The following is a 144,179-nucleotide window of genomic DNA, read 5'->3' as shown; positions in this document are numbered from 1 at the left end:
AAACAATCATCAATCATCAAACTTCTCTTAGTATTCAGCACACTCATAAGAAAGTTTTTTTACTAGTCTTGAATACTTAGCATATTAGGATTAATTTCCCAATTTAAGAAAATTATCATGCTGTTAAGATTCTCAAAATAATATAAGTGAAGCATGAGAGAATAATAGTTTCTATAAAACAAATCCACCGCCGTGCTCTAAATGATATAAGTGAAGCACTAGAGCAAAAACTATATAGCTCAAAAGATATAAGTGAAGCGTATAGAGTATTCTAATAAATTCCGAATCATGTGTGTTTCTCTCAAAAGGTGTGTACAGAAAAGATGATTGTGGTAAACTAAAAAGCAAAGACTCAAATCATACAAGACGCTCCAAGCAAAACACTTATCATGTGGTGAATAAAAATATAGCTCCAAGTAAAGTTACCGATGGAAGTAGACGAAAGAGGGGATGCCTTCCGGGGCATCCCCAAGCTTTGGATTTTTGGTGTCCTTAGATTATCTTGGGGTGCCATGGGCATCCCCAAGCTTAGGCTCTTGCCACTCCTTGTTCCATAATCCATCAAATCTTTTACCCAAAACTTGAAAACTTCACAACACAAAACTTAACAGAAAATCTCGTGAGCTCCGTTAGCGAAAGAAAACAAAACACCACTTCAAGGTACTGTAATGAACTCATTCTTTATTTATATTGGTGTTAAACCTACTGTATTCCAATTTCTCTATGGTTTATAAACTATTTTACTAGCCATAGATTCATCAAAATAAGCAAACAACACACGAAAAACAGAATCTGTCAAAAACAGAACAGTCTGTAGTAATCTGTGACTAACGCAAACTTCTGGACTCAAAAATTCAGCCAAAATAGGAAGACCTACAAAATTTGTTTATTGATCAGCAGAAATTGGAATCAATATTTTATCACGTTCTGGTGATTTTTAACAATTATTTTCGTGAACAGAAAGTTTCTGGAATTTTCAGCAAGATCAAATAACTATCATCCAAGAAGATCCTATAGGTTTAACTTGGCACAAACACTAATTACAACATAAAAACAAATCTAACCAGAGGCTAGATCAAATATTTATTCCTAAACAGAAGCAAAAAGCAAAAACCTAAAAATAAAATTGGGTTGCCTCCCAACAAGCGCTATCGTTTAACGCCCCTAGCTAGGCATAATAGCAAGGATAGATCTAGGTATTGCATCTTTGGTTGGCATTTCTTTAATGAGACATCTATCACCCTTAGGAGTTTATTTCTTTTTATTAAATATCAAACTTCTAGGCACAAAATCGAAAAATTCATTTGTAGCAAATGGTTCCTTAATGATAGCAAAAAGATTGGGATGGATACTTATAGATTTGAGATCCGCAGTTTCCTTGCTAGAGGATTCACCCTTATTTTTAGGAACATACATAAGCTTGGCAATCTTAGTTGGAGGACTCGGGGTATTCTTTTAGGAAGAAAAAGCGGTTCCCAAGTTGGTAATGATACTCTCAAGTTTATCGATTCTAGTGGAATCCTGATTTATTCTTTCATTAACTATGGGTTCCTTCTCCTTAATATTTTTCAAAGTGACTCCTAGATCCATATTGGGTAATTTGATTGTGGATCTTTTTATCCAAATTTTTAATTAACTCTACGGTAGCAACTTTATTTTCAATAATTTCAAGTTTTTGCATTACATGCTCCAAAGTTAACATAGTTCCATTAACCAAAAGAGGGGGTGAGCCAAACAAATCTATCATAGCATTATAAGAATCAAAAGTATGGCTACCCAAGAAATTCCCTCCGGTAATGGTATCAAGGATATATCTGTACCAAGGAGTAGCGCCTACATAAAAATTGCGGAGAAGAACAGAAGTAGATTGCTTCCTGGTAGATCTATTTTGAGCATTGCAAATTCTATACCAAGCGTCTTTTAGATTTTCTCCTTCCCTTTGCTTCAAATTAAGAACTTCATTTTCGGGAGATAACGGAGAAGATAGGGGACTAGCCATAACGACAAGCAAGCAATCCAACACACGAGCAAACAAGAAGCGAGCGAAAAAGAGGCGAACGGAAAAGAGAGGGCGAATAAAACGGCAAGGGTGAAGTGGGGGGAGAGGAAAACGAGAGGCAAATGGCAAATAATGTAATGCGGGATATACGGGTTTGTGATGGGTACTTGGTATGTTGACTTTTGCGTAGACTCCCCGGCAACGGCGCCAGAAATCCTTCTTGCTACCTCTTGAGCACTGCGTTGGTTTTCCCTTGAAGAGGAAAGGGTGATGCAGTAAAGTAGCGTAAGTATTTCCCTCAATTTTTGAGAACCAAGGTATCAATCCAGTAGGAGGCCACGCACGAGTCCCTCGCACCTACACAAACAAATAAAATCCTTGCAACCAACGCAATAAAGGGGTTGTCAATCCCTTCACGGTCACTTACGAAAGTGAAATCTGATAGATATGATAAGATAATATTTTTGGTATTTTTATGATAAAGATGCAAAGTAAAGAAAGCAAAATAAAAACGGCGCCAGAAATAGCTAAGTGTTGGAAGATTAATATGATGGAAAATAGACCCGGGGGCCATAGGTTTCACTAGTGGCTTCTCTCAAGAGCATAAGTATTACGGTGGTAAACAAATTACTGTTGAGCAATTGATAGAATTGAGCATAGTTATGAGAATATCTAGGTATGATCATGTATATAGGCATCACGTCCGTGATAAGTAGACCGACTCCTGCCTGCATCTACTACTATTACTCCACACATCGACCGCTATCCAGCATGCATGTAGAGTATTAAGTTCAAAAGAACAGAGTAACGCTTTAAGTAAGATGACATGATGTAGAGGGATAAACTCATGCAATATGATATAAACCCCATCTTGTTATCCTCGATGGGAACAATACAATACGTGCCTTGCTGCCCCTACTGTCACTGGGAAAGGACATCGCAAGATTGAACCCAAAGCTAAGCACTTCTCCCATTGCAAGAAAGATCAATCTAGTAGGCCAAACCAAACTGATAATTCGAAGAGACTTGCAAAGATAACCAATCATACATAAAAGAATTCAGAGAAGATTCCAATATTGTTCATAGATAAACTTGATCATAAACCCACAATTCATCGGTCTCAACAAACACACCGCAAAAGAAGATTACATCGAATAGATCTCCAAGAGAATCGTGGCGAACTTTGTATTGAGATCCAAAAAGAGAGAAGAAGCCATCTAGCTAATAACTATGGACCCGAAGGTCTGAGGTAAACTACTCACACATCATCGGAGAGGCTATGGTGTTGATGTAGAAGCCCTTCGTGGTCAATGCCCCCTCCGGCAAGACGCCAGAAAAGGCCCCAAGATGGGATCTCACGGGTACATAAGGTTCCGGCGGTGGAATTAGGTTTTCGTGGATGCCTCTGTTGGTTTTGGGGTATGTAGGTATATATAGGAGTAAGAAGTACGTCGGTGGAGCAACGTGGGCCCCACGAGGGTGGAGGGCGCGCCCAGGGGGTAGGTGCGCCCCTACCTCGTGCCCTCCTGGTTGATGTCTCTACGTAGGGTCCAAGTCCTCTGGATCACGTTCGTTCCGAAAATTACGTTCCCGAAGGTTTCATTCCGTTTGGACTCTGTTTGACATTCTTTTTCTGCGAAACTCTGAAATAGGTAAAAACAGCAATTTTGGGCTGGGCCTCCGGTTAATAGGTTAGTCCCAAAAATAATATAAAAGTGTATAACAAAGCCCATTAATCATCCAAAATATAATATAATATAGCATGAAGCAATCAAAAATTATAGATGCGTTGGAGACGTATCAAGCATCCCCAAGCTTAATTCCCGCTCGTCCTCGAGTAGGTAAATGATAAAAACAGAATTTTTGATGTGGAATGCTACTTGGTATAATTTTTTAATGTAACCCTCTTAATTGTGGTATGAATATTCAGATCCGAAATATTCAAGATAAAAGTTTAATATTGACATAAAAGCAATAATACTTCAAGCATACTAACTAAGCAACTATGTCTTCTCAAAATAACATGGCCAAAGAAAGTTCATCCCTACAAAATTATATAGTTTAGTCATGCTCCATTTTCGTCACACAAGAATGCTGTCATCATGCACAACCCCGATGACAAGCCAAGCAATTGTTTCATACTTTATTAATCTCAAACTTTTTCAACCTTCACGCAATACATGAGCGTGAGCCATGGATATAGCACTATGGGTGGAATAGAATATAATGATGGGGGTTATGTGGAGAAGACAAAAAAGGAGAAAGTCTCACATCAACGCGGCTAATCAACGGGCTATGGAGATGCCCATCGATTGATGTTAATGGAAGGAGTAGGGATTGCCATGCAACGGATGCACTAGAGCTATAAATGTATGAAAGCTCAACAAAAGAAACTAAGTGGGTGTGCATCCAACTTGCTTGCTCATGAAGACCTAGGGCATTTGAGGAAGCCCATTGTTGGAATATACAAGCCAAGTTCTAAAATGAAGAATTCCCACTAGTATATGAAAGTGACAAAACAAGAGACTCTCTATCATGAAAATCATGGTGCTACTTTGAAGCGCAAGTGTGGAAAAAAGGATAGTAGCATTGTCCCTTTTTATTTTCTTTTTTTGGGCCTTCCTTTTTTATATTTGGCCTTTCTCTTTTTTTGGGACAATACTCTATGAATGATGATCATCACACTTCTATTTATTTATAACTCAATGATTACAACTCGATACTAGAACAAAGTATGACTCTATATGAATGCCTCCAGCGGTATACCGGGATAGCAATGAATCAAGAGTGACATGTATGAAAAATTATGAATGGTGGCTTTGCCACAAATACGGTGTCAACTACATGATTATGCAAAGCAATATGACAATGATGGTATATGTCATAATAAATGGAACAGTGGAAAGTTGCATGGCAATATATCTCGGAATGGCTATGGAAATGCCATAATAGGTAGGTATGGTGGCTGTTTTGAGGAAGATATAAGGAGGTTTATGTGTGAAAGAGCGTGTCATATCACGGGGTTTGGATGCACCGGCGAGGTTTGCACCAACTCTCAATGTGAGAAAGGGCAATGCATGGTACCGAAGAGGCTAGCAATGATGGAAGGGTAAGAGTGCGTATAATCCATGGACTCAACATTAGTCATAAAGAACTCATATACTTATTGCAAAAATCTACAAGTCATCAAAAACCAAGCATTACGCGCATGCTCCTAGGGGGATAGATTGGTAGGAAAAGACCATCGCTCGTCCCCGGCCGCCACTCATAAGGAAGACAATCAAAGAACACCTCATGTTTCAAATTTGTTACATAACGTTTACCATACGTGCAGGCTACGGGACTTGCAAACTTCAACACAAGTATTTCTCAATTTCACAACTACTCAACTAGCACAACTTTAATATCACTACCTCCATATCTCAAAACAATCATCAATCATCAAACTTCTCTTAGTATTCAACACACTCATAAGAAAGTTTTTTTTTCTACTAGTCTCGAATACTTAGCATATTAGGATTAATTTCCCAATTTAAGCAAATTACCATGTTGTTTAAGATTCCCAATTTAAGCAATTTATCCCCCGTGTTTGGGTAGGACTCCTGAATGTGTGGACGGCAAGTTTGATGTCCGGATGTACTATTTCCTTCCCTTGTAAACCGACTCTGTACAACCCTAGATCCTTCCGGTGTATATGTAAACCAGAGGGTTTAGTCCGTAGAGGCTATCAGAATTCATATAGGCTAGACAGCTAGGGCTTAGCCATTACGATCTCGAGGTAGATCGACTCTTGTAACCCCTATACTCATCAAAGACAATCAAGTAGGACGTAGGGTTTTACCTCCATTAAGAGGGCCCGAACCTGGGTAAACATCATGTCCCCTTTGTCTCCTGTTACCTTCGGTCCTCAGACGCACAGTTCGGGACCCCCTACCCGAGATCGGCCGGTTTTGACACCGACAGCGACCACCCGCCCTGGATCTGTAGTGCAGGGCCCGCCGCCACCGCGGCCCTTGCCGGCGGCAACGGCGGCTGGGGATGGAGGAGTGAGGAGGGGCCAGCGGCGCGGGATCTGGGGCCCCTAGCACCACCCAAGGGGAGGCGACGCGAGGGGGAGGGGAGAGACGAGAGGGGGGTCCGATGGGAGTCTCTGGTGGTACTGAAAGATAACCCACACATATTTTATTTGTTTACTTTCCTTCTGAACCCTTATTTGCTTAGCTTTTGTTGATGATATTTCTACTCTTTGTACGTAAACTCAACTGCATCTCAGTTTTATGTTCCCATTTCCTTGATTGCGAGTTCTAATGCGCGAGATTCTTTTGTTTGCTGGAGCACATGCAGGCCTGGACGATGCCAAGCTTTGACGTGTGCACATCGTTGCAACAACCACACCTCAATTCTCTGATGCACGCAATCATCAGCGGTGCCAAAATGATTTGGTATTTGCAAGGGGTCTGTTTTTGTTGCATTTTCTACATGTGAGAAAGCATCTCAGGTTGTAATTTTGCACATCCTGGACATTTCACTTGCAAACCTTGTTAGTTACTGATTAGACTATAGGTAACTATGTTGATTTTCCCACCATCTTATATAACAACAGTTATTTTACCCATCTCCCAAGCAAATTGATAAAAAGAACATGTCTGCATACTAAATGTTCTTGAAAATCTTGTACTCAAATTGTCAATTAAAGGCGACCACAAGATATCCTCATGTTGTTTTAGAAGGTTTATTTTGGGATTAAAATCTTGATAATCAGATGGACTGCTTCGCTTCATGTATAATTTCTCTCATGCCTTCTAATCTGTTCAGATGACTAGCTATTATCCACATTAGGTTTTTAAATGCCTATGCTCTATATAATTGGTCGTTCAAATAGCATTAGATTCCCAACCAGTGCGGCTTCATTCTTTCCTTTTGTCAAATAGTTGTTTCATTTTTATGCTGACACAAGATCCAGCTTTGTTCTAAGGTTTAGTCTCTGGTCACTTTTTGTGAGATTTTTCATCAAAGATTCTCTTTAAACTCCTATTTTATACTCCCACTGTCCCAAAATAAGTGTCTCAACTTTGGAACTCCGATGATGATACATACATCATGAGTGGTGTTATAGTTAATAGTGTATAAGCATCCATATTGTCTTTAGCAATAGGAGAGATGTATACCTTCATCTGCTTTGTGGAAGGCTGTTGGCATTAAACTTTAGTGCTCAACTGTTCATCATAGTCTCACTCCCTCGATGATTAATAATGAGGCATTAAAATTGGTGAAACTGCAGGAAAACTGAAGAAGCAGAGGAACACGATTCTTTTTGTCATTGGGAACATGTACTATTACAGATTACAGATATACTCTCTGTACTTCTACCTATCGATGGCGTGATGTTTGAATATTAAGAAGTCATTTATTTTTGTCATTCGTGGGTGCTTTTATTTATGTTCATACTCTCCACGTATGCATGTGCTACTCTGGTTGTGTTTATTAGTTGATTGGCATTAATGGATCTCTCCATGTTTATTAGTTGATCTCCAACCCCTACTATGTTGTGGTGCTGTGGGAGCAAGAAGAAGAGCATGCATGCTTTTCCTCCACATCCAGGGTCCATACGACAACATTGGCGGGCCTAAACTAAGGGTGAGCTCCTCCACGACCCAATTTCTTACCTTGCTGGTTGTGTCATATGGCTATTAGCATTTGATTGATGCATATTTTGTTGGAAATATGAGCAAATTACTACGAGATTTAATCCGAATAAACAGAAGATAAATCATGACTACAATAACAGAGATTAAACTAATCATGCGAACTAGCATAACAGATGAACAGATCACATCTAGGGCACATACTAGAAACATGAATTCTACCACGATCTCGAACAGGATGGATAGAATCACATACGGTGCAGCGGGAGCAGCACCGCCGGTGTTGACGTTGTCGCCCATGTCGTCGAGGATGAGGTTGCCGAGATCGGGGAAGAAGTCGTCGTTGGCGAAGTCGTCGCTTCCAGTAGTCGCGCGAGTGCACTCCCCAAAAACCTGATCGCCCCTCTCCCATACAGGATCACGAGAGTTCCGGAGGCTTGCTGTCCCTTCTCCCGGTGCACGCCGAAAGGAGGGATGGAGAAGACTTGCTTGGCGGTGCAATGATCCGGAACGGTGGTGCGAAACCATACGAAGTGGCTGCGGCTAGGGTAGACGTCTGCCTGACTATATAGTGTGGGCCGGGTAGGTCGTGGGAGTAAACCCCACGTCCGAGTCGTCACGACACAAAAGAATCGGAAATGGTTCAGTAATTAACGCTTCCATTAATTATTAATTAATGACTCATTAATTTTTCCCAAGCAGCAAAAATATAGACAACGTCCATAGCTCTGTCCTCGGCTCGACTCAATCCCGCAACCCGCGGCGCGTCGTGACAAGGCATGGCGAGGCGAGCGAGGAGGAGGAGCGCGCGTATAGGTCTCCTCTTCTCATGCTCATACAAGTGGTAGAAGAGCTCACCTTATAAAGAGGTGCAACTCTCTCTCAACTTATGAGGTGGGACTAAACTTTAGCCTCACTCACTCCACTCACATGTGTGCATGAATGGGCCAAGATAATTTTAGAGTTTTAGTTGGGCTTTGGGCCAAAAGCCCACAAGCAAATTCCAACAATCCCCCACAAAGTCTCATTGGCACATCTCACCATTTCAGAATTTTAGAATATACCGGTGCTTAGTGGAGACTATGAAGTTGAACTTCCACTTAGAGATTTATGCTACACTAGATCACAATTTGAATAGTGGACTATGCCTTGAAATACAAGTTTTCTGCGAGACTAGTTTCACACAAATTCTTGATCGATACTAGGCCACTGCAAGGCTTCCCCGCGGGTGGAGCGTATACGTCGTACTCCAGGGCCTTTTCATGAATTTATTAGAAAACACCCAATTCTCACAGACTGCGACGTTAACAGTCAAATTCATATAGGTGTGTTCCTTAGAAGATGTTCTGCAGGACAACATCTTGTTGGGGAACGTAGTAATTTCAAAAAAATTCCTACGCACACACAGTATCATGGTGATGCATAGCAATGAGAGGGGAGAGTGTGTCCACGTACCCTTGTAGACCGAAAGCGGAAGCATTGGCACAATGCGGTTGATGTAGTTGTACGTCTTCACGATCCGACCGATCCGAGTACCGAACGTACGGCACCTCCGAGTTCAGCACACGTTCAGCTCGATGACGTCCCTCGAACTCCGATCCAGCCGAGCTTTGAGGGAGAGTTCCGTCAGCACGACGGCGTGGTGACGGTGATGATGATGCTACCGACGCAGGGCTTCGCCTAAGCACCGCTACGATATGATCGAGGTGGAATATGGTGGAGGGGGGCACCGCACACGGCTAAGAGATCAAGAGATCAATTGTTGTGTCTAGAGGTGCCCCCCTGCCCCCGTATATAAAGGACCAGGGGGAGGGGGCGGCCGGCCAGGAGGAGGGCACGCCAGAGAGGAGTCCTACTCCCACTGGGAGTAGGACTCCCTCTTTTCCTAGTTGGAGTAGGAGGGGGAAAGGAAGGGAAGGAGAGAGGGGGAAGGAAAGGGGGCGCCCCCCTTTCCTTGTCCAATTCAGACTAGAGGGGGAGGGGGCGCGCGGCCAGCCCTAGCCGCCCTCCTCTTCTCCACTAAGGCCCATCTTGGCCCATTAAATTGCCCGGGGGGTTCCGGTAACCCCCCGGTACTCCGGTATATGTTCGATACTCCCCGAAACCATTCCGGTGTCTGAACATAGTCTTCCAATATATCGATCTTTGTGTCTCGACCATTTTGAGACTCCTCGTCATGTCCGTGATCATATCTGGCACTCCGAACTACCTTCGGTACATCAAAACACAAAACTCATAATACCGATCGTCATCTAACTTTAAGCGTGCGGACCCTACGGGTTCGAGAACTATGTAGACATGACCGAGACACGTCTCCGGTCAATAACCAATAGCGGAACCTGGATGCTCATATTGGCTCCTACATATTCTACGAAGATCTTTTATCGGTCAAACCGCATAACAACATACGTTGTTCCCTTTGTCATCGGTATGTTACTTGCCCGAGATTCGATCGTCGGTATCTCAATACCTAGTTCAATCTCATTACTGGCAAGTCTCTTTACTCGTTCTATAATACATCATCTCGCAACTAACTCATTAGTCACAATGCTTGCAAGGCTTATAGTGATGTGCATTACCGAGAGGGCCCAGAGATACCTCTCCGACAATCGGAGTGACAAATCCTAATCTCGAAATACGCCAAGCCAACAAGTACCTTCGGAGACACCTGTAGAGCACCTTTATAATCACCCAGTTACGTTGTGATGTTTGGTAGCACCCAAAGTGTTCCTCCGGTAAACGGGAGTTGCATAATCTCATAGTCATAGGAATATGTATAAGTCATGAAGAAAGCAATAGCAACATACTAAACGATCAAGTGCTAAGCTAATGGAATGGGTCAAGTAAATCACATTATTCTCCTAATAATGTGATCCTGTTAATCAAATGACAACTCATGTCCATGGCTAGGAAACTTAACCATCTTCGATTAACGAGCTAGTCAAGTAGAGGCATACTAGTGACACTATGTTTGTCTATGTATTCACACATGTATTATGTTTCCGGTTAATACAATTCTAGCATGAATAATAAACATTTGTCATGATATAAGGAAATAAATAATAACTTTATTATTGCCTCTAGGGCATATTTCCTTCAGTCTCCCACTTGCACTAGAGTCAATAATCTAGATTACACAGTAATGATTCTAACACCCATGGAGTTCTGGTGCTGATCATGTTTTGCTCGTGGAAGAGGCTTAGTCAACGGGTCTGCAACATTCAGATCCGTATGTATCTTGCAAATCTCTATGTCTCCCACCTGGACTTGGTCCCGGATGGAATTGAAGCGTCTCTTGATGTGCTTGGTCCTCTTGTGAAATCTGGATTCCTTTGCCAAGGCAATTGCACCAGTATTGTCACAAAAGATTTTCATTGGACCCGATGCACTAGGTATGACACCTAGATCGGATATGAACTCCTTCATCCAGACTCCTTCATTCGCTGCTTCTGAAGCAGCTATGTACTCCGCTTCACACGTAGATCCTGCCACGACGCTTTGTTTAGAACTACACCAACTGACAACTCCACCGTTCAATGTAAACACGTATCCGGTTTGCGATTTAGAATCGTCCGGATCAGTGTCAAAGCTTGCATCGACGTAACCATTTATGACTAGCTCTTTGTCACCTCCATAAATGAGAAATATATCCTTAGTCCTTTTCAGGTATTTCAGGATGTTCTTGACCGCTGTCCAGTGATCCACTCCTGGATTACTTTGGTACCTTCCATCTAGCACTACAAAAAAATACACTTCCGTGATGATACGTGTTTGTCACAGTAGGTCGCGTTTTTTGTCATGCATGTACATCCATGACAAATTTATGACAGAATCAAGATAGTCATACATGTGCTGTCGTAGAAGTGTTCCATGAAATTACCAAAATTATCATCACGGAAGTGTCCACTTCCATGACGATAAATCGCGCGTCACAGAAGTGCTTTCGTCAAGGGTGACCGACATGTGGCATCCACCGTAACGGAACACCGTTAAGCTATCGGGTCGGGTTTTGGATCCGATAACCCGTTAACAGCCCCGACCAATGGGATTTTCCACGTGTAAAATCATCATTGGCTAGAGGAAACACGTGTCGGCTCATCGTTGGGACAGATGTCATCCACTCACTGGACAGAAGGCGCCTATCATACGTCGACACGTGGCACGGCCCAACAGTGGCCCATTCCTGTGAAAAAGCCGGCCCATTTGACTTGGTGAAAAGCTGGCGGGCCGGCCCATGGAAAGCCTGTTAACGGCTTGTTCGCATATAGCCCATTTACAGCCCGCTAACCCAAGGCCCATTACGCCCTATCCGAATTAGGCCCAGTAGCGTCATCTAGGCCATCCAATATGATTCTAGCCCGTTTTCACTTCTGGCCCATGTATAGGCCATGACGTCTTTCGGCCCATATGAGGCCCTTTGTAACTCTTGGCCCATTAGTGGCCCGTGCTGAAACTGGCCCGTAATGAGTGTATTACTTTACACCCATTAACGGCCCGTGGTGAAACTGGCCCGTAATGAACAGTGTATCACTTTATACCCATTAACGGCCCGTTATTCCGCTGTGCCGTTTCCAGCCCAAGTTAACTTTCGGCCTTCTGAGGGCCCATTTATTCTTGGGCTCATTTGCAGCATTCAGTTACTTACGGCCCGTTACTGTCATTTTCTGCTTGTGGGCCAAATTCAGCCCGTCGTTACAGTCGGCCCGTTTGTGGACCGTTAGTCTGTTGGGCCATTTTCATAGCATCACCAAGTACGGCCTATTAACGGCCCGTTATGGTCAGCCCATAAAATGTATGATTTCCATTAAAGGCCCGTCTACGGCCCATTAAAGGCCCGTACAAGACCCATAAATGAGTCGGCGGCCCATGGATCCTACGAGACGTAGAAGGCCCATGGATCCTACGAGACGTAGAAGGCCCATGGATCCTACGAGACGTACAAGGCCCATGGATCCTACGAGACGTACAAGGCCCATGGATCCTACGAGACGTAGAAGGCCCATGGATCCGACGGCCCATGAAGGGCCATGGTCGGGCGAGTTGGCCCCCGTTTGAACGATATAGCATATTCAAGAAATTATCCTACTCAATACTATACAACAAAGAGATCAAGGCATAGAAAGGTAGAATAATCCTACACTATACAATAAAGAAATTACAGCCGATTATACCCACTGGGCATTATGGTTCGGCACATGTGATAATAAAGCATACACAAACAGCAAATTACATACACTGGGCAAATACAGCTCATACATCATGGACGCGCATCAACTTAACTCCATTTGAACTATAATCTCTTCAGAAAATAGGATTGGCCGGATTCAGATAGCACAAATTTCAGTCTGCAAAATCTCCAATTCCTTCATGGTTACCTTAGTGTCTTGTTTCATTTTTTGACTCCTGCATCTAATACCTGCATGTCCAGTCTCAACTTGTTGATTATACGTTGACAATCATGTACACGTTGTCTTGCCACCTCTAGTTGATGCTCGAGAACATCAGCACATTCCAATTCCAATCCATAATCATTCGGTAATGGCCATGCCGCACTGCTCGCAGATCTTTGTGTTGATGTCACTTCATCCTGAAATGTTTCTGTAAGTACACATGACTAGGGCAAAAATATAGTTACAAAAGTGAAGTGAACAAGACACTATTTTGTACTACATGGCAAAACAGGACTAACAATAATGTTACACGTCACTTTCAAAAAAAATGTTACACGTCATGAAGCATAAGCAGGTGATATTTTAAAAATTATAAAAAAGATAGTCTGTGCAGCCTGCATAAAGAAATCCCTCTTAGCTCACCAGAGGAGCATGATGTTGGGGCCCAATCGAAAACACAGACAAGTTACAAATTTAGACAGCACGTTGCGTATAAGTAAGCAAGCAGTTGGCCATTCTGTGCCTCAATTAAAGTCTTAGGGAGCATAATGAACAGCAGAGGGTTTCATACAAACATACTACAGCAGGCAAAACTATGCAATCATTAGCGTAGTACAAACTAGATTCTGAGCCTCATGCAATAATAGTTGGTTAATAGACTTCAAAGCTTCAGGCACACTTCGGCAGAGTAATTAAATGGTAAGGCCTTTAATTATGTCAACTAATAGTGATACAAGTACCGAACATCAGGCATGATTATTTGGGCATCTCATTAACTGAGGACAAATAAAGCAATTGAAAAGAGAAAATTAACTATGCCTGAAACAAACAAGGAATTGAACTGTTGAGTTGCATACAGTGACTTACCTTAGCAGGTTGAAGAGGCTCAGTGCAGCTCCTACTTCTCTTGCAAGGCTCCTTCCTAACATCTTGTACTTGGAAATCCTCAATCTTATCTTCATTGCACCCCCTCTGCAAGGTGACACAAACTAGTTACTCGTCTCCTTGGAAGATAAATATGCATACTTTCCAGTCTGTGAACACAAAAGGATGAGATTATAACAAAACAACACCACATAATGAAACATGCCGCATCTCTTGCACATGCACACAATGAAATGAGCATTTACTATGTCTGCACTATGTAAAAACTAGGCATACCTTCGAACTGGATCTCCAGGTACTCTTGGAGAGCCTACTGTAGTGTACAGCCAAACCTTTATGTCACCTATGAGTTAGACAAGGCCCCACTACAATAGCCCTTCGTGTTTAAATCGTTGACAAGCTCTGTTAGAGTGTTAGGTCAAGAACAGCAAGTAATCAAAGCAAACAGTCCTAGTATGGCTGGCTGATGCAAACAAGCAATTGAACAGATGTGTGAGCAAATCTTACATATCAAGAAAAGAAGCAAAGAAGGAGGCTTAAAGACCATCACTTGACTGACCAGATTTAAGGGGCATTTAAACATCATGTGCAACGTATGAACTAACATAAACATTGCATATTCCAGATTCTACAATGGAATGCACATGTATTAGGTTATGCCATGTATGATGATGCCTAAATGTACAGATAGCAGGCAGGAGTGATTCATCATTGCACGGACAACTGAATTGCAGGTTAAGGGCCAGTTCGATTCCGCCTTTTCAGGGCATATTGTCAAAATAAGCCATAAAAGATGTAAAGAAGTCATTTTTGAGTTATGGGCTTGGGCTTAACTAATTTCGCTTTGGAGGGGGGTGTTTCGGGTAGAACCTCACTAAAAATTGAAGGGAAGGGGAATAGTGAAATGACTATGTTGTCTGCCTATATTACACTCAAAATGCAACTGCTGACGCCTGTGTCACACCTGACCCTCAAGTAAAAACAAACACGCAAGCATTCATTGCCCTGCCCGCTTGCATCTCCTCTCTCCTTTCCCTCTACCTCGATCCCCTGCCTGCAGCACTAGGGTTCCTCCAGCGAGCCGTCGCCACTGGTCCCATCTGGCCTGGTCCTCGACGATGCTATGTCCAGCTAGGCTACATGGCCGGCGGGTAGGGGCAAATCTCCCTGGCTGCTCCTCCCTCTGGCTCCGCCCCTCATTCTCATGGTCTCCAGCAGCTGCTCCACTGTGGTTCGTCCAACGCACTACTCTGGCGGGCGCTGCACAACTACGGCTGATGCCACACTGCGGTAGAAGGCACCTTATTCCCCCTCCCCTCCTCCCAGGCCATGGCCTTCAGGTGCTGTTGAAGGATGAGCTCATCCAACAAGGTGAGGATCTCCTCTGATTTTTTGCCAAATTTTCATTCTGATCCACTATACGATGAATTGCTATGAGCTGCTTCTGCTGCTGCTATATGATGCATTGCTATGAGCTGCTCCTCCTGCTACTATATGATGAATTGTTATGAGCTGCTGCTGCTGTATGATGAGTTGCTATGAGCTGCTGCTATATGATGAATTGCTATGAGCTGCTGCTGCTATATGATGAGTTGCTACAAGCTGCTCCTGCTGCTGCTATATGATGAATTGCTATGAGCTGCTCCTGTTGCTGCTATATGATGAATTGCTATGAGCTGCTCCTGTTGCTGTTATATGATGAATTGCTATGAGCTGCTGCTGGTATATGATGAATTGCAGACTGCTGCTGCTGTATGATGAGTTGCTATGAGCTGCTGCTGCTATATGATGCTTTCAGGTGGTGCTGCTATACGATAATAACCAGCCACTTGGACCATCGAATTTCAATAAATAATTGTTCTTCATTTAAATGTGGGTCATGCGTTCTTCGTTTAAATTAGGCAATGGGATCTCTATGGAAAACATTGACCAAAGTAGATTGTGCCAAGTAGATGGTATCTTTGTATTTGCATTTTGAGCAAATAGTGATGGTCTGTTTTCCTATCATATTAATTACTGCACTGGGTTCAATTTGTGATGTTTGCAAGTCAAATTAATTTCCATATGGGCAGCAAAATGAAAAAAATATATAATGCAATCTAGACTTTCCACTGATCATACCAAAGATAAGCTGAAAACGCAATGAAAAGAACTGGTTGGCTTATTACATGGAGCTTATATTCACGGGTGCTTATTTTCTTAGGATAACTCGTAATAACTGTCCCTAAGAAACTTGCCTAATAGAACTGGCATACAAATAACATGTCACAATGATTGCAATGGAGGAGTGACGTACCATAGCACACTGTATAGGCTCACCGCTGCCTCTCCTTTTTTGCGATGTTCCATGAAATTGCCACATACATCTTGTACTTTTTCATTGTGTAACCCTATCTGCAAGTTGACACGCCTAATTTCAGACATCTCTACATGATACTACATTGCATATCCCTTGCGCATATTTAAACCACCAATTAACGATTGTGTGCGTACCATAAACTAGCCATGACTCTGTATGCTGGACTAGCAGGCACTCTAAGGGAGCCTAATGTAGTGCACGGGAATTCCTACATGCCACCTACGATTTTGTGTAATGTACTGCCCCTGTTCCTAAATATATGTCTTTGTAGAGATTCCAGTATGGACCACATACAGATGTATATAGATGCATTTTCGAGTGTAGATTCACTCATTTTGCTCCGTATGTAGCCTATAGTGGAATCTCTAGAAAGACTTATATTTAGGAACGGAGATACGAGGTAGTATCATGTATGACATCTACATATCTAATTTAGCAGCCAGTAGTAGAAATCATTGTCTGCACAAAGGGATTACTGGTCGAAAATCCTAGCAAAGCACGCTGGCAGGCACAGAACAATACAAGAGAGAGGCGCGCTTACAAGATCATAGCAATGCCTCAGTCCAGGATCTTGGTTGGCCAAGCTGTTAGATCCAGAAGAAACATCGTCCTTGTAGTTTTTGCCAGCTGCATAACAGGTAACAGCGACCGGTTAGTATATCTGAAGTACATCGGGCAGGTGATGCTGGACGGGTTTAAAGGTGACAAGTACCTAGGCCATGGCGGGTGCTTGGCATCTCTCCAGATGGTGGGAATCAGGTTAGAAACGTCGAGGGTGATGACGCTGCGATGGCTGTCGGGGTCCGGTAAGGAGATCTAGAACCGTCGAGTAGGGTGTTTGTGGAGCGGCTTTGGTAGGGTGGACTACGGTGTGGGCGAAGCGGGTCTGTGGCCGTGGATGAGGGCGTAGGTGAAGCTGCTCCGGTGGTTGGGTTAAGGATGGTGTCGACGACGCGGATCTGCGGCCGTGGACGGGGCGTCAGAAGCTGCTCCGGTGGTTGGGTTAAGGATGGTGTCGACGATGTGGATCTGCGGCCGTGGTCGGGGCGTCAGAAGCTGCTCCGGTGGTTGGGTTAAGGGTGGTGTCGACGATGCGGATCTGCGGCCGTGGACGGGGCGTCAGAAGCTGCTCCGGTAGGTTGGATGAGGGTGCGAGGAAGCGGATCTGAGGCCGTGGACTTGTGAGTTGGCAAAGCGGCCCCGGTAGGGTTGAGAATGGTATAGGCAAAGCTACTCCGGTAGGGTTGACGATGGTGTCGGTGAAGCGGCTCCGGTAGGGTTGAGGAAGGTGTCGGCGAAGCGGCTCCGGTAGGGTTGAGGAAGGTGTCGGTGAAGAGGATCAGAGGCCGTGGACGGGGGCGTCGGTGGGGCGGCTCCGGGGGATGTGGACGAAGCGTCTCCGGTGGGGAGTACGAATGAGCCGCTGCAGATGCGCGGCGGTTGACGAGAGTACCGGCGAAGCAGATCCGGCGCCGTGGACAAGGCCGGCACTGAATGGGCTGTGGTACAGTGGTGGATGAGCAGTCTACTTGTTTCTAGGGGAGGTGGGAGGGGTAGATGCGGCCGCAGAAGTAGATCCGGCGAGGTGGACGCCGCTGGCAGTGAATGGGCTATGGTACGCCGGTGGATGAGCAGTCTAGGGTTTCGAGAGGGGAGGGGAGAAAGGGCGATGAAGTACGGACGGCGTGATGTAAGATGCTTTGGTGCTGTGGAGTTAGTCGTTTTTGCGGGAGGGGGAGAGGAAATGGGGGTGCCATGTAGTGGTGGAACCGGAAGTTACCAAAACAGCCCCGACCTATCATGTAGATGAGGGCGGTATTTTAACTGTTGGTCTCCGTGCACCAAGGACAAAAGGGGGATTTCGCATCCTAAAGACTAAGGTGGCGTAAATTTTAGAAGGAGGCGGGAGATTTTGCCACCCGCGGGATCGTTCGTATCCAGTTTCAACTAATTTTGGACCGTGCTAGCGGGAAGGTCATGCTAGACTGTGTACACGGGGCACGCGTCAGCAGTTAATAACTGGTGTGAAGTCCACCCCAGAAAAAAGACAATAACTCGGGATGATGCGCCGATAACTTGGACGTTCACACGGGCGCGGCCAATCGTACGGGTGTAGTGGCGCGTTCACAAGAAAGGGATCAAACGCTCAGCCTATGTATTTCTCGTGTAAATAGATAATTTAGTGCCATTGGTTATTTACTTTAAACATAATGCATTGACGTGTTAGTGTAGAGGCGCACAAAAAGAAATGGATATTGTAGTCAGCTACTTAAAAGTGTTACCTCATATGATTACATAGCCTCCATTTCATAAATTGTGTACCCGTTGAATTCATATATGAATATTACATATATTACTTCAAAATAGAAACTTAAATCATCCAAGGCTAATGAATTTGAATGCAAGAGTAACAATGGTGCATATACATGATAGCTACGTTGGTTGTTTGAAGAAACATCACTGTAACTTTGGCATGCACAACTGAAAAGGTTTATTTAAATAGAAAAATTGTGATATGTGAGTGTCCAATCTTTATAGCGTTGAATCGATATTGTACCTTTGGCCACGATACGAAGTAGATATTGACTTATGTTCAAGCGATGCACGTCCACGATCGCTAGATAGTGATACGTGAATGAATTGTGCAATCTCTCTCACACGCATACATATCTCATTTCCCTGTGGGCATCGGAATCACACACGCGCACTTCGTGTATTTCTCTCCCTCCGTCAGGGTTAAATTCGTCTTTCTACCCCGTCCTACAAGTCTCTCACACAGAAACACACACGCTCTCTATGTCTAACACGCCCACCCCTTTAATTCCGCCCACCCACATGCACTAATGTCTCAAAGTATAATAATGTCTCTCACACATATGCTATCTACCTATCCCTTAATATAGCTAGATATGTGTCACACAAACTCCTTCTCCCTACTAGCAAGATGCCCATGCGTTGCACGGAACATCAAGATGCATTTGTATGAGAAGTTTATCTTGTGGGAGAAAAGGATGAACGAGGGAATGCCTTATTTGCAAATGCGGAGAGGGGTGTGGGTATCTTTTTGCAAATTGCCATAGTTTCCTTCCTGTCCATCGGATATAAATCGGATGGCCTATATTGCAGGATGGCAGGAACACCATCATCATCAACTCTGTTTTTTTATAAGAGTAGAGATATGTGAGTGTCACTACCCCCCCCCCCCACACACACACCCACACTTCCCAACACCGAAGGAGTAGGGTGACACCTCGATCTTGATACTAATCTATCGTCTGACTTCTCTCTCAAACATACACACACACACTACCCGGCACCAAAGGAGTAGGGTGGCACATCGATCTTGATAATAATCTATCTACTCCTCTTTCAAACACACACACACACACACTCACTAGTTGTGCCTCTGTGCCTATCGCGCACACTCTCGATACGTCTTTCTCTCCCCCCCCCAACAATGACAGCAGAAGGGTGACAACTCGATCTGATCATATTCTGTCAATTGGTTTCTCTCTCAAACATTGTGTCTTGGTGCCTCGCTCGGTAGCCCCCTCGATATGTAGACTTCTCGCGCGCGCACAGCTGTAGTTACGATGACGCTGAACCCAGTGTGCCTTGTTTTTACCGGCCTCATGTGATAGTTTTCACCCTGTTTTCTGTTAATTAACGAGGCAACCTTTTCTTTGTTACTACTAGTGAATCTGAAATCATTCGGGGCAGACATAAAATATATCACTTCAACCCAATTATCGCAGCAACTATTTTAAAAGAAATTAGCTAGTTGCCCGTGCATTGCACGGAACTTCAAGATGCATTTGTATGAGTAGTTTATCTTGTGAGAGAAAAGGTTGAACGAGGGAAGGCCTTATTTGCGAACATGGAGCGACGTGTGGGTATATTTTTGCAAAATTGCCATAGTTTCTTTCCTATCCGTTAGATATAAATCCGACGGCCTATATTGCAGGATGGCACGCACACCATCATCACCAACTCTGTTTTCTACTCCTTCCGTCCGAAAATACTTGTCATCAAAATGGATAAAAAGAGATGTATCTAAAACTAAAATACGTCTAGATACATTTCCTTTTATCCATTTTGATGACAAGTATTTCCGGACGGAGGGAGTATTTGTCTTTTTAGAGATTTCAACAAGTGACTATGACCGGACCTTACCAACATACTCAAAAAAGTAGTCCATAATTTTGATGTTACCCTCTTTTCTTGGCGGTGCAGTGCCATCTGGATACCTCATAAATAAATCAAGGACAAATCTGACCCCTTCCTGAAAAGACATACGGAGCAAAATGAGTGAATCTACACTCTAAAATATGTCTACATACACATCCGTATGTGGTAGTCCATTTGAAATCTGAAAAAGACAAATATTTAGGAACAAATGGAGTATATATAAGAGTAGACATGGAGATATATCTCCAGCATGGTCTACAACAAAAATGTGCTGGGCTGGTTAGCGCCGGATGCTCGCAACGCGATGACATGAGTTCGAATTCTGTCTTTTAACTTTATCTTTTTATATTATATATTACTCTACTTATTTAATACATACTTCTTTCGCTACTGTACTGACAGTGGAACCCATAGAGTACTTAGAATACAAGATTAAGGATGGACTTGTTTCTTTTTAACTTTCTGTACGAAGCTGTAGCCACCTTGCAAGGCACGTGTACACTGTACATGCAATTAACTTTTTATAGAGGGACAATCATACAGGCAATTAACTCAAATGGATTGGATGTCACTCTATTATTTCCAGCATAAAGAGCATCTCCAACGGCAGCCGTCAAATTTCCTCCCGCTTCCTTAAGCGGAGGACGACATCAAACGCCAGCGGCATACATTTTTACAACTCTAACCAACCAGATGAAATTCGTGCAAACACGGACTAATTTCATATAAGCATGAAGGATTTCGTATAAAAAAGTCGGATCTTCATATAAACATGATGGATTTCATTACATTTACATGAACTAAGAGGTGCCAATCCGGCTCTTTTGTATAATTAATCCTCTCTCCGTCCGTAAATACTTGTCCTAGAAATGGATGTATCTAGACTTATTTTAGTTCTAAATGACCGCCCGCGGATCCCTTTGTCTTCCTCATGTCCGTCAGACACTTGCGGGGTCGACGAAGGTCCTCGGAAGAGACGAAGCAGCAAAGAAACCACCTGAATCCGCGGTCGTCGCCTCGGCAGTGGCCTTCATGGGTCCCAAGTGGCGGCAGCCTCCCATGTTCTACTTCTCCTCGATGATGGCGGCGGACACGGAGAAGTTGGCCACCGACTCGTCGCTCTCCACGCACCCGGCTTTTGTCTCTGCCTGCATGGCGCTGCCGCAGGCACGGGAGGCGCGCCCACAGACACGGGAGGCGCGGCCACCACAGACACTGGTGGCGCGGTACGACGCGGCAGTGACGGCACCCATACCTGCGTGCTAGCCGCCGTGCCGGCATGGAGCAACTCGCCACTCCTCATCGAGCTGAACTGGAGCGGCGAGTTGCTGAACCACGCGCCTGCTTGGGGCGGCAACTGGCTCCGTCGGGCCAAGCGAGGTTGGTGAAGCACCGACCGGCCTCGCCCGTATCCGGAGGGCTCGGCGGGCCACCCAGCCGGGTAATATGCCGTAGAACGGCTCATCGGAAGCCATCGAAAGAGTGGAGAAAATGGTGAAGGAGGAGATGGGGGAGCGGCGGAGGGGTGCGATTCTTGCCCGATGTCTGTCTGGCCTCGTGTAAATAGAGGGCGGACGGTAGGAGCTTGGCCGGCGTCTAGCCTCGTTTAAACTGAGGGCGGACGGGAGGAGCTCGGCCGGTGTTGCGTTTAATTCCGGCCCGCTCATGAACGGACGTGTGGCAGGAGTAGGATTCTCGGTTTGCATGCGGGTTTAACGTAGGGGTTTAATGGAGGCGTTGGGCGTGCAGCGGGCGGCGCAGTACTATTCGATTTGACAGCAGTAATGAGCCGTCAAATCACAAAGGCCCTCGCCTCTTGTGAAACCGACCGAGCTAGACGGCCCCGCCCTCTAGCATTTTAAAAAATGTATATACTCCACTTTTGTACAGTAGTAATATCGATGGATTGCGCCATGGAGCAAAACTTGAAATTAAAAAAAAGGTGGTACATATAGAGAGCGCTCGTCGCCAAATTATGCATATAGTACTATTAAAAAGGCTTGTCACAATAATGGTGTCCAGCACAAGTGCACAACCCACCCCTCAAATAAAACTAAGCACCCTGGAATTCTTTGACAAAACTAAGCACCCTGAAATTCTTTGACAACTAAACTGCTGGCTATATGATGTTGGCCATATATATTGTACATATATAATGTGAAGAAACAAGTGGTAGTACTATACCAACTAAAATATGAAATGTAAGAAATACTAGTATGTACGTACTGAAGAGTTAAAGTAACAAGAAGAAACATAACATAGTTCTGCTGGGGGCTCAGCACAACACACCCCTCAAATTAAATTAAGCACACCTGAAATTAAACTTTGCAACTATTCTGGTAGACACTGCATTAGAACCACCATGAGCAACGACACTGCCACCTTACTCGGAGTCCTCGTCCACGTCCACGTCCACGTCCTCGACTTCGTCCTTGTCCCTCTTCCTCTTGGCCGATACTTCTTTGCTTGAACCGCACACTTGGCTGTTGCTCTTCATCCAACCCTTGTAGATATTGAAGCAAAGGTAGCCATCCATTGCAGCGTAGTGGATGTGGTCTATATCTAGTACATTCCGCTGCCATGCATGACGATGAAACGTGTATGGAGGTTTCTCCAGTTTATCGTACGAAGGATGAACCATGGCTCCTGCCAGGGTCAGCATTGAAGGCTGACGAGAGGACACCAGCTGATTCTTCTGGAGGTCGAAGGTGTTGCCTACAATGAGGCCTATCTGACGCAGGACTTCTTTGTCGTTACCAAAGTCTACAGTAACGAATTTGACTAGGTTGCTCTCGAGGAAGTCCTTAAAATCCTGGCACTCAACGTCGGCATGGCATACGTGGTAGACCAAGCATAAGGCATGCACGCAAACCTGGATCACAGCGGGCTTCTTCCTCTCTTCGTCCTTTAGATCCTTCTCTCGTCCCAGGACTGTGGTGTACTCAACATCTAGCCCAGCGACCCACTCATCATCTGAGTCTTCGAACATGCGTCTAAAGCGAGAAAGGCATCCTTTCACCGTCGCGGAAGAACGGGTGTAGATGACGTCGAACTCATCGCCGGTGATGGTTCTAACCTTGTACTCACCGCCGATCGGGGAGATTTGGGATGCCATCGATTTGGGAGGAGGGTTAGGATTAGTGGAACTGCCGTAATGTGAATGGACGGGACGACTAGGAGCGAACCGCCGTAGTATTGAAGGACGTGCGGGGACGAGTAGGAGCGAACTGCCAGCGTGCGAACGGCAGGGTAGTGGCTTTCCATTCTCCTATGATACGGGCTTCCGAGAGCCCTTGGATCTGAGATCGAACGGTTGCATGGCATGATTCTAGACCTATGGGTGAATATCCTATCCTGGAGGGTTATTCTGCAAATTTTCAGCAACTTAGCATGCGACCGTTTGATCTCAGATCCAAGGGCTGCCAGCAGCCCGTATCGTGGTCGCGCCTACCACGACCGTCGCGTCGCTCATGCGGTCGCGCCCTTGGAGATTTAACACGGTGCGTTAGGCTATCTGATGTTGGCATGTCATACATAGTCATCACTTAGTCACTCATACTACAACAAGGTTTTGGCTATAAGGTTGGCTATAAGTGTATTTTTTTTACTTCTCTCTATCTCTTTCTTCGTACTCCCTCCGTCCCATAATATAAGAACGTTTTTGACACTAGTGTAGTGCCAAAAACGTTCTTATATTATGGGACACAGGGAGTACTAGTATTTATTGCATTGCCAAGGAGTGACCTCTTCCAATGAAATGGTGTTGCTAAGTTTGCTTCATTTAATTAGCTATAGACTCAAAATTGTCTTTTCACCTAGGTACACGCGCTTAGCACCGTTTCTTCCTTGGGTCACCAAACTAGTCTCTCTATTCTTGATTAACTTGCCACATCAGACTTTATGCCTATGTGGCAAGCTTAAGCACCTGTAGGAGCAAGTAAGTACAATAGTGCGCTTTAAATGGCATTTTTGCATATGTGGAGGAAAGAGAGGCAAGGAAAAAGTGGAGAAGTGGGCTCTCATGCAAGAGCCAGCCTCTACTACATGGTGGAGCATTGGGAGAGGCACCTGTATGGAGGTGGTCAGGAATCGGGAGACTCACGCCGGTCGTAGCACCGCAGTTAAAATGATAATGGCAAGTCAAATCACGGGGCCCCACCTGTCCAGCAGTAACTCGCTGTCAAATCACACGGCCCTATGTTTGCAGCAGCCTACTCCCTCATCTTCTCGCGTCTCTGTCGAACCGACTAGGCGGAACTGCCCCGCCTACCGCGCAGGAAAAGCCCGCGCAGTATACTCCCTCCGTCTAGGTGACCAAGGTGGAGAGGAAAACGAGAGAACTTAATGTTTAGTATTTGCTAAGGCTGGTTGTAATGGTACTAGCCTTAGCAATTTTGATGAGGTGTCATAGAATTAAATGAAGAAAAAGAGAGAGTTGAGTACTATGTGTCATACATGGCAATAAATAAAGTACTACATGATACTAATATATGATACATGGCGCAGGAGTACTAAGTATTATTAATACAGTTTTGCTAGAACTCATCTAGATGAGATATAATTTGGTCTCATTCATCTTTTATAGCCATTGGATGTGATGCTATATAAGATGTGTGTGCTGACGTGGGTTGTATTTGTTCTTGTGCAACGAACTGACCACTGCATGTCATGTTTGATAGTCTCAAGTCATTAAAAGAATACAAGCCCCACATCTCTTCTTGGTTGATTCCTCTATTTATGTCAAAAAATAAGAAACAACGTGAGAGTTAATGCACCACGCCTATGTGTTTACTATTTGGTTTTCGTAAGATGACTTAATACTCACCTAGACGGAGGGAGTATTCGATTTGACAGCGGGTGGCGCAGTTCCCGATACGGCTTTAATGCAGACGAGGGGGAGTAGCGGTTCCCGATATGTTGAACGGCCAATGCATCCTCCTTCAATTAATGCATGAGGGAAGTAATGGGAGGAGGTCCGGGAAAAGAGGTTGCACGATGTGAATGCAACGCAGTTTGCCCTCATTGCCCTCATATAAAGGCTCCCCTCCATTCCAATGCATCTACCACATCGTACGCACCTAAGCATTTGCCTAAGAACCTACACTAAGCGCAAAAGAGCTCACTCCAGACCCATGGGGGCGATGCGCGTGAGCGGCCAGCGGCTGCGCCAGATGGTCCACGACGCCGGCCTGCGGCATGGCACCGAGGATCGTCTCTAGACGGTGTTGGAGACCGGCTGGTGGATGGCCGCCGTCGATGCCAACTACGACTCTCAGTTGGACCAGATGATCGTTGCCACCAGCAACAAGTTCACCGTCCTCAAGAAGCTCGCGGACGACATCGTCGTACTCCTCCAGCCCGCGTGCCCGGGCTCCTCATTGCCTGCCACCCTAATCGGCCTCCATGGCCGGAACCTCTTTCAAGCACTGGTGGCCCTGCGACTGCCCGCCGACGCCACGAAGAATGTCCACCTGGAGGTCGCGCTCGCCACGAGGCGCCTCGCCCTGCAAGAATTCGTCGACCTACACATCCACGTGTACGAGCAAATCGTGTACATAGGTATCTACAAGGCCAGTGAGGACGCTACGACGTTGGCCTTCCTCAACCGGCTGGAAGCCTTGGATGCCTTTGCTGAGAAGCACCTCGACCTCGCCACAAAAGCCGCCACTCCTTAGCCGCCGGTCGGTGGCCCGGCGCACTAAGTTGAGGAGGAGGAGGAGGTCGTACGTTCGTGGATCCATCTTTCTTCTTGCCTTCTGTAACCACCACTGCGATCGCATCATCGTGGCCTTAATTCTTATTGTGCTGTTGCATTCTCGTTCCAGTCAATACCGACATGTGCGATCCCTTTGCTTAATTATATGCATCACTGTAACTAGTACTCCATCCGTCAATTTATAAGTTGTGCTTACCTTTTCCATCAACTTCGTGCAACGCGCGGGCATCTTGCTAGAAACACTAGAATATGTCTATATAATCCGTATGTGATAGTCCATTTGAAATCTCAAAAAAGACAAATATTTAGGTAAGGAGGGAGTAATATATTAGGAGTATATCAAAACAATAGTGATTTCTTTCAAGTTTGTGAACAAATACTACTATTCTACTACTTTGGATCCGTCGCAACGCACGGGCACATTGCTGGTAAAAGGAAAAGGCGTGTCGCGTTTGCGTCGCACCCCCACACGCCCGGGAATCGGGAGTACAACACGGCCCGTCCGGCACGACACATAGCTTAGGGAAGGCGTGTTGCCTAGCATTTTCACTTTCATGTGGGACCGCCGTTGAGCAAACCGACACCCCGCCCGCCGTCGGGTTGGAAAACAGAAACGAGGGGAAGATCTAGCTGTAGCACGGAAGCCAAGAAATTTGGTGTCAGACGGGGCTCGTTGATAGAGTAGGAGCATTCCGTACTAGTACTACTCCTACTAGTACCAAGTTTGTACTCCTAATACTATATTACTAGTACTACCACTATACAACTAGTAGGTACGTGCACGGCACAACATCGTAGGAACAAAAAACGGGAAGATCTTGTTTTGGGTGATTTATCTTTTTTTCAATCAACGTAGTATGAATAATATGATGTGGGGGGCACCCATGAAGCTAATGTGGCTTGGTTGCATGGCTACGGAAGGTTAGAGAAAAATAAATAGATAATGTGTTTAGAGTGCACTCCACTAAATAGATATACTTAGGATCCATTGCAACGGACCGGCACATCTATATGTATACCCCCTATATAGTGTGTGAAAAACTTTGAAAGTTGGTCGTTGGATGAAGCAAATCCGACGGTACAAAGATGGCAAATCCGAGCACTACTGGTCGTTGGATATCATCCACCAGATTCTGCCACATGTGTAATCTAGAAGACTCCATGGTTGAACTTAATTCATGACTAACTTTGCCACAACTAAGCTTAGGCAAAGTTATTAGTTCTTCAAAATGAGAGCCACAAGTTGGCAAGCCTAAGGGAATCTTGCCACATTTTTTGTGTGTATGTCATGTGGGGCCTTAGTGTGGCTTGCCTAAGGTGTGGCTTGAACCAAACACTCACCTAAGTTAATCAAACTTGCCTAACCTTACATTCCACCAGATTTTGCCACATGTTAGAATCCAGAAAGCTCCACATGTAGAAGCATAATGCACAAACCACCAGAATCTCATGCGTGCAATGCACGTGTACCTTACTAGTACTAGTTGGTAGTAGTAAGAAACAAATTCCAGTTTTGGCACGAGCTCGTACTGCAGGAGCACCACAAGGCCTGCCGCAGGAGTTACATTTCCCTCTCGGGGCCCACGGGACCGAACTTCAGTGGCTTAGTGCCCGGCCTATGAGTCAATGACATGCGGACCTTAAATGCGGCTGGCCCACATGTCATTCTCATGGTGGTGGCGTGGTTCGTGACTCACTCGATCGAGATGAACCGGCCGGTGGTGGCGTGGCCATGGAGAGGGTGCCACAGCTGGGCATTGGGGCGTTACGAGGCATAGATGGCCACACCGGCGGGTACTACCTGTAGTACATAAGTACTCCAGCTGAGGATTGATGACCGGGACGAGATGTGTCACAGCCGCTGGATGAAAATTCGATGGTGCGGGAGTACGGATCGGAGCACAGCAGCGGAGCAGGCAAACCGCGTCCAATCGGGTGTGTCTGTGGTAGAAAGTTGATGGTTGCCGCAGTTCAGCTGGCCCGCATGTCATGCACACAAAGGCAGAGGAGCGGTGGGGCCGAGAGGGATGAGGGGCACGTCGGGGGGATGAGGATCCCCTGACGCGATCAATCCTACCATTCTGTCACTGACATGTGGGACCCATAAGAGTGGGTCCCACCTGTCAGCGAAGGAAAGGCAGGGCAAGGTAGTGATAGCCATGTTAGAGGATCCATGTCCACGTCGGGGGACGTCGTGCCGTGGGTTGGAGCGGCGTCGTGGGAATCGCGTGTGGGTGTGGCAGTGGTAGAAACAAGAAACGTGATGGTCGCCGTGGTTCAACTTCCATGGACAAGCTGTCATGTCTGCTGACACATGTATATCAAAACTAGAGTGTTTATATTTCAAGCACGTGAACAAGTATTATTCTACTACTTTGGATCCATTGCAACGCACGGGCCAGCACATTGGTAGTAGTAGTGTCCATCTCTATCTCTAGAGGCCTTCCCTCGTTCATCCTTTTCTCTCACAAGATAAACTACTCATACAGATGCATCTTGATGTTCCGTGGAACGCACGAGGATGTTTCCTTGGGGGTCTCTCCAGCGCGGCGTGGTCGTAGTTGCAAGTTGACGCCCCTTGAGATGCCAACATTGAGGGGCACTCGGATTTCCTCCGATGAGCAGGTAAGATGAGTTTGATCACGTAGTAAATGCATTTTAAAGACTACTTCCGTGTCCATTTCCTAATTCTCCCCCTGCACACTGTTTCACAGGTTAGGCTCGGTGCGAGTGGAGATTGGCTTGCATATGTATGGGAGGGTACCAACATCAATTTGCACAACATTTACAACGGTGACACCGTTCCCGTAGAACCTTTGTCCAACATTGGGATCAGCCATCAACGGGCCACCGCATGAATTGGTACGATGGAACCACGGTGAGATTGAATAAGATAGCACAAACCTTGCACATGGCGGTCAAAGGCGGACCATGCTGTCTGCGGCCGATTTGTTGTCGTACGAGTAGGAAGACGCTGTGCTCCTTTCTAACCGCATCTTCGCGGTGACAAACCAGGGGACTTATTTTGTATGGGACACATCCTACGATATACTCCCTCTCTCCCAGTTTATTTGTTTTGAATATTTTCTTTTTATAAGTTTCAAATTCAAATTTAGAGCTCCCCATCACATGTTGAGATTACAATGTCCATTAAATCGTTGCGTGCATGTATAGTAAAGAAACAAATCTCGAGTTTGGCACGAGTTCGTGCTGCGGGAGCACCACAAGCCCTGGCGCAGGAGTTACATTTCCCTCTCAGGGCTGTCGGGACTGAGCTTCAACGCCTTACTACACCTACCTTTGAGTCAATAACATGTGGACCCGATAGGTGACTGGTCCACATGTAATGCTCCCGTAGGCAGAGGGGCAGTGGGGCCAAGAGGGGTGAGCCGCGGGTCGGGGGACGTGTGGTTTCATGGGTTCGAGCGGCGACGTGGGAATCGCGGGTGGCTGTGGTAGAAACTTGATGCTCGCCGCATTTTAGGTGGCCCACATGTCATGCACACAAAGGCAGAGGGGTGGTGCGGCCGAGAGGGGTGAGGCGCACGTCGGGGGGCGTGGTGCCGTGGGTTGGAGAGGCGTCGTGGGAATCGCGAGATGAAACGTGATGGTCGCCGTAGTTGAACTTCCATGGACAAGCTATCATGTCTACGGACACATGCACTGCATACCGATCACTGGAAGGAGTAGCAGAGAAAGCTATATATGCGGATAAATAGTTCCTTATAGTCAAGCGGACCCACGCTACTACTCTGTTCCAAAGACATGCACACCATCGAAATAGTCCATCTATATCAATATACACCGAGAGGGAATAATTTTTTTTACAAGAGAGGAAATAGTTCATCCATCCATAATGCCCTCCTGCTGGTGCAGCCTTTTCTTCTTCTTCTTCTTCTTCTTCTTCTTCTTCTTCTTCTTCGTCTTGTTCTCATTCTCTGTGGGAGACGGCTTCGCAACAAGCTCTTTGGACCTTGCAGCTATCTCGAAACTCACACAGGCATCGAGGGCAGCATATTTTATCCGCTCGTACGTTAAGGGATAATTCTCCCATCCAGACGACCTTAATGCCACCGTCTCATCACCCTTCTGAAGATTTGTACCGAGCACAAAATTTGCTACGTCGAATAGGGATGGTGTCTGTTTATCACAATTTTCTACAGGAATTTTGATTCTGGTTTGTAGGTCAGCGATGCTTTTCAAATCAAGGTTGTACATCTCCAGCTTCTGTTTGTCCCCTTCGATGGCTGCCCCACAGAAGTATACGTCCTCCCGAGACAAGAAATCGTGAAGCTCACCTGGTATGGAGGGCGAGTGTATGATGTGGTACACCAAAACATCATCTTCGAGGCACAGCTGAAGGACGGCGGCGCGCTGGATCTTCCCAGGGGCGCACTCCGTGTACTCTGCGTCGAGACCGATGACCCTCGTCTCTACCTTTTCGAGGGAGTTGGATACATTGTTGATCCACTGCCGAACAACCCTTGGGTGGACGGTGACGGTGGCAACTATGCGCATCGAGCCTTCGACGAGGACATGTTGGACGCTAAAAACCTGCATCTCGATCTCTTTCACCATTTGGAACCGCTGGAACGGAGGGCTATGGTTTGGAGAATTAGGATTAGATGGCTAGTCTAACTGAAGTAGTAGATGATTATTTAAAGAGGTTAAAACAATGTGAACGCAGTGGGGTTTGGATGCAAATGAAGACGAAGGGGAGGTGAAGAAGCCGAGGAGAATCGGTTCCCGATGGAGAAGTAAATGGGAGAAGTGGCGTGCACGTAGTGAATTAGACGGCTAGGTAGACTAAACGAAAAGGCTATGCGGGTAGACTGATGAGTCGTACCTGTTCGTGTACGTGCACATCCTTCCTGATAGGTGGGACCTATGCAAACAGATAAAAAATGTGTCGTAGTTTTTTTTGAGCGCGTGAGTGTGAGACACAACATTCTCTGGTTAAGGAATACTCCCTCCGTTTAGGTGAGTATAAGTCACCTTATGAAAATCAGGTTTTCCCAAAACCTTTAGGCGTGGAGCATTAACTTCCTGCTCGATCCCCTCCCAGCCTCGTTAGCCAGCGTTCTCTTCCTCTGCTGCCGCGTTCTACCTTTCCATTTTTCCTCTTCTCAAGTGTGGAACGATCTGCATGCCGTCCTTGATGCACCAGAACGACCACTGCATGCATCGCGGCAGGGCGTTGATTGGGCATGCACGAGAATTTGGTTCTGCTCGCAATATGGATGATACCTGAACAATGAAGTGAACAGGCATGCTAGCACGGGAGACCTATTTCCGATATACAATACCGGAGTACTCATGTTCCTACTACTACTACTAGTAGTAGTAGTAGTAGTAGTAGTAGTAGTAGTAGTAGTAGTAGTAGTAGTAGTAGTAGTAGTAGTAGTACAACTGTGGTACACTTGATGGTTAAAATACTATTCATCCGGTCCTCACAGTGAAGTGACAACACCCTGCGCCTGACACTAGTCCAGGCGGCGTGTTCGGGTTACCAAAGTCAGCCTCACCCTGTGCACTGTGCAGTCTGTCACCGCCGCTGTACAGCACATTGGCGCCTCGCCTCGTCTCCCTCTCCGCTCCCATAGCACCACTCCATCTCCATCTCCTTCTCCGTCTCCATCTCACTATGCCCCCGTGTACCGTCGCCTCACTCGCCTCCCCCAGTACCACTATTCCCTCGCTAGCCGCTCCAGCACCGACATCCTTCTCCCCCGTAAATCAAGCCCCCTTCCAAACTCCACCATGGCCGAACGCGAACCGCGCAGCATCCATATGAGCCGCGATTGGAGCAATCTCCCCAGTGACATCCTTGACCTCTGTTGTTCGTGTATGGATATGTTGAGCGCCCTGCGGCTGGCTGCATGCTCGAGGGACATGCACACGGCCATCGTCGAAGCGAGGCCTAAGCTTTTCAAGACACCCTGCTTGCTGCTATGTGGTCTTGCGAGATTGGCTCACCATGATACGGAGGCGTGCATGATGCCCCTTGACTTCAATCCGATCTCCATTAGCCGAAACTTCTTTGTAGGTATGTAGTGGGTCGCCGTACATCATTTCCCTCGACATCGATCCGATCACCATCGCCCGAAACTTCTTGGCAAGTATGTACTGGGTCGCATGAACTCCCACTGGATGGCTGCCTTCAGAGAAGACGGTAAAAAGTTGGTGCTCGTGAACTTCCAGACCTCCCATGAGATTATCCTTCCTCCGTTGGATTATATAGAGTATTACCATCGCGGTCCAAGTCATCTAGATTACTACGTCAGTTGGACGGACCTTCTTTGCAGAAGATTGTAATCTGCCAAGTGCCCACACGACATGCGAATTACGCAGACTTCAAGCTAATTGCCTTGTTCGACCGCGGACTCGCCTATCTTTACGCCGGTGCCTTCTTTAGCTGGAGACAACTCGGCTCGCAGTGGATCATCGTCAAAGCTGATACACACTTCTGTGATGCTATTGAACACAATGGCATCATCTACACGATCGACAAAGCAGATGGCACCACGTATTGCTGGGACGGCGCGTGTAAGTTGTTTCCATCTCATGTTAATGATGACGCCATGACACTGTTTGAACTTTTTGTGATGATTGGCATATCCCTGTTTGAGCAGAATTTGAGTAGAACTATGGCAATGTATTAGAGATGCCGTAAATCAGCTATATTTGGAATGAGTTAATTCATGTGATTGTGACCATGTCATTACAGCCAATTTGTACCCTGAATAATCAAACGGTTAGGAATATATGGATATTATCCTTATTTTACATTAATCTATATACTAATACTAAATATGAGTGTGTATCAATGGCCATGTTAGTTTCCTCATTTTCATGATGTAGAAATATGCACCACACTGTTGGTTTCATCTAACCATACATTAGGGAAGTAAATGTGCATATGGAGAACTCTATATTTGGAAGTAGTGAAATCCTGCAATGCTTACCATGTGTACATACCTATATTCGCCCTTCAGCAATCAATGGCTAGAATAATATCCTCACAAAATTTTGGCCCACAGAACACGAGTATATAACAATGCATGGTCTGTTAGTTACCTTGAAGAATTTGTTTGTGAGGACAGAACATGATTACTCCCTCCGTTCCCAAATATTTGTCTTTCTAGAGATTTTAACAAGTGACTACATACGGAGCAAAATGAGTGAATCTACACTCTAAAATATGTCTACATACATCCGTATGTTGTGTCTATTTGAAATGCCTAGAAAGACAAATATTTGGGAACGGAGGGAGTACATAACATGCATGACATGGTAGTTTCCTGTGAAGAATCGATTGCGAGATAACATGAGTATAACCATGCATGGCACTTCTATATTTTCGAACCAAGTATACATTTCCCTGTATTTTCCTCCCAGTTCCAACAGGGACATATCAATGTTGTTTCTTGCATTATCCTACTCATACTCTAAACAATGCTGATCTTACATTAACAATGCCTGTCCTTTTTGATATGATGCAGTGTCCCTACAGTTACTGCCCTTTGTAATCACACCACCTTTGCCAAAATAGGGAAGCACAACTGGTTCCTCGCTCGATCAGACGACGGCAAAAGACTGATGATCATTCGGACACATGAGCCGGAAAGTTATATTGCAAAAACCCCACTATATACAAGCACCGTGTAATACGTGAGTATCCGGACAGTGGCTGTTACGTCTATGAGCAGGATACCAGCTTGTTGGGGCCTTTAGGATTTTTTAGTTGGAGGCGGGTAAACAGCCTTGGTTCACACTCTCTGTTTCTCGGACTCAATTATCCGATTAACCAGGAGATCACCGTTGGCAAGGACCTTGATGGCAGAGAGGCTCTGTTTGCTATGGAAAACTGTGTCTACACAGCGAGCCCTAGGAGTTCGGGAGCAAACTCCCCTGATTGTCAATGATACAGCCTGCAGCCAAAAGAAGGTGAGAATGACAAAGGCATCCGGATTAACTTTGATCCTTGGATGTCTCAATTACGACAGGCAGTGATGTGGTTCAAGCCTTCAGGTTGATAGGTAATTGGGCTGTTGCATCGAAAGGGTGGAGTACTGGTGTCTCCGGATCACTGGTCGCTGAAGCGGGGCTGCAAATTATGATGGTGTTGGATCATCTCTTCGAATGACTTTGTTGTCTTTGCTGCTGGTTCTGGATGGGTAGTTCTTTCTTTTGTTATGCATATTCCTTGTCATTTGGTCATCCTCGTCTATGTCACTCTTACTATGTAATAGTTGCTTCTGTTTAGAATGTCATTCTCGTCTGGATCACGAGAGTCTGAGCACTGCAGATGGGTGCATTTTGGTGGTGTAGCAAGACTTCTTATGAACTATCATGCCTTGCTGTTTATGTCAGTAGTAGTCACTAGTCAGTGTTTGAATGTTGTATATATCGTTGTTTCGAACTGTTTATTGTCTCGAACTACTGGTGGGATAAATGAGGGCATCACCATTCTCCAGTGTTCAGAGTATATCTCCTTTTTTCAAGTTATATAATTTGAGCTCAGTGTCTTTTCGATGATGTACACTTGTTTGGGCCAGTGAAGTGTCGTTGAATATGGGCCGAGTAGTAACGCAATGCCAAACAGGTCAATTATGACTCTCAGGACGGGCGCTCGAAAGATCCTGAAAAAAAGGCCGGGCTCTCCAAAAAAGAAAGAATAAGGACTCTTAGGCCGACATGTGGGCGCCACCGGTGTTTTCGTGCGCTTGCGCGCCGAGAGCATATTGGCGCGTGCTCGAAATTCATGTTACCTTTTATCCCCAGTCTCCCGCCCCTCCCCCACCTCTGGAATCTCGATTCCTACTCCAGTTCCCCCAAATCCCCCTCCTGTACTCCCTGTACTCAAGCGCACTATCATGTCGCCGGTCGACACGGATCTCCGAGCCGGAGATCCTGAGGTCCGTCCTGCCTTCGGTCGCTGCGTGCTGTCGCTCAACAGTGGCATGGCGGCGCTTGACGACCAGTTTGCGGGCAAAGTGCTGATGGTAACCATCAACGGCGATCGGCCTCCCGTCTCGCCGGAACGACCTTGTCAAAGCTCTTGGCATTGCGGACGGCATCCAAATAAGTGACTTGCTCGTCGAAGTCTGTCCGCCACCGGCTGATTTCTTTGTCAGGTTCCGGACAACTTTCGACTGCAGTCATGTCTTCGAATCTTCCCGGCGTTTGTTGTGCGATGGCGCGCTGGTGAGCTTTGATCGGTGGCACCCAGGATGGGGCTCGGTGCCCTCTGAGCTTGAGTTTTTAACAAAGCTTACCTTCCACGGCATGCCTCGACGTGCTTGGAACAGCGAGTCCATGAACGAGCTTATCAACGACCTTGGAGGTGAGCTCGTAAGTATGTTTGTTCCTCCAGACAGCTGGGCTCTGACGGTTATGGCATGGATGAAGAAGCCGTCCACCATACCGAAGGTGATTGGTGTTGAGATACCGGTGGAGGAACCGGGGTTGTACTATTCGTCGCCACCAAGGCCGCCGCGGACCACGTTAGGGATGTACCTGTATCGAGTGTTCGTGCATGTCGAAGAAGTGGTCAATCCATCAATCGAAGTCCTGCCGCCGCCGCTGGTCCCAGGGTCCGTCGACGACGTCCATTACTGGAGTCAACGTCAGACTTTCCCCGTGTTGCTCGGAACGATGGATGGCACATGGCCTACCCCATCGCGCGGCGGAGGCCACTGCTTCTTTGGGAGAAGAGGCAGGGCTGGCTGCCTGGATGTGCTCTAATTTGAGGTAACAACTGAATCTTGTCAGATACTAGTTAAATCCGAGCTATGGGTGTGAAGCACTGATATGCCAGTAAATTTGATTGTGACCTGTTCTAATTATGTACTTGAACTTTTTTTAGAAATGGTTGTACGTCAACTTAATGTGCTAGCAGAACTTATTGTGTTGTCTGTCTGTTTTCTTTGCACAACATTCAAGATATTTCCCCGTCATTGATAAAGACGATGAACCATTATGTACGACTTCGTTTGTTTCAACATAGCCCTTCCCGTAGCGATCCACTGCTTCCATCCTGATTGTGCCGCCTGCGTGAAATTTTTGTATGCAAGTTCAGTGTGCTATGATGTTCTATATGATTGTGTCAACTATATAAGTTTTTACTGAGCATCAGCAATGCATATGGCTGAAAGATGTATTTACGAGCATCGACCGATGGGTCTCCCTCTCTCTCTCTCACACACACACGCACACACACGCGCACACGCACAAGTGGGACCCGTTGAATTATTTATTTGCTCGTGACAGCTTTTAATTAGGTTCCACTGTAATCTAACTTTTTTCTTAAGTTATTAATTGAGCTCAGTGACTTCAAAAAGTTGTACAGAAGCCTTGTTTGGGCCTTTCCGGCGTCGCTGAATGTGGGCTGAGTAACCATGTTAGGTTGTACTGTACTACACAGGCCCTTTTTTCAACATCAGCAATGCAACTGGGCCGACAGTTGTACACAATATCCGGGTCAACTTGTTATTCTCCGCCCCGCTGGGCTGCAAACTTTCCTAGGAGGTATGCATTACGCTTAACAAGAAAATGGACTTTAATAAATAATAAATGGGATGTAATTATAATAACTGGACAATTACTATGCACCAAACACGTAATTAGTTTGAAAAATATATTATTTTTGGAATTTGAAAATTTTAATTTCATTACTTGTTGCGCGCGCAATATTTCGTTGGATTTTAACGTAATACAACTTTATTTTGAAATTATATTTAACCTGACTAGAAATTTCGGATAAAAATATTTCGGATCCCATCAAAATGTGGGAATTTTTTTTGAATTCTGTTTTGAGCGGTTGTTTGAAATTATTAATCGTTGTCCTAGCTAGAAGTTGGGTTGTACTTTTAACAAACTGTAAATGGGTTGTAGTAAATTCCATTAGAATTAAAAAAGGGATGTACATTCTTACAAATCGTAAATGGGTTATATGTTCTCTGCCAAATCCGAGCCGTGGGCCTACTAAGTTGACGCGTACCAAGGGCTTTGTCAACTTAGTCAATATAAACGATTCTAGCTGCAGTGATCGTACGATGTCCATCCAACGGCCGTAGTGCTTCTTCAACCTCTGGTCTTCTTGCTCCAGCCACCCAAAGCAGCGCCGGTCGTGTCGCGTGCTCCTGCCTCCCGTGGCCGGCTGTGATGCCACGGAGGCCTCACCGCCCCGTACTACTCCCACCGCTGGCCAGGCCATCCCTCTACTCATCCACACCCCCTGTTATTCTACGGCGACGGCAGCCTCACACCGCAGCCGAACCAGTGAACCCTCGTACTCCTCTCCGCGCGGGCTTCCACTGCTGCGTCTTCCCCGGCTCCGCGTCGTCCCCTTCCTAGGCCTCGCCGTCATCCAGACCACCGCCCTGGTGCTCTCGGCGCGGCGTGGTCAACGTGGTCAACGACCGAAGAGTACTGTACGTGGAGAGGCTGACAGCTGGGTCCAGGCGGCCGCAACGAAGTGCCTCCTCATTATGCGCAAAATAATTATTCCTCCACCTGACAGCAGGGACCCACCGGACGGGCCACCTTATTTCGTGAAAAAAAACGTTTCCCCCCTGACTGCTGGGACCCACCGGACGGGCCAGCGTATTTCGCGAAAAAAACGTTCCCCCCGCTGTCAGCTCGGACCACCGGAAGTGCCTCCTTATTACGCACAAAAAATTGAATACTCCCCCTGCTAGCTGGGACCCACCATGGTGGGAGGCTGACTTGTGGGCCTATAAGTTGACTGGGACGGGGGCCTTTGTCAACTTTAGTCAATATGAACGATTCTAGCTCCAGTGACCGTACGATCTCCATCCAATGGCCGTAGTGCTTCTTCAACCTCTGGTCTTCTTGCTCCAGCCGCCCAAAGCAGCGCCGGTCGTGCCGCATGCTCCTGCCTCCCGTGGCCGGCTGTGCTGCCGCGGAGGCCTCACCGCCCCCTACTATTCCCACCGCTGGCTAGGCCCTGCGGCGACGGCAGCCTCACACCGCAGCCGAACCAATGAGCCCTCGTACTCCTCTCCGCGCGGGCTTCCACTGCCGCGTCTTCCCCGGCTCCCCGTCGTCCCCTTCCTAGGCCTCGCCGTCGTCCACCGCCCTGGTGCTCTCGGCGCGGCGTGGTCAACGTGGTCAAGGAACGACTTCCATCGGACGTGGATTGTACGTGGAGAGGCTGACAGCTGGGTCCACGGCCGCAGCAAGGAAGTGCCTCCTTATTACGTGGAAAATAATGATTCCTCCACCTGACAGCTGGGACCCACCGGACGGGCCACTGTATTTTGCGAAAAAAATGTTTCCCCCTGACTGCTGGGACCCACCAGCTACATCTTCGCATGCAAGGAAGTGCGTCCGGGCAAAAAAATGATTCGCCCCCTGACTGCTGGGACCCACCAGCTACATCTTCGCACGCAAGAAAGTGCCTGACAGTCGGGACCCACCTGGTCGAAGCGTACGTAGCATTGTCATTCTGGTCGCGAACGTGTACGTACATACTTGTCGATGTAGAGGCGCGCACGTGTCATAGTAGAGGCGCGCACGTAGCATGTACACGTACGTACAGCGGCCAGTGTGCAAGAAAGAAAATACGGCCACGTACGTACATACGGGCAGGGTCTCGAACGCCTACTCGCACATACGTACGGCCATGGCTCGTGTACATGGCTGGGTCAGAACGGAGAAACAGTGTCGTCGTCGTGTTCATGGGGAGCCAACCGGCTGGGTCGGAACGGAATGCGTCGTCGTGTTCATCGGGAGGGCTTGGATGGAACAGCCGATGGAAACGAGGCCTAGCGTACCGCAGAACGGAGGAAACGGCCTTGTGTTCGACCAGCCACGTTTGAAACGGGATCCTGCTCATCGGGAGGGGTCTGGCGTACCGCAAAACGGAGAAAACGGACCTCCTACGGTCGAAACGGGGGTCCTGTTGATCGGGAGGGGTGTGGCGTACCGCAAAACGGAGGAAACGGACTTGTGTTGGAGCGCTATGGTCAAAACGGGGGTCTTGTTCATCGGGATGGGTGTGGCGTACCGCAAAACGGGACTCCACGGGACACTGTTCATCTCCACCGTCGACCCCCTCCAGCCTCCACGGGCTACTGTTCATCCACCGTCGACCTCCTCCAGCCTCCACCTGCGACTGTTCATCCACGGGCTCCTGTTCATCCAGCCTCCACCACGCGCTACTCCACCGGCTACTGTTCAACCAGCCCTCTCCACGGGCTCCTGTTCAACCACCCCTCCACGGGCTACTGTTCATCCAGCCCTCCACCGTCTACTGTTCATTCTGCCCTCCACAGGGTGGTCCTGTTCAGCCTGCCCTCCACGGGGTCCTGTTCATCCAGCCCCAACCGGCTCGATCGATCGGGGTCCTGTTCATCAAGAGGCAACACCACAGGGTCCTGTTCATCCACCCCCACCGGGAACTGTTCATCCAAACCCCCCAGCTACGCTCACTATTCATCCAGAGGCAGCATCGATCGGCTTCAGTTAGCAGCAGTAGCAAAGGAATTGCTCGATCGGGTTCAGTTAACAGCCATCGATCGATCGCTCGGGTTCAGTAACGCGTAGCCTGCAGTGCAATCACTCGGGTTCAGTTAGAGCCCAATGCCTCGCTCGGGTTCAGTTAGAGCCAACGCCTCACACACACGCGCGTACGTGTACGAGAGAAACGCGCATCGCTCGGCCCCCGACCTCCCACCGTAACCGGGAACTCCCCGAAATATTCCTCGCCCTCGCTTCTACCACGGTTTTTTCCGTCATGGACGGCCCAAAGAATGTCATGCAGCTGCGTCTCGGGCCCGCCTAGGACGAAAAGCCCATTTTCTGTCATGATTTTTTATCATAGAAGTAGGAGCCCACCACATCTATGATGATACCGGGTTTTGTCACAATTATCGTCATAGAAGTGTCATATGTATGACAGAAAAAAAATCGTTCGGCCCAAAATGTCACAGATGTGTCTTTTTTTTTGTAGTGTAGGCTAATAGAAAGACACACATCAGGTCTGATACACAACATTGCATACATGATAGAGCCTATGGCTGAAGCATAGGGAACATCTTTCATTTTCTCTCTATCTTCTGCAGTGGTCGGGCATTGAGTCTGACTCAACTTCACACCTTGTAACACAGGCAAGAACCCTTTCTTTGCTTGATCCATTTTGAACTTTTTCAAAACTTTGTCAAGGTATGTGCTTTGTGAAAGTCCTATCAAGCGTCTTGATCTATCTCTATAGATCTTGATGCCTAATATGTAAGCAGCTTCACCGAGGTCTTTCATTGAAAAACTTTTATTCAAGTATCCTTTTATGCTATCCAGAAATTCTATATCATTTCCAATCAGTAATATGTCATCCACATATAATATCAGAAATGCTACAGAGCTCCCACTCACTTTCTTGTAAATACAGGCTTCTCCAAAAGTCTGTATAAAACCATATGCTTTGATCACACTATCAAAATGTTTATTCCAATTCTAAGAGGCTTGCACCAGTCCATAAATGGATCGCTGGAGCTTGCACACTTTGTTAGCTCCCTTTGGATCGACAAAACCTTCTGGTTGCATCATATACAACTCTTCTTCCAGAAATCCATTCAGGAATGCAATTTTGACATCCATTTGCCAAATTTCATAATCATAAAATGCAGCAATTGCTAACATGATTCAGACAGACTTAAGCATCGCTACGGGTGAGAAAGTCTCATCGTAGTCAATCCCTTGAACTTGTCGAAAACCTTTTGCAACAAGTCGAGCTTTATAGACAGTAACATTATCGTCAGCGTCAGTCTTCTTCTTGAAGATCCATTTATTCTCAATGGCTTGCCGATCATCGGGCAAGTCAACCAAAAGTCCACACTTTGTTCTCATACATGGATCCCATCTCAGATTTCATGGCCTCAAGCCATTTTGCGGAATCTGGGCTCACCATCGCTTCTTCATAGTTCGTAGGTTCACCTTGGTCAAGTAACATGACCTCCAGAATAGGATTACCGTACCACTCTGGTGCGGATCTTACTCTGGTTGACCTACGAGGTTCAGTAGTAACTTGATCTGAAGTTTCATGATCGATATCATTACCTTCCTCACTAATTGGTGTAGGTGTCACAGGAACCGGTTTCTGTGATGAACTACTTTCCAATAAGGGAGCAGGTACAGTTACCTCATCAAGTTCTACTTTCCTCCCACTCACTTCTTTCGAGAGAAACTCCTTCTCTAGAAAGGATCCATTCTTAGCAACGAATGTCTTGCCTTCGGATCTGTGATAGAAGGTGTACCCAACAGTTTCCTTTGGGTATCCTATGAAGACACATTTCTCCAATTTGGGTTCGAGCTTATCAGGTTGAAGCTTTTTCACATAAGCATCGCAGCCCCAAACTTTAAGAAACGACAACTTTGGTTTCTTGCCAAACCACAGTTCATAAGGCGTCGTCTCAACGGATTTCGATGGTGCCCTATTTAACGTGAATGCAGCGGTCTCTAAAGCATAACCCCAAAACGATAGCGGTAAATCGGTAAGAGACATCATAGAGAGCACCATATCTAGTAAAGTACGATTACGATGTTCGGACACACCATTACGCTGGGGTGTTCCGGGTGGCGTGAGTTGCGAAACTATTCCGCATTGTTTCAAATGTAGACCAAACTCGTAACTCAAATATTCTCCTCCACAATCAGATCGTAGAAACTTTATTTTCTTGTTACGATGATTTTCCACTTCACTCTGAAATTCTTTGAACTTTTCAAATGTTTCAGACTTATGTTTCATTAAGTAGATATGTCCATATCTGCTCAAATTATCTGTGAAGGTGAGAAAATAATGATACCCGCCGCGAGCCTCAACATTCATTGGACCACATACAACAGTATGTATGATCTCCAACAAATCAGTTGCTCGCTCCATAGTTCCGGAGAACGGTGTTTTAGTCATCTTGCCCATGAGGCATGGTTCGCAAGTACCAAGTGATTCATAATCAAGTGATTCCAAAAGTCCATCAGTATGGAGTTTCTTCATGCGCTTTACACCAATATGACCCAAATGGCAGTGCCACAAATAAGTTGCACTATCATTATCAACTTTGCATCTTTTGGCTTCAACATTATGAATATGTGTATCACTACTATCGAGATTCAACAAAAATAGACCACTCTTCAAGGGTGCATGACCATAAAAGATATTACCCATATAAATAGAACAACCATTATTCTCAGATATAACTGAATAACCGTCTTGCATCAAACAAGATCCAGATATAATGTTCATGCTCAACGCTGGCACCAAATAACAATTATTCAGGTCTAAAACTAATCCCGAAGGTAGATGTAGAGGTAGCGTGCCGACGGTGATTACATCGACTTTGGAACCATTTCCCACGCGCATCGTTACCTCGTCCTTAGCCAGTCTTCGCTTAATCGGTAGTCCCTGTTTCGAGTTGCAAATATTAGCAACAGAACCAGTATCAAATACCCAGGTGCTACTGCGAGCTCTAGTAAGGTACACATCAATAACATGTATATCACATATACCTTTGTTCACCTTGCCATCCTTCTTATCCGCCAAATACGTGGGGCAGTTCCGCTTCCAGTGACCAGTCTGCTTGCAGTAGAAGCACTCAGTCTCAGGTTTAGGTCCAGACTTGGGTTTCTTCTCTTGAGCAGCAACTTGTTTGCTGTTCTTCTTGAAGTTCCCCTTCTTCTTCCCTTTGCCCTTTTTCCGGAAACTGGTGGTCTTGTTGACCATCAACACTTGATGCTCCTTCTTGATTTCTACCTCCGCAGCCTTTAGCATTGCGAAGAGCTCGGGAATTTTCTTATCCATCCCTTGCATATTATAGTTCATCACGAAGCTCTTGTAGCTTGGTGGCAGTGATTGAAGAATTCTGTCAATGACACTATCATCTGGAAGATTAACTCCCAGTTGAATCAAGTGATTGTTATACCCACACATTTTGAGTATTTGTTCACTGACAGAACTATTCTCCTCCATCTTACAGCTGTAGAACTTATTGGAGACTTCATATCTCTCAATCCGGGCATTTGCTTGAAATATTAACTTCAACTCCTGGAATATCTCATATGCTCCATGACGTTCAAAACGTCGTTGAAGTCCCGGTTCTAAGCCGTAAAGCATGGCACACTGAACTATTGAGTAGTCATCAGCTTTGCTCTGCCAGACATTCTTAACGTCGTCAGTTGCATCTGCAGCAGGCCTGGCACCCAGCGGTGCTTCCAGGACGTAATTCTTCTGTGCAGCAATGAGGATAATCCTCAAGTTACGGACCCAGTCCGTGTAATTGCTACCATCATCTTTCAACTTTGCTTTCTCAAGGAACGCATTAAAATTCAACGGAACAACAGCACGGGCCATCTATCTACAATCAACGTAGACAAGAAAAACTATCAGGTACTAAGTTCATGATAAATTCAAGTTCAATTAATCATATCACTTAAGAACTCCCACTTAGATAGATATCCCTCTAATCATCTAAGTGATCACGTGATCCAAATCAACTAAACCATGTCCGATCATCACGTGAGATGGAGTAGTTTTCAATGGTGAACATCACTATGTTGATCATATCTACTATATGATTCACGCTCGACCTTCCGGTCTCAGTGTTTCGAGGCCATATCTGCATATGCTAGGCTCGTCAAGTTTAACCCGAGTATTCCGCGTGTGCAAAACTGGCTTGCACCCGTTGTAGATGAACGTAGAGCTTATCACACCCGATCATCAAGTGGTGTCTCGGCACGACAAACTTTGGCAATGGTGCATACTCAGGGAGAACACTTTTATCTTGAAATTTAGTGAGAGATCATCTTATAATGCTACCGTCAATCAAAGCAAAATAAGATGCATAAAGGATAAACATCACATGCAATCAATATAAGTGATATGATATGGCCATCATCATCTTGTGCTTGTGATCTCCACCTCCGAAGCACCGTCATGATCACCATCGACACCGGCGCGACACCTTGATCTACATCGTAGCATCGTTGTCGTCTCGCCAACTATTGCTTCTACGACTATCGCTACCGCTTAGTGATAAAGTAAAGCATTACAGGGCGATCGCATTGCATACAATAAAGCGACAACCATATGGCTCCGGCCAGTTGCCGATAACTCGGTTACAAAACATGATCATCTCATACAATAAAATATAGCATCATGCCTTGACCATATCACATCACAACATGCCCTGCAAAAACAAGTTAGACGTCCTCTACTTTGTTGTTGCAAGTTTTACGTGGCTGCTACGGGCTGAGCAAGAACCGTTCTTACCTACGCATCAAAACCACAATGATAGTTCGTCAAGTTAGTGTTGTTTTAACCTTCTCAAGGACCGGGCGTAGCCACACTCGGTTCAACTAAAGTTGGAGAAACTAACACCTGCCAGCCACCTGTGTGCAAAGCACGTCGGTAGAACCAGTCTCACGTAAGCGTACGCGTAATGTCGGTCCGGGCCGCTTCATCCAACAATACCGCCGAACCAAAGTATGACATGCTGGTAAATAGTATGACTTGTATCACCCACAACTCACTTGTGTTCTACTCATGCATATAACATCTACGCATAAAACCAGGCTCGGATGCACTGTTGGGGAACGTAGTAATTTCAAAAAAAATCCTACGCACACACAGGATCATGGTGATGCATAGCAACGAGAGGGGAGAGTGTGTCCACGTACCCTCATAGACTGAAAGCGGAAGCGTTGGCACAACGTGGTTGATGTAGTTGTACGTCTTCACAATCCGACCGATCCGAGTACCGAACATACGGCACCTCCGAGTTCAGCACACGTTCAGCTCGATGACGTCCCTCGAACTCCGATCCAGCCGAGCTTTGAGGGAGAGTTCCGTCAGCACGGCGGCGTGGTGACGGTGATGATGATGCTACCGACGCAGGGCTTTGCCTAAGCACCGCTACGATATGATCGAGGTGGAATATGGTGGAGGGGGGCACCGCACACGGCTAAGAGATCAAGAGATTAATTGTTGTGTCTAGAGGTGCCCCCTACCCCCGTATATAAAGGACCAGGGGGAGGGGCGGCCGGCCAGGAGGAGGGCGCACCAGGGAGGAGTCCTACTCCCACCGGGAGTAGGACTCCCTCTTTTCCTAGTTGGAGTAGGAGGGGGAAAGGAAGGGAAGGAGAGAGGGGGAAGGAAAGGGGGCGCCGCCCCCCTTCCTTGTCCAATTCGGACTAGAGGGGGAGGGGGAGCGCGGCCAGCCCTAGCCGCCCCTCCTCTTCTCCACTAAGGCCCATCTTGGCCAATTAAACTCCCCGGGGGGTTCCGGTAACCCCCCGGTACTCCTGTATATGTTCGACACTCCCCGAAACCATTCCGGTGTCCGAACATAGTCGTCCAATATATCGATCTTTATGTCTCGACCATTTCGAGACTCCTCGTCATGTCCGTGATCATATCCGGGACTCTGAACTACCTTCGGTACATCAAAACACAAAACTCATAATACCGATCGTCATCTAACTTTAAGCGTGCGGACCCTACGGGTTCGAGAACTATGTAGACATGACCGAGACACGTCTCCGGTCAATAACCAATAGCGGAACCTGGATGCTCATATTGGCTCCTACATATTCTACGAAGATCTTTTATCGGACAAACCGCATAACAACATACGTTGTTCCCTTTGTCATCGCTATGTTACTTGCCCGAGATTCGATCGTCGGTATCTCAATACCTAGTTCAATCTCGTTACCGGCAAGTCTCTTTACTCGTTCTGTAATACATCATATCGCAACTAACTCATTAGTCACAATGCTTGCAAGGCTTATAGTGATGTGCATTACCGAGAGGGCCCAGAGATACCTCTCCGACAATCAGAGTGACAAATCCTAATCTCGAAATACGCCAACCCAACAAGTACCTTCGGAGACACCTGTAGAGCACCTTTATAATCACCCAGTTACGTTGTGGCGTTTGGTAGCACACACAGTGTTCCTCCGGTAAACGGGAGTTGCATAATCTCATAGTCATAGGAACATGTATAAGTCATGAAGAAAGCAATAGCAACATACTAAACGATCAAGTGCTAAGCTAATGGAATGGGTCAAGTCAATCACATTATTCTCCTAATAATGTGATCCCGTTAATCAAATGACAACTCATGTCCATGGCTAGGAAACTTAACCATCTTCGATTAACGAGCTAGTCAAGTAGAGGCATACTAGTGACACTATGTTTGTCTATGTATTCACACATGTATTATGTTTCTGGTTAATACAATTCTAGCATGAATAATAAACATTTATCATGATATAAGGAAATAAATAATAACTTTATTATTGCCTCTAGGGCACATTTCCTTCACATCTCTGCTTACCCGAATAAGCCACTTGGAACACATTAAGATAAGTATCAACCTGCCATGCAGATTAGGAGAGTATTGCATCTTCACGGAGTGGGATAGTTAATATAGGGATACTCTCCTCCCAGCTGACCAACAGCTTGTCTCCCACTTCTACTTCACGAGATCTCCGATCACATAAAGTGGGTTACCACTATGGACAGCTCATGCGGTGGGTCTCAGACCCATCTCCATCGATGCATTATCTATCACATTACGTGATAGACCCTTTGTGAAGGGATCTGCCAAATTTTTTGATGTTTGGATATAATCCAATGTAATAACTCCGGAGTTCCTCAATTTTCTGACAGATTTTAGTCTCCTCTTCACATGCCTTGAGGACTTCATATTGTCCTTAGAACTGTTTATCTTGACGATCACAGTTTGATTATCACAGTTCACCAGGATAGGGGGTATTGGTTTTTCAACCATAGGTAAGTCCATCGAGAGCTCACAAAGCCACTCTGCTTCAACAGTGGCAGTGTCTAATGCTGTGAGTTCTGTTTCCATAGTTGACCTCGTTAAGATGGTCTGCTTGCAAGACTTCCAAGAAACAGCGCCACCACCAAGTGTAAAACCATAACCACTTGTGGTCTTAATCTCATTAGCATCAGATATCCAGTTTGAGTCACTATAACCCTGCAGTACCCTTGGATACTCGGTGTAGTGAATCCCATAGCTCGCGGTGCCTTTCAAATAGCGCATAACTCTCTCAAGCACATGCCAATGATCATCTCCCGGTTTTGACACAAACCGACTTAGCTTGCTCACAGCAAATGAGATGTCAGGCCTCGTGGCACTCGCCAAATACATAAGTGAGCCAATATGCTGGGAATACCTTAGTTGATCTCTAGCAATCCGTCGATTCTTTCGAAGCAACACAGTAGCATCATATGGAGTTGGAGAAGGCGTGCAGTCGCTATACCCAAAACGACTCAAGACCTTTTCCACATAGTGAGACTGAAGAAGTGTGATCCCACCATTCTCATCTCTCAACAGCTTGATGTTTAAGATAACATCAGCTACTCCTAGATCCTTCATCTCAAAACAGCGAGATAAGAAATCCTTAACATCCTTGATTAAATCAAGTTTGGTTCCAAAGATCAATATGTCGTCGACATACAGACAAAGAATAACTCCTTCGCCCCCACCATGGCGATAGTACACACACTTGTCACCATCGTTTACTACAAAGCCGGCAGCAGTTATTGTTCTTTCGAACTTCTCATGCCACTCCTTAGGAGCTTGTTTAAGGCCATATAAAGACTTTAATAACTTGCACACCTTTCCTTCTTGACCAGGTACTACAAAACCATCTGGTTGATCCATGTAAATTTCCTCCTTCAACTCTCCATTGAGGAAAGCCGTCTTAACGTCCATTTGATGAACGAGAAGACCATGTGAGGCAGCTAGTGATAGTAGCACCCGAATTGTGGTCAGTCTAGCCACGGGTGAGTAAGTATCAAAGAAGTCTTCACCTTCTTTCTGGGTATAACCCTTAGCCACAAGCCGTGCCTTGTACTTTTCAATCGTACCATCAGGTCTTAGCTTCTTCTTGAACACCCACTTACATCCTACGGTTTGCACCCATAAGGACGGACAGTGATCTCCCAGGTTCCGTTAGCTAAGATGGAATCCATGTCGCTACGAATAGCTTCCTTCCAGTAGTCAGCATCAGGAGATGCATAGGCTTCTGAAATAGTCCTGGGTGTGTCATCCACAAGGTACACAATGAAATCATCACCAAAGGACTTTGCAGTCCTCTGTCTCTTACTCCTCACAGGAGTTCCATTGTCAACCTCAATAGGATTCTCAACGTGTTCCATCGCAATGGTGGGTTTAGGAATTACAGCGAATTCCTCACTAGATGGAGTAGGTATCTCCTGGTTTGATGAACTTGACATATCTTCATAGGAAATATGCCCTCAAATAAAGTCGCATCATTCGACTCCATAATCGTACCAACATGCATGTCGGATACCTCAGATTTTATTATCAAAAACCTATAGCCAACGCTATGAAAAGCATAGCCCAGAAGAACACAATCCACAGTTTTTGGTCCAAGCTTGCGCTTCTTGGGAATTGGTATATTGACTTTCGCCAAACAACCCCAAGTACGTAGGTAAGAGAGTTTCAATCTTTTCCTTTCCCATTCCTCAAATGGAGTCATGGTATTATGCTTTGTGGGAACTCGGTTTAGGACATGACACGCAGTCATTAGCGCCTCCCCCCACCATTCCTTGGAAAGACCCGATGTGTCTAACATGGTGTTAACCATATCAGTTAGAGTTCGGTTCTTTCTTTCGGCTACCCCATTTGACTAAGGTGAGTAGGGAGGCGTCCTCTCATGGATTATACCATGTTCCGCACAAAACAGATCAAATTCATTGGAAAAGTACTTTGCACCACGATCGGACCTAAGCCGTTTAATTTTTCGATCAAGTTGGTTCTCTGCCTCGGCTTTATAGTTTTTGAAGAAAGTTAAAGCCTCATCTTTTGATTTCAGAAGATACACATAACAATATCTAGTGGATTCATCAATCAATGTCATGAAGTATCTCTTTCCACCTTTTGTCAACACGCCATTCATTTCACAAAGATCAGAATGTATAAGCTCTAGTGGCGCCAAGTCTCTTGCCTCTGCAGTCTTATGGGACTTGCGAGGTTTCTTAGCTTGCACACATACTTGGCACTTAGAGCCTTTGACAGTAGAGATTTTCGGAATTAAATTCATATTGGCTAGCCGCGTCATGCAACCAAAGTTAATGTGACAAAGTCGTGAATGCCAAATATCAGACTCATTATTGTGGCAAACATTATTAATAACTTTAGTGCAAATATCTGACAAAGACAGGTGGAACAAGCCTCCGCTCTCATAGCCTTTTCCAACAAATTGTCCATACTTAGAAATTACAACTTTATTGGATTCGAAAACCAACTTAAAACCATCTCGACATAAACGGGAACCGCTAACGAGATTTTTATTGATGGACGGCACATGATGAACGTTCTTCAGACGCACAGTCTTCCCCGAAGTAAACTTCAGATCGACCGTACCAACACCTCGAACGATGGCATGTGACCCGTTCCCCATCAGCACGGGAGAAGTCCCTGTGGCCTGGTAAGAAGAAAACATGGAGGCGTCAGCACAAACATGTACATTGGCACCGGTGTCAATTAACCAATCAGGGGATTGAAATACTGAAAGGATGGTAGGGAAAATACCGTACCCTGATTCCTTCATATCAGTACCACCGATGACAACATTAGCGGACTTGCCGCTCTTCTCATGTTCGCGCTCCTCAAAGCGGTTAAGACACTTCGGAGCCCAGTGATTAGGATCACCCAGACATGGCAAAGTCCCTTCCCCTTCTTATGAGAATTCTTCTTGAAGTTGGTAGAATGTGATGGCTTGTTCTTTGTATCAAACTTGCCTTTGCCCTGAGTTTTGTTCTTGTTGTTTTTGAACTTGTTGGGTTGGAAGTTCTTCTTCTGTACCATGTGGGCACTAGAAGCTCCCTCGGCAAGTCGAGCACGTGGGTCCTTTGCTCTCGCCTTCTCTTCAACATCAAGAGTATCAATGAGATCCGCAACAGAAAACTCCTGTCTCTTGTGTTTCAGGGAAGTAGCAAAATTGTTCCGCGAAGGTGGAAGCTTGGCAATGATGCCTCCGGCAACAAATTTGTCCGGCAACACACACTTGAAGTACTCAAGTTCTTTTGCGAGTGACGGTATCTCATGAGCCTGCTGTACAACAGAGCGCTCATCAATCATCTTGTAGTCATAGAATTGCTCCATGACGTACAACTCGCTGCCGGTGTCCGAGGCACCAAACTTGGCCTCGAGTGCAGCCCACATGTCCTTGCCGTTCTCAAACAACATATACGAATCCACAATGGAATCATCCAGAACACTCAGAAGAGCGCCTTTAAAGAGAGTATCGATCTTCTCAAAAGCTACCAGTTGTGCTGGATTAAGATCGCCCTCAGGCTTGCCCTTGGTGGCGTCATAGCAGCCCATGGTCTGAAACCAATAGACTGCTCTCGTGCGCCACCTCTTATATTGCGCCCCCTTAAAGGCATGCGGCTTCAGATGCGCAGCAAAACCACTCGGAGTAAATTGCCTATAATCAGGTTTTTGGATTGTTGGAAATAGGAGAAAATTACTACGAGATTTAATCCAAATAAACAGAAGATAAATCATGACTACAATAGTAGAGATTAAACTAATCATGCGAACTAGCATAACAGATGAACAGATCACATCTAGGGCACATACTAGAAACATGAATTCTACCACGATCTCGAATAGGAAGGATAGAATCACATACGGTGCATCGGGAGCAGCACCGCCGGCGTTGACGTTGTCGCCCATGTCGTCGAGGATGAGGTTGTCGAGATCGGGGAAGAAGTCGTTGTTGGCGAAGTCATCGCTTCCAGCAGTCGCACGAGTGCGCTCCCCAAAAACCTGATCGCCCCTCTCCCGTACAGGACCATGAGAGGCGGGGTTCCGGAGGCCTGCTATCCCTTCTCCCGCTGCACGCCGAAAGGAGGGATGGAGAAGACTTGCTTGGCGGCGCAATGATCTGGAACGGTGGTGCGAAACCATACGAAGCGGCTGTGGCTAGGGTAGACGTCTGCCTGACTATATAGTGCGGGCCGGGTAGGTCGTGGGAGTAAACCCCACGTCCTAGTCGTCACGATCCAAAAGAATCGGAAACGGTTCAGTAATTAACGCGTCTGTTAATTATTAATTAATGACTCATTAATTTTTCCCGAGCAGCAAAAATATAGACAACGTGCATAGCTCTGTCCTCGGCTCGGCTCAATCCCGCAACCCGCGGTGCGTCGTGACGAGGCGTGGGGTGGCGAGGCGAGAGAGGAGGAGGAGTGCGCGTATAGGTATCCTCTTCTCATGCTCATACAAGTGGTAGAAGAGCTCATCGTATAAAGAGGTGCAACTCTCTCTCAACTTATGAGGTGGGACTAAACTTTAGGCTCACTCACTCCACTCACATGTGTGCATGAATGGGCCAAGAGAATTTCAGAATTTTAGTTGGGCTTTGGGCCAAAAGCCCACAAGCAAATTCCAACAATCCCCCACAAATTCTCATTGGCACATCTCACCATTTGGTTCCAAAACATTGTTTATATACCGGTGCTTAGTGGAGACTGTGTAGTTGAACTTCCACTTAGAGATTTATGCTACACTAGATCACAACTTGAATAGTGGACTATGCCTTGAACTACAAGTTTTCTGCGAGACTAGTTTCACACAAATTCTTGATCGATACTGGGCTGCCGCAAGGCTTCCCTGCGGGTGGAGCGTATACGTCATACTCCAGGGCCTTTTCATGAATTTATTAGAGAACACCTAATTCTCACATACTGCAACGTTAACAGTCAAATTCATATAGGTGTGTTCCTCAGAAGATGTTCTGCAGGACAACATCTCTGCTTACCCGAATAAGCCACTTGGAACACATGAAGATAAGTATCAACCTGCCATGCAGATCAGGAGAGTATTGCATCTTCACGGAGTGGGATAGTTAATATAGGGATACTCTCCTCCCAGCTGACCAACAGCTTGTCTCCCACTTCTACTTCACGGGATCTCCGATCACATAGAGTGGGTTACCACTATGTACAACTCATGCGGTGGATCTCAGACCCATCTCCATCGGTGCATTATCTATCACATTACGTGATAGACCCTTTGTGAAGGGATCTGCCAAATTTTTCGATGTTTGGATATAATCCAACGTAATAACTTCGGAGTTCCTCAATTTTCTGACAGATTTTAGTCTCCTCTTCACATGCCTTGATGACTTCATATTGTCCTTAGAACTGTTTATCTTGACGATCACAATTTGATTATCACAGGTCATTAGGATAGGGGTATTGGTTTTTCAACCATAGGTAAGTCCATCATGAGCTCACGAAGCCACTCTGCTTCAACAGTGGCAATGTCTAGCCATGTGAGTTCTGCTTCCATAGTTGACCTCGTTAAGATGGTCTGCTTGCAAGACTTCCAAGAAACAGCGCCACCACCAAGTGTAAAAACATAACCACTTGTGGCCTTAATCTCATTAGCATCAGATATCCAGTTTGAGTCACTATAACCCTCCAGTACCCTTGGATACCCGGTGTAGTGAATCCCATAGCTCGCGGTGCCTTTCAAATAGCACATAACTCTCTCAAGCGCATGCCAATGATCATCTCCCGGTTTTGACACAAACCGACTTAGCTTGCTCACAGCAAACGAGATGTCACGCCTCGTGGCACTCACCAAATACATAAGCGAGCCAATAATCTGAGAATACCTCAGTTGATCTCTACCAATCCGTCGATTCTTTCGAAGCAACACACTAGCATCATATGGAGTTGGAGAAGGCGTGCAGTCGCTATACCCAAAACGACTCAAGACCTTTTCCACATAGTGAGACTGAAGCAGTGTGATCCCACCATTCTCATCTCTCAATAGCTTGATGTTTAAGATAACATCAGCTACTCCTAGATCCTTCATCTCAAAACAGCAAGATAAGAAATCCTTAACCTCCTTGATTAAATCAAGTTTGGTTCCAAAGATCAATATGTCGTCGACATACAGACAAAGAATAACTCCTTCACCCCCACCATGGCGATAGTACACACACTTGTCACCATCGTTTACTACAAAGCCGGCAGCAGTTAATGTTCTTTCGAACTTCTCATGCCACTCCTTAGGAGCTTGTTTAAGGCCATATAAAGACTTTAATAACTTGCACACCTTTCCTTCCTGACCAGGTACTACAAAACCATCTGGCTGATCGATGTAAATTTCCTCCTTCAACTCTCCATTGAGGAAAGCCGTCTTAACGTCCATTTGATGAACGAGAAGACCATGTGAGGCAGCCAGTGATAGTAGCACCCGAATTGTGGTCAGTCTAGCCACGGGTGAGTAAGTATCAAAGAATTCTTCACCTTCTTTCTGGGAATAACCCTTAGCCACAAGCCGTGCCTTGTACTTTTCAATCGTACCATCAGGTCTTAGCTTCTTCTTGAACACTGATGCGTCTCCAACGTATCTATAATTTTTTATTGTTCCATGCTATTATATTATCCATCTAGGATGTTTATATGCATTTATATGCTATTTTATATGATTTTTGGGACTAACCTATTAACCCAGAGCCCGGTGCCAGTTTTTGGTTTTTCCTTGTTTTTGAGTTTTGCAGAAAAGGAAAACCAAACGGAGTCCAATTGAGCTGAAATTTGACGGAGATCATTTTTGGACCAGAAGAAGCCCACGGAGTACCGAAAGTGAGCCAGAAGAGCCCCGAGACCACCGCGAGGGTGGGGGCGCGCCCTACCCTCCTGGGCGCGCCCCCCTACCTCGTGGCCGCCTCAGGGACCCCCCTGACTTGTTCCCGACTCCAACACCTCTTATATAACCCCAAACTTCCAGGAAGAAACCTAGATCGGGAGTTCCGCCGCCGCAAGCCTCTGTAGCCACCAAAAACCAATCTAGACCTGTTCCGGCACCCTGCCGGAGGGGGGAACCCTCATCGGTGGCCATCTTCATCATCCCGGTGCTCTCCATGACGAGGAGGGAGTAGTTCACCCTCGGGGCTGAGGGTATGTACCAGTAGCTATGTGTTTGATCTCTCTCTCTCTCTCTCGTGTTCTTGAGGTGATACAATCTTGATGTATCGCGAGCTTTGCTATTATAGTTGGATCTTATGATGTTTCTCCCCCTCTACTCTCTTGTAATGGATTGAGTTTTCCCTTTGAAGTTATCTTATCGGATTGAGTCTTTAAGGATTTGAGAACACTTGATGTATGTCTTGCATGTGCTTATCTGTGGTGACAATGGGATATCACGTGATCTACTTGATGTATGTTTTGGTGATCAACTTGCGGGCTCCGTAAAATTTTGAACTTATGCATAGGGGTTGGCACACGTTTTCGTCTTGACTCTCCGCTAGAAACTTTGGGGCACTCTTTGAAGTTCTTTGTGTTGGTTGAATAGATGAATCTGAGATTGTGTGATGCATATCGTATAATCATACCCGTGGATACTTGAGGTGGCATTGGAGTATCTAGGTGACATTAGGGTTTTGGTTGATTTGTATCTTAAGGTGTTATTCTAGTGTCTATGATAGATCGAACGGAAAGAATAGCTTCGTGTTATTTTACTACGGACTCTTGAATAGAACGATCAGAAAGGATAACTTTGAGGTGGTTTCGTACCCTACAATAATCTCTTCGTTTGTTCTCCGCTATTAGTGACTTTGGAGTGACTCTTTGTTGCATGTTGAGGGATTGTTATATGATCTAATTATGTTATTGTTGTTGAGAGAACTTGCACTAGTGAAAGTATGAACCCTAGGCCTTGTTTCCTAGCATTGCAATACCGTTTACGCTCACTTTTACCACTTGCTACCTTGCTATTTTTATATTTTCAGATTACAAAAACCTATATCTACCATCCATATTACACTTGTATCACCATCTCTTCGCCGAACTAGTGCACCTATACAATTTACCATTGTATTGGGTGCGTTGGGGACACAAGAGTCTCTTTGTTATTTGGTTGCAGGGTTGTTTGAGAGAGACCATCTTCATCCTACGCCTTCCACGGATTGATAAACCTTAGGTCATCCACTTGAGGGAAATTTGCTACTGTCCTACAAACCTCTGCACTTGGAGGCCCAACAACGTCTACAAGAAGAAGGTTGTGTAGTAGACATCAAACATCCACTTACATCCTACAGGTTTGCACCCATAAGGACGGTCAGTGATCTCCCAGGTTCCATTAGCCAAGATGGAATCCATCTCGCTACGAACAGCTTCTTCCAGTAGTCAGCATCAGGAGATGCATAGGCTTCTGAAATAGTCCTGGGTGTGTCATCCACAAGGTACACAATGAAATCATCACCAAAGGACTTTGCAGTCATCTGTCTCTTACTCCTCACAGGAGTTCCATTGTCAACCTCAATAGGATTCTCAACGTGTTCCATCGCAATGGTGGGTTCAGGAATTACAGCGAATTCCTCACTAGATGGAGTAGGTATCTCCTGGTTTGATGAACTCGACATATCCTTCATAGGAAATATGTCCTCAAAGAAAGTCGCATCATTCGACTCCATAATCGTACCAACATGCATGTCGGATACCTCAGATTTTATTATCAAAAATCTATAGCCAACGCTATGAAAAGCATAGCCCAGAAGAACACAATCCACGGTTTTTGGTCCAAGCTTGCGCTTCTTGGGAATTGGTATATTGACTTTCGCCAAACAACCCAAGTACGTAGGTAAAGAGAGTTTCAATCTTTTCCTCTCCCATTCCTCAAATGGAGTGATGGTCTTATGCTTTGTGGGAACTCGGTTTAGGACATGACACGCAGTCATTAGCGCCTCCCCCCACCATTCCTTGGAAAGACCCGATGTGTCTAACATGGTGTTAACCATATCAGTTAGAGTTCGGTTCTTTCTTTCGGCTACCCCATTTGACTGAGGTGAGTAGGGAGGCGTCTTCTCATGGATTATACCATGTTCCGCACAAAACAGATCAAATTCATTGGAAAAATACTCTCTGCCACGATCGGACCTAAGCCATTTAATTTTTCAATCAAGTTGGTTCTCTGCCTCAGCTTTATAGTTTTTGAAGAAAGTTAAAGCCTCATCTTTTGATTTCAGAAGATACGCATAACAATATCTAGTGGAGTCATCAATCAACGTCATGAAGTATCTCTTTCCACCTTTTGTCAACACGCCATTAATCTCACAAAGATCAGAATGTATAAGCTCTAGTGGCGCCAAGTCTCTTGCCTCTGCAGTCTTATGGGACTTGCGAGGTTGCACACATACTTGGCACTTAGAGCCTTTGACAGTAGAGATTTTCGGAATTAAATTCATATTGGCTAGTCCCGTCATGCAACCAAAGTTAATGTGACACAGTCGTGAATGCCAAATATCAGACTCATTATTGTGGCAAACATTATTAATAACTTTAGTGCAAATATCTGACAAAGACAGGAGGAACAAGCCTCCGCTCTCATAGCCTTTTCCAACGAATTGTCCATACTTAGAAATTACAACTTTATTGGATTCGAAAACCAACTTAAAACCATCTCGACATAAACGGGAACCGCTAACGAGATTTTTATTGATGGACGGCACATGATGAACATTCTTCAGACGCACAGTCTTCCCCAAAGTAAACTTCAGATCGACCGTACCAACACCTCGAACGATGGCATGTGACCCGTTCCCCATCAACACGGGAGAAGTCCCTGTGGCTTGGTAAGAAGAAAACATGGAGGCGTCAGCACAAACATGTACATTGGCACCGGTGTCAATTAACCAATCAGGGGATTGAAATACTGAAAGGATGGTAGGAAAAATACCGTACCCTAATTCCTTCATATCAGTATCACCGATGACAACATTAGCGAACTTGTCGCTCTTCTCATGTTTGCGCTCCTCAAAGCGGTTAGGACACTTCGGAGCCCAGTGATTAGGATCACCGCAGACATGGCAAAGTCCCTTCCCCTTCTTATGAGAATTCTTCTTGAAGTTGGTAGAATGTGATGGCTTGTTCTTTGTATCAAACTTGCCTTTGCCCTGAGTTTTGTTCTTGTTGTTTTTGAACTTGTTGGGCTGGAAGTTCTTCTTCTGTACCATGTGGGCACTAGAAGCTCCCTCAGCAACTCGAGCACGTGTGTCCTTTGCTCTCGCCTTCTCTTCAACATCAAGAGTATCAATGAGATCCGCAACGGAAAACTCATGTCTCTTGTGTTTCAGGAAAGTAGCAAAATTGTTCCGCGAAGGTGGAAGCTTGGCAATGATACCTCCTGCAACAAATTTGTCCGGCAACACACACTTGAAGTACTCAAGTTCTTTCGAGCGACTGTATCTCATGAGCCTGTTGTACAATAGAGCGCTCATCAGTCATCTTGTAGTCATAGAATTGCTCCATGACGTACAACTCGCTGCCGGCGTCCGAGGCACCAAACTTGGCCTCGAGCGCAGCCCACATGTCCTTGTCGTTGTCAAACGACATATACGAATCCACAATGGAATCATCCAGAACACTCAGAAGAGCGCCTTTAAAGAGAGTATCGATTTTCTCAAAAGCTTCCAGTTGTGCTGGATTAAGATCGCCCTCAGGCTTGCCCTTGGTGGCGTCATAGCAGACCATGGTATGAAACCAATAGACTGCTCTCGTGCGCCACCTCTTATATTGCGCCCCCTAAAGGCAGGCGGCTTCAGATGCGCAGCAAAACCACTCGGAGTAAATTGCCTATAATCAGGTTTTTGGATTGTTGGAAATAGGAGCAAATTACTACGAGATTTAATCCGAATAAACAGAAGATAAATCATGACTACAATAGCAGAGATTAAACTAATCATGCGAACTAGCATAACAGATGAACAGATCACATCTAGGGCACATACTAGAAACATGAATTCTACCACGATCTCGAACAGGAAGGATAGAATCACATACGGTGCAGCGGGAGCAGCACCGCCGGCGTTGACGTTGTCGCCCATGTCGGCGAGGATGAGGTTGCCGAGATCGGGGAAGAAGTCGTCGTTGGCGAAGTCGTCGCTTCCAGCAGTCGCGCGAGTGCGCTCCCCAAAAACCTGATCGCCCCTCTCCCGTACAGGATCACGAGAGGCGGGGTTCCGGAGGCCTGTTGTCCCTTCTCCCGGTGCACGCCGAAAGGAGGGATGGAGAAGACTTGCTTGGCGGCGCAATGATCTGGAACGGTGGTGCGAAACCATACGAAGCGGCTGCGGCTAGGGTAGACGTCTGCCTGACTATATAGTGCGGGCCGGGTAGGTCGTGGGAGTAAACCCCACGTCCGAGTCGTCACGATCCAAAAAAATCAGAAACGGTTCAGTAATTAACGCGTCTGTTAATTATTAATTAATGACTCATTAATTTTTTCCGAGCAGCAAAAATATAGACAACGTGCATAGCTTTGTCCTCGGCTCGGCTCAATCCCGCAACCCTCAGCGCGTCGTGATGAGGCGAGCGAGGAGGAGCGCGCGTATAGGTCTCCTCTTCTCATACTCATACAAGTGGTAGAAGAGCTCACCTTATAAAGAGGTGCAACTCTCTCTCAACTTATGAGGTGGGACTAAACTTTAGCCTCTCACTCCACTCACATGTGTGCATGAATGAGCCAAGAGAATTTCAGAATTTTAGTTGGGCTTTGGGCCAAAAGCCCACTAGCAAATTCCAACATATTTTAGGTTTACAGAATGATCTTGCTTTACCCATCTGCATCTTGAGTTGATTTGTTCTTTCATGTTTACTTATTTTTGCTACTATTCTTGTCCAGCTCAGAGGTTTCTTTAAGAGCGAATATTCAAGGAGTGAATTATTTGGAAATTAAAACCTTCCGATTTCTTAAAAGTGAAGTTACTTTCCAACTACAATTGCAGGCAAGCATTGGCCTTTTTTTTATTGATTTCTTATACTATGTCGTCATGACTTACTTCACTCAGTTTTCTGCTTTGTTTACACCATACTTCATTCTGTAGCCATACAAGGTCATTTTTTTATACTACTATACTAGCATATTACAAAATCAATTTGCTAGGTATAGATGGATTAACATAACACTACATATAAGAGGGTTTTTTTTCTTCAAGAAGTGTTATGTAATACTCCCTCCGTTCCTAAACATTTGTCTTTTTAGATATTTCAAATGGAATACCACATACAGATGTATATAGACATATTTTAGAGTGTAGATTCACTCATTTTGCTCCGTGTGTAGTCACTTGTTGAAATCTCTAGAAAGACAAATATTTAGGAACAGAGGGAGTACTATGTATTTTCTGAAGATAATTCCTTTTGTTCTGTTTTTTCACTAGACATTGATGCTGTTTATTCTTCTTTAGCAGTGACATCATAGTCAATTTGCATTTCCTGTGTTTTAGCTACACTACCAAATCAAACGACTTCGATTTGTTCGTACCATTAGGCTGTAGGTAATATTACTATATGTAACATGTATTTTTTTTCTTATGCTACTGTTGTTGCTTCTCATTTCTGAAATTTATCTCTCGAAGCAGTTTCATTCGGATTTCTGTGAATATAAGCGTACAAAATCATTCCAGACGTGAGTATCCGAATTGCACTGTTGTTGGTCGTTTCTTGCGATTCCCTACAACAGGCTTCTGACAAAGCAAGTCATGGCCTCATGAGGTCTCTTTTTTCAGCCAAACTGAAGCACCTCGTGTTAGCTTGTCTTCGTTTTTGGATTAACTACTATAATGCATCGTACCCGTTTATGCTCCAGGGTGAATCGTACATATCTTCGTTACATGTACCACTGCCTATGATGGTTCTGAACTCTAATAAGATAATAATGTAGTATCTATATGTTTGATCGATGTTCTACTATTAGATCCTAATGTTATAACATACGCCCATATTGATGTACATGAGTGAGACTGAGGACAAAACATAACAGACAAATATACGGAGACAAAATAAGTGCGCACAGGTCCGTCTCAAGTGGCGCCATCAGGTGGCGCCCCAGCCTCCAGTACACAATAAATGGCACCGAGCACTTCCTCTCGAACCCACAAAGAAGAGAAGGAACATAGGGGAAGCGGGAGGGAAAGGAGATGATGCTAGAGAGAGAGATGATTGAGCGGAAAAGTGCAAATGATATCCTTGTTTATAGACAAGCACTCGCAGGAGTACTGTGGGACAGTTTCTAAACTGGCTGATCTACTTTCTTAATTTATATATTTTCCAAATTTTAAAAATTAGTATCATTACATATATTATGCAAAAAGATGTACAAAAATTGTTCCTAATATGAAAAACAGAACAAAAAGGCTACAACTTTGTCCTTTTTTTAGTTTTTATTCTATTATATATGAAAACTATTCATGTATATATTATATAAAAATGTTCATTAAACATCTAAACGTATGGATTTATTCCCCAATCCATAAAAATATCCACATTCCTCGCGACCGTTTCATATTTTAAAGATGGTTTACATTACAAAAAATGGAATCAATATAAAAAATCATCTTTTTTTTACGCGAATACACAAGCTTGCATATCTTTCATTGATAGAAGAAGTTAGAATAAGAAGGAGGGATACATCACATGGAACAACCACAAGACGGCGTAGACATGATGCCCAGAGCAGAGAAACATGCAATGCTCGGCCCAAACAAAAACTACAACACGACGCTAAACTACCCTGGCCAAGTGAAACATTCCAAACCATACAACGTCCAAAATCTCGAAAACCATCACCGGGGAAGCAAGCAAGACGACTCCTTAAAGAGAATAACACGTAACGCCGCCGCCGCCCGATCCAAAGGAATCGGACCTAGGGTTTTCCCTGGTGCTCGAAGAAGGGCATGGAGAAGGCCATGGAAGTGCCTCCAAGAAGGTGAATCACCTGTAGGTGTCGCCGCTACAAGTATCAATAAGCCAAGCAAGGATTTGCTCTGGCCTATGTCCGAACAATCCGAAGCCACCGGGATAGGATCCAAAGATGTGGAAGAGGCCGCTAGCTGGAATCGTCACAGCAGGAAGGGGAGCTACATCCACCGCCGAGGGGTGGCAATGGGCACCGCTGGACGCGCGAGCCATTGGATCTGGTAGAGGAGAGGTGAAGCAGTGGCGAAGGTGGGAGAGGCGGCGGTTGTGCGAAGAGAGTCGGCACACGGGATGCGACAGCAACCAGCAACACCGGCGAGCCAGGATTTGGAGAGACGCAGATCTAGTCAGACGAGGCCGGAGTTGCCAAAACGCCGGCAAGCCAAGGAAGCCTGAAGGGCGCATCTTTCAGAGCACCGGGGCCGAAGCCGCAACGGGAGGACGCCGACAAGGCATGAACAAAAAAATCACCTATATTCATGAAAAAAAAATACTGTGCATGTACTACGGTGTCCCAGTTTGCGTGGAACCAATGAATTTCAAGTTTAAGTTTGACCATCAATTTGACCAATAAAACATTTATTAAGTACCACAAAAGTTATACCATTGAATTCCTACTCCCCCAAAAAATTCTAACAGTATGATATTTATGACACATGACTCTTACATTATTGGTCAAATTGACAGTAAGCTAAATCATGAAATAAGATGGCATGTAAATTAGGACGAAGGGAGTACATAGAAAAATGAAAATAAAAAGATAGAGCAACCAGAAAATGAAAACACTCTAGACAGGCCAGTCAGACCAGCAGACAAAGAGACATGAGCATCAGGAGCTGTATTTCTGCAGCAGATAAGTAAATTCAGATTTGAGCCAACTAACTGCGATATGGTATGCTAGCACGTAGGGCTTAAAACAAAGATGCAAGTATTATGAATAGACACTGAGACTGGTCATTGTTACGAGCACGGGGCATCAGTACTAGCTGTGAAAAATAAAAGCATCTTCAGAGATCTCAATAGACCGCCGTTTCTCTCCTGCAGCTCAATATAAACTCGATTTCAACAGCCAGAAGAGCCCCCATACGCTCAAAAAGGCAGAGAGAGCACCGCTTGCATATACAAGGGCTTTCAGTTCTCCAGTCCAGTTACTATCAATGGACCTAATAAAAGTGCTTTGGCAAAGTTGCCTGAATCTAACACTCCAGTTGGCCAACTCCTCCTGCTGCTCATTGTCCCTCAGGTCGCAACTAAAATAGCCCTTCCCCTGCCAAAAGGAAGGCTGTTATGACGATCTTATGTGATGAACACATGTTACAGGTTAATGCGATTCTTTATGCACACAAGTCTGTTCACGGACATAGCGGAGAGCACTGAAAAGAACAACAACGCTGCCTGTCCGATGATCTGCACTTATTTACTACTCCCTCCGTCCCACAATGTAAGACATTTTTTGACATTAGTGTAGTGTCAAAAAACTTCTTATATTGTGGGACGGAGAGAGTATATGCCATGATGCCTTCCCTTATATAAGAAAAAAAAAATGAGATACAGACCGCACTTACTTAACTCTTCCAATGATTTGCTGACATCACTGCCCCCAGATTGAACCAAGTGTATCTTGCCTGAAAAGATTAAATTTCCCATACATCAAAAACATACAAATGGAAATGAACAAAAGCAAAATTTCTGTAAATAATGAAAATGACATGAATTCAGAGATGATAGTACAATATACTGAGAGTGAGGGGAGTCCAAATTAAGCTGCATGAAGAACTACATCTAGTCCTTGACTCCACAGGCAGAGTTGTCTCTCCTTTTATTGAAAAGCAACAGGAGAGCTAGTCCCGCTCCCCTTAGGTAGGTCTGTTTTCTAACTAAGCTGCTTTGGTAGGGATGGGTGGGGTACCGCAAGAGAACAAAAATCAGCAGGGCATTCTTCAAGAAATAACTCAGGTAGCTTGTGCCACATTTGCATTAGTTTATTTGGCTAACGAATATTTACAACAAAACAGATTGCCAAGGGAAAGAAAAATTACTTGAACCTCAGATTAACTTACCATCAAACCGCACACAGATCTCAGGTACGATTTTCACTTGATTATTGATGTTATCATTGTAGGCTCTAGTCTCAATATCACCCTCAACATATACTGCAGCACTGAAATAAGACATAATAATAAGCACGGTATATCCTTGGTGAATTAAGAATCTGAACTTTAGTTTTGATTTCACATCAAAAGGCAAAAAAACAGAATCACGTGCTATAGAGTAGAAAGCACATACTTCTTAACCAACTTTTGAACAGCATATGTACCAAGCTGCTCATTATGAACAGCTATGCGATGCCACTGAGCTGGCATTGGCAAGTTTTCAGCACCTGCCCTCCTCTGGTCAAACATGCCTCCAGTCCCGACAGTAAATACAGTCACAGTATGCCCGTTCCTCAATTTTTTCTGCACAGGCACTTGTCCAACGCTGCCACAAATAATGGCCTAACAAAAACAAACAACATGAGAACCAAAATACGAGTAGTTATTCTAATAGGATATATCAAGCAAGTACCCGGTAAACACCACGGAAGTCAGCATCTTTCCAAGAATCTGCAAGATCACCATCTGCCTCGACGCCCATGCCATTCTTCTCATGAGCACCAGAAAATGAAGTGCTAGAGCTCCATGCTCGCGATGCTGTGTATAAGTCTACCAAGAAAAAAAAATACACAGGCAAGGAGTCATATATGTGATGAGCACCTTCCATGATCAAATAAGACAAAATAAATACGCTGTACCCACCGATTGGGTTTCTTTGCTGTCCTAGGAGCCTCCTCAGGCTCAAGCTGTTGAGCAATTTCGTGCTCATGGTAGGTCTACATACATAAAGGGGAAAAGGGTGAAATGACATAGTCACAAAATTAAACAACCTCAATAACAAAGGAATGCGGCTAGCTTGTGTGTAATTCCTAAAAGCTTCTCATCAGAAAGCCAGTGATGTAGCACGAACGCACAGCAAAATGTTAACTACTTATGGCTTGATTTGCCCTTAAGGGGCACCATATATCTCTCAAAATCTCATCCTCTGTTGACAGGGTCGGATCTAGATGTACCAATCTCATCCTGGAACTTGTAGAGGCCGGTTCAATTGATCACTGGGTGGGTGACTATGCGGCGGCCATACCTCAAAAATGGATGTCGAGGACTGCGGACGGGGGTGGAGACAGCAGGGACGCGACGGGCTAGAACGGAAACGGCGACGGCGGCGACGCGCGTGAGAGGAGGGGTTGGGTGGGCGAGCGGGAGCGGGAGCGGGCCTCCGCGCTGACGCCAAGCTACGGCGACGGCGACGGCAGCTCAGGGGCACCGGCGGAAGATTTTAGGGTGGTTTTACATCCGCAATTGGCCCGGTTGAAGCTTCGTTAGGTCAAAGCATTAGCTCATGCGAGGAAGATCGAAGGGCTGAGTGAGTCGAGAGGAAAAATCGCGGTGCAAGGGACCACGAACCCTTTTTTTTTTAACTTCCAAACTATTCATCAAATATCAAGATAGTACAAAGAACATCAAAAATAAAAATTACATTCAGGTCCGTAGACCACGCTTCGCCGTCATCACCCCTTCCTCATTGGAGCCGGACAAACCTTGGTGTAGTCGACAGTCAGAAAGTCGTCATGCTAAGGCCGCATAGGACTAGCGCACCAGAAACAGCAACTGCGACGATGAAGAGAAGCGTAGATCGAAAGGATCTAATATTCAGACACAGGCGAACAAAGACCGGATCCACTGAGGACAAAACGCCGACCGATCCCACGAGATCCGCTGGAGACACACCTCCAGAAGACAAGGCTAGGCGCATCGCCGGGACAGAGGCTAGGCGAGAAGAACACTATTCCATCTTCAGGAAGCCGTCATTGCCTCACCTTTCTGAGCAGAAACCCTAAACGGATACAAAAGGACACATAAAAACGAAGTTGGACCCTCCCGCCGGCAAAGGTCGAGATCCACCGCGCCTCCATGGTCTAAGGCCACAAGAGACGGGATAGACCTGACGCGGCGTCAGGAGGCGAGCAACCCTAATCGCCTTAAATCGCTAGAGTGCAGCCAAAGGGGTATGTGTGCGCGTGCTAAACCCTAAACCCTTTTGGGATCACGAAGCGTTAGAAGGCTCCAATTTACCTGTAAGTGTATCAGTATATGTGAGCTAAATAAACCCTAGAATGTACTCCTCCTTTGCGACATAAGACATGTTATGTTGTGGTGATTTTGGATCAAACGTGATCGATGTGGTGATTTTTATTTACACAAAGTTAGTAACCCACGCTCCCAATTGAATAACAAAAGTGTATCACAAACGTTTGTATAGTTGATTCAATTGATGTTTTTTTATGTACATTTTTATTTACACAAGGTTAGGAACTACGATGCCATCAGCCAACCAAGTCATGCAATAAAAGGAACTTCGATAGCAATGCATGGTCATTTTAATTTCCATAGCAACGCAAGAGTATTTAGCTAGTACTCCCTCTCCCTCAGTTCCAAATTGATTAATTTAAGTCCTAGGTTTGTCCTAAGTCAAAATCTACAAGTTTGATCAAGTTTGTAAAAAAACATATTATATAGAACACCAAATTAGATAGTTTATAAAAATATACTTTCATACTATGTATATCTATGTTGCAGATCTTGCCATGTTTTAGAACGAGACCCACAAAGAACACATTTTAATATGTATATCTATGTTGCAGATCTTACCATGTTCTAGAACGAGATGCACAAAGAACACATTTTAAAAAGCAGAAAAGTTCCCACTGTTCTAACACTGCACGTCCGTGCAAATTTTATACATATAATATACTTCCTCTGTCCCAAAATAAGTGTCTCAACTTTAGTATGTCAGGTAACCCTTTTCCGACAGCTGATAAAACCTCCGGCAAAGTGAAAATCACACGCCAAGGTGATAAATACAACTGTAGTGGCTTGAATGTGCTTACAGATCATTCATCAGTGTAAACGGTTCATTATTTTGTATCAACACCATCACAGCCTTAATCCACAATTCAAAATACAAGTTACTGTCACAACTAGAGGTTGACTACTGCTACGTCAAACATGAAAAATATTGGCTATATACCTAATGTTTACAGAAACAGAAAACAACTTCCTCGACAAAATGTTACATGTACAACCCTATTCATTTATAGATGTGATTCCTCGAGCGCCTCTCGCTCGTCATGGCGGATATACAGGATCATGGATGTAAATGAAGAGGTGGAATACTAACGAAGATATAGCATTCCGGTCCAGCAAAAGAAAAAAAAAACAGAGTTCATCATTCATCTTTACGTCAGGCGTTGCAGTCCTAGCTCTGAGGAGATGAGTCTGAGAAGGACCTGAACAAGCTCCCGAACCCTGGGTTCTCTGATGCAGGGACAACAGAATGCCGGTGTAAATATAAAGAGTAAGAAGACAAATAATGGCTCAAATGAACCCAAAGTTAAAATAAAGATTACATGTTGACCACGGTTGTGAGGACTGAGATTCTCGATTGAGTAGGATATATTCTGATAGGATGATGTGGTTGGGTTGAACCATAGAATCTGAGATCCTACCTAAATCCTATGAACTATGCAGATTCTACAATTTACCATGTATTGTATATGAAAGACATTATTTAAGAAAACAATAGTCCACAGGAATCATTTATTCTTATTTTATACAAACAATTGTTGATATTAATGGGAAAATTCAGGAACACAATTCTGGTTGAGTTGATCAACTAACAGCTCATTACCGGTAAATAGAACCAAATAGTTATAGCAAGTTGGCAACATTTTTACTGCTAGGGAAAGATAAACACCCATGAGGATATTTTCCGTGAATTGTCAAACGATATTGTCCTACATCGCCACCTTTTTCTAGAACATGGGTATTGCTGTGTTCATCGTATTAATTTAGAGACTGATCTATTGATTTTTAATGCAATCACATAGCAAAGGAGTGCCCAGTTTTAACCTTTAAATGATCATTCAAACTGGGTCTACAAGATTGACACTTGCAGTGATCTACACGACATTTCAGTTCTTACATTCTGGAGATGGAACAAAAGTTATTTCTCAGCTGACAGCTAGTTTGTGCTCAGAAAGCGGCTATTACTTAAATCAGCGACGTAACTTGATAGTCAGTTTGTATCCCCAGAGAGTAACTCTGATATTACTTGCTCACAGCTCTACAGTGCCAGCTCACAGCTGTGTTATTTGTGCAACTATCAACGATGTACTTACATTATTTACTAGCAATCCTACGTGTTACCTGGGTAGCTTCTTATTACTTAATTGCAGCTACAATCTTTGTACACTCTTTGACAGCAACTAGTGAATTGTACAGCAACTACCAGTGGTAACTTTGGTCGTAACTTTGCATTACTTGCTAACAATCTCACAATTCACTATCTACCTAATTTAGGTATTTCTTACTGTCTGAGACATTAGCTCTATATTATACTTCCTAGTAACTCTATAGGACTAGAAAACCCTTCTCTCACCTTGAGACGACAAGCTCAGAGAAAGTGGGAAGCAACGACAACAAATGGGCCCTCCCATGGGACTGGTTTTCCCGTAAAGCATCTTTCAGGTACAGTGGTATGTTGAGAGCATTAGCTGTTTCAATATCTAATATTAGCCTAGCAAGCTCTTGAAGGACACAAACCGTTTCTTCAATCCTCACACTGGGCAATGGACGGTCTCCTGCAACAATAGAACATTATAATTACAAAATTGGGGGCATTGCTGTAGAGCAACAACGTTACTATGAAAGGAAGCTCAAGATTAAATCATCATCGATTTTGTAAAATACCTAGGTCATTTTCATCAGCTAAAAACTGACCCAGTATAACCTCACATCGCTTTGTAAGAATGGAAATAGAAACTTTGCTGGTTTCTGATACTGCAGGGTATGAGCTTGTCTTCAATATACAACTGCAATTATAGGAACAAGTTAACATTGTGTCTAAGTGTACTCTCACTTTGGTAGTTGGCATAAGCAAGCAAATGAAATAGAAAAAAAAATGTTGCACCTGCATAAAGAAAACATCATCTGCAAACAGCCCAGAGAAAATCTGCTGCAGTGCAATGGTAGAAGACCGACAGTTTGAATAGGTAGGGATCCTGTTCGTGATGCACAACGATCAAGACAGTTCACAAGCCTTTGCAATACCTGGAAGAGAACAGACATTTGAACTACCTGTTAGATGGACACAATTGAGCATTTACAAGGACAGATTTTTTAGAACCCTTCCAAGCCACAATTAGTTATCTCTCATGTACAACTGCAAAGCTAAAGAAATAAATCTTATTTATGAACAAACCTCAACAGGAGCCTCCTTCTGCAATTTCAGAACACTGTCTCCAAAAACAGTGAGGACAGTCATCTCAAGGCTCTCATCAGCTGTAGCAGAGTCAGCTGAAGGAACATCTGAAGACAACACACGCCCACAAGATCCAACAAGAAAGGTTTCGTATACATCTGCAACCTCCTTCCAGAAGCGAGCTCTAGAAAGTCTATATGAATTCATGTCACTTCCACATTCAGCATTTTCCTGCCTCACCTCATCTGTCACAACACGATTGAAGCATTCAGCAGAAACTCTCCAAAGGGTACCCCTGGGATTGTCTCTCCTTGTGTTCATGCACCTGCGTTAATGATGAGGAACACTAGATGAGAAGAAAGAAAACACATGCCAGATCTGTTTGGCTACTTCTAGATGCTTCCACTCTAGTGTAGTATTTCTTTCCTTTTCTTTTCTATCCTACCTACTGTTTTCTAGAGTCTTCTAGTTGTGAGTAGCTATGAGTAGAATGGTGAAACTTACATAATGTTTTCTAGAGTATTCCAGCTATAAGTAGAAGTATGTGAAGGCTTCCCAAAGCCCTATAAATAGAGGTCCTCGCCTCTACTTTGGAGGCAGACTATGTACCCCTACCTATAATAGAACTTGTTGTTCTTATCTAAGATCTTGGAGTAGATCTTGTGCCCTAGGAGTTCTGGATTGAACTCTTGCTGCCCTATCAACCTACATTCGCCTCTAGAGCGATATCTAGCGCAGCACATTGAAGCTGTTCCTTCAACACTTGTGTTGTACACATTGTAGCAGCAAGGTGGAGTTGCTCCTCCACAAACTTTGTGCTGCTTCAGGTGGTATCAGAGCCTCGTTGACCCATACTAGTTCTTGCTGTCCTCTTCGAGAGTAAGTTGCAGCAAGCAATGGAGCAATTGGAGAAGAGGATGGATGCTGCTGAACAACAAATCAAAGAGCTGTGTGAAGATCTTAATAGGAGATTTGACCAGCTGGTTGAGATGATAAGAAAGGGTGTCCCCCCTGCTACCAATGAAGGAGATTCATCTAAAGAAGAGGAAGATGTTCATCAAGGAAGGAGAGGTAATCTTGGAGCAAGACCGCCACGACAACATGTTGTTCAACGTGCTTCAAGAAGGCCAATTTATGTTGAGGCTTCTGAAGGTGAAGAATATGATGATGCCCTTGAAGAGCCAAATCTCTACGCATATCGGAGAGCACCCAACCCTACATATGCAAGAGACATACAAGGTGAAAGCTGAGATCCCAAGTTTTAATGGAAATGTTGACATTGAAGGGTGCCTGGATTGGTTATATGAAGTGGAGACTTTCTTTGAGGTCATGGAGGTTCCGGAAGATCGTAGAGTTCCTTTGGTCGCATACAAACTGAAAGGAGGAGCCGGTGCATGGTGGCATCGCGTTCAAGAGGAGCGCAGGCTCAGAGGAGAACCTCGTGTTAGAACTTGGCGACAAATGAAAGGCCTCTTGAAAGGGAGATTTTTGCCCGCTGATTATGACCAGATCATATTTATCCAATTTCAAAATTGTGCTCAAGGAAATAGGACTGTTTCAGATTACACGGAGGAGTTTCTAAGGCTACAAGTGAGGTGCAACCTTGCTGAAACTGAAGAGCAACAAGTTGCAAGGTACATTAATGGTCTCAATGATGCTATTCAAGATCGATTGATGATGCAACAAATCTGGTCCGTTGATCAAGCACAAGCTCTAGCCTTAAAGGCCGAGAGGTTTGTGAGGATGAGAAAGACAACTAAGGCTCCATATCCTCCATATCCTCATACCGAAGGCTCATCTAGGAGCCAACCTAATAGAGTGGAAGAAAAGACCACTCCACCAAAGACAAAACAGCCCATCCCGAAGCAAACTAGAGGCAAGGGTAAGGCAAATGAAGGCCCAAAGTGCTATAAATGTGGTAAAGAGGGACACATATCCAGCGGCTGCCCACTAAGGAAATTTGTTAACACGACTATCCATGATGGTGAAAGCGATAAGAATACGAATCTGAAGATGTAGACGGACAAGAGGTTTGTCAAGAAGAAGGTGAAGAGGTGGTATGTGTGATCCAGCGTGTCCTATGTTCCACACCACAACTCGATGACACACAACGGAAGAAAATATTTGAGAGCAAATGCACGGTGAATGGCAAGGTATGCAAACTAGTGATTGATAGTTGCAGCTGCGAGAATCTTATCTCCCAGAAGTTGGTGGACCATTTAAAGCTTGAAACCCATGATCAGCCAAATCCCTACACTATTGGATGGATCAAGAAAGGAGTGAATATGAGGATCACCAAACAATGCAACCTGCCACTTTCTTTGGGTAAGCATTATCGCTCAAATGTGTTGTGTGATGTGGTTGACATGGATGCCAGCCATGTTCTTCTTGGGAGGCCTTGGCAATTTGATGTGGATACTACACAAAAGGGCAAGGAAAATTCTTACTCTTTCATTTGGAACAAGAGAAGGATCATTATCTTACCAAACAAACCCGAAGGTAATACCTCTAAGGAGGAGGGGAAAACTATGTTAACTATCTCCCATACCTCTCATGAGTTTATGGAAGACTTGAAGGAAGCAGTTTGTGTGCTGCACTTGTTGTAAAGGGAGAAGAGCACCTGACTGTTGAAATTCCAGCAAAGGTACGTGGTTTATTGGCAGAATTTCAGAACATACTTGGGGAGCCACATGGCTTGCCACCGATGAGAGGAATTCAACATAGAATTGACTTAATTCCGGGAGCAAGTCTTCCTAATCTTCCACACTATCGAATGAGCCCAAAGGAGCATGGTATATTGAAGGAGAAAGTGGAGGAATTGTTGCAAAAGGGGCACATTCGAGAAAGTATTAGCCCATGTGTTGTACCAGCCCTACTCGCGCCAAAGAAAGATGGATCTTGGCGCATGTGTACGGGCAGTAGAGCCGTTAACAAGATCACCGTAAGGTATAGATTCCCTATTCCCCGTCTGGATGATATGTTGGATCAGCTTAGTGGAGCAAGAGTGTTCACAAAGCTAGATTTAAGAAGTGGATATCATCAAATCCGTATAAGACCCGGGGATGAATGGAAGACCGCCTTCAAGACAAAGGAAGGGTTGTTTGAATGGCTAGTCATGCCATTTGGACTCTCAAATGCACCAAGTACCTTTATGCACTTAATGAATCAAGTCCTTAGACCCTTCTTATCCCACTTTGTTGTGGTCTATTTCGATGACATCTTGATCTATAGCAAGGATGAGGATGAACACTTTGATCACATTCGGAAGGTGCTAGAAGTACTAAGTAGAAGTACTAAGGGAAAATGAGCTCTACGTCAACTTGAAGAAATGTGTTTTCCTGCAAACACAACTTTTCCTAGGATTCGTCATAACATGTGACGGCATTCGTGTTGATGATTCTAAGGTTGAAGCAATCCGAGAATGGCCAACTCCTAAGACCATTTCTGAGGTAAGAAGCTTTCATGGCCTTGCAACTTTCTATAGGCGATTTGTTAAGAATTTCAGCACTATAATGGCACCAATTACCGAGTGTTTGAAGAAAGGAAAGTTCCAATGGGCAGAAGCAGCTGAAGCTAGCTTCAATGAGATTAAACAAAAGCTATCACAAGCTCCTGTCTTGGTACTACCTGATTTCAACAAGACTTTTGAGTTGGAGTGTGATGCAAGTGGAGTAGGCATTGGAGCTGTCCTATCTCAAGAAAGGAAGCCCATTGCTTTCTTTAGTGAGAAGTTAAGTGAAGCTAGACAGAAATGGAGTACCTATCAGCAAGAATTATACGCCGTTTTCAGAGCGTTGAAAACTTGGGAAGTCTATTTGCTGCCTAAAGAGTTCATTGTTTATAGCGACCATCAATCCTTGAAGCATTTTAGAAATCAAAAGCATGTTGACCGCATGCTAGCAAGATGTGCAGCATATCTTGAGAGGTTTAACTATCTCACCGTGCATAAATCTGGAATAACTAACAGAGTGGCCGATGCTTTGAGTCGTCGTGCATGCCTCTTGACTTCTTTTGAAGCTGAACTTCCGGGCATGGGTCAAATAAAGGAGTTGTATGAGGGTGACGAAGACTTTGGCCATGTTTGGGTAAAGCACGCAAGGGGCCAACCATTAGGTGATGACTATTTGATGCAAGATGGATATCTCTTCAAAAATGATCGTTTGTGCATTCCAAGAAGTTCTCTACGTGACAAGCTGGTTAGAGAACTCCATTCAAGTGATCTTAGTGGCCATGTTGGACGGGACAAGACTATCACTAACCTGGAAGCTCGCTACTTTTGGCCACAACTAAAGAGAGATGCTGGAAAGTTCGTTCAACGGTGCCCCGTATGTCAGACCTGCAAAGGCCAAGTCCAGAACACAGGGTTATACATGCCTTTGCCTGTTCCTGTTGCTCCATGGGAGGACATTTCTATGGACTTCGTCTTGGGCTTGCCAAGAACAAGATGAGGAAGTGATGATGTATTTGTGGTCGTGGATAGATTCTCTAAGATGGCTCATTTCATCCTATGCCGCAAGACAATGTTAGAGTTATAATATAGGTCATGTACCCCTTTGTATTTATCCCGTTGTATAAGGGGTTTCCTGCATATGTTCCACACCTGTACATGTATATATATCGGCCTATGGCCTCATGGGAATACAAGTTGCTTATTCCTAACATGGTATTAGAGCTTTAGGTCTCTTTTTTCGCACGCGCAACTCGTGCTACGATCCAATCCCGCCGCCGCCGCTTTTTCTCTTCGCCTCGGCGCCGCTGCTGCGTCTCTCCCGCCGCTCCCGTCTCCTGCTCCCAGGTGCCTCCCGCCGTCCGCCCCTCCCGCCAGGTGCTGCTCCCGCCTCCTGCTCCAGGTGCCAGGTGCTGCTCCCGCCAGGCGCTCCTCCCGCCTCCTGCTCTAGGTGCCAGCCGCGCCTCCTGCTCCCAGCCACGCGAAGGCAGCGGACGCATCGGCTCAGTGCGCGGCTACCCGTGAGCCGCAGCTCCACTTCCCGCGGCCGCCGTTCGTGGAACCGCCGTGTGACTCCTCGTCTCCGCTTTCCCTCGCAAAAAAAAATGTCTACTGCATCGGGCTATGTTGCTGTCCCTCGCTGTCCGGTGATCTTCGATGGTACTAACTACACCGAGTTCGCTGGCTTCATGCGCATTCACATGCATGGCATCCGTTTCTGAGGTGTTCTTTCTGGCGAGGTCTGCTGTCCGCCACGTCCGGTTCCTCCTGTGGCCCCTACTCCGCCGACTCCACTGGTTCTTCCTACAGATGCTAATCAGGCCGCCAAGGATGCGGCTAAGATTGCTGATGAGGCTACTGATCATGCCTATGATGAGAGGGTTTTGGCTTATGAGGAGGCTCTTCAGACGTATCATGGTGCTTTGTCTGTTTACACCCAGTGGCTTGATGATGATGCTCGTGCTGCAGCTGTTCTCACTGCTAGTGTTCTGCCTCAGTTTGCTTCTGAGTTTCTGGGTCTTCCTACTGTCTTCCAGATGTGGACATGTCTTCGTCAGCGCTATGAGCCCTCTGGTGATGCCTTATACCTTTCTGTGGTTCGTCAGGAGCATGCTCTTCAGCAGGGTGACTCTACTGTTGATGACTTTTATGCACAGAGTTCTGCTATCTGGCGTCAGCTTGATTCTCTCCGCAGTGCTGGTTGTCGTACTTGCCCCTGCTGCCAGGCTGTCCAGGCCAATTTGGAGTTTCATCGCGTCTACGAGTTCCTGTCTCGGCTCCGTAAGGAGTTTGAGCCCCGGCGTGCTCAGTTGTTTGCTCGTGGCCGTATTTCTCTCATGGAGGCGCTTTCAGAGATTCGTGCTGAGGAGACTCGCCTACGTGGTGCTGGTTTGCTGGAGGTTCCCTCTGTGCTCGCTACTCGGGCTTCTTCCACTCCACCTGCTGCACCGCCCCATTCTCGCTCGAGTGCTCCGCCGCTCTTGCCCACTCCTTCTGGAGGCTCAGGTCGCCCCCGTCCACATTGTGACTACTGCAACAATGATGGTCATATTGAGTCCCAGTGCTACACAAAGCGGAAACACCTGCGCAAGGCGCGATCATCCTCCTCAGGGACTTCGTCATCTCCCTTGCCAGCTTCAGCCATTGCTTTGACTGAGCAGGATATTCTGAGACTTAAGCGTCTGCTCGCGGCTTCAGGTTCTTCCTCGACGGGTACTGCTGGTTCTGTGACTGATGCTTCCCGCACTGAGCACCCGCCCTCTACACAGTCAGGTACATCCCCATGGGTTCTGGACTCTGGAGCTTCTTTTCATATGTCTTCTCATTCTTCCGCTTTGTCCTCTCTTCAATCGCTGGATTCTCCTGTTCATGTCTTCACTGCTGATGGTACTCCACTTTCTGTTGCTAGTAGAGGCCATCTTTCCACTCCTTCTTATTCTGTTCCTGATGTTGCTCATGTACCTCGACTTACCATGAATCTGTTTTCTGCCGGTCAACTTACTGATTCTGGTTGTCGTGTCATCCTTGACGTTGACTCTTGTTCTGTCCAGGATCGTCGGTTGGGGCTGGCCCTCGCCGCCGTGATTCTCAGGGTCTTTGGGAGTTGGACTGGCTTCATGTTCCTTCCGCTGCCACCACCATCGCCAGTCCCTCCGCTGCTGTCGCCTCTGTTACTGGTTCCTTCAAGCAGTGGCATCATCGACTTGGTCATCTGTGTGGTTCTCGGTTATCGTCTTTAGTTCGTCGAGGTCTTCTGGGGTCTGTCTCAGGAGATGTCTCTTTAGAGTGTCAGGGTTGTCGTCTTGGCAAGCAGATTCAGTTACCATATTCACATAGTGAGTCAGTGTCTAAGCGTCCTTTCGATTTAGTCCATTCTGATGTATGGGGTCCGGCTCCTTTCGCTTCGAAAGGTGGTCATAAATACTATATTATTTTCATCGATGATTTTTCTCGTTACACATGGCTTTATTTCATGACTTCACGTAGTGAGGTGTTGTCTATTTATAAGCGTTTTGCTGCCATGGTTCATACTCAGTTCTCTTCACCCATTCGTGTTTTTCGTGCTGACTCCGCTGGCGAGTATATCTCTAAGGTGTTGCGTGGTGTCCTTGCTGAGCAGGGTACTCTTGCCCAGTTCTCTTGTCCTGGTGCTCATGCTCAGAATGGCGTGTCTGAGCGCAAGCATCGTCACCTTCTTGAGACGGCTCGTGCTATGATGATCGCCGCCTCTCTTCCGCCTCATTTTTGGGCCGAGGCTATCTCCACTTCCGCTTATCTCATCAACCTTCAGCCGTCCGCTGCTTTGCAGGGTGGTGTTCCTTTTGAGCGTCTTTTTGATCGTTCTCCCGATTATTCGATGCTTCGCTTGTTTGGTTGTGTTTGCTATGTTCTTCTTGCCCCTCGCGAACGCACCAAACTGACCGCTCAGTCTGTTGAGTGTGTCTTCTTAGGCTACAGTGATGAGCATAAGGGCTATCGTTGTTGGGATCCTATCGGTCGTCGGATGCGTATCTCTCGAGACGTGACTTTTGATGAGTCTCGTCCTTTCTACCCACGCCCATCTTCCTCTTTTTTTCGTGGAGGATATCTCTTTCCTCACTTTTCCTGACTCGCCTATCACCCCCGTCGCGCCTGTGCCTATTCGTTCCACTCCCTCTGCTTCTCCACCCCTCGTCGATTCGCCGCCACCATCTTCCCCGGTCTCCTCACCTAGCATGTCACCGGATTCTACACCTTCCTCTCCGGTGACTTCTTCGTCGCCACCCCCCGATTCTACCTTGGCGATTCCTCCTTCTCTTGTTCCATCTTTTCCTCAGCATTACACTCGTCGTTCACGACCTGTGGATGCTTCCTTGGATGAGTCGTCCTCTTTCTCTCAGCCTACTTATGGCTTGCGTTCTCGTCCTCGTCCGCCTATTGATCGCTTTGGATTTCCCACCGCTGGTGCTGCTGTTCTTGAGCCGACTTCTTACCGTCAGGCTGTTGTTCATCCTGAATGGCAGTTGGCGATGGCAGAGGAGATTGCTGCTCTTGAACGCACTGGTACCTGGGATCTTGTTTCTCTTCCTCCCGGAGTCCGTCCCATCACTTGTAAGTGGGTCTACAAGGTTAAGACTCGCTCCGATGGTTCTCTTGAGCGTCACAAAGCTCGTCTCGTGGCTCGTGGTTTTCAGCAGGAGCATGGTCGTGATTATGACAAATACTTTTGCTCCTGTGGCCCATATGACCACTATTCGTACACTTCTTGCCGTTGCCTCTGCACGCCACTGGTCTATATCTCAGCTTGATGTTAAGAATGCCTTTCTTAATGGTGAGCTGCGTGAGGAGGTGTACATGCAGCCACCACCTGGGTATTCTGTTCCTGATGGCATGGTGTGTCGTCTTCGTCGCTCTCTCTATGGCCTTAAGCAAGCCCCTCGCGCCTGGTTTGAGCGTTTTGCCTCTGTGGTCACTACTGCTGGTTTTTTAGTCAGTGCTCATGATCCAGCATTGTTTATTCACCTATCTCCTCGTGGCCGGACTCTTCTTCTTCTCTATGTTGATGATATGGTCATCACTGGGGATGACCCCGAGTATATTGCCTTTGTAAAGGCCCGTCTTAGTGAGCAGTTTCTTATGTCTGATCTTGGACCTCTTCGCTACTTTCTTGGGACTGAAGTCTCTTCTACCTCTGATGGCTTTTTTATATCCCAGGAAAAGTATATCCAGGATCTTCTTGCTCGTGCTGCTCTTACTGACGAGCGCATTGTTGACTCCTATGGAGCTCAATGTTCACCTCCGTGCTACTGATGGTGATCCTCTCCCTGACCCGACGCGTTATCGTCATCTCGTTGGCAGTCTTGTCTATCTAGCTGTCACTCGTCCAGACATCTCTTATCCGGTTCATATTCTGAGTCAGTTTGTCTCTGCTCCCACATCGGTTCACTATAGTCATCTCCTTCGTGTTCTCCGATATCTTCGGGGCACGATCTCTCACCGTCTATTCTTTCCTAGCTCCAGTTCTTTAGAGCTTCAGGCCTATGCAGATGCTACGTGGGCTAGTGATCCTTCTGATCGCCGTTCACTTTCTGCTTACTGTGTTTTTCTTGGCGGTTCTCTCATTGCCTGGAAGACGAAGAAACAGATTGCAGTTTCCCGTTCGAGTGCTGAGGCTGAGTTGCGAGCCATGGCTCTTTTGACGGCAGAGGTGACTTGGTTACGGTGGTTACTTCAGGATTTTGGTGTTTCTGTCACTACACCGACTCTGCTCTTATCTGACAGTACAGGTGCTATTAGCATTGCGCGCGATCCTGTGAAGCATGAGCTCACCAAGCATATTGGTGTTGATGCTTTCTATGTGCGCGCTGCTGTGCAGGATCAGGTTATTGCTCTTCAGTATGTGCCTTCCGAGTTACAGTTGGCGGATTTCCTGACGAAGGCCCAGACTAGAGCACAACATGGCTTTTATCTCTCCAAACTCAGTGTTGTTCCTCCACCATGAGTTTGAGGGGGGGTGTTAGAGTTATAATATAGGTCATGTACCCCTTTGTATTTATCCCGTTGTATAAGGGGTTTCCTGCATATGTTCCACACCTGTACATGTATATATATCGGCCTATGGCCTCATGGGAATACAAGTTGCTTATTCCTAACAAACGGATGCTCATCATGTGGCAAACCTATTCTTTCGAGAAGTGGTCAGACTTCATGGAGTTCCAAGGTCCATTGTCTCAGACCGTGATAGCAAGTTTCTTGCTGCATTTTGGCTCACTTTGTGGAAGCAATTCAACACTGAATTGAAATTTTCTAGCACTGCTCATCCACAAACAGATGGACACGGGGCAATGGGATTTGGCTTTATCTCTTGCAGAGTTCTCCTACAATAACTCCAAGCATAGATCCACAGGAAGGAGCCCTTTTTCCATTGTCTACACTAAAGTTCCAACACATGTGGTGGACCTGGTGAAGCTGCCATCAAGGGGAAACTCAAAATCAGCATTGTCCTTTGCTGATAATTACACCGAGTTATTTGAAGAGATTCGCGGCGCTTTGGAAGCACAAAATCAGAAATATAAACAACTTGCTGATTGCAAAAAGAGGCCAAAATCATTCCAAGTCGGTGATAAGGTGATGGTCTACCTCCGAAAAGAGAGGCTGCCTTTAGGTGTTAAAGGGAAACTTAGGCAGCGAAGGTATGGGCCCTTCTCTATCATGAGGAAGATAAATGATAATGCTTATGTGATAGATCTTCCAAGTGACATGGGTATCTCCAACACTTTCAATGTTGCGGACTTGACTCTCTACCATCCAGAAGAAGCGCTCTATGAAGATAACTCGAGGGCGAGTTCCAAACAACCAGGGGAGAATGATGAGGAACACTAGATGAGAAGAAAGAAAACACATGCCAGATCTGTTTGGCTACTTCTAGATGCTTCCACTCTAGTGTAGTATTTCTTTCCTTTTCTTTTCTATCCTACCTACTGTTTTCTAGAGTCTTCTAGTTGTGAGTAGCTATGAGTAGAATGGTGAAACTTACATAATGTTTTCTAGAGTATTCCAGCTATAAGTAGAAGTATGTGAAGGCTTCCCAAAGCCCTATAAATAGAGGTCCTCGCCTCTACTTTGGAGGCAGACTATGTACCCCTACCTATAATAGAACTTGTTGTTCTTATCTAAGATCTTGGAGTAGATCTTGTGCCCTAGGAGTTCTGGATTTTACTCTTGCTGCCCTATCAACCTACATTCGCCTCTAGAGCGATATCTAGCGCACCACGTTGAAGCTGTTCCTTCAACACTTGTGCTGTACACATTGTAGCAGCAAGGTGGAGTTGCTCCTCCACAAACTTTGTGCTGCTTCAGTTAACAATTTCCAGAGTAAGTAAGGAGTAAATAAACAATCTGATGAGGGACAGTAGGAGAGAGGTAAAGAAAAAAAAAAGACAATTTTGATTTCTAAATCGATCCTCAAGTCATATGTTATTGTATTCATTTTCTTAACCTTTAAGTAATCTTCTCTAGAGTCTTCTATCTATGGGTAGAAGCTGACATGTCCTTTAAGTAATGTTTTCTAGAGTCTTCTAGTGATGAGTAGAATCTGAGATGTGAAGGCTTCAAAGCCTATAAATAGAGGTCCTTGCCTCTAGTTTTATAACTCAGACTATGTACCCACTACTAACAGAACTTGGCGTTCTTATCTAAGATCTTGGCATAGATTTTGCGTTCTAGGAGTTTCTGGATTGAATTCCTGCTGCCATATGAGCCTATCTCTGCCTCGAGCAACATCTAGCACAACATGTTGAAGTTGCTCCTCGACAACCCGGTGCTGCTTCACAATCCAATTTCATAGGCTCATTATCTAGATGGTTCCAAATTAATCTTCCATGACTTTGTATTTAGTATGAACACTCTGCAGTAAGCACATGATCTTCACTGGGGAAAATATTCTTACTTTTGCATTGTATCTTTATAACTACAACCAACACAAGTTATGTTTACCACATGAAAAGCTAAGGAACTCCATATGCACAGGTTTACAACATAACTATTACCCCCAAAGCTTTGCTAGGGACTGTAAGGCTGTAAAGCTAAGGCAATTTACCTTCCAAGACCTTGAATAACCTGTGGTGAGGCACTACACCTTTCATTTGGTGGAGCCTCCAGGAAAAGGTTGACCATGATTGGCACAAGCTTTTCTATAAATAGAATGCCCCAGCCACAGCCCACCACAGTATCCCCTTTTGTGCCAGTGCCATTGATATGGCCTTGTTCAACTGTAGCCATGATAAATTACACACAAATTGCTCAAGATATCATATTTCTTAAATTACACAAACATGTATGTACGATATGATAACATGTCTTACCAGAAGCACGCTTTGTGCCATTGGCCAGTGCATCAGAATTCTGTTCACGTATTTCTTTACTATTCCTGTGCAGGGGGCTTTCTTCTCCGTTAAGATAGCATAGCAGCTCAAGCAGGAGAGGCGACCACATTGATGATAACATGGTTGTTGGGCGTAGCATAGGAATAATTTCTAAGATACCACGCTGCACAGCAGGGATGCTACCCTAAAGCATAAAAGGCTAAGTGAGTTATGAAGTTCAATACATTCTGTTCTACAGCATGGAAGTTGTCAAGGTAGGAACATGGAATTGAAAAAATGATTCCAAGAGTACATATGAGGGAAATGAAGATTAAAGGCTCCTTTTGTGGTTGTCACAAAATAAGTGCCACAGATTTTTTTTGTAAGAGAACAGCATGTATTTCTGTCAAGCATGAGAAGAGTAAAATTAAAGAACCATGGAATAAAAGGCACCTTCTGGGACTATCTAAAAGACAAAACAGAGACTAAAGCTTCTTTCATGGTGTATTATCCTACCCAGGGTATAAAAACAAGAGAAAGGTTTGTTGTGGGCCACTGTTAGTTTCGGAAAGGGAATATTAAACTAGTTGTTCCCAGTCAAAACATTTGGAACTGGTCAAAAATGGTTGTAAGCCGAGCAACTTGCAGACGGCAGTAACACACCACTAAACATTCCAATCCCAGGCTGGTTGGACCTCAAACAGTGGGAAACAGCCAGTTCCGAATGGTTGTGTAAGTCCTACTCATCATGCCCACATTACCTTTCTAAAAACGCAAACATAACCCGCTCCCCACCGTGCATGGCTAACCAGGGAAAATATCCACATACTTAACAGTTTACACAGGACATTTCCAGAATTCTACGTTGAACTCCACAGTGTAGCAAACAATACTAATAAAATTGGAGTTCACGAGCATACCAATTCACTGTCATAATCTGAAGAATTCATGGAACTCTTAATCATTAGATGCATAACAGCCATGAGCCTTAGATACATGTCATCATTAAATAGAGATTGCGCTTGAACGTAAAGATCTCCTGCATAAATGCAACATGATTAGTAGCTCATTACAACACATGGAACTTATCAACACAAACTACGAAGTCCAGAAATTTACCAAGACCACGAAGGACCTCTTGCTTCACCTTATCAGCCGAGTCACTCTTATAGTTTGGTGAAGTTTGAAGAACAAGTTCGTAAATATCAAGAACGGATTTGACAAAGGAGGATTCTAGATTGCCCTGAAATTTTTATTAATTATACATCAAACATGTATATGTGATGATTTAAAAAACATGTACTCTTGTTTTTAGCAGAAAAAATAAAAGAAGGTGACAAGTCCAAGACATGCCATTTATACCACTGTGAAAGTGTAAATCAAGTCCTTTAATAGGGAAGTGCGGAGAAAATATTAAATCTTTGAAGAACAAGTAGGCTCCTTAAAGTTACACTGCCCCCGCATAGCTGTGAAAACATCTGATTTGTTTCTTTCAGATGCAACAAAAAACATAAACAGCCGGTGCAGTCATAAGTCGTAATAGCAGTCATCAGGTGATTACATTCCGCTCACAGCTTCCATTGCCAAGATGGCAAACACGTCCACAATTACATAACCTATCTAAAATGTCAATTACTCCATTTATCCAGTCACTGGTCCAGAAATAACAGATTTATTTGCTTCATGAACAAAATTATTATCGACAATACAGACTCGAATCATCTTTTGTTAGTGCTTTCATTAATTTGACAGCTATATTTCCTATTATATCATGAGATGACATATACGATACCATGTATAGAACTATAAATTTATAGGGGGTAAGGAGATAACAAATGCGAGGACATGTTTAAAACTCTGTATAAATTTAGAGGGGGTAAGGGGGTAGCAAAGGCGAGGTCATGGCATAACAGTGACAAATCATGAGAACAGTAGGTAGCACACTCGGTTGTTCCCATAAAGAAAAATACAACATTAAGCTTTCACCATCACAAATAATTTGAACAGGCAAATAATGAAAGCCCAACAATTCAATTTAGCTTACAAACTGTACTAAGCTATCTGAGAGAGAGAGAGAGAGAGAGAGAGAGAGAGAACCTTCGGACAGTTTGAACTAACAAATGTCTGCAAACAATTAATAGCTGCAAGAGCTACCTCCTTGCTACCATTTAAGATGCTATTTTTTAGAAACGCAAGCAAAATTGCCCAACCTGCACAATTTTAAGCACAGTATGTCAATAACAGTTACTGGTAATTTACTAACTGGTATGCAACATAAGCATAATGGCCACTGCAGAAAACTGACCGGAAGAAAATTTGCTCAATTGCTGGAGGAGGGGGAAAAATGATCGTAAAAGCCGTGCTATACCACCTAATAAAAGAACAATAGTTTCATCCCATTGTTTTTGCGCTGTATTTCGACTGGATAAGCAAAAGAACAATCCATCAGATAAATAAAAGGGTAGAACAAGGGAAATTACCAAGAAACATAAAAGCTCACAAGGAACTCGACGATGTTTGATGCCAGAATGAGTAAGACTAAACACGAATGGGCATGTGGCTTAGTGGTGAGAGCAACGGTATTAATTCACATCCATCCAGGTTCAGTTCTTAAGATAAACAAGGTGGGCGTAGTTAATCAGAGTACATGAACGTGTGTGCACGAAGTGTTTTTTTTTTGTCTTTTTGGGTTGTCGAAACGTCAATATTTTCCTACAATGAGCGGACGTGCACATGCGCTAAAATCAAAACAAGTTAGCCTACAGGATTAAGATGGAAGTAGGTTTAATGATCAACGTAACTTCCAATTTGTGGGGCGACCCGAAGATAATGGAGTTAACCAAATAACAGAGGTGGCTTTTTTACTTTAAACAAAAAAAAATCATATCGAACAAATATAATCTGATTACAGTGCTTTCATAGACTGAAAACCTGTGATGGATAAGCATATGAACAGCTTTCCCTGCACGAGTTCCTAATTCCTTCCCATGCCATTCATCTTTAGACGAGGTAGATGCCTGAAAAATAATATAAAGATTAGGGGCTAATTATAAGTGAAGAAGATTCAAGGGAAAGATCAAAATATGCTAACCAATTGCTACATTACTTACCAAGTGGGAAACATGTTCTAGCATTGGGAAAACATATATCCACAGGCAATCCTCCCACATACTTAGAGAAAGTTTTTGACCATGGGTGCAGAGAGTTTGAAACAGAGTCCGAACTGCTGAATTCCGAACCTTGGAATAAAAAAAGTATAAATTATGCTGGGCTGTACATGTCAAAGAATTATCAATTGTGCCACGGAATCACCAATAAGCTACTCAGAAGATGTTAAGCAAATCATGAATGGCCATACACAGAACGAATGGCATGTTGAAAAGACATACCTCCGGACGGTCATCTGCACCCAATTTTTGAAGGACGGAAAAAACTGAAAAGAACAGCTTATTGTAATCAACCAGTTGTTGCAAGGGATTTCGCTTGACGCCTTCCTCACTGGTTGGTATATCTCCCTCTTCCGTTGATACACCCAACTGAACCTCTGCAATCCAAAAGAGAGCATGTATGAAGTATAGAAAATCAAAAGCAATGGCAATGTTATCTGAAGTGCGTGCCCATGTACCTTCATTCAAGTGATTAGCTTTCTGAACAGACCTGCCACTTAACCCCTTCACAATAAAATCGGTCGCAGTCCACAAAAGACCAGCTGCTGTCAAACTTATGTTTATGTCAGTTTTCTGGGCACCATACGCCCCAGTAACCAAAATGCACCTGCATTTGTTGGCACAAAAGAATCAGAAAACACTGAAGCAGATATTATAAACAACTCATGAACTTTGCATGTCCATGCCCAACTTTATGAGCATCATTAACTTTACAGCTCAGGCATCATAAATTTTGTATGTAATAAATCTCCTGGTAAAAAACAAGGATTATTGACTTAGTGCATTTATTGTTTGTAACTTCTGTGAATGACTTAGGGCCTGTTTGGTTGGTGCCCATAGGAGCCCTACCAAAATGATGGCGTGCCAATTTTTTGGCGAGCAAATTTGCCACCAGGATTTCACCACCACGCGGGCGTGGAATCAGGTGCAGATCGCGCAGGTGACCAAAAAGTTGGTTAGGATCCAAAATTTTGGCTGTGATCCAAACGCGTGCCCACCCCATTGGTCAACGCCAAAAAATTGGCAGGGCAGCCGTGGGCACCCATCCAAACAGGCCCTTAGGAGATTTTTCTTATACATAATAATGGAGATCTTGTAGTTTCTGGTAGCACAGCGAATTCAAAACTTACTCATCAAGACATTGTACAGGTATTGTCGCCAGTCCTTCATTCATGATCACACGTACACTCTGTAAAAAAAGTGACTGTTGAGACTACCAAACTGATTATTGGCATAACTAAAAAACTTTTTTTTTTTTGTTGACTCGTTCTCCATTTTAGAAGTGAACATTACGGTCCCATTCCATATCCATAACCTGGTGTTAAAGGTCAATAGTACAGGCTCCGAAGTGAGCTACAAACTTTCGATTAAACTACCATGTCAAGCCAAACATAAAGACTGGTTAGGAATTTACCTGGAAACCTAAGGAGATGACATCTTTTTCAGATGCATCGGCAACAGCCCTAGAAAAAATGGACGTAAGGAACTACAGGTAACAAATACAAAATACAAAACAAATCAAGCATGAACTGCAGTAACACCTCAACATATGAAGAATGCTGGGCCAGCTATAGGACAGCTTTTCTCCATGTCTCTGAAACAGTACGAGTAAGAAGTATATTGTATGATGTACCAAATGGAAGACATACAGAACAAAGTAAGTACCTCAAGAACATGCAAAAGAATTTTCAGTGCACCCATTTGAACATCAATATTCTTGTTAGACGAATAAAGGATCACCAATGGAGATAAAACTGCATACTCAAATGATCGTGTTTCACTTTCTTCAACCAACTAGCAAGCACCGAATTCAAATTGTCAGAAAAAATCACAGAAGATGAATAAGGTAAGTTTTTGCGCTCTTACTTGGTACTCTTTCAAAGGATGAGGTGCTGAACTGATTCCCTGAAACTTTTCAGAACCCACTACAGAGCAAATTGAATGATCTAATGAATCAAGCGCCATATTACGTAATTGTGGGTTGGGGCAATTGGCAAGCTGCAATTTGTTACCATCATCAAGATCATCATGGCATTACAAATGACAATAATAAAGCTAACAGTCAATACAAAAATATGCACTGCTACCTCAAGATGGTGCGCAGCAATTTGATCCCATATTGATTCAACTCCTGTAACATGATGAAACAAGCAAATGTAAGAAACAATGAAGACACAGTACTATGGAATCAATAACCTTTATATCCTAACTATACTGCACATTCAGTTGTAACTATCGAGTTAAAGTTTAAGATTAAGTTCAGTGCATTGTTGTTAAGCCCTTACAAAGCTCTCACATCTATAATTCAAAGCTCATTGTTTCACATAATCATTTCACGCACTGGTAAATTGTTATGCCATATTTCATGTCAGAACATGCTCGCTCACAAAACAAGGATAATAATTTAATGTGATGATATAAATTTAATACCCAATAGCCTACTACGGACCTGCAAGACGAGTGTTCACACATACTCCCTCCGTCCCAAAATTCTTGTCTTAGATTTGTCTAAATACGGATGTATCAAGTCACGTTTTAGTATTAGATACATCCATATCTAGACGAATCTAAGACAAGAATTTTGGGACGAAGGGAGTACTACAAAAATGACACCAGTTGCAAATTATGTTCATCGTGTGAAATTAGAACAGAAAATAGAAAACATTGCTGTTTTATTATGCAAATGAATCTTCCTGTGTCTATACTTGATCCATCACAAATTATTATTTAGTTTTACCAAATACTCCTTCTGTTCCAGAATATAAGGTGTATCGATTTTTGTGTAGTCAAACTTGTGTGTGTTTGACCAAGATTATAGAATAAAATATCAACATATACAATACAAAATAAATAAAATATGAAAATACTTTTAGTGATGGATTTAATGATACAAATTTGGTAATGTAGATGTTGATATATTTTCCTAAAAACTTGGTCAAACATACACATATTTGACTTTTGAAAAAACTAATACACCTTATATTTTGGAATGGAGGGAGTATATCTATTTGAGTACTTCTAGCACAAAACATTAAGATCATCACTGATTTAAATAGGCAGTTTGTCTGAAAAGAACATATCCATGCTTCAAGAAGGAAAGCACCCACGATGCAGATTATTGACAAGTATCGATGTCATGCGCTCCACTGAAAATGCAATGCTCCCAATCTGCTGGCCTGATAATTGAGAATTTCCTGATATGTGCTGACTTGACAATTGATGCAATGCAGACAAAAGTGACTTAACTGCAGCTACATTCATCAAGGCTGAACTTTCAAACAACTACATCCAAAAAGAAACAAAATGGCATTCAACGAATGCAAAATATAGTTAAGAGATGAAAAACAGCAAAAAAGAAACATTATGACCCAAAAGAAAAAAATAACTATAGTATCATGTTTGCCTCCTGACCTGAGAATTTAAAGAAGAGAGAATATGGAAGTCACTGTACTGTCCAGATGTATCCCTTGAGAGTCTTGAAACAGAAGCCGATACTTCCTGTTAGAAAAAAAAATTGCGCTACTTCAGAAAAGTTAAGACCTATGAGAACGTTGATAGTACAAGAATTTAAGAAACTTCACACTGTGCAACCTGGGTTGAAGCATGCGGAGAATGAATAGTTCTATCAAGTGCTGCAAGAGTCTCCAGGACCTTAAAAGTTCTAAAGAATTAGATATATAATATCACAGTAATTAAAGCTAGTTAATCTTATTCTCTACTTACCAAAACCCAGGAGGGGCCCAGGATATTGTGTAATCGATGTGCCACATTAAAAAGTGTCCGCAATGCCTGGATTAAAAAATACCAACTATAGATATGTAATACAAATTGAGCAGGCAATGGAAACAACATAACTGAAAATCTCGCCCGTTACCTGCACATTTTTCGGTGTCAAAATAATACTATCACGCTGATCCATTGAAGTTTCTGGCTTCTTCGATCCAGGAGAGAGCAAGATACTACTAACAGGTATAAGAAGAGAAGAAGCGCACAAGGTTAATGCAAAACTTTATGGCTTTGTTTTATAGACAGCTCAAGCACTAGTGTAAACAAATTTATCACATAAATATTAAAATGCTAATAAATGTGCTGGCCCAACACTTAAATGGCAAAGTTTAGATTTCAATTGACACATTAACATAATCAGCAATCACCAATATGTACATTGCAACATTCATCCAAAGGCAGGATCTAACTCCATGAGATTCATAGACAAAACAGATTTGGAATTGTTTTTCCTTCCTAGGATAAAATTCCATGTGCTTCAGATTATTGGCCTGGAGCTCATCAGCAGCTGTATAGTGAATCCTACCGTATCATGTCAATCCCACCAGCCTCTGATCCATTCCCATTCGCTCATGGCAAGGGAGCAAGTCAAAATAGAACAAGCAACATTGGGTTTAGGGGCAAACCCAAAGAAAGGAAACTCCTTTTATATACTTTATATAGACCCTGAAGTTAATGATCAGCAGGTGACATGGTTGGAACCCATCAGGTGAACAAGTATTATGACCACAAACCACAATCACTTAGACATGCCTATATAGTAACTAAGCCCGTTATACTGAAAAAGACATCATGTATTCAAAATGCAAGCTCCCCGTAGAGAAGTGCGGTATTATTCTAACAAACAAGATGCCAGTGGCATACCTTCTCTTCTCTCCTTCATTTGGGTTATTGATTGTAAACTTGCAAAGCGATGCTAGAAAAGAGTTTAATGGCTCTATAGCACGGAGCACTCCACAGGCCTGCAAGAGTTCGTGTGCCATATTATCATGGTGAAGAAAAGGTAATTGGTATAATTCTGTAGAAAGGACTACAACAGACAGTGGGGCTAGAAAGGATAAAATACAAACAACAAACATCAGCATCCCATTTAAAAGCCATAGCAAGTGGGTGTCATGCTATAAGAGCACTAAAACAGGGTTTTTCTCCAAAGCAATAGGTAAAACAAACAGACTATTATGGTCACCTGAGTAAATGCCTGGTATCCTTTCAGTATTTCTAATATTATAGCTTCTCCCTGTGACCTATTAATTTGATTCCCATGAGCAAAGCATAGGAAAACGAGAAAACAACCTCAAGTAAAAGAAAAATGTAAGTTTGAATATGGACCTCACCTCATTAAAATAAGTGAAAGGGAGTCCAGGATGGTTAACCATGTTGAATTGACCATGGCGACACAAAGAAGAGCTGATTGTCCACTACATACCAGACGATCCACTTCACATCTTGGTGATTCAAGCTTAAAGGCAAAAAAACATTTATTAAATTTACCTTCCCAAATTCTTCTAAATAATTCTTTCTTTCTTATGGTCTTACCTCACCAGCATCTAGAGCCTCGTCTGTCAAAGTAGCAATGGTGAAAACTACACCTAAGAGGCCTTCAAGGGCAAGAGTGATGGTATGTGCTTCGCTAGCAACCAAAACAGCAGCATTTGATGCATCGGTATCCATGCTCCACTCAATCCCTGTAAATCATATCAGTTTTATTTATTCGTATTTTTGGCAACAGAGGAAGTAAACTATCAACAGAATTTGAACATTGTAGAAGGTACCTTTAGCTTTACTACTGAACATTCCAGCAACAGCTGCAAGAGTCTCTTCACTTGAATCTGAAGCCTATAATAGAATGTGTGCTCAATATATGTATAGGAATGTAGCATTGCACTAGAAACAAAATGATGATGGACAGGCATCAGTCATGTCAAACCCACTGTTTCTTGTAAGACTTTACCCGCGAGATTTGATAATATGTTATGTAAACAACACAGACCAAATTTACGCCTGCGCGCAAACAGAGAATTAAGCAAGCAATGATTTCTATTTCTCTATATTGATGAAAGCAGGATACTAAGATAGGAAGTTAGCTAAAAGCATTGTTACAAATATCGGCCGATTAACTGTAGTTAACTGCTATTCAGCCCCCCTCCGATATGAGAAAGGCCTATCCGGCCCATTAACTGGGAAGCCCGGTTAATCGGTCTGACAAGCCGATTTATCAGTTGTCAGGCCGAATTATCGTCTGGGCCAATTAACTGGGCAGCATTTTTGGCCCAAAACTACTCTCCTATGCCAAGAATGTACTAGTACTGTTGCTGTGCTGCTCTCCTTTGATGTTAGATAGTGATGTACAATTACTGCTGATGTGTTGTTGTTGTTGCTGCTCTTCTATGTATATCTAGACATCATCAGAACATCAATGTAACACTCTTCCTTGTTGCTATGTAGCCTAGGATTGCATATTTAGACATTCAGTACAATGCATGTTGCTATGTAGCCTTGAATATATAAATATGGCCCTAGTTAACCTACCGATAAATGGGTTACCGATATATTCAGTTAAATGGCCGATTCGCCGATTAATCCCTTATCAGCCCCCGACCGATATGGTACCTACCGATATCCTGAACAGTGGCTAAATGGAGAGCTGCGGAAGTCAAAGCAGGGGTATGCTGCTAACTTGAGTATGAAACAAGAATAAGGAAACAAGAATGAACATACCAAGAGAACTTAGGAAAATGCACTTATGGATGACAGAAGATAAGGAAAGTGTAGCTCGGGTGGTTTGGCATTGCGCCCAGCCATACAGGCCAGGTGAATCTCCACTCCTCCGTTTTTTAATATAAGAAATTTCTTAGGAATGGTCTTTCACAAAAATAACATTCAACTGGAATCAACTCATCAAGGCTGCACTGCCGGTTACTATGTTGTTTCCATGTTAGCCCATGATTTTAATGCTGGTAGAGAATGACCTTTTGTTGAAATAAGACATAAGAATGTTGGGCAGTGGAATCACCTTGTCTAATAGGGGCAACATAGGCTCATACCTGTTAAGTGTTCGATTAGCCTTGTGTTCTATTGGCCTGTGTGCATTGTGTGGTTAGACCTACAGGCTGAACAGGAGGAAGTATTATGATGTCTCACCTAACTTAGGTGACTCAAATACACGGCAGCACGATATCTAGGGCCAGGCTGAGGATAACTCATGAGATACTGTGACAGGACGCGCCTCACTAACTTGCTCAGAGAAACAAAAACCAGGGTACTATCAAAATTACCGCTTTCGGCATAGAGGGAAACACTCGAAGCTGTGTGCCTGGGAGTGAGACACCGGAGCAATCCTCTCTCGACCGCACGAAGAATCAAGGAATTTAGGACGTCGATGATGAGAGTGAACAACATCGGAGAAAGCGGATCGCCTTGCCGAAGGGCCCTGTCATGGGAAATAGGGTGCCCTGGCACGCCATTCACGAGCACTCGAGTGAAGCCGTAGCGAGGAGGGTGGAGATCCACTCACACCAGCGCGGACCAAAGCCAAGGTGGCTGAGGATCTGGAGAAGGAATGGCCACGAGACCGAGTCGAATGCCCTGGCAACATCGAGCTTGAGCATCATGCGAGGGACCTTCAGGTTGTGGATGAGGCGCACGGTTTGTTGCACGAGCAATAAGTTGTCGTGGATTCTGCGCCCGGCAATGAACGCACTCCGGTTCACGGACACCATGCCTCCAAGACAAGGGGCAAGCCGAAGGGAGAGGGCTTTAGCAAAGAGCTTGGCGATGAGATGAATAAGGCTGATCGAACGATAGTCGAACAGGGACTCAGCATCAGCTCGCTTGGGCAGCAAGGATTGAGTTTCTGGAAGCCACGAGCATTGAGAGAATAGAACTTTCCAAAGGCGTCAAGGATGTCCTTCTTGATAATATTCCAACATGCACGAAGGAACTCCGCGGAGAACCCATCCGGTCCCAGCGCCTTGCCCGTGGGCATGGATTTGATCGCATGCCAAATCTCATCCTTAGAGAATGGTCTAGAGCCGCCAGATCAAAGTGCCATGGGTGAACCTCTTCTAGGGCGAGCGAGAAAGCACGTTCGTCAGAAGATCCAATGATGGCCGAGAAGTGGTCGAAGGCCGTGTCGGCAAGGGCAGCCGGCTCGGATGCGGTGCAATCCGCGGTCTTGAGCAAGAAGATACGGTTCTTCTAACGGCGATGTGCGGCACGGACGCGCAAAAATGCAGAGCTCGCTTCACCGCGTTTGAGCCATGCAAATTGCGAGCATTGTCTGGCGATGGAGCGATCCAAGGACACGAGACTGAGGTAAGCAGCCTTCAGTCGCCGTCGTAACCACGTCTCAGAGGTAGACAGAAGCCGAAAGTCTTGCTCGACGGCGAGTCGAGCGATGAGCTCCCGCGCGACCAAGAGCTCAAGCGAGATGTTGCCAATTGTCTTGGCGCTTCATTGTTGCATGCTTTGAGCTATGGCCTTAAGGCGCGCCACAATACGTCGGAATAGGTCGGAGTCGTGCTCCACGAAGTTCCAAGCCTCGGAGACCACGAGGTGGAAGCCCTCAAGCTTGGGCCAAAACCTCTCAAAGTGAAACTGTCTATCTCCAGGCGTAGGAGCGGCACAATACAGAAGCAGAGGGCAATGGTCGAAAGCCGCGGAGGAGAGACACCGCAAGAGGCAGTGCGGGTACTCGGCGCTCCACGTAGATGAGCAAAGAAGGCGGTCATTATGCTCCGCCGCCCCGATTGGTTGTACTGAAGAGCACGTCGACACGATCAGGAGCGATCTTGCTTGCCCAATATCCTCCTTCCCGGTGCAATACCTCGGCTTGCCCGTTTCGCTTGGCAAGGTGCCTACGGCCGCTCTTCTTTCACTGGCCGAGAAGATCAAAGGCAAGATCCCCACATGGCGTGCTGTCATGCTATCCCTCTGTGATCGGTTGCCCCTGGTGAGGCACGTTCTTGGCACGTTCTTTGTGCTATCCCCAACCACTTCCTCGTCGCCATCGCAATCAACAAATCCATCCTCAAGAGGGTGAACCGGGTGATCTGAGGCTTCCATTGGGCAGGACGCAAGGATGCCCACGGTGGACAATGCAAGGTCAACCGGACTCGCGTTTGCCAGCCCTTGCACCTCGGCAGCCTTGGAGTTCAGGATCTTCACCATGCCAGTCTGGCTCTGCGATCCTGGTAGGTTTGGCTACAACGTACCGATCTGCATCGTCCCTGGAGTCACCTTCCTCTACCTCATGACAAGGAGGTTCACGCTATTGTGACGCTTCTACCTCCTGGCAGCTTGGTGATGGCCGTTCTCGTCTCTTTTGGACGGATCACTGGGTCCCCGGCCGCTGCATCGTCGAGCTTGCGCCGCTTATCTTCATGATGGTCCCTCAACGACGCCGCAAATCCCGCACTACTCAGGAAGGTTTCCAGCTTCGGTCATGGGTACAGGATACCCAGGGTGCCCTTGGCCCTGCCGCCATGGTCCAGTATGTCGAGCTTTGGCGCTTGCTCCGCCACACCCACCTCTCAGATATCCCAGACAAGCTAGTCTGGCGTTGGACCAAGCCCGAGTTTACACTGCCGCTTCTTGCTACTCTGCCATGTTCATTGGCTGGCTGCCGGACCCGCACCGGCATCTAACTTGGAAAACTTGGGCGCCTCTGAACACCAAAATTTTCATGTGGTTGGCCGCCCAAGAACGGTGCTGGACCGCGGAAAGGCTCGCGCACCACGGCTTGCCTCACACCGATTATTGCCTCAGGAGCCAGAGAGCATGCAACACCTCCTGGTTGGCTGCTCCTTCTCTCGCCAACTTTGGTATGAGTTATGAGTTACTCACTTGGTGCCATTCCACCATTGCTCCACCACAACCCAACGACCTCTTCTTGGAGTGGTGGTCCGCCACGTCCCCTTCCTCCTGCCGAAAAGGGCTCTCTTCCCTCTTCCCTCTGACGGCATGGTACCTTTGGAAGCATCGGAATGGATGCGTGTTCGACGGTCCACACCCCTCCCTGAGCCACCACCTACAGCTCATCAAGGATGAAGCTCGGCTATGGGCGCAAGCGGGTGCTTTTGGCTTGGCCAACATCATTAGGGAGTAGTCTGCATGTGGTAGTTTAAATCCCCCCCCCCCCTCTCTCTCTCTTCGGACGTTCCATTTTGTTTGAGTGCCGAAGACCTTGTAAGTTGTTCTAGTCTTCTATCAATGAAAGATACGCAAGCTTTGCGTATTCGCTTTTTTTTTTACCGTTTTCAACAAAGCTCCATTTGGGATGTGCAACTACTTTTAGATCATTGTGCAACTACTTTTAGATCATGTATAAATATATAAATAAAAAGGCTAGTCATTTGTATCATAAATGCACATCAATGCCCAAATATGCCAGCCGAGCATATGGCATGGATGTCTATCAGCATGAGTGAGAAGTCAGTTCATCTAATACAGCATAAAAACAGAAAGGCAGCTTATACTGGAGACGGTATTACCAAGTCAATACATCTGATCTTGAGACACAAATCATGCACAAAAATAAATAAAGAATCTACTATCCAAAAGAAAAGGAAGTCATGTCATGAAAGTGGTACAAGAACATACAAGGAACTGAAATGATGAGACTAATTAGAAGTGCAATGCCAACAAACCAAAATGAGAATGTTATGTGGTAAGGTATATCACCTGAATAGTAGCTACCACCAAAGCAAGTGCTTTAACGATGTTCTCCACAACATTAGTATTTGTAGGGTTTCTGTATTAATAGCAAAAAAATAAAAATATTAACTGAGGTTTTCCAGAATAAGTATATATGTACCCAATGTATAATGTATGCCCAGAGATGAAAAGCATCAGTGTAGTAACTCGTATGACAAGGAGGTACAAAGCAGGCTTCTGACCTAAGTAACAAATTTAAAACAGAACAGAGGGGCTTTCAGTTGTTGCCTTCGTCAGTTAATCTAGATAAGGGTAAAAAACCTTAGTTGCAACCCCAATAAGGTCTTTGCACAACACCAGTAGCATGTTAATAACTATCTACTGTCGCATGTTAGAATCCTTAAATTCCCTTGGGAGGTTTATACACATCCAATCACCAAAAGAAAACAAGGTTCACTGATATCTAAGAAGTGAACCTTTTTAAAATGAGATTTGACTTGCCATTTCCATCAATTAAACATAAATAAACAATGATGCTAAACATTTTAGGATCATGGTCTCTCCGGCAGGATTTCTTGAATCTACCTACTTGTCCTATAGCAACAGTACTATTGACAGCACTGCAACCTTATCTATCATCCTTTAACCCAATTAACATAACTTCACATAAAAGATGTGTTTAGCCGAAAATGGGTGTGAAAAATGAAGTAAAAGTTCAAGAATCTATGCATTAATACATCACACAATTGTCCCTAATTTGGGATATGAGTTATCGCAACTATATTTTCAAGTCCAGCTAGACTCGCAAGGCTATCATAGCACAAGAATGAACTATGACAGACTTCACAGAAGATAAAGCTTCCTGAATCCTGATTAGATATTTGGTAGTTCACCTCATTAGATGCAAAAAGGATGAAAAGGAATCAAACATGTCTCAAGACACTGGTCTAAAAAACCTTTCTCTCAGACAAATGAAGCAAGTTACACAATTTCAACTGAATATAACTTCCATCATGATATGTGCTACCTGCATGCCTACGCAAGTTAAACTCTGGAACCAATTCTCTTAGAAACGGACAATTAATAATACAATGTGAATGTGAATTATGAGCCAGTTTATAATATTGCCAACAATTATTTTCGGGAAAGACATGCAGACACAAGCATGATGTAGAAGCTTCTAGACAAGTCAAAAATAAAGTCAGCCATAGGCATGGAAAGACCACATCAGAAGAAAGCATGGAGTTATGGGGATACAATACATACATGTCAAACGTCTGAAATAGGGAGCGCAGAGTGCGAGCTTCTACACAAAAACCCTGGTAATCAGAAGGTACACACAAGTAAGAACAGATCATCGACAAACATCAATTTCCATTGTATCCAAGGAACTTACCCTCAAAATTTCGAGAACAAGTATCTGATGCCATAAAGGTAAATCCAGGCGGGTAACTTTCACAAGCATGTTCAGAAATACCTGTCAACAGAAGCATCTTAGTGCTCATGTAGGATAAATAACCAGAATAAAGTAAAAGCACATTGAGCACTTGTTAAGTCATTATTATATAGAGCTGTCTAATTAACTATTTCATCCTTTAAGTGAACTGGAAGTACAACCTATTTTGCTCAACAAACACGATCTTATGGTTGAACCTATTGGGAAATATATATGGAACGAACTACCATTAAAATGGCAGAATGACAACTCACATCAACTGTTAAATCACTGATAGAAGAAACTAGGGCTGATTGTTGATATCAATAGAAGGTAAAGTGAATAATTCTGATTCATGGGGTTGTTGAAAGATGTTGGTTACTCTTGATGCTCAATCACACCAATCCAGATAAGATCCAATGGTCAAGATTGTCTTTACTATTTTAAAACCAGTCATGCCTATGTGTACTGAACCTGGATAGCTAGTCCAGCAGTTCTTTTGTTTCTAATTATAATCTGCTCAATAGTTAGCAAAAGCTATCGGTTGGACTCACATTAAGTATAGATTTGCAGTCTTACATATTGCAGAAGGGGTTTATTGATAGAACTGCACCGGGAGGTGATACCACTTATCAAGTCAGAGAGAGTTTCGATGCCAGTGCTTAATTTAAAGCTGCTATGGGAAAGCCATTTGTAAAAGATCTAACAGCCGTTCCTATTAGAATTAGACAAATACTGCTATCCCATGGTTCTTCTCACGTTTCCAGTGGATTGCTCTGTCATCTGGGACATAGTAATATCTTCCTTTCACAGTTTGATTTTTAGACAAACGTAGCTAACAAAAAATGCAAACCTCTGAAAGTGGTTCTACCAAAAGAGAGAGCCAATTGCCATAATCCACTGCAATGCCAAACAGAGCCTAATTATTATCAGCGGTTTTCTGGGCTCCGGTTGATCAATTAAAGTTATCAGAAAGTTTCTGTGTTGGAGCTTAAGTTAATCGTTTTAGATGGTTTAATTCAGACTATTTAGTGGCTCACAGGCCCGTTGCAGTACTGGCGTGTACATGAGCTTGGACAGAACAATACCTCACTTTCAGTGACAAGTGAAGAGCTGTAGAGTCTGATAACATGAGCAACCAAACGTAGGACTAAACGGCGAAAAGCAGGTTCCCCTGCTTCACCTTCAAGCTGAAGATAAATAAATCAGCAAACATATCAACACAGAATCAGTTAATAACTGGATCATGCATGAAGTCGGGAAACTAAATAAATCAGCAAACATATCAACACAGAATCAGTTAATAACTGGATCATGCATGAAATCGGGAAACGGAAATAGTAAAGAACTCATGAAAATTCATTTTCATTTATATGTTTTTATTTCCTTGCAACTGAACTAGGTACTAGCACATCAAAAGATGAGGTTCACCATTTGACATTTTCCTTCCTGGACTTAACATAGATACTGGACTGGATGCACCTAAAAGTACTTGAAGGGCACTTCAAACTTCTTGGTTAGTAAAGTGGTAGGTCATATTCGTGCTTCTGCATATAAATTTTGCAACAGTGGCGAGGCCTTATAACGACTAGACATTTAGCATGCTATACATTTAAAAAAAAGTCTTTATTTTCATTTACTTACCTCCACATTCGTGCGGAGTGAAGTCATAAGAAGTGAGCATATTTGATGGCGCAATACCTGGCAAGTTTTAAGAGGCTCTTTTGTTATGGATCAATGGTTAACAAAAATGTCTGAGGACAAAAGATGTACATAAACACGAACCTGCTGGTAAGATAATAATGCCCGGAATACAGGAACATATGTCGATAGCACAAACCTGGCACAAAGCACGTCAAGATAAACTCAGCAACAGAGTCAGGACTCAGGATAAGTTATCTTCAAGTCCAATCCTAAATAATATCAACATATTCTAAAAGGGCAGCCCGGTGCACGTAGCTCCCGCTTGTGCAGGGTCCGGAGAAGGGTCCGACCACTTTGGGTCTTTTGTACGCAGCCTTTCCTTGCATTTCTGCAAGAGGCTGTTTCCAGGACTTGAACCCGTGACCTCATGGTCACAAGGCAACAGCCTTACCGCTGGGCCAAGGTTCCCCTTCCATATATTCTATAAAGGGCAGCCCGGTGCACGTAGCTCCCGCTTGCGCAGGGTCCGGGGAAGGGTCCGACCACTTTGGGTCTGTAGTACGCAGCCTTTCCCTACATTTCTGCAAGAGGCTGTTTCCAGGACTCGAACCCGTGACCTCATGGTCACAAGGCAACAGCTTTACCGCTGCGCCAAGGCTCCCCTTCCATATATTCTATGAGGAAAAAAAAGAGTTAAAAGCAGCTTGCTGATGAAAAGATTGCCATCACTAATCTGCCTAAACTATAATGGAACTGAGAAAAATAATACAACAATTTTTTGTGTTACTTAACAAATAAAATAGGATAATCAGCAACAAATCACAAAACAAATGCAGAAACAGAAGAAAAATGCACTTAAAAAGGAAACAGAAAAAATATTGAAACAAGTTAATAACAATCCAGAAATTTGGAGAACGCTTTCATAACTCTGACCAAACCAAATGAAGAGCAAACTCAAGTCAACATGACTAGTAAATTAACGATGTGCTGGCCTAATCCAAATCTGACATATTTAGCCCATTTAACATATCTAGAAAGAAAGTATAAAAATGAAACAAAAATTGTTCCAGATTACAAAGAACTGACTGTATCTATTGTTCGTAACGGAACCATCTTTGAGCAAGTAATGTGAACTATTGCATTTGAATCAATACATCTTGTTTTCACATTGGATTATCTTTGAGATAATAGTGTGATACGTAGTGCTTCCATGCTCCCCTCAGAAGTGAAAACTGGAAAAACGCATTAAGGGTTTGAATTGCAACAGTCCACTATTCCACTACCGCCGACATCTTCAATGATACAAGGCGCTTACAGGTAGTTTTCTTTGCCATACTGAAGAAAAAATGTACAAATCCACGGGCACAAATTAAATGCTTCGTTAAGCACTAATGCTTGCATGGGCACTTGTGAGTTTGTAGGAAGATGTAACCACCTAAACACGTGTATACTTGCACTAAAGGGTTGGCCTTTTTAATGGATGCTTATGTCGCAAACGACCCTCTTCTAAGTATCTCGCGAAGCACCTCCTTCATGAGAGATGCTCGTGCACTTCAATTTTTAGAAGACATGTGAATGCAGCAGCTCAAGTAAACAACCTTTCATCCAACACTAAACTTTGTTAAAACACAAAATGTGTAGAATATTGGGCATCATGAAAGCTGTGACAACTGACTAATATGGAAGTACCCCAAGATTTTCAGTATGAAAAGAGAACTTACTCAAGTATGTCAAGGGCAAACGTCCGATGCAGTGACTGAGCATGCAACCACCTAGCCTAAAGAAAGAGACAGTAGTAACTTTATCAAGAAAACTTAGGTTTAGAATACTAAATAAAATGTAGCAGCAAAATGAGCCAGTTAATTATTCATATTTAACGAAGAACGGAAAAGGTACAGTCAGAAATTGTTCACACATACAGATCCACCTGCAGCAAGAGCAGTCAGGTCTTCGAGCAGACGGAGACCGAGTTTTCCAACGTCAGTAAGATCTTCCCTCATGGTGAGTTCTCCATAGCTAAATGCTAGTGATCTGTGAAGCAGGGTATGTTGAATATCAAGTTTTTTTTCTACATCATCTGGAAGGAAAAGGTTGATGGAACAGAAACACAAGCAATTTAGATTGGTTAAACTATCATCCATGTTAACGGCATGACCATGACAAATGTACTAAAAAAGCACAGGAGCAATGAGCAAGATCTCTCTTGGTCGAACGGGCAACACAGATGTGCATTCATCAATAAGTATCCATCACACAGCAAAATATAATGATGGTGCAGTTGATAAGATTCGAAATGCATATGATGCCAATGTGGACAGAAATACTAACAGAGAAATATGAGCTTCAGATGCCCAAATATACAAGATAGTAGAAAAGAGAGGATTGATGAAGGATAGAAGTTAATCTGCACTGACTGAACAGTCAATTAGCTACTACTCCATCCGTTCCGAATTATAAGATGTTTTAACTTTTTCTGAATCGGATGTATATAGACGTGTTTTGTTGTGTTCATTCACTCGTTTCAGTCTGTATGTAGTCGATACTGAAATATCCAAAACGTCTTATAATTTGGAACAGAGGTGATACACCATAACAGGCTAATAAGAATATCTTCTATCAAAAATATAATAGTATTGCTTGAATGCTCATATTATTCTATAATCATGATTAAACAACAAAGAATGGGATCATCACATAGAAGCCAGACACTTCACAATAATACTCGGCATCCTGGTTTCTAGCTTAACTGTCTAAATATTTATGATCCACTCTTGATACCTTTCACACTTGAATACTAGAGCAAATCTTTTAGGGATTTTTTTGCCACGCCTTGGCCTGTGATTAGTGTTTCATCTCATGTGTGTCCCATCTATGGATAATATGCCAGACACGAGCGGTTTGATGCAACATGAATTTCTTTTTCCATAGATGATAATGCATAAAGGTGTGTTTCTTACTAACAAACTTGTTATGATATTAACTGTATTGCTACGGGATGAGAACAATATTAAAGAAAGAGAAATAGACTGAGCCTTACAGCGTCTGGCCGAAGCTACGAGTAACATTGTTGGCAACAGAGCTAGCACTCGAGCCGAGTCTTGCTGGGGATGCTTTACCAGTCGGAAGTGATTCGGCAAGAACAACATTATCAAAGACCAATGCCACTGCTTGTCTAAATGTAGCTGCTGCCGTGCTAAATGAGAAATGTATGATTTAGGAGATTGCCACAAAGAAATTCTGAATCCATGACCCAACAACTTGAATGGGCTTACTTGCGGACACTGTCAGAAGATCGACTGCTTTCAAGTAGGTGAAGACATATGCCAAGGGCTTGAGACATGTCCTCCTGAGAAATGAAACAATATGCTAATAAGATAAACCTGTGGACAGTAATAGTAATGATTCCCAAAAGGCATTCAATAAATAGTACATCATCCTGTAGAATTGCATGAACTACCAAAATAGTCAAGTTTCACATGCATTCCAAGAAATAATCAACAGCAGTATTCCCCTCTCTCATCAGAAACAAAAATTAATGGTGCAATCAGAGTTACTCTCTGCTGTTGGACTCAAGAAAGTTTCCTGGATTGCTGCAACGAATAAAAAAGCACTATGTTTGAAACATAAACATCTGGTAACCCAAGTTCAAACACCAGGCACCAGCACTCCAAAGAAACAAAACGAACAGGCAGAGTACCTTATTTTACAAAATAAATAAATTCAAATGAGTCAAATGCAAAAGACGGAAGGCAAGAATGCTAACAAGTGGTGACTGCTCACTGGCTCACTTTAGAGTCGTAGATTCAACCTTTTTATAGAGGGAAGCTTCTATGTGTTATAAGGCCAGCTAAGCATACAACAGATGATAAGAAACCATTTCATCTATTACAGACATTAAAAAATTTAGATGATAACCATTCATAACTGCTACCTCACTTTCAGGACGTAAATGTGACTGAAAGACAATCAACATTGTTTGCAATGTCTTCAGCTGAAGACTCTCATCTGGCATCTCTGAGTGCTGCAGTCAGACAAACATCACAGTTCAGTGTAATTAGTTTAAAGATCTTGAGAGTTAACATACTACAGGATGATCCATCAAATTAAATCACACAAATATTTACAAGTGGTCAAATAAAGCACAAGATCCTATTAAAATATATATAGTTATGATGAAGAATCAGCTTTCCAAAGAAAAACACATTATCAAACTCAATTATCCAGAATAACAATTAACATAAGCCCATGAACAGAAACCACAGAAATTCTAAGGCAAATATATAAATTTATTGTGCTAAATTCAAAAAAGTGAGGCGAGTGGATACATAAGTGAAGAGAACTCACATCCCTCAAAGTAGCTAATATCTCCTTCAACGCAGATGATGCTACAGCATCATGTGATATAAGCTTTTGCAAACAGGATAGTCCTATCACACTCAGCTTCACTGATTTGACACTGCATGCCATCAGAAAGATCCGTAATATATCCCCCTTTTGAGCTATTTCCCTTGGATTAGATAGAGAACGGAGCTGCAGGCCAAAAAGAATTGAAAATGAATGTGAATTAAGCAAGTGGCATACCACTTATATCACATGAGAACTGAAATGAATGTTAAATGTACAGAAAGGCTAGAAAGTACTGGCATTTGTGCAGCAGTAACATAAGAAATAAGAAAAGTGATATTCATCATCTAACTATTACAGATGAAGAAATTCTGACACTACTTGGATTATGGTAGGAATTAGTACCAGCACATAATTTTGGATGGGTTTGCTTAATCATTTTTCTGAAACTGGACATGACATGTTGTTGATGCATCCCAACAATAAATGGTGGTGAAATATAAGTATATGACAATTATCTAGTTACTTCCTTCATAAATCAAAACAACATCAAAAGCGTCTTAAACATAGAAACTAATACAGGAAGGTAGCAGGTAGTTTCCACAAGATAAAGACTGATGCAAGGCAGCAACGTGCACAAATATGGACAACATGTCCATGCAGGCCAAGTACAACTAAATGCTGACTAAAATCTAAGCTAATTTGGTTCAGACTTCAGAGGATACTGCTGATAAGTGATAACAAAGACATTAGTCGTTTAACCTGTCGAATTAGTTATGGGCAACATTGTGCCCCAGCATCACTGAAGTTCACTCCTCTGGGCAGCCAAGATAACATGTAAGGTAGCTATCCATGTGCCAGAACCATGAGTTAGTTTTGAGATCTTATGGGTTTCAGCTCTAGCCTACTCCAACTTATTTGGGACTAAAGGCTTTGTTGTTGTTGTTGTTGTTGTTGTTGTGTGAATGTTATTTTCATGCACCAAGTCTTCTAAGAGGTAGGGTACGGGTGATCTCACATGATCAAATAAATATGAGCAGTAATGTTTCATTGTGCATATGTTCATAGTTCATGGCTATTTTTTGTGACAAACTAACAACTCTTGTTATGTAGTATTGCATCTTAACTATAAACCAGCACCAGTACATTTTGCTCAAGTTATGCTAATATCAAGTCATGTTTTTGTGTGTTCTATTATGAAGTACTGTAAAAGCACTTATAGGTGCCCAGTGCCCAGAAACATGCAAACAAAAGAAGCCAATTGTTTGTCTCCAGTCTCCACCACAGTAAATGAAAGTTATCCCTCCAACCACAGAAACCCAGCTTAGTAGGTACAGAACCCTTCAACCTGGAGGAACCAATAAATTTCATCCAGCTCTACGGGGTGCATCAGTGTATGTGCCCAGTCTTCTTGCGCAATTACTCGAACTACTCTCATAAGCTATGCGCCCAAAGATTTAGGTTGGGACCTCCAACGAAAAACGAAGGTCTAAACAAAATCAACTGCGAGTTTCCAAATGCAAGAACCAAACCTTCGAAAAACTCACAACCATTCTCTACAGTTGAAATTATGCACCCATCAAGTGGATAAACCCTCACTAAGGGAGCGTTCGGTTTCTCTCCGCTCCTTTTAACTCCGCTCCCGGAGTGGACCAGACTTCAGCTCACTTTAACGGAGTTGCCAAAACCGAGCTCCACCAACTCCGCGGAGTGGAGGAGTGGAGAGATTCCAAACGGGGCCTAACACTAACCATTAACTGGGACTAACTGAAAGTCACAAACTGCAGCTGAAATATCTATCCTACAAGACACCTAAGTGGGATCGGCCAAACCTTAGTTCTGCTGCAAAATGTCACCTAAAATCATCAAACCGGGAGTCCTGCTCCTACATCGCTAGCTCAGTATGCATTGCTATCACGAAACCAAACAGGAGAGAGTTACAGGACACTGACAACAACTTCCAATCACAGTTCGATATGTTTGGACACTACCCCCCTGGCCAGTTGGCATGTTGGATCCGAAACGAGCGAGCAAGTACATGAAGGCGAAATGAGCAGCGTCACTGAAATCTCGGGGGCTGAGGTGAGGGGCGGACCTTGAGTGTTGCGTGCTCGGCGGCGTCCTTGACGGCGGGGTGGCGGCGGCGCGCCTCGGCGGAGAGAGCGCGCAGATCGGCCTCCAGCGCCGCCATGAAGGCCATCTCCGCCTCTTCCTCCTCCTCCTCGGGTTCAGCCGGGAGGCTGGGGGTTAGGGTTTTGGACTATCTCCTCGCGGAGATCGAGGGAAGACCAGACGGAGATGGAGGATTGGTGAGATCTGACGAGGTGAGACGGAGACAACGACAGGAGCTTGATGTTAGTTGCAATCGGCCATCGCTGTGTTTCCGGTGTAGTTGTGTGGTGGGAAGAAGGTTGCGGAACCGTTCGATCATGATCTGAGGGTGAGTATGGTTTCACCCTAAGTTCACCCTTTCTAACACGAACACAATGCCCAGGCCGTAAAAGGACAAGGCTAGCTCGGGCTAAGGATGTAAATGGAGCGATAAACGGCACTGCAAGGCCTGTTTAATTAGCTTTAGTTAGCTCAATAGTTTATTTTCTCTGATATTTTCTTCTTAAACAGATAAACCGATAAGTGGGCTCAAACGGGATTAAACGGACCCGGTTTACATCCCATCTTGGACGCCAACTCCTATTCAACGCCTTCAGTGTACGTTGTTTCTATTTTGCAAATGGGCGCACACACCTCCGTCACCTTGGGCTCGGCCCATTATTCCTCTTCCTTCCAAGTAGCCGAGCGGCTCCTTAGTACTTCGTTGAACATGTTATAGGCTAGTATTATTGTTCCGTTGAAGTTTTAAACTTAAAGTAGTATCAAACTTAAATGTTATATGATAATTATTGTTGTCATTAAACTGCAGGATTTTGAGCCAATGGTCTCAAAATACCGTAATGACAGCAAAAGTTAGCCATTTGGCTGAAAAACATTGTTGTTATAACTTTTTATGCATGAAAATTACATTAATGATGCAACCCAAACAAAGCGCCACTGGTGTTTTCTGTTACTGAGGCATGTTGACAAGTGACCATCACCGGTATGCCTGTTACTGGTGGTATGGAGTCTACACACCACCAATAACAAACAATTACCGGTGGGGCCATATTAGTGGCGTGAGGGTAGCATGCCAGCGATAATGTTTTTGGCATGCCACTACTAAGCATTCCCGCGGTAGTGTCGCCCTCTCCAGAAGTATACTGATGTTTGGATGGTGTATCGACCGTATTCTTACTTGCTTTTGATATATGAAAGATGTTTTCCTTTCCCCTCTTCATAGTCGCACCACTACTTGTAGCGCTAACACATGCGTCTTGATATAAGAAGTATGGTAAGTTACAAGTGAACTAATCTAGGGTTTCTCTGAAGGAAATATGCTCTAGAGGCAATATTAAAGTTGCTATTTATATTTCCTTATATTATGATAAATGTTTATTATTCATGCTAGAATTGTATTAACCGAGAACTTGATACATGTGTGAATACATAGACAAAACAAAGTGTCCCTACTATGCCTCTACTTGACTGGCTCGTTAATCAAAGATGGTTAAGTTTCCTGACCATAGACATGTGTTGTCATTTGATGAACGGGATCACATCATTAGGAGAATGATGTGATGGACAAGACTCATCCGTTAGCTTACCATAATGATCGTTAAGTTTATTGCTATTGCTTTCTTCATGACTTATACATATTCCTCTGACTATGAGATTATGCAACTCCCGAATACCGGAGGAACATCTTGTGTGCTATCAAACGTCACAATGTAACTGGGTGATTATAAAGATGCTCTACAGGTGTCTCCGAAGGTGTTTGTTGGGTTGTCATAGATCGAGATTAGGATTTGTCACTCCGAGTATCGGAGAGGTATCTCTGGGCCCTCTCGGTAATGCACATCACGATAAGCCTTGCAAGCAATGGGACTAATGAGTTAGTTGTGGGATGATGCATTACGAAATGAGTAAAGAGACTTGTCGGCAATGAGATTGAACTAAGTATGAGGATACCGACGATCGAATCTCGGGCAAGTAACATACCGATGACAAAGGGAATAACGTATATTGTTATTGCGGTTTGACCGATAAAGATCTTCGTAGAATATGTAGGAACCAATATGAGCATCCAGGTTCCGCTGTTGGTTACTGGTCGGAGATATGTCTCGGTCCTGTCTACATAGTTCTCGAACCCGTAGGGTCCGCACGCTTAACGCTCGATGACGATTTGTATTATGAGTTATGTGTTTTGGTGACCGAAGATTGTTCGGAGTCCCGGATGAGATCATGGACATGACGAGGAGTCTCGAAATGGTTGATAGGTAAAGATTGATATATTGGACGATGATATTCGGGCACCGGAATGGTTTCGGTAAGTTTCGGGTATATTTCAGAGTACCGAGGGGTTACAGGAACGCCCCGGGGAAGTATTGGGCCTACATGGGCCTTAGTGGAGAGAGAGAGGGGAGCCCGCAAGGGGTGGCGCGCGCCCCCCTCCAAGGGAGTCCAAATAGGACAAGGAGGAGGGGGCGCGGCCCCCTTTCCCTCTCCCTCTCCCTCTCCTTCCTTTTCCCCCTCCGATGAGAAAGGAAAAAGGGGGGGCGAATCCTACTAGGAGTGGAGTCCTAGTAGGACTCCTCCCCCATGGCGCCCCCCCTCGGTGGTCGGCCTCCTCCTCCCCTCCTTTATATACGGGGGCAGGGGGCACCCCATAGCACATCAATTATTCTCTTAGCCGTGTGCAGTGCCCCCCTCCACAGTTTACTCCTCCGGTCATAGCGTCATAGTGCTTAGGCGAAGCCCTGCGTGGATCACATCACCATCACCGTCACCATGCCGTCGTGCTGACAAAACTCTCCCTTGACCCTCTGCTGGATCAAGAGTTCGAGGGACGTCATCGAGCTAAACGTGTGCTGAACTCGGAGGTGTCGTACGTTCGATACTAGATCGGTTGGATCGTGAAAACGTTCGACTACATCGATCGTGTTAACCTAACGCTTCCGCTTTCGGTCTACGAGGGTACGTGGACAGACTATCCCCCTCTCGTTGCTATGCATCTCCTAGATAGATCTTGCGTGATCATAGGAAATTTTTTAAAATTGCATGCTACATTCCCCAACAGTAGCATCCAAGCTAGGTCTATGCGTAGATGGTATGCACGAGTAGAACACAAAGTGTTGTGGGCGATAATAGTCATACTGCTTACCACCAACGTCTTATTTTAATTCGGCGGTATTGTTGGATGAAGCGGCCCGGACCAACTTTACACGACCACGTTCATGAGACTGGTTCCACTGAAAGACATGCGACTTGTTTTGCATAAAGGTGGCTGGCGGGTGTCTGTTTCTCCAACTTTAGTTGAATCGAATTTGACTACGGCCGATCCTTGTTGAAGGTTAAAACAACACACTTGACGAAAACTCGTCGTGGTTTTGATGCGTAGGTAAGAACGGTTCTTGCTAGAAGCCCGTAGCAGCCATGTAAAACTTGCAACAACAAAGTAGAGGACGTCTAACTTGTTTTTGCAGGGCATGTTGTGATGTGATATGGTCAAGACATGATGTGATATACATTATTGTATGAGATGATCATGTTTTGTAGAAGTTATCGGCAACTGGCAGGAGCCTTATGGTTGTCGCTTTATTGTATGAAATGCAATCGCCATGTAATTGCTTTACTTTATCACTATGCGTTAGCGATAGTTGTAGAAGCAATATTTGGCGAGACGACAACGACGCTACGATGGAGATCAAGGTGTCAAGCCGGTGACGATGGAGATCATGACGGTGCCTTGGAGATGGAGATCAAAGGCACAAGATGATGATGGCCATATCATTGTTGGGGAACGTAGTAATTTCAAAAAAAAAAAATCCTACGCACACGCAAGATCATGGTGATGCATAGCAACAAGAGGGGAGAGTGTTGTCTACGTACCCTCGTAGACCGTAAGCGGAAGCGTTATATCAACGCGGTTGATGTAGTCGTACGTCTTCACGATCCGACCGATCCAAGTACCGAAAGCACGGCACCTCCGAGTTCTGCACACGTCCGGCTCGGTGACGTCCTTGCCTTCTCGATCCAGCAAGAGGGGTGAAGTAGTAGATGAGTTCCGGCAGCACGACGGCGTGGTGACGGTGTTGGTGAAGAACAATCTTCGCAGGGCTTCGCCTAAGCACTACGAAAACTATGACGGAGGATAAACTAGAGGAGACGGGGTTGCCGGCACACGACTTGGTGTTTCTTGAAGTGTCTTGGGTGCTAGCCCTACCCCTCTATTTATATGTTGAGCCTTGGGGTCGAAACTTGGAGTAAAAGCCTCCACAAAGTCGGTTTCACCTGAAAGGCAAGAGTCCTTCTCGGACTCCAGGGCCAGACGCCAGGGTCCCTGGCGTCTGGCCCCTGGACTCCGCAAAACTTCCTTTTGCGCTTTCCAAAAACCTCGTGGGCTTTCCCCTTTGTCCCAGATAAAGTGTTCTCGTGCCCAAACATTTCGGGAAACATCCGGAACCCCTTCCGATGGATTCCGGAACCTTTCCGGAGATCAAACACTACTATCCACATATCAATCTTTACTTCCGGACCATTCCGGAGTTCCTCTTCATATCCGTGATCTCATCCAAAACTCCGAACAACATTCGGTCACCAACATGCATAACTCATAGTACTATATCGTCAACGAACGTTAAGCGTGCGGACCCTACGGGTTCGAGAACTATGTAGAAATGACCGAGACACCTCTCTTGTCAATAACCAATAGCGGGACCTGGACGCCCATATTGTCTCCTACATATTCTACGAAGATCTTTATCGGTCAGACCGCATAACAACATACGTTGTTCCCTTTGTCATCGGTATGTTACTTGCCCGAGATTCGATCGTAGGTATCTCAATACCTAGTTCAATCTCGTTACCGGCAAGTCTCTTTACTCGTTCCGTAATACATCATCCCGCAACTAACTCATTAGTTGCAATGCTTGCAAGGCTTATAGTGATGTGCATTACCGAGTGGGCCCAGAGATACCTCTCCGACAATCGGAGTGACAAATCCTAATCTCGAAATACGCCAACCCAACAAGTACCTTCGGAGACACCTGTAGAGCACCTTTATAATCACCCAGTTACGTTGTGACGTTTGGTAGCACACAAAGTGTTCCTCCGGTAAACGGGAGTTTCATAATCTCATAGTCATAGGAACATGTATAAGTCATGAAGAAAGCAATAGCAACATACTAAACGATCAAGTGCTAAGCTAACGGAATGGGTCAAGTCAATCACATCATTCTCCTAATGATGTGATCCCGTTAATCAAATGACAACTCTTTGTCTATGGCTAGGAAACATAACCATCTTTGATCAATGAGCTAGTCAAGTAGAGGCATACTAGTGACACTCTGTTTGTCTATGTATTCACACATGTATCATGTTTCCGGTTAGTACAATTCTAGCATGAATAATAAACATTTATCATGATATAAGGAAATAAATAATTACTTTATTATTGCCTCTAGGGCATATTTCCTTCAATCATGTCACATATTTTGATTGCATGTGATGTTTATCTTTTATGCATCTTATTTTTCTTAGTACGCGGTAGCATTATAAGATGACCCCTCACTAAATTTCAAGGTATAAGTGTTCTCCCTGAGTATGCACCGTTGCGACAGTTCGTCGTGCCGAGACACCACGTGATGATTGGGTGTGATAAGCTCTACGTTCACATACAACGGGTGCAAGACAGTTTTGCACGTGCGGAATACTCGGGTTAAACTTGACGAGCCTAGCATGTACAAACATGGCCTCGGAACGCTGGAGACCGGAAGGTCGAACGTGAATCATATAGTAGATATGATCAACATAGAGATGTTCACCATTGGAAACTACTCCATCTCACGTGATGATCGGACATGGTTTAGTTGATATGGATCACGTGATCATTTAGATGACTCGAGGGATGTCTATCTAAGTGGGATTTCTTAAGTAATATGATTAATTGAACTTAATTTATCATGAACTTAGTCCTGATTGTTTTTGCATATCTATGTTGTAGATCAATAGCTCGCGTATAGCTCCCCTGTTTTATTTTTTATATGTTCCTAGAGAAAACTAAGTTGAAAGATGATAGTAGCAATGATGCAGATTGGGTCCGTGATCTGAGGATTATCCTCATTGCTGCACAAAAGAATTATGTCCTTGATGCACCACTAGGTGACGAATCTGTTGCATGAGCAGATGCAGACGTTATGAACGTTTTGCAAGCTCGGTGTGATGACTACTTGATAGTTTCGTGCACCATGCTTTACGGCTTAGAACCGGGACTTAAAAAATGTTTTGAACTCCATGGAGCATATGAGATGTTCCAAGAAACTGAAAATGATATTTCAGATTCATGCCCGTGTTAAGAGGTATGAGACCTCTGACAAGTACTTTGCCTACAAGATGGAGGAGAATGGCTCAACTAGTGAGCATGTGCTCAGAATGTCTGGGTACTACAATCGCTTGAATCAAGTGGGAGTTAATCTTCCAGATAAGATAGTGATTGACAGAGTTCTCTAGTCACTATCACCAAGTTACTAGAACTTCGTGATGAACTATAATATGCAAGGGATGACGAAAACGATTCCCGAGCTCTTCGCAATGCTGAAATCAGCAAAGGTAGAAATCAAAAAATAGCATCAAGTGTTGATGGTTAACAAGACCACTAGTTTCAAGAAAAAGGGCAAGGGAAAGAAAGGGAAATTCAAAAAGAATGGCAAGAAAGTTGCCACTCCCATGAAGAAGCCCAAAGCTAGACCCAAGCCTGAAACTGAGTGCTTCTACAGCAAAAGAAATGGTCATTGGAAGTGGAATTGCCCTAGATACTTGGCGGATAAGAAGGATGGCAAAGTGAACAAAGGTATATTTGATATACATGTTATTGATGTGTACTTTACTAGTGTTCATAGTAACCCCAGGGTATTTGATACGGTTCAGTTGCTAAGATTAGTAACTCGAAACAGGAGTTGCAAAATGAACATAGACTAGTTAAGGGTGAGGTGATGATGTGTGTTGGAAGTGATTCCAAGGTTGATAAGATCACCATCGCAAACTCCCTCTACCTTCGGGATTAGTGTTGGACCTAAATAAATGTTATTTTGGTGTTTGCGTTGAGCATTAATATGATTAGATCATGTTTATTGCAATATAATTATTCATTTAAGTCAGAGAATAATTGTCGTTCTGTTTATATGAATAAAACCTTCTATGGTCTTACACCCAATGTGAATGGTTTGTTGAATCTCGATCGTGATGATACACATATTCATAATATTGATGCCAAAAGATGCAAAGTTGATAATGATAGTGCAACATATTTGTGGCACTGCCGTTTAGGTCATATTGGTGTAAAGCGCATGAAGAAACTCCATACGGATGGACTTTTGGAATCATTTAATTATGAATCATTTGATACTTGCGAACCATGCCTCATGGGCAAGATGACTAAAACTTCGCTCTTCGGAACAATGGAGCGAGCTAATGACTTATTGGAAATAATACATACCAATGTATGCGGTCCAATGAGTGTTGAAGCTCGCGGCGGGTATCATTATTTTCTGACATTCACAGATGATTTAAGCAGACAAGGGTATATCTACTTGATGAAACACAAGTCTGAAACATTTGAAAAGTTCAAAGAATTTCAGAGTGAAGTGGAGAATCATCGTAATAAGAAAATAAAGTTACTACGATCTGATCGCGGAGGCGAATATTTGAGTTACGAGTTTGGCCTTCATTTAAAACAATGCGAAATAGTTTCACAACTCACACCACCTGGAACACCACAACGTAATGGTGTGTTCGAACGTCGTAACCGCACTTTATTAGATATGGTGCGATCTATGACGTCTCTTACCGATTTACCACTATCGTTTTGGGGTTATGCATTAGAGACAGCTGCATTCACGTTAAATAGGGCACCATCTAAATCCATTGAGACGACAATGTATGAACTATGGTTTGGCAAGAAACCTAAGATGTTGTTTCTTAAAGTTTGGGGTTGCGATGCTTATGAGAAAAAGCTTCAGCCTGATAAGCTCGAACCCAAATCGGAGAAGTGCGTCTTCATAGGATACCCAAAAGAAACTGTTGGGTACACCTTCTATCACAGATCCGAAGGCAAAATCTTTGTTGCTAAGAATGGATCCTTTCTAGAGAAGGAGTTTCTCTTGAAAGAAGTGAGCGGGAGGAAAGTAGAACTTGATGGAGTAATTGTACCTTCTCTCGAATTGGAAAGTAGCTCATCACAGAAAACCGTTCCCGTGATGCCTGCACCAACTAGTGAGGAAGTTAATGATGATGATCATGAAACTTCAGATCAAATTATACCGAACCTCGTAGGTCAACCAGAGTATGTTCCGCACCAGAGTGGTACGATAATCCTATTCTGGAAGTCATGTTACTAGACCATGACGAACCTACGAACTATGAGGAAGCGATGATGAGCCCAGATTCCGCAAAATGGCTTGAGGCCATGAAATCTGAGATGAGATCCATGTATGAGAACAAAGTATGAACTTTGATTGACTTGCCCGATGATCGGTAAGCCATTGAGAATAAATGGATCTTCAAGAGGGAGACGGACGCTGATAGTAGTGTTACTATCTACAAAGCTCGAATTGTCACAAAAGGTTTTTCGACAAGTTCAAGGTGTTGACTACAATTTTCTCACTCGCATCGATGCTTAAAGTCTGTCCAAATCATGTTAGCAATTGCCGCATTTTATGAAATCTGGTAAATGGATGTCAAAACTGCATTCTTTAATGGATTTATTAAAGAAGTGTTGTATATGATGCAACCAGAAAGTTTTCTCAATCCTAAAGGTGTTAACAAAGTGTGCAAGTTCCAGCGATCCATCTATGGACTGGTGCAAGCATCTCGGAGTTGGAATATACGCTTTGATGAGTTGATCAAAGCATATAGTTTTATACAGACTTGCGGTGAAGCCTGTATTTACAAGAAAGTGAGTGGGAGCACTACAGTCTTTCTGATAAGTATATGTGAATGACATATTGTTGATCGGAAATGATGTAGAATTTTCTGGAAAGAATAAAGGAGTGTTTGAAAGCAGTTTTTCAAAGAAAGACCTCGGTGAAGCTGCTTATATATTGGGCATCAAGATCTATAGACATAGATCAAGACGCTTGATAGGACTTTCACAAAGCACATACGTTGATAAAGTTTTGAAGCGGTTCAAAATAGATCAGTGAAAGAAAGGGTTCTTGCCAGTGTTACAAGGTGTGAAGTTGAGTAAGACTCAAAACCCGACCACGGCAGAATATAGAGAAAGAATGAAAGTCATTCCCTATGCCTCAGTCATAGGTTCTATAAAGTATGCCATGCTGTGTACCAAACCTAATGTGTACCTTGCCAAGAGTTTGACAAGGGGGTACAATAGTGATCTAGGAGTAGATCAGTAGACAACGGTCAAAATTATCCTTAGGTACCTAGGAGGACTAAGGAAATGTTTCTCGATTATGGAGGTGACAAAGAGTTAGCCGTAAAGGGTTACATCGATGCAAGCTTTGACACTGATCCAGATCTCAATCTGGATACATATTGAAAGTGGGAGCAATTAGCTAGAGTAGCTCTGTGCAGAGCATTATAGACATAGAAATTTGCAAAATACATACGGATCTGAATGTGGCAAACCCGTTGACTAAACTTCTCTCACAAGCAAAACATGATCACACCTTAGTACTATTTGGGTGTTAATCACATGGCGATGTGAACTAGATTACTGACTCTAGTAAACCCTTTGAGTGTTGGTCACATAGCGATGTGAACTATGGGTGTTAATCACATGGTGATGTGAACTATTGATGTTAAATCGCATGGCGATGTGGACTAGATTATTGACTCTAGTGCAAGTGGGAGATTGAAGAAAATATGCCCTAGAGGCAATAATAAAGTTTTAATTTATATTTCCTTATATCATGATAAATGTTTATTATTCATGCTAGAATTGTATTAACCAAAAACTTGATCCGTGTGTGAATACATAGACAAAACAAAGTGTCCCTAGTATGCCTCTACTAGACTAGCTCGTTAATCAAAGATGGTTAAGTTTCCTGACCATAGACATGTGTTGTCATTTGATGAACGGGATCACATCATTAGAGAATGATGTGATGGACAAGACCCATCCGTTAGCTTAGCATAATGATCGTTAAGTTTTATTGTTATTGCTTTCTTCATGACCTATACATATTCCTCTGACTATGAGATTATGCAACTCCCGAATACCGGAGGAACACCTTGTGTGCTATCAAACGTCATAACGTAACTGGGTGATTATAAAGATGCTCTACAGGTGTCTCCGAAGGTGTTTGTTGGGTTGTAATAGATCGAGATTAGGATTTGTCACTCCGAGCATCGGAGAGATATCTCTGGGCCCTCTCGGTAATGCACATCACAATAAGCCTTGCAAGCAATGGGACTAATGAGTTAGTTGCGGGATGATGCATTAGGAAACGAGTAAAGAGACTTGTCGGTAAGGAGATTGAACTAAGTATGAGGATACCGATGATCGAATCTCGGGCAAGTAACATACCGATGACAAAGGGAATAACATATATTGTTATTGCGGTTTGACCGATAAAGATCTTCGTAGAATATGTAGGAACCAATATGAGCATCCAGGTTCCGCTATTGGTTATTGATCGAAGATATGTCTCGGTCATGTCTACATAGTTCTCGAACCCGTAGGGTCCGCACGCTTAACGCTCGATGATGATTTGTATTATGAGTTATGTGTTTTGGTGACCGAAGATTGTTCGGAGTCCCGGATGAGATCATGGACATGATGAGGTGTCTCAAAATGGTCGAGAGGTAAAGATTGATATATTGGACAATGATATTCGGGCACCGGAATGGATTCAGAAAGGTTCGGGTATATTTCAGAGTATCGAGGGGTTACCGGAACCCCCAGGGAAGTATTGGGCCTACATGGGCCTTAGTGGAGAGAGAGGGGAGCCCGCAAGGGGTGGCGCGCGCCCCCCTCCAAGGGAGTCCGAATAGGACAAGGAGGAGGGGGCGCGGCCCCCTTCCCCTCTCGCTCTCCCTCTCCTTCCTTTTCCCCCTCCGATGAGAAAGGAAAAAGGGGGGCCGAATCCTACTAGGAGTGGAGTCCTAGTATGACTCCCCCATGGCGCGCCCCCTTGGTGGCTGGCCTCCTCCTCCCCTCCTTTATATACGGGGGCAGGGGGCATCCCATAGCACATCAGTTATTCTCTTAGCCATGTGCGGTGCCCCCCTCCACAGTTTACTCCTCCGGTCATAGCGTCACAGTGCTTAGGCAAAGCCCTGCGCGGATCACATCACCATCACCGTCACCACGCCGTCGTGCCGACAAAACTCTCCCTCGACCCTCTGCTGGATCAAGAGTTTGAGGGATGTCATCGAGCTGAACGTGTGCTGAACTCGGAGGTGTCGTACGTTCGGTACTAGACCGTTTGGATCGTGAAGACGTTCAACTACATCAACAGCGTTAACCTAATGCTTCCGCTTTCGGTCTACGAGGGTACGTGGACACACTCTCCCCCTCTCGTTTCTATGCATCTCCTAGATAGATCTTGCGTGATCGTAGGAATTTTTTTAAAATTGCATGCTATGTTCCCCAACATTCTCTTCCCCTCCCCTATCCCTTGGCAGCTAGGGCAACTCTCCCCTCCAAGCTTTGCCGGTGAGCCCATGGATTCGCCTCTCCTCTGTCCGCCGCTCCGGTGGCCGGTGATGGGGTGGGGAATCCACGTGCCTCCGCTACAGTTAGTAGTTTAGGCTAGGACTTTTAGTCCTCATAGGTGTGTCACCCAGGTGGATGGCGGCGCTTCTTCTTCAAGTTTCTCTTCCGGGCTTTGATCCTCCGTGAATTCATCCATCTGGACATAGTTGTCAGATCTCTGGCATAGATTCCTGTCGTCTCCTTAGGGCGGTGAGGTTAGGGTTTCTCGGCACGTGGCTAGATTTGGTGTCAGGTATTTCATGTCTATTTAAGAGTTCAACGATGACGACTAGCTCCAGGGCGCTGGTAGATACGTTGGAGACGTATCAGCATCCCCAAGCTTAACTCCTACTTGTCCTCGAGTAGGTAAGTGATAAAAACATAATTTTTTATGTGGAGTGCTGCCTAACATGTCATATCATATTCTTTTCTTTGTAGCATGGACATTTGGACTTTTATGTGATTCAAAGCAATAGTCTAGTTTTGACATGATAATTTAAATACTCAAGCATATCAACAAGCAACCATGTCTTTCAAAATATCAATGCTAAAATAAGTTATCCCTAGCCCATCATGCTCAACCATTAAACCATTCATGAAACACACTCGAATATTAGCTACACCCAATACTTAAGTACGATCATATTGCCTCCTAGTTGGTGCTTTTATAAGAGAAGATGGAGACTCAAATAAAAATTGCACAAAGTAAAAGAAAGGCCCTTCGCAGAGGGAAGTAGGGATTTGTAGAGGTGCCAGAGCTCAAAGCGAAAAATTAGAGATACAAAACATTTTGGGAGGTGTATCCATCCCACCAATGAAAATGACTTAGAGTTCCCAACATTTTCCATGCTAGATATATCATAGGCGGTTCCCAAACAGAAAATAAAGTTTATTCCTTTTTCCACCATACTTTCACTTTCCATGGCTAGCCGTATCCACGGTTGCCTTCCATACCAACACTTTCCAAGGAATTTATTATTTGACAACATAAAGTAAATTCATTTTTGCATTTCGGGACTGGGCATCCCTAAAACCTTTGCCTTACTCTCGTGCAATGACAAGTGAATAAACACTCATCGTGAGAATAACACATCTAGCATGGAAAATAGTAGCCACCCCTCACCGCTCTGCGAGCGAAACAAACACACAAAAGAGAAGTTTATTTTGAAAATTAAAGATGGCACATACAAATTTGCTTAGAACAGCAAACGAATACCACATATAGGTAGATATAGTGGACTCATGTGGCAAAACTGGTTTAAAGGATTTTGGATGCACAAGTAGAGATCATACTTGGTGCAAAATGAGGGCTAGCAAAAATATTGAGAAGCGACCAACCAAGAAAAGAATAATCTCATAGCAAGCATTAAGCATAATTAACACCGAATAATGCACCACAAGTAGGATATAATTTCATTGCATGACTATTGACTTTCGTGCTTGCATAGGGAATCACAAACCTTTGTTGGGGAACGTAGTAATTTAAAAAAATTCCTACGCACACGCAAGATCATGGTGATGCATAGCAACGAGAGGGGAGAGTGTTGTCCACGTACCCTCGTAGACCGAAAGCGGAAGCGTTAACACAACGCGGTTGATGTAGTCGTACGTCTTCACGATCCGACCGATCAAGTACCGAACGCACGGCACCTCTGAGTTCAGCACACGTTCAGCTCGATGACGTCCCTCGAACTCCGATCCAGCTGAGTGTTGAGGGAGAGTTTCGTCAGCACGACGGCGTGGTGACGATGATGATGTTCTACCGACGCAGGGCTTCGCCTAAGCACCGCTACGATATTATCGAGGTGTAATATGGTGGAGGGGGCACCGCACACGGCTAAGAGATCAATAGATCAATTGTTGTGTCTATGGGGTGCCCCCTGCCCCCGTATATAAAGGAGCAAGGGGGAGGCGGCCGGCCTAGGAGGAGGGCGCGCCAAGGGGGGAGTCCTACTCCCACCGGGAGTAGGACTCCTCCTTTCCTTGTTGGAGTAGGAGAAGGGAAGGGAGAAGGAGAAGGAAGGAAGGGGGCGCTCCCCCTCCCTAGTCCAATTCGGACTAGTCCATGGGGAGGGGTGCGGCCACCCTTTGGGGCCTTTCTCTTCTTTCCCGTATGGCCCATTAAGGCCCAATACGAATTCCCGTAACTCTCATGTACTCCGAAAAATACCCGAATCACTCGGAACCTTTCCGATGTCCGAATATACTCGTCCAATATATCGATCTTTACGTCTCGACCATTTCGAGACTCCTCGTCATGTCCCCGATCTCATCCGGGACTCCGAACTCCTTCGGTACATCAAAACTCATAAACTCATAATAAAACTGTCATCGTAACGTTAAGCGTGCGGACCCTACAGGTTCGAGAACTATGTAGACATGACCGAGACACGTCTCCGGTCAATAACCAATAGCGGGACCTGGATGCCCATATTGGCTCCCACATATTCTACGAAGATCTTTATCGGTCAAACCGCATAACAACATACGTTGTTCCCTTTGTCATCGGTATGTTACTTGCCCGAGATTCGATCGTCGGTATCTTAATACCTAGTTCAATCTCGTTACCGGCAAGTCTCTTTACTCGTTCCGTAATACATCATCTCGCAACAAACTCATTAGTTGCAATGCTTGCAAGGCTTAAGTGATGTGCATTACTGAGAGGGCCCAGAGATATCTCTCCGACAATCGGAGTGACAAATCCTAATCTCGAAATACGCCAACCCAACAAGTACCTTCGGAGACACCTGTAGAGCACCTTTATAACACCCAGTTACGTTGTGACGTTTGGTAGCACACAAAGTGTTCCTCCGGTAAACGGGAGTTGCATAATCTCATAGTCATAGGAACATGTATAAGTCATGAAGAAAGCAATAGCAACATACTAAACGATCGAGTGCTAAGCTAACGGAATGGGTCAAGTCAATCACACCATTCTCTTAATGATGTGATCCCGTTAATCAAATGACAACTCATGTCTATGGCTAGGAAACATAACCATCTTTGATCAACGAGCTAGTCAAGTAGAGGCATACTAGTGACACTCTGTCTTGTCTATGTATTCACACATGTATCATGTTTCCGGTTAATACAATTCTAGCATGAATAATAAACATTTATCATGATATAAGGAAATAAATAATAAATTTATTATTGCCTCTAGGGCATATTTCCTTCAACCTTATCACCAATAATCTTACTAAATCATAATTACCCATCAACACAACTCACATATCACGTCATCATATCTCAAAACTATTAATAAGAATCAAGATTATTTTGTCCAATGATCTTCATGAAAGTTTTTATTATATCCTTCTTGGGTATCTATCACTTTGGAACTAATTTTCATGTATTGCTTTTGATAACCTCAAACAAATATAAGTGAAGATCACGAGCATAATATGTCTTTCTCTCAAATTAATTTAAGTGAAGCAAGAGAGAATTTCTTAAAAAATTACTAACTCTCAAATAAATCTAAGTGAAGCAAGAGAGCATTTCTTCAAAAATAACAAAGCACACCATGCTCAAAAAGATATAAGTGAAGCACTAGAGCAAGAGCATAATTCTTTTTTCTTTCTCTCAAAATAATTTAAGTGAAACAAGAGAGAATTTCTTAAAAAATTTACTAACTCTCAAATAAATTTAAGTGAAGTAAGAGAGCATTTCTTCGAAAATACTAAGCACATCGTGCTAAAAAAGATATAAGTGAAGCATTAGAGCAAGTCCATAGCTCATAAAAATTTTAAGTGAAGCATAGAGAACAATTCTAACAAGTCATGACATAATTTTGGCTCTCTCAAATAAGTGTGTGCAGCAAGGATTGATGACTTAAAACACACAATAAAACAAGCAAAGACTCATATCATACAAGACGCTCCAAGCAAAACACATATTATGTGACGAATAAAAATATAGCTTTGAGTAAAATACCGATGGTCGTTAGAAGAAAGAGGGGATGCCACTCAGGGGCATCCCCAAGCCTAGTTGGTTGCTCATTTTTGGATAATAGCTTGGGATGCCGGGGCGCCCCCAAGCTTAAGCTCTTCTATCCTTCCTTCATCCATCGTAAGATAACCCAAAACTTTAGACATAAGACTGTCGGCTTACCAGCTTCGTACAGTTAGAGGTGTTAGAGCTGTAACTGTAAACATAAGAGTATGATACTCTGACGACTTAGAGTCTGCCATACTGGCGGGTTGTAGAAACCCAAAATATGCTTCAAATATGAGTTGTAAGTAGGGCAGCGGGGCCCGACTTGTAAAAACCAGACGGCAAAGAAAAAAATATAAAGAATATAAAGAAGAAATCAAAAGAAATTCGAGGCTTTATAGGCTTCCAAGCCAAAGTGTCTTCTTCGATGAAACTAGCCTGAGCCACTGGAAGGTCCGTGCTTTCCGTGAGCCTGACTCACAGTACCCAATCGACATTTGAACCCTAGAGTACGCGGGGTCAGAGTAACAACATACATCACGGGCCGATTTATCCAAGTTTCAAGGAAGGCGGCTTATGAAGCCTGGATCTATCCTGACTATCTGTAAGCCATGCTCTCACATGAAAAACCGCCATTTGAACCTTAACGAGCTCAGATCTTGGTCGAATACGCCGTAAAGATTGATCTTTAAGAGTTCGACGGGTCAATCGGGATTACCCGATGGAGTTGAAGCAGCTGGTATACAGGTAGGATGACCCGAAAAGGTTATGTTCTCTTTGATCGAATACGCCTATGTTTGAACAAATCTGGTCAAGAGGGTAGTAACGCTATGTTCTCTTTGGTCGAATACGCCTATGTTTGAACAGGAAGCCCCCAAGTGACATACTGACAAATCGTGCTCGTCAGGGACCTATGTTTGAGCTGTGCCATGCATCCAACCCTCTTTGGTCCCTGAAGTTGGGCGTCGAGCCTCTTAAATGAATATGATGATAAAGACTCAGCTTCAAGGAAGTGAAACGACAGAGGCCCTGAATTATCAGGGATGCCGGCTTTATTATACTGCTTATAACATATACATCGAGTAACTATGTACATCATGAGAGCCGGTGGCTCAAGTATAGTAGGGCCGAAGATGAGCTATATTCCACGGCCGACGGGTCTCCTCCTCCGACTTGCATGAGTCCTTGTGGTCTCGAACGTCAATAAGATAGTATGACCCATTATGCAGATTCTTGCTGACCACAAAAGGTCCTTCCCAAGGCGGCGATAGTTTATGCATATCCTTTTGGTCCTGGATGAGCCGGAGCACTAAGTCGCCTTCTTGAAAGGTTCTGGTTTTGACCCGGCGGCTGTGATAACGACGTAGGTCTTGCTGATAAATCGCCGAACGAGCCGCCGCGAGATCACGCTCCTCATCCAATAGGTCAAGTGCATCTTGACGTGCCTTTTCATTGTCAGCCTCAACGTAAGCTGCCACCCGGGGTGAATCGTGACGGATGTCACTAGGGAGAACCGCCTCTGCTCCATAAACCATGAAGAAAGGTGTGTAATCTGTTGACCTACTGGGGGTTGTATTGATACTCCATAACACTAAGGGTAACTCCTCTACCCAACAACCTGGCGTTCTTTGCAAAGGAACCATAAGCCGGGGCTTGATACCTCGCAGAATCTCTTGATTTGCTCTTTATGCCTGACCATTGGACTGAGGGTGAGCTACAGAAGAAACGTCAAGCCGGATATGCTCCCGTTGACAAAATTCTTTCATGGCGCCTTTAGAGAGATTAGTACCATTATCTGTTATAATGCTGTGTGGAAAGCCAAAACGGAAGATCACCTTCTTCATAAATTGGACTGCCGTTGCTGCATCACACTTACTAACCGGCTCTGCTTCAACCCACTTAGTAAACTTATCGACCGCCACCAAAAGGTGGGTCTTCTTATCCTTGGACCTCTTAAAAGGCCCAACCATATCAAGCCCCCAAGTTGCAAACGGCCAAGTAATTGGAATCATCCTCAATTCTTGAGCCGGCACATGAGCTCGTCGTGAAAATTTCTGACAACCATCACACTTGCTTACCAAATCCTCAGCATCAGCATGAGCCGTCAACCAATAGAACCCATGACGAAAAGCCTTGGCTACAAGAGATTTAGAGCTGGCATGATGACCACAATCTCCTTCATGAATCTCCCGTAGAATCTCACAGCCTTCTTCAGGAGAGATGCAACGCTGAAATGCTCCCGTGACACTGTGATGGTGCAACTCCCCATTGACAATTGACATTGACTTGGACCGCCGGGTTATCTGTCTGGCCAAGTTCTCATCTTTTGGCAACTCACCCCGGGTCATGTAAGCCAAATACGGAACCGTCCAATCAGGAATAGCATGAAGAGCCGCCACCAATTGTGCTTCCGGGTCAGGGACAGCAAGATCCTCCTCTGTAGGCAATTTGACAGAAGGGTTAAGCAAACTATCCAGGAACGTGTTAGGTGGCACCGGCTTACACTGAGACCCCAACCGTCTTAAAGTATTAGCCGCCTCATTCTTCCTGCGATCAATATGCTCAACTTGGTAACCTTTGAAGTGACCTGCAATGGCACCGACCTCTCGACGATAAGCCACCATAAGCGGGTCCTTAGAATCCCAAGTACCAGAAACTTGCTGAGCTACCAGATCTGAATCGCCAAAACACCTCACCCTTCTTAAATTCATCTCTTTAGCCATCCAAAGACCATGGAGCAGGGCCTCATACTCAGCTGCATTGTTAGTACAAGGGAACATTAGCCAGAGAACATAAGAAAATTTATCACCTCGTGGGGAAGTCAAGACAACTCCAGCCCCCGAGCCCTCCAACTGCCTGTATTCATCAAAGTGAATAGTCCAATATGTGTTATCCGGGTTTTCCTCAGGTGCTTGCAACTCTGTCCAATCATTGATGAAATCCACAAGTGCTTGGGACTTGACGGTCGTACGAGGCACATACTTTAAACCGTGAGGTCCAAGCTCAATGGCCCATTTAGCAACCCGGCCTGTGGCTTCCCTGTTTTGGATGATGTCTCCTAAAGGAGCAGAGCTAACCATAGTAATGGGATGACCCTGAAAATATTGCTTAAGCTTCTGGCTTGCCATGAAAACCCCATACACAAGCTTCTGCCAGTGTGGATATCTCTGTTTGGGCTCAATAAGCACCTCACTGATGTAGTAAACCGGTCGTTGAACCGGGTATTCCTTGCCTGCCTCTTTCCTTTCCACCACAATAGCTACACTGATGGCCAGCCATTAGCAGCCACATATAACAACAGAGGCTCCTTATCAATAGGGGCAACAAGAACAGGTGGCTCAGCCAACTATTTCTTCAGATCCTCAAACGCCTGATTAGCAGCATCACTCCAAACAAAATGATCTGCCTTCTTCATCATCTGATAAAGAGGAATACCTTCTCACCTAACCGGCTTAGAGCTGCAATATGAACCGCCAGACGCTGAACATCATTCACACACGCCGGATTAACCAACAAAGTAATGGCTTTGATCTTCTCCGGGTTAGCTTCAATGCCTCTGTTAGAAACCAGAAAGCCCAAGAGCTTGCCCGCTGGTACACCAAAAACACACTTGGTCGGGTTAAGCATCATCTTGTAGACCCGGAGATTGTCAAACATCTCCTTCAAGTCATCAATCAGGGCTCCTTCTTTCTTGACTTCACCACAATGTCATCTACATAAGCATGAACATTACGCCCGATCTGACTATGAAGGCAATTTTGCACGCACCGCTGGTAAGTCGCATGGGCACTCTTGAGCCCAAAAGGCATAGACACATAGCAGAAGGCTCCAAACAGAGTAATGAAAGATGTCTTCTCCTGGTCCTTAACTGCCATCTTGATCTGATGATAACCAGAATAAGCATCCAAAAAACTCAAACGCTCACAACCCGCCGTAGCATCAATGATTTGATCAATACGAGGCAGAGCAAACGGATCAGCCAGACAAGCTTTGTTTAAGTCCTTGTAATCCACACACATCCGCCAAGTGCCATTCTTCTTGAGTACCGACACCGGGTTAGCCAACCACTCGGGATGAAAAACTTCAACGATAAACCCGGCCTCTAAGAGCCGGGCCACCTCTTCACCAATGGCCTTCCGCCTCTCCTCGTTAAATCGACGAAGAAATTGCCTGACTGTCTTAAACTTCGGATCAATATTAAGAGTGTGCTCAACGAGTTCCCTCAGTACACCCGGCATGTCTGAAGGCCTCCATGCAAAGATGTCCCGGTTCTCACGGATGAACTCGATGAGCGCGCTTTCCTATTTTGTATCCAGATTAGCGCTGAAGCTGAACTGCTTAGATGAGTTGCCAGGGATGAAGTCAACCAATTTAGTATCATCTGCCGACTTAAACTTTAACGAAGGATCATGCTCTGTGGTTGGCTTTTTCAAGGACGTCATGTCTGCCGGGTCAAGAATATCCTTGTAAAATTTCAGCTCCTCCGTTGCACAAACTGATTCAGCATAAGCCGCATCACCTTCTTCACACTCCAGGGCCACCTTGCGACTCCCATGCACTGTGATGGTGCCCTTGTAACCCGGCATCTTAAGCTGCAAGTAAACATAACAAGGTCTCGCCATGAACTTAGCATAAGCCGTCCGCCCAAACAGAGCAAGATAAGGGCTCTTGATCTTGACCACTTCGAAGGTTAAAGTCTCAGACCTGGAATCATGCTCATCTCCAAAGGCAACTTCTAAAGATATCTTACCCACTGGGTAGGCTGACTTACCCGGCACCACACCATGGAAGACAGTGTTTGACGGCTTAAGATTCTTATCTGCCAGTCCCATGCGACGGAAAGTCTCATAATAAAGTATGTTAATGCTGCTACCTCCATCCATGAGTACCTTAGTAAACTTATAGCCCCCAACCTGAGGTGCCACCACCAGAGCCAGGTGACCCCGATTATCAACCGGGGGCGAGTGATCCTCACGACTCCACACAATAGGCTGCTCTGACCACCGTAAATAACGTGGCACCGCCGGCTCAACATCATTTACTGCCCTCTTATGAAGCTTTTGATCCCGCTTACACAAGCTTGTTGTAAAGATGTGATGCTGTCCACTATTCAATTGCTTTGGATTGCTCTGATAACCAGACTGTTGCTACTGCTGATTCCCCTGATTATTCTGCTGGTTGTAATTACCTTGGTTGCCGTGGCCTTGAATCCCGGAATTTGAGCCGCCGCCTCCACGACACGGACCATGAGAGCCGGACCCTGAACAGCCGTTCGGGCCATGGTTGTGTTGGATGGACTCCCTAAAGCTTCTCATTATGCTGCAATCTTTCCACAAATGAGTAGCCGGCTTCTGATCCGTTCCGTGTTTTGGACATGGCTGATTCAATACTGCATCAAGGTCAAACCTTGTCCCTTGAATCGGCGGTCCCTTACGACGCTGATTATAATTGCGCGCACCGGTGTTAGCCACAAAATCATTAGCCTTGCGCTTACCGTTGCCGCCCTGATTGGTAGGGTTGTACTGCTGGCCCTTCATGCCGCTACTCTTCGTTCCCTTTCCTGATCTTTCATCCTCAAAGTCGGGGTCCTTGGTACCATCAGAGTCAGCATACTTAACAAGAGCCGCCATTAACTCCCCCATGTCATTGCAATGACGCTTAAGCCACCCAAGCTTCTGCTTGAGTGGAATAAAATGGCAATTTTTCTCCAACACTAGAATCGCTGAGCCGACGTTGATGTTATCTGAAGAATGTATGATAGTCGAGACTCAGCGCACCCAGCTGGTCGTTGACTCGCCCTCAGCTTGAACGCAAGAAACAACAAATCGAGAGCCAGGCAAAGCGTATTTGCTCCCTGGTAATCGAAACCCTAGCAATACCGCCTCAAACTGGACTAGGCCTTTACCTTCACCGCAAGGGGTCGAGCCAGTATAAACTCCTTGTGTCCTTTGTCCCGTTTAACCCCTTTAAGCTAACCTCGTCACAATGGCTCCACGACTAAGTCATTCCATGAGGACATCTACCGTGACACTTCCACGACTAAGTCATTCCATGAGGACATATACCATGACACTTCCACGACAGTAAGATAACCCAAAACTTGAAAACTTCAATCACACAAAACTCAACAAAACTTTCGTGAGGTCCGTTAGTATAAGAAAGAAAACCACTACTATAAGTATTGTATCAAACCAATTCATATTTTTTTGTATTATATCTATTGTATTCCAACTTTTCTATGAAAAAACTCATCAAAGAAAACCATAGAGCCATCAAAATAAGCACACAACACAAAGAAAATAGAATATGTTAAAACAGAACAGTGTGTAGCAATCTGACTATTTCGAATACTTCTGTAACTCCAATATTTCTGAAAAAATAGGACGACCAGGGAAATTTGTATATTAATCTTCTACAAAAAGAATTGGCATTTTATCACGTTCTAGTGATTTTTTAACAATTGTTTTCGTGACTGCACAAGTTTTTTTTAGCAAGATCAAACAACTATCACCCAAGAAGATCCTATAGGCTTTACTTGGCATAAACACTAATTAAAATACAAAAAACACAATCATACCAGTAGCATAATTGTGCAAACACACAAGAATAGGAAGCAAAAAAGCAAAACTAAATTTTATTCATTGGGTTGCCTCCCAACAAGCGCTATAGTTTACGCCCTTAGCTAGGCATAAGCAAGGATCTAAGTTTTGTCATCCGAAGTTTTGGCAAATCTTGTAAGGGTTTTCTCAAACCCGAGAGGCTCTTTATGCTTCCCTAAATTCTTCGAAAAAGAAACCATCTTAAGATCCAAAATATCCAATCACTTGTTGCAAAGAGTAATTAAGGTATTCATGTGATTGATACTACCATTGAGGTCTTTGAGGGGTTCATTATATTTCTGTATTTCAACCATATGTTTATGCAAATCACCAAGTTTGTCCAACATTTGAACTCCCTCGGGGGTAAAGGAAAACCCCTTCTTTTGAGGTGGAATCCCCAAAATTCTTTCTAAAATTTCATAGGCAGCATTGGCATCAAGATCAATAAAATTTCCTTTAGCGGCAAAATCTAGAAGTTGTCTATGATGCAAAGCCAATCCTATGTAAAAATTACGAAGCAAAACTTTAGCGTCCCCCTTTAAATTGGAAATACGATACGATTCCATAAGCCTATACCAGGCATCTTTCAAATCTTCTCCTTGTCTTTGTTTGAAGTAAAGAACTTCAAAATCTGGTGACAAAGGAGGAGTAGGAACGCTAGCCATTAAGACTAGGAAGCAAGAACACGGATAGATCCGGCAAGGAAACGGCGAACAGAAAAAGAGGGGCGAATAAAACGGCAATTTTTGTGAAGTGAGGGAGAGGAAAACGAGAGGCAAATGGCAAGTAATGTAAATTGCAAGGAGATGAGATTTGTGATTAGGAACCTGGTATATGTTGAAGATCCTCCCCGGCAACGGCACCAGAAATTCCTTTTGATGTCGCTTGAAGCTACGTCGGTATTTTCCCAAAGAGGAAGGGATGATGCAACACAGCGGCGGTAGGTATTTCCCTCAGATATGAAACCAAGGTTATTGAACCAGTAGGAGAACCAGGCAACACAACATAAACGGCCTCTGCACATAGATAACAAATCCTCATAACCCGATGTGTCAAAGGGGTTGTCAATCCCTTCCGGGGTACGACGCCTCAAGATAGGCAAAAAGACGTGAGATAAATTGTAGTAGATTGATAGATCGAACACCAACTAAAATAAATAGAAATAAAACACAGCAAGGTATTTTTGTATTTTTGGTTTAATAGATCTGAAAATAAGTGCAAAGAAAAAGTAGATCACAAAGGCAAATAAATGAGAAAGAAGACCCGGGGGCCGTAGGTTTCACTAGTGGCTTCTCTCGAGAAAAATAGCAAACGGTGGGTAAACAAATTACTATTGGGCAATTGATATAACTTCAAATAATCATGATGATATCCAGGCAATGATCATTATATAGGCATCACGTCCAAGATTAGTAGACCGACTCCTGCCTGCATCTACTACTAATACTCCACACATCGACCGCTATCCAGCATGCATCTAGTGTATTAAGTTCATGGAGAAACGGAGTAATGCAATAAGAATGATGACATGATGTAGACAAGATCTACCTATGTAGAGATAGACCCCATCGTTTTATCCTTAGTAGCAACAATACATACGTGTCGGTTCCCCTTCTGTCACTGGGATCAAGCACCGTAAGATTGAACCCACTACAAAGCACCTCTTCCCATTGCAAGATAAATAGATCAAGTTGGCCAAACAAAACCCAAATATCAAAGAAGAAATACAAGGCTATAAGCAATCATGCATATAAGAGATCAAAGAAACTCAAATAACTTTCATGGATATAAAAAGATATAACTGATCATAAACTCAAAGTTCATCAGATCCCAACAAACACACCGCAAAATAGTTACATCATATGGATCTCCAAGAGACCATTGTATTGAGAATTCAGCGAGAGAGAGGAATCCATCTAGATACTAACTACGGACCCGAAGGTATACAAAGAACTACTCATGCATCATCGGAGAGGCACCAATGGAGGTGGTGAACCCCATCCGAGATGGTGTCTAGATTGGATCTGGTGGTTCTGGACTCTGCGGCAGCTGGATGAATATTTCGTCGACTCCCCTAGGGTTTTGGGAATATTGGGTATTTATAGAGCAAAGAGGCGGTCCGGGGGGCACCCGAGGTGGGCACAACCCACCAGGGCGCGCCTGGGCCTTCTGGCGCGCCCTGGTGGGTTGTGCCTCCCTCGGGGCACCCCTAGGCACAACCAGGGCCCATTACGTTCTTTCTGGTCCATAAAAATTCTCCGTAAAGTTTCGTTGCATTTGGACTCCGTTTGATATTGATTTCCTGCGATGTGAAAAACATGCAGAAAACAGCAACTGGCACTTGGCACTATGTTAATAGGTTAGTACCAAAAAATGATATAAAATGACTATAAAATGATTATAAAACATCCAAGATTGATAATATAACAGCATGGAACAATAAAAAAATTATAGATACGTTGGAGACGTATCACTGGTCCTTAGGGGCACATGCACAAAGACTTCCCGACTGTCATCGACAAGGTCAAGCCAGCTCCAGTAGCGGAGCGGTTGCAGTGGCGCATTGGCGGCTCATTCTAGCGGCGATAGTGGTGGTTCGATAGTATCGGAATCTCGATATAATTTTTATTATATTTAAGGTGCTTTATACCTTCGGTGAATTTTGATAATAGATCGGATCGTTATAGCAAAAAAAGACATGTACGCCTTCTTTGGTTTACAAAAATGTATATAGAATTCTTATAGAATTTTTTTCTTCAAAGCCCTTTAGTTTACATGAATTGATTTATATTTCTATGTAGGATTGGTTCCTATACTTATTATTTCAAATGAAAACATTATCTCGGATTTAATGGAAAAAATCTACCCTACGAACAAAATGACATCATTTTTACTGTAGAATTTGAGAAACGTGTCATCTCATTTCATATAACTGTCCTACTCCAATCTTATGAACCGAATGAAAGTTTTCCAGTTCTTTTAGTTATGGCCAACGAAATATGTAAAATGGTATTCCTTCAAGTGTCCCTCTTTGGAGCTTTGTATCTAAGGGCATCTCCAACGGCTACCCACAGAAAGACCCCCGCATCCGTTCACAGACAGGGGGTCCAGTCCGCGGACATGGATGCGGAGACAGCCATCCAACGCTAGCCGCTTACATTTCAAACCATTTTTCAACAAACCGGATGAAAAACATGCAAACACGGGCGGATTTCATACAAACATGACAGATTTCATACAAACACGATGGACTTAACTACATTTTGAACATTTAGAACAAAAAAAGACCCACCCCTAAAACTATCCTACGGCGGCGGCGCTGAAAGGACCACGATGTCGCCTAGAGGGGGGTGAATAGGCATTTTAAAAACTTCTATGGATTTGGCTTTATCCTAATAAGAAAATAAACTAAGCGGATACTTTTTAAGCACAAATCCTAAATATACTAGGCTCAACTAAGTGCACCAACAACTTAATGTAAATGAGGTGAGCACAACAAGGATACTAACAAGCACAAGTAAGTTACACAAACTTACTTCAGCAATATCACAAGATATGTAAGTGTATGACACAAGTTAGCAATTCACACTAAACACAAGATATATCAATAGTAGCAAGTATGAATTGCGGGATATAAAGTGTAGGCCTAAATAATCTCTTCAAGGAAATAGCCAACACAAATATAATGAGGACAACAATATATAGTGAATGCAAGGTCAAGAGACCAAAGTAAACCACAAGTAAGGAGATAGGTTAGGGATAACCAAAGCCACGAAGACGAGGATGTATCCCGATGTTCACTTCCTTGGAGGGAAGCTAGTCACCGTTTGGAGAGGTGGATGTTACCACGAAGGCACACCAACACCACGAAGGGCCACCCTATTTTCCTTGATATATCACCACGAAGGCGATTCCCAACCACTAGTGGTAGACCTTGAGGCGGCCTCCAAACCTTCACAAACTTTTCGGGGGACAAATCACAAGTTGATTCCTCACCGGAGCACTCCTACCGCCTAGGAGTCTCCAACCTCCAAGAGTAACAAGATCAAAGGGGAAATGTTCAAGACTTTCTCAAATCACAAATTGCTTTGGTCAAACGAGAGAGGAGGAGTGGGTGTATGCTTGGATGAAATCTCTCTCAATAACTCTCACAAATCTCTTCAGGGTCTAGCCCGAGAAGGCTCAAATCCCTCTCTCACAAACCCCACCAAAAGCAACTAATGCTATGGAGGGATGGGAGAGGAGAGGAACAATGGAGTAGGTCAACAAATACACCTTAGATCCATGGGATAGTTTTCCCCCAAATGGATTGGAGTTTTGAGGCTTGGGGGAGGAGGATAGAGCTCAAAAGAATGGGGACTGCCTCGTTGGGGAAGAAGGGTACCTTATATAGTGCCCCACCAAATCTGCCCGTTATGCTCAGAAAAACGCAGCCTGGAACTTCTGGGAACGCCCGGAACTTTTGGCCCATGGAACCTCCGGAAGGCCCGGAACTTTCGGGCTCCCTTTGGCCAGATGTATGGAAACTTTCAGTTTAGCCCTGGAACTCTTCCCGAAACATGCCCGGAACTTCCGGCCCCCGGAACTTCCGGCCTGCTGATCCGTCTCCAACGTATCTATAAATTTTTATTGTTCCATGCTATTATATTATCTGTTTTGGATGTTTTATATGCATTAATATGCTATTTTATATGATTTTTGGGACTAACCTATTAACCTAGAGCCCAGTGCCAGTTCCTATTTTTTCCTTGTTTTATAGTATCGCAGAAAAGGAATACCAAACGGAGTCCAAATGGAATGAAACTTTCGCGACGATTTTTCTTGGACCACAAGACATCCAGAGGGCTTGGAGTGCACGTCAGGAAATCCACGAGGTGGCCACAAGGTCGGGAGGCGCGCACCCCACCCTTGTGGGGCCCTCGTGACTCCACCGACCTATTTCTTCTGCCTATATATTCTCAAATATCCCAAAAACAACCAGGAGAGCCACGAAACTACTTTTCCACCGCCTCAACCTTCTGTACCCGTGAGATCCCATCTAGGGGCCTTTTCCGGCGTCCTGCCGGAGGGGGATTCGATCACGGAGGGCTTCTACATCAACACCATTGCCTCTCCGATGAAGCGTGAGTAGTTTATCACAGACCTACGGGTCCATAGCTAGTAGCTAGATGGCTTCTTCTCTCTCTCTTTGATTCTCAATACCATGTTCTCCTTGATGTTCTTGGAGATCTATTCGATGTAATTCTCTTTTGCAGTGTGTTTGCCGAGATCCGATGAATTGTGGATTTATAATCAGCTTATCTATGAATATTATTTGAATCTTCTCTGAATTCTTTTATGCATGATTTGATATCTTTGCAAGTCTCTTCGAACTATAGATTTGGTTTGGCCAACTAGACTGGTTTTTCTTGCAATGGGAGAAGTGCTTAGTTTTGGGTTCAATCTTGTGGTGCTCGATCCTAGTGACAGAAGGGGAAACGACATGTATTGTATTGTTGCCATCGAGGATAACAAGATGGGGTTTTCATCATATTGCTTGAGTTAATCCCGCTACATCATGTCATCTTACTTAATGCGTTACTCTGTTCTTATGAACTTAATACTCTAGATGCAGGCAGGAGTCGGTCGATATGTGGAGTAATAGTAGTAGATGCAGAATCGTTTCGGTCTACTTGACACGGACGTGATGCCTATATTCATGATCATTGCCTTAGATATCGTCATAACTTTGCGCTTTTCTATCAATTGCTCGATAGTAATTTGTTCACCCACCATAATAATTTCTATCTTGAGAGAAGCCTCTAGTGAAACCTATGGCCCCTGGGTCTATTTTACATCATATTAGTTTCCCATCAACTTACCAATTTCCGGCGCCATTCTACTATTTTGCAATCTTTTACTTTCCGTTCCATAAACTAAAAATACCAAAAATATCACTTTACCGTTTATCCATCTCTATCAGATCTCACTTTGCAAATAACTGTGAAAGGATTGACAACCCCTTTGTCGCGTTGGGTGCAAGTTGGTGTTTGTTTGTGCAGGTATTCGGTGGCTTGATCGTTATCTCCTACTGGATTGATACCTTGGTTGTCAAAAAGCTGAGGGAAATACTTACTCTACTTTTCTGCATCACCCTTTCCTCTTCAAGGGAAAAACCAACGCAAGCTCAAGAGGTAGCAGCTGCCCGGAACTTCCGTCCCCACAGAAAACTGCGAGCATACCTAAAGTAAAACATGCATAACTTTTTCATACGGACTCCGATTATGATGATTTTGGGCTCGTTTTGTAGCTATTGAAAAGTTTCAGATCCTCACATAGAGAACTAACCAATATCAAACAAAATGGATGGTGGAGTCAATGCAAGGTTTGAGCATAGAATTTGTGGAACCCTTTTTGGCTTGGGATTTTACTTTGGAATGTATGCTAGTAGTGGAATTGTGTATAGAAGATGTTGACTTGAGCAAATCCATCACGAACCCGATACCCTCTTAATAGTGCGGGATCCCTATACCTCAAGAAAAATAAAAGGGCTACACTAGATAGCTCCTAGAAATCCATTCTTGGGCATATACCTTTTGTGATGGTCGTTGATCCATGCAACTACAACCAAAGGAACTAATACCTTTGACTAGAGCATTCCACTTGAGCTTAATGTTGACATTTATTCCTGGCTCAAGATGGAAGCATAAGCTTGATCAGATCATTTGATGAAGACTTCAAATAGCTCCCCCATAAGCCATGCAGGAGAACTTCATTGTATCCCATCTTTATATGTCCATCATGTGATCATCCACAAGCTTCAAGCATGTAATACTTCAGGATGCTTATCTTGAACTTGCCCTTGTTAAGCATGATCGCCATTACTTGATGTCATCCTCTCATGGATAATAGGAATCTTCATTTTGATACAAGCCCATGAGAGTCACCTAACCCACATAGATATAGAAAACACATAGTATGGGTTAGTACACATAATGTAATTGACCATTACGTACCATACCACAAAAACCCATGTGGTACATTATTTGTGCTTGTCTGTTGACTATACTTGAATTCAATCTTTGATCTTCATCTAGGTCACATTTATCTTTGCTCCATGATTAATCTTGATGTCTTGAAGGCCATATTGAACTCTTAAGAGGTACAATGATTTCTTCACTTGAATTACTTGCTTCAAGACATAATCATACACGACTCAACATATGAGAGCATCATGCTTCTAATCTTCAAGCCATATGGTAATTCTTCTCTTTAATCATTCCCTCGAGAACTTGATCCATCATGATCCAGTCATTGATCTCAATCTCGATGAATGTAGATGGCACCCATTTCGAATTCATTCAATCTTCTTATTGCATTACCCATGGAACAAACTTTCATATGTCTCTTGATGCCTTTGTTTCTTCATAGGGATTGTCATTCATTATCAAGTCTCAATGCATATGTTTGTATTGATGGATTACATCCTTCAATTCATCCAATATTCTTCATGCATTGCCAATGGGACTTTCCTTCAAATGTACTCCCTCCGTCCCAAAATAATTGTCTTAAGCTTAGTACAACTAGTACAAAGTTGAGACACTTATTTTGGGACGGGGGGAGTATAACTCAATGCAAACATTAGTCCATTAGGATTGTCATCACTTACCAAAACCACGCATGGGGACTAGTGCACTTTCAGGCGCCCAACGTCAAAGCTCGTGTCGTCCTCCTTCCGCCTTCTCCATGGGCACCGGCAATAAGCCCGATGAAGTGAAGGTGCGGTCTCCGACAAGAAAGAGTAGAACACAGGAGACGGACCGGCCCACATGGGACACCAGGTCCCGTCACCTCCCGTGGCCTACTCATCCTCGGAGGAGTCCGCGCCTTGTCCGTCGATGGTGAACGTGAGGTCCACGAGGGAAATGGTGGCGCCTTGGCTGTCGTCGTCCAACCTGACTGGCTGATGGTTCGTCGGTGGCGTGTAGGAGGCGCAACTGGCTATGTTCTCCTCCGTGATCGCCTGCAGCTGTGCCTCCACGGCTGCCGCTTCCTGCTAAGTGGCGGCTTGAGCGCGAACAACATCGTAGATGGGCACGCTGCTCCGCGATGAAATTTGGGTTCGCCGCGGCCATGGCCGCCACGGCCTCCTCGTTCGTGCGCTCACCGTAGATCTGGCCCTCCGCCAACCGGTGCTGCTCCAGGAGGAACAGGTTGCACCGTTGTTCCTCCTGCGCCTGCTGGAACGCCGACAAAGGCGCTGGCGTAGGCTGCACCTCCGCCATGGCAGCGTTGAACTGCGCTTGCTCCATGGTGAAGCCAGCGTGCACAGGACGCACGGGAGCGGGGGGGGGGGGGAGTCGTCAGAGCCCATCTCCATCGTGGTGTCCTCCTCGTCGTCGGAGACCTCGAGCGAGCTGGCCGGCAAGGCGGCTATGCCAGGCGACTACAGGGTGGCAACCGCCTGCTTCATCTCCGGCGGCAGACTGTCCCACAGTGCTTTCCCGCTGGTGGTCATGGCGAATGCAGTGCAAGGGAGGAGGATGTGGAGGGGCCGGTGTTGTGGTGTGGAGTTAGCTGAGTGTGGTTGCCTTTATATAGCGGGTTCTGGTGAGGCCAGGCGTCTGGATGCGTCAATGTGCGGTGCCGGAGTGGATTTCTCGGCCGGTGAGCAACGACATTGAATGGGCGCGGTAGATATCCATCCCGTCCCGTCCAGTCACGCATCTCCGGCATTGAACAGGCGCGGACACCGAAGACGCGTCGTGGGCGGCGCCCTAGCCGGTGCGCCGCTTCAATGGCGGAGGCAGTGAGAGATCGTGTCCGCCCTGAGCCGTCTTCAATGTTGAGCGGCGCGTTCTACAACAGCATGAATACTGGCAGTTGGCGCCGAACGAGAGCACGCGCGGAAGGGGGAGGGGTTTTTGATGGGCCAAGGTAGTCAGAAAACGGACTTGGGATCGGTCCGGACTTCCACAAACCTCCCCATGCTCGTCTCTGGTTTGTAGAAGAAATCGCGTCCGATCCGCTGTGCAGACCGATACAAGTCGGCGTTGGATAGCTTCCGCAGTCCGGGCATGAGGTTTACTAGTCCACCTTGAAGATGCCCTAACAAAACCTTCGTCGTGCAAAAGCAACAATGAGTGGGTGATGAGGGGACGTATCAGGTGATACCAACACTAACATGCTCCCATGCTCACACTTAAAAATAAAATAAAATTAAGTGTGTCAAAAAATTCTAATTTTTTTTCACACACTTAATGGAATTCAACAAGTGATCATGCAATGAGCTCACGGAATAATGGAATCGATACACCGAATTCATGAGTTCACTTCACATAATAATTTAGACACTTCCAGTCTATCTGAGAATATGGAACTTGTTTCCACTTACAAAATGAAGGACATGATAGAGCTATATACACAACGGGCTCTCACAGGTTATAGGCCTCCAAAGAGGAGGAGGCCGTCATTCATACTCTGTAAAGCAGCAACCGGACCGAGGCAAAAGCATACTGCACCACCACCAACCGGATCACGCATCCTCTTCCATCTTCTTATTGGCTAGCTGTGGTCCACCTTCATCCCAGTTCTTTCTGGAGCATCCCTGCTCTGGCCATGATGTAAGGTTCATCTACGCAATTTACCTACACATACAGAGTAACACAGCAGCAACTAAATTTGCTGGGGTTTTCGACGTCAACTCATTTTAATATGCTCAGCCCTGACTGAGTTGGTGTGACTGCAAGTCTCACGACACTGTCCGTCCATAGCATATAGAGGCAATGTAAAGATTCTTGGCCCATTTCTCCTACAAAAGGACAACCATATGACTATATTAGACCGGTGACTGAGTTGGTGTTTGAGCGAGAAAAATAGCTCTGTAGCAACAACAGTACGGAATAATAAATCCTGGCTGAAAATACTACCCTGTCCTCAAACATGCAATTGCAAATGCAGATCAAAACAGAACCAGATGACAGCTATTAACTTCTTAGTTAAGAAGTTATCATATTACTTATGAAAATGCACTAAAGAACAAATGATATGGTCCTACCTTCACATGGAAATGCAGATCAAAACAGAACCTGATGACAGCTATTAACTTCTTAGTTAAGAACTTATCATATTACTTGTGAAAATGCACTAAAGAACAAATGATATGGTCCTACCTTCACATGGTTGCTTGGGAAAGTGGATGTTCTAAGAGTTTCTTGTGTCTCGTCCGTCAATTTTCTTTTGGGAATGCTCAATATAAAAGCAGCTTGATCACCAGTGGCTGCTGTAGAAGTTATTCTATATCCATTCTCCCATCGCCGGTGAATACCTTCACTAGGATAAAGAAAATCCAATTCTACCACCTGCATTACATATCAGAGGAATGAAGTGGCAATAATATTATTTTGAACAATGGGATTGTATAATTCATATTTAACTAATGGACAATTTTTAATCAATTGCCAATTACCTGTTCAGAATATCCAGAGTTCCTTGACATAACTACACCCCAGCGGGTCCCTGCTGTAGTCATTGATGTAACATGAAATCCTTCTTTCCATTTCTTGTTGATCCACTTGAAGGGGAATGATTCACTGACTTTGTAAGACTGTTGAGTGTAAGGGGTTCCTAGAAAGAGTAAATGACCAGTCTCGATTAACCCCACTAATAGCTAATATCAACAAGAAGGAACACTTGAACTGGAAAACAGGGCATTCAATATATCGACAAAACAGTCAGCTCTCTACCATTGAATGGAAACGCCAGCAAAATTTTAGGAAGCAGAAGCAGGACAAATAGTTGAATATGGATTGACCTTTCCAAATAAATATAATAAATGATAACCATTCGGCAAAACAATAAATTCAACAAACCTTTTGACATGACCACCAAGGAACTTCCATTTGTTGCTCCTGCTATGGCACTGATGTAGTAGTTATTTTCCCACTGCTCCATAATCCAGTCCTGGAGTACATAAAAAATTGGCAACTTAGGAACCCGAAATAAGAAAGCAGAATGCTCAAGAGTCATTAATATACCTTATGAAGGAATATTTGCGAAAGTTCGTAAACTTGGGATGTGAACCCAGTTCCAGCGTCCATAATAAGGGCCCAAAGGTTTGCTGAAGATGCTACCGAACTAATAAACAATCCATCTTCATTCCCTTTCTCTATGTGTTGATGAAGTCGGGCTTCTGCTACATTGTAATGGTATCTGAGAGGGAGAATAACAAGGACGTTACTGGAAGGGGGCACTTTGAAAACCATGGCTTATGACTAGATAAGTAGCTGGAAACAATATAATGTGCTTGACTGCTATTTCTTAGTAGCGCAATTGTGCAAATTTATTATCCACCAAACCTTGACATGAAGAACATAAAAAACTCGCAAAAATCTTGTCTGAAATAAGTACAAGCTTGCCAAGTTGAGTATAATCATGTGCAGCACGTGCCTACTCTGAAGTTGGAATTATTTACAAACAAATTTTAGGTTATCCATCACACACAAAATGCTAAAAAGTAGAACAGATTGTGGCAACTGGCGAGTGAAGACTCATAACATGTGCAACCTATAAAGCCATGATATACTGTGTTACCTCTGTTTCATGGGCCTCTTAGCATTATATACTGAAATCCACTGATTTGCTGGGCTTCCCAGTCGAACTTTCTTCCTCGGTTGTTCATCTTCATCATGACTTCCTCTTCCTCGTTTTTGTCCAGCCTACATATGAAAAATAACCAAAGGTCAAACTAAACAAGCTCCTTCAATGAGTAATGCATCAACTAAGATTGTAGGACGAGTATGAAATCAGATCTATAAAAAACAAACCTTTAGAGCACCATCGATTCTAATAGGCCTCAAATGCTGGGGCTCAATCAATTCATCAAAGAGGGAAATCAGCTTTGGGTAGTTTGGTTCTTCATCAAATTTCATGTTTGTCACGGTTTCCAGAAAAAGTTTAAAAGGAGGTGCGCAGTAACAGCACATCAGATCTGGAGAGATAGACATTTTCTTCTTGCAAACAAGAAAGCTCTTGTTCTCCCCCTGCACATCATTTAGCAGAGGTCAAATACATATGTTCACATTACACACACACACACACACACACACACACACACACAGAGAGAGAGAGAGAGAGAGAGAGTCATAATGAATGGGTGTGTATGCCATCCACAATCTCAATTAGTCCCTCCGTTTCAAATAATTGAAGTTTTGGGTTTGTCCTGAGTCAAACTTCGTTAAGTTTGACCAAGTTTATAGAAAAATATATCAACATCTACAACATCAAATTTACGTCATTAGATTCATTATAAAAATTATTTTATAATATGTATATATATTTGATATTGTAGATCTTAGCACATTTTTTTCAGACTTGGTCAAAGTTAAAAATGTTTGACTTTGGACAATCCTAGAACTTCAATTATTTCAGAACGGAGGGAGTAGGTAATAACAAATTAATTTCACTTCACCCAACATGCATGTAAGTGGGCAGAATACATAGTCCAGGAGGTATGATCCAAACCAATCTATCCAAAGAAAAAGAAAAAAACCTGATAGCCTTGCCAAGGTAATCTTCCTCTGAGTAGAAATATCAATGTATATGCTAGTGATTCCAGATCATCCCTTCTGCTACCAGTACGGCCCAAATGAGCATGCACACTAGCATATCTTATTGTGCCCCTGTCCAAAAGAAGGTAACAACTGGTCAATCACAAAACTGATTGGAAATAAAAAATGATTGATCCTTAGATAAAAACAAACCTAAAAATATCAGGCCTCTGATCGTAGTCAACATGTTGTCCAGATGATGTTTCCTTCCATCTCGATGCTGGCAGTTCAAATGGTAGGAGTGAGTACTTGCTTATATTAGATATATTATACAGTTAAGGTGGAGAATGCTATGCAGAATCCTTATGTGTTGTGTGTGAAAATTTACTCAACTACTGGCAAAGAATAATGAATTATCTATCACAAGAAATTTGCTATGACATACCTAACCCAAGGTCAATCAAAAAAAGCTTCTTCTCATCAGGTGATCCAGGTTGTCCGAGTAGAAAATTCTCTGGCTTAACGTCTCCATGAACAAACCTGCAAAATATTTCAATAGAAAATATATAAATCTGGAAAGCTGCATCTCAAAGCCAATTCAGTAGGACATTGGTTACCCCTTTGCATGAAGTTTTTCAAGGATAGATATAGCCTCTACAGCGATGCAAGCAACCATACTTGGAGTCATCCTGATCCAAACATTAGTTATCACTCAGCTGTTCTGATTTAAAAACAGATATGACAGAAACACAAAGCAAATAAGTGTATCCATCTTACGTTTGCCCTAGAGAATTCCAAACATCCCAAAGGCTAGGGCCTAGTATATCCATTACCTGAAACAGCAATATAATTCAGCTTGTGGTAACAATAGAACTTTCTCAAACGAATTAGATAACGTTTATATAACTAACCAGCACATAATAGTCCCCTTGACGGCCTTTGTAGTGAACCCACGGTACACCATAACATCCGTTCAGAGAGCTTAAAAAATGCACACAAAAACATCAGAATTAGTGGGGAAGTAGTTTGGTGGGGCAAATAATAAGATTAGTTCTTCTAAGTAGTGAGCAGCGACGATAAGAAAGCCTTCTTTACATTTCAATAGATTAGAATACTGCCAAATCAATTTTAAAAACTACAAATGAAAGCAAGTTAGCATGTACTCATAAGCATTCACTATTTGGTGCCCTGGGTTATATACAAAATTTAGTGCAATTACGTGATAAAGGACAGACCCAGTGCATAGAAGCTCCCACACAAGGTGGGGTCTGGGGAGGGATTATAGGAACCTAGTCTTACCCCTGCAAAGTGCAATGCAGAGAGGCTGGTTCGAACCCAGGACCTCTTGGCACAAGTGGGGAGGACTTCACCACTGCGCCAGGCCTGCCCTCAGTGCAATTACGTGATGACAAAAGAAAATCTTGGATCCAAAAGATAACTGAGAATCTTATAATATGCAAAATAGAAAAAAAAACGTTTCATGGTACAGTTATGTATAATTCTCATGATTTCCAATATTCTTCTGTAAGAAGATAGACACACTTAGCTTATTATAATGTAATTACCTATAAACCTGCCACTCATATGGAGGGCCATAATTGCACCCCTTACTGTTGCGGTGCTCAAATTTCAAAGCAACCTGCAATGAGAGAAGACAACACTCTTACCATCATTATATTCAAATAGCAATTTTTGAAGGCAAAAGGAAAAAGCAGTAAAGATAAACCTCATAAGCATCTGGTCCAGTGCGCTCTGTTCCACCAGAAACTCTTCTCCCAACATAAACCTGCCCAAAACCACCCTTGCCCAATTTCCTCTCTACCTTGTATTGTGGAGAATGGCCTACTTGAACCTGCAAATGGTAAAAAAAAATACATATTTTACTGGATGACTTGCATTTCAAAATTTGCGAACTTGTAATACACAAAGAAAACTTCAGACGAGCTTTAGAGTATGTTTGATTTTAGCCCAAGTTTGCCCTACCACATACTTGGCTAGCCAGAATTTTCGTCAAACTTTTCCTTGCCCATGATTTGGCCAACATTGGCAAGCAAAATGAACTGGAGTTGCCATAGAGGGAATTTGGAAAGCGAACATCTTGGCAACTCTAGTTCGTTTTGCTTGCCAATGTTGGCATCCAAATGATAAATTATCTTGTTATAAATGAAATATGGTTCAGGTGGAGTGATTTCAGAAAAATGTAAATGCCTGCCTGTCTGCCAGAATGCAAGGTATATACATTAGACAGAGATTTTAAAAACAAGGATAAGCTTGAATGTGCATGTCATACTTTATTACTAGATGCAAAAAAAAGGTGATACTCAAGTTTTAGAGTGCTCTATAAGTGGATGATGGATATGGGTTGCCTATCCTTTATATTTACGACATTTGAGGGAGCTTCCAGCTCAGGCCAGCAAGCCCCTGGAACCTTAAGCTTCCCAAAAGAGGTTGCAGCTTCTCGAGCCCCTCAGGCCATTTCCAACGCACAGGCGCTTGTTTGGACGCTAGAGGGATTTTTCCCCACAAATTTATGTTAGCGTCGATCGTAGAGTCTTGAATTCCAACGCTGATCGCAAATTATAAGCGCTACATGGTAACGGTAGCGCCTGCCCCTCCAATAAAATCTGAGTAAGTTAAGGCAAAACAGATATTGAAGGATATAGTTAGCGTCGCTGCTAGTGCCTGCCTCCGATTAATTAGCTCATGCAAAAAAAAAAAGGTGGTGCGCCCGATGGCTAATTTTGAGTTGACGCGAGAAGATTTCCCAACATCGGATGGGAAACAGGAGAAACTAGCGGGATCTCAATCCTAGTGTCCGCTGTTAGCGCCTGCATTGTAGATGGCCTCAGAAGACAAAGCCCAACTGTATGGAGAAGAGAAGAAAAGGCCCCCTCTGTATGGAAAACCTTAAGCACTTCTCTATATTGACAGAGGGTCTCAGCTCTTGGCCTTTGATAGATCTCATGAATTTGGATATGAAATATCTCACTGGATCTGTCCTATTAATGCATCCAACCAAATAAGTCTTGTCCTGTTACAAGCAGTCCACCTAAATTTCTTCTTTAGTTACATTCGCCCAGTTGGGCCAACGCTTTAAAATCGCAGATTCACTTGCATCTAAACAAAACTTGGGTTATATTAAACTATGTTGGGTTCAAATTAGTACTCCCTCCGTCTAGGTGTGTAAGTCACCTTACGAAAACCAAATAATCCCAAAACATTTAGGCACGGTACATTAACTCCCTCCTTGTTTCTTGCTTTGTGACATATCAACCAATAAGAGATGTGGGCCGTGCATGTTTTCAATGACTTGAGACTACCAAACATGACATGCAGTGGTTAGTTCATTGCATGCAATGCTATTAATTAGCAAAAAGACATTAAGTTTTCTCATTTTCCTCTCCGCCTTGGTCGCGGTGCACAACGTAAGATGACTTACACACCTAGACGGAGGGAGTACTGTTTTACTTCAATGCATGTGAACCTACAGTGTTAAAGAAAAGAGCAGCTTGCATGATATAAAGCCAATGTTGAAGTTCGAAGCAGCTACTTGTTGTACTGACATACTAGGTGATAGTTGAGTAAAATGTCACCTCCATGTAAGCATCTTGGGTTATCTACTGAGAAATTCAATAAAAAAATGTCCCCTCCATGTAAGCATCTTGGGTTATCTACTGAGAAATTCAATCTAATATATCATTCAAAAGAAACCCCAGACAGAACATAATTGCAGGCTGATGAACCTGCCCTGACAGCAGGGCACTTAGTTGCCACAATTAATCACTCCCACCATCCGTTTATTTAGGGCCCAACCCCAAATTTCATTTTCTGGATTTTTTAGGTCTAATTTCCCAAGCACTATTACTCCTCCATCTTTCATGGCGCACATTCCCTCCCATCCCCTCTTCATATGGAATGTGTAATTAATGTTAGCATGCAGACTTTAGCAATCCTTGATTTTGATTGGGCATGCAGGGTAGAAAAGGAAGGAGAGGAAAATCTCATGCAAGGCATGCCCAACATGCACCACGGTGTTAGCGCAAAGAATTAACACAGTGGGAGGCGAGCAGCTTAGCGCATTAATCAGATGCTTCGCATGAGGTTTTCATAGTACCCAGAACAAAGCTGCCGAGGGGAATTGAGGGAATCAGTTGGCCAAATTATAATCCCTATATAATTGCTCCAACTTTCTTGCTATACATTGGTATGCAAGATTTGAAAAGTTGGCCCTAAATAAACGGATGGAGGGAGCAGAACATGCGTCCCCGATGGATCCGATTTAACTACTACTATTTCCTACTCCCTCCGTCCCATAATATAAGAGCGTTTTTAACAGTACACTAGTGTCAAAAACACTCTTATATTATGGGACAGAGGGAGTACTATTCAGGTACCTGATATTAAGGGAGAGAACTCCTCACATGAAAAAAAGATACCCATCATTTCTAATGGTGTTCACAACGAAAATAATAATTCATACGCGATTTTCTCTTCCTCCACATGGATCAGCACGCTTTCGTTGCAATTTAGAAACAGATGTAACCAGAGCTAAGAAATGCAAGTATCAATATCAGCATACAATTGGCTGGTTCACATGGAGCAATAGAAAAATTACAAGTAATGCCAAAATAAGTGCGAGGACAAGGAAAATGTAGTTGATTTTTTTTCAATTACATCTTGTTTTACGGTCTTCACTACCTTATAAATAGGAGTGGGCAAGGCACAGTTCGTCCACGCATCCCACCTCCCTTTCCACGCCTTACTTTAAATATCTCTAAGCTAAATAAATGAAACACCGTGAAGCATGACACGGAGCACAGAGGTGTACGCCAGCATAGGCAGAAGTTGCATGAGTGCGACGGGCGTAGGTAAAGTCTGAGGCGGGCAATACCAAAGCAAGTGCATTAGCTAGTTATTCTACATATTTTAGTCCAAAATTCCAACACAAATAGCTCCATATGGACTACCATTTACAGACATAACTCTTTTTTAGGGAACCGTTTATAGACATAACTGATAAAGCTGTATCATGATAGGATAGGCCATGTCAAACCACGACAAAATATAAGATTTGTCGTTATCTTCTAAACCCTGACACCACAAGGAGAGCAGCAAATCAAAACACACAAAATAGTATCAGCCATAGTGCATTCGAACAAATACCTTCTCTGGGACTGGAGATGCATCATCTTCACCACCACCGATCTTGTCAGGACTCACGCCATCCATCTTGACAGCCTTACCAGCAAATTCCTCAATGCGCTGTGGACCTCCACCAACAGCAGCTCCAGGAAGAACTTCAAAAGGCTGGTCTGGATCCAAGTCAATCACAGGAACACCTCTCCCTCTTCCTCCTGCCCTTCCCCTTCCTCGCCCTCCACCTCTCCCACCCCTTCCTCTGCCACGCCTTCCCGCCACCGTAGGCGCTGCCACTGGCAAGTTCTCTGCTGGGTCCTGTACGTCGAGATCCTCAACCTTCCTCGACTTCAACCGGGATTGTCGGACTCCACTACGCAACTCTGGCATCCTTTCTCCCCATGCACTTCCTACCACATACTAATCTGCCACACGAAATCAACAAGAGCATGGGTTAGCACAAACATACTACATTCTACCAGCGAGCAATCAAACATAAATTACTGCTCAAAACATGAAATCCCACATCCAGGATAAAAAATATATTTATCTAGCCTGCAGAAAAGCAGTTCTCCTTTCTACTACTCCATAACCATCCAGAACACCTGCACAAGGTCACGGCCCTTGTTCTTCTACGGCCACAAATCTAGGATTCGGCAACTGAGGTTCCCCAAACAGTCCTCATCCCCAAATCCTATCCCGATCTCCTCGACACAGATTTCTCTCACCAGAACCGATCAAAACCTGGACCCAACACCCACACAAGCGTCGCCGCGTCATCAGGACGAACCCGATCGCCCCCGAAAACCGTGGCCCAAGCCAGCCGCCGCCACAGGAACACGCGCAGCAACCCAAATATGCGCCACGGAAACGGGGAGATCGGCGGGCGCCGGAACGACCGCCTCGCGATCGGACGCGACGGACCGGAAGATCGGTCTACCAGGACTCCAGGAGGCGATCGCCCGCGCCCGCAGCCGCCGCCGCCGACCCGGGAGGCAATCGGCGACGCGCGCGGCACCCGGCGATCGGGGCGAGG

General features: G+C 44.1%; 3 protein-coding genes across 4 annotated transcripts in view; all 3 read right to left on the bottom strand.

The window, feature by feature from the left end:
* Nucleotides 1-61,791: 61,791 nt before the first annotated feature.
* LOC123079328 (single-stranded DNA-binding protein, mitochondrial) lies at nucleotides 61,792-64,449 on the bottom strand. The gene is made up of 7 exons (XM_044502082.1): nucleotides 64,146-64,449; nucleotides 63,764-63,837; nucleotides 63,534-63,670; nucleotides 63,255-63,463; nucleotides 63,029-63,129; nucleotides 62,534-62,593; nucleotides 61,792-62,235 (listed from the first exon to the last, which is right to left on the bottom strand). Exons 2-7 carry the CDS (start codon nucleotides 63,828-63,830, stop codon nucleotides 62,219-62,221), a joined length of 591 nt encoding a protein of 196 aa, XP_044358017.1. The 5' UTR covers nucleotides 63,831-63,837; nucleotides 64,146-64,449; the 3' UTR covers nucleotides 61,792-62,218.
* A 1,428-nt stretch (nucleotides 64,450-65,877) lies between these two features.
* Nucleotides 65,878-103,539, bottom strand: LOC123079327 (protein MON2 homolog). Its single transcript, XM_044502081.1, has 44 exons — nucleotides 103,240-103,539; nucleotides 101,145-101,330; nucleotides 100,732-100,821; nucleotides 100,073-100,146; nucleotides 99,838-99,993; nucleotides 98,720-98,831; nucleotides 98,522-98,577; nucleotides 96,942-96,996; nucleotides 96,801-96,857; nucleotides 96,245-96,346; nucleotides 95,118-95,198; nucleotides 94,988-95,040; nucleotides 93,749-93,818; nucleotides 88,840-88,903; nucleotides 88,604-88,752; nucleotides 88,402-88,526; nucleotides 88,254-88,311; nucleotides 87,932-88,029; nucleotides 87,156-87,243; nucleotides 87,005-87,070; nucleotides 86,873-86,932; nucleotides 86,693-86,779; nucleotides 86,389-86,563; nucleotides 85,369-85,412; nucleotides 85,148-85,279; nucleotides 84,947-85,075; nucleotides 84,823-84,875; nucleotides 84,696-84,744; nucleotides 84,412-84,470; nucleotides 83,740-83,888; nucleotides 83,504-83,658; nucleotides 83,225-83,353; nucleotides 83,046-83,131; nucleotides 82,420-82,535; nucleotides 82,212-82,324; nucleotides 81,234-81,357; nucleotides 81,035-81,153; nucleotides 80,115-80,319; nucleotides 79,850-80,021; nucleotides 68,325-68,649; nucleotides 68,034-68,173; nucleotides 67,814-67,935; nucleotides 67,503-67,704; nucleotides 65,878-66,379 (listed from the first exon to the last, which is right to left on the bottom strand). Exons 1-44 carry the CDS (start codon nucleotides 103,342-103,344, stop codon nucleotides 66,301-66,303), a joined length of 4,869 nt encoding a protein of 1,622 aa, XP_044358016.1. The 5' UTR covers nucleotides 103,345-103,539; the 3' UTR covers nucleotides 65,878-66,300.
* Nucleotides 103,540-134,745: 31,206 nt separating this feature from the next.
* The window catches only part of LOC123079325 (casein kinase 1-like protein HD16), a 9,743-nt gene continuing 309 nt past the window's right edge, over nucleotides 134,746-144,179 (bottom strand). Inside the window, exons 2-17 of one of the 2 annotated variants that reach the window (XM_044502079.1) lie at nucleotides 143,171-143,568; nucleotides 139,734-139,859; nucleotides 139,573-139,646; nucleotides 138,919-138,988; nucleotides 138,785-138,840; nucleotides 138,625-138,696; nucleotides 138,453-138,547; nucleotides 138,221-138,287; nucleotides 138,010-138,139; nucleotides 137,285-137,500; nucleotides 137,052-137,176; nucleotides 136,496-136,670; nucleotides 136,331-136,421; nucleotides 135,928-136,085; nucleotides 135,632-135,820; nucleotides 134,746-135,270 (exon numbers count right to left, since the gene is read on the bottom strand). In XM_044502079.1, the coding sequence (XP_044358014.1) occupies nucleotides 135,211-135,270; nucleotides 135,632-135,820; nucleotides 135,928-136,085; nucleotides 136,331-136,421; nucleotides 136,496-136,670; nucleotides 137,052-137,176; nucleotides 137,285-137,500; nucleotides 138,010-138,139; nucleotides 138,221-138,287; nucleotides 138,453-138,547; nucleotides 138,625-138,696; nucleotides 138,785-138,840; nucleotides 138,919-138,988; nucleotides 139,573-139,646; nucleotides 139,734-139,859; nucleotides 143,171-143,533 (2,067 nt within the window). In that variant the 5' untranslated portion in view covers nucleotides 143,534-143,568 and the 3' untranslated portion in view covers nucleotides 134,746-135,210. Of the gene's footprint in view, nucleotides 135,548-135,631; nucleotides 135,821-135,927; nucleotides 136,086-136,330; nucleotides 136,422-136,495; nucleotides 136,671-137,051; nucleotides 137,177-137,284; nucleotides 137,501-138,009; nucleotides 138,140-138,220; nucleotides 138,288-138,452; nucleotides 138,548-138,624; nucleotides 138,697-138,784; nucleotides 138,841-138,918; nucleotides 138,989-139,572; nucleotides 139,647-139,733; nucleotides 139,860-143,170; nucleotides 143,569-144,179 lie in introns of both variants that reach the window. The other variant, XM_044502080.1, reaches the window with a different exon arrangement.

This window comes from Triticum aestivum, chromosome 3D (assembly GCF_018294505.1).
Source record: "Triticum aestivum cultivar Chinese Spring chromosome 3D, IWGSC CS RefSeq v2.1, whole genome shotgun sequence".
In the NCBI taxonomy this organism is placed as follows: Eukaryota; Viridiplantae; Streptophyta; class Magnoliopsida; order Poales; family Poaceae; genus Triticum; species Triticum aestivum.
Note: the sequence above shows the minus strand (reverse complement) of the source record. Positions and strands in the feature narration are given on the sequence as shown.

Coding starts and splice junctions, on each gene's coding strand:
- LOC123079328 (XM_044502082.1), bottom strand. CDS start 63,830: ATGAGCACGAAATTGCTCAACAGCTTGAGCCTGAGGAGGCTCCTAGGA. Junction 63,130..63,254: donor GTTCAAAAGTTGGTTAAGAA/GTATGTGCTTTC, acceptor GTCTTATTTCAG/TGCTGCAGTATATGTTGAGG. Junction 62,594..63,028: donor GATCTGTGTGCGGTTTGATG/GTAAGTTAATCT, acceptor TAATCTTTTCAG/GCAAGATACACTTGGTTCAA.
- LOC123079327 (XM_044502081.1), bottom strand. CDS start 103,344: ATGGCCTTCATGGCGGCGCTGGAGGCCGATCTGCGCGCTCTCTCCGCC. Junction 86,564..86,692: donor TCTCTTCTTTAAATTCTCAG/GTCAGGAGGCAA, acceptor TTTTGGATGTAG/TTGTTTGAAAGTTCAGCCTT. Junction 85,413..86,388: donor ACTTGTCAATAATCTGCATC/GTGGGTGCTTTC, acceptor ATCATGTTACAG/GAGTTGAATCAATATGGGAT.